Raw genomic sequence first — 113915 nt, 5'->3', positions numbered from 1 at the left:
TCCGTGTCCCTGTCCGAGTGTCGTTAATGTACCTGCCTCGATCACTTCCTCCAACAGCTCCTTCCACAGACGGACCACCCTAAGGTTCCCCTCGGGTCCCCTATTAAATCTCCCTACCTGCCCGACCTCTCTCCGTAACTCAGCCCCTCGAGACCCAGCGACACCCTCGTAAATCCCCGTGAGCTCCCGCCTCTGGTACACGGTGCCCTGTCCGACGATGGCGGTCATGCCAAATGCCGCCTTCACCGCCCCGTCTGTCTGTGACCCCACTTCCAGGAAACCATAAATCTAGGAAAATCTAGGAACCTCGGAATAATGGTGCATAGTTCCCTGAAGGTGGAATCTCATGTGGATAGGTTGGTGAAGAAAGCTTTTGTATGCTGGCATTTATAAATCAGGCATTGAGTATAGGAGTTCGGGATGTAATGTTAAAATTGTACAAGGCATTGGTGAGGCCGAATTTGGAGTATTGTGTACAGTTCTGGTCACCGAATTATAGGAAAGATGTCAACAAAATAGAATGAGTTCAGAGGAGAATTACTAAAATGTTCCCTGGGTTTCAGCACGTAAGTTACAGGGAAAGGTTGAACAAGTTCGGTCTTCATTCTTTGGAGGGTAGAAGGTTGAGGGGGGGACTTGATAGAGATATTTAAAATTATGAGGAGGATAGATAGAGTTGGAGTGGATAGGCGACTTCCATTGAGAGCAAGGGAGATTCAAACAAGAGGACATGAGTAAAGAGTTAGGGGACGAAAGTTTAGGGGTACACGAGGGGGTACTTCTTCACTCAGAGAGTGGTAGCTGTGTTAAACGAGTTTCCAGTAGAAATGGTGGAGACAGGTTTAGATTTTGTCATTTAAAGTAAAATTGGATAGTTATATGGACAGGAAAGGAATGGGGGGGTTATGGGCTGAGTGCGGGCTAGTGGGACTAGGTGGGAGTAAGCGTTCGGCACGGACTAGAAGGGCCAAGATGGCCTGTTTCCGTGCTGTAATTGTTATTTTAGTATAAAACAAAACTTGGTGCGTTCCGTTAATCGAAGGCTAAAGTTCTCCGTCTCTCACCCCGCTCCCTCTTTCACCCCTCTCCGTCTCTGCCCCCTCTGTTTTCCACCTTTCTCTCCCCTCCCTGCCCGACCTCTCTCATCTGCCTCTCACCTCTCTCCCCCCCCCCCCCGCATCTGACTCTCATGTCTCTCCCTCTATCAACTGTCCTTTGCCACCTATCTTCTTTCTCCCCCTTCCCTGCCCCCAGCTCTTTCCCACCCACCGCCTCTCTTCCTCACCCATTGCCCCCCTCTTCCTCCCGGTCTGGGTCTCCCCTCCTCCGCCTACCCCAATACCCACTCTCACTCACTCCTCTCTCTTCCCAGGCCATCTCCACCCATGCCCCTCCCTCCCTCTCTCTCTCCTCTCTGTCTCTCACTCTCACCCCATTTCTCTCTCTCTCTCCCCCTCTCCACTCCTCTCTTTCCGTCTGGCTCTCTCCCCCCTCCCATGCTCCCTCCGCTCTGTCCCTCCGCCAAACACCGAATCTCGCAGAGGTTTGTCAGCGGGATCACGGTGATCTTGCTGGTCAACTGCCTGGTCTCATGACCATCGCCAACTGCAGGGACCGCGAGTGCTGCGTCGCACAGCTTCCAGTGGTGAGTGGGATCTTCCTGTGCACGGGGGTGTGTGTGGGCGGCGAGGGAAGGGGCATGGGTACAAGAGATGGGGTAGGTGAACAGCGTGGGGAGGGAGCAAGAGAGCGGGAGGGGTAGAGAGAGATGGGGGCAGAAAAGGAATAAAAGTGTGGGGAGAGGGGAGAGAGAGGAGGATAGGGTGGGGAGAGAGAGAGGTGGGGGAAGAGATGGAGAGAGAAGAGGGTACAGAGGGGACTGAGGGAGTGGGCAGTGGGTTTCATCTCCTCTCCTCACCTTATCTTTCTCCCCTCCCCTCCTCAATCTGACCCCTCCCTGCAGAAAATGGTGGTGATCCACACCAACCAGCCCGCACCGCCAGACCTCTCCTCCGTCTTCTCCGGCAAGCCGGCGCCCACTCCTGCCTTTGACGGGCCCCAGTGACGACACGTCCCCGTACTCCACGAGACAGCCTGAACGATTCGGGCCGAGCGATCTGAGCCTCAGCCCGAAAGAAAAATCAAAGCAGGACTTTCGAGACTGAGGAGGGGAGGGGAGGGTAACGGTGCTAGCCTCTTCCCGTAGTCACATTCCTCCCCCGTCGGAACCCCGCAGTTCCATCTCCCTTGTTACGAGCCGCCCTCTCCCACCCTTGGCTCCCGTCACTCCTGAAACACTCCGCTCTCTGTCCCTTCTCTCTTCCCTCTGTCACTGCCCATCTCACCCTGGATGGCAGCCATTTTGTGATGGTTACCATTGACAACCGCTCTCCCACCATTGTAGAATGGGGCGCACCCTTTTCCTCACCTTCCACTCACTTCCCTCCCTGTTTATTCAATCTCAACTCCTCATCCCTCCTCTCCTTCCCCTCGTTGCCCGATCTCCTGACTCTCCATTTAACCTTCTGCTGACAGCCATTTTGTGACAGTGTCAGACCCTCCCTCCCACTTCCTCCACCACGAAGTGTGTCACTCCTTCACACTCACCATCTTCTCACCCTCCGTCCCATGCCATCACTCGCAAACGCGTTCCCTCCCTCCACTCGCTCTCCTCTCCACACCATCTCGATGCTCTGCATCGTATCCTGGTTGGGGCTGCCATTTTGCGATGCCAATCTTCACCTCTCTCTCTGTTGCCCAGTGAGTCAGTCCTCTACTCACCCCATCACTCCTGACACCCTTTCCCCTCTCTGGGCCCTTGCCCTTTCTCCCGCCATCCATCGCATTTTGGTGAACATTTTCTGATGGGAAATTTCGCTCCCCCACACAATTCCTTCTCCCCCGTCCGTTGAGTGAGTCGCTCCCCTCTCCCTCGTTGAGACAATGAACTCCCCGACCCATCAGCCCTGACCGCGTCCCCGACCCCCGCTCCCCCTTTCTCCCGCCCACGTCCCACTTTTTTGCAGATCGTCTTATTTGCGAAGGAAAAGTCACCACTCATTCATCCTCCACTACTGAAAAAGTCACTCCCCCACACTCCCCACCCTGTCCAATCAGACCACTCCCTGCCGTCCCAACACTCCCGCTCCCTCCCCGTCCCATCACTCCCCCTCCCTTTCTGTCTTTTCACTCCACCTCACCCCGTCTTTATCTTCTCCATGTCGGCCACCAGTTTGTGACAGGAACTTCCTCCCCTCCCCTTTCCGTCCCCTATTGAGTCAGTGACTTCACCGCGCTCACCGTCTCATCAGTCCACTCCTCGTCCCGTCACTCCTCTTCCTCCCAAACCCCTCATCCCTCCTCCCCAAAACCCACATGTATATGTGTATGTGTATCTGAGATATATACATTAGTTTATTCAATGACAACATTATTAGAATTAGAATATATATACAATATGGAAGACGATATGAAACACAAATACTGTTATTACAATCAATAACACACTCGATCCCGGGATTGTATCCATGGGCACCGCATGTTCCTTCGCCATAGATTCTGTGTGTGACAGTGGCCATTGTAAGTCAGTGTCTCACTCCATCCCCGGCGGCCACATTAACCAAGGATTCGCCCATTTTAAATCAGCGCGTCCCTCCCTCTCTTGTGCTCACTTCTACCAAAGCCGTCACTCCCTCACCAGCGACCATTTCAAGTGAAGCGTCGGACATCCCACCTCTCCCGGAAGTTCCGGGAGTCTCCCGCATATTGATAGCGGCTCCCTGACGCCCGCGAATTAAATACAATATCCCGCAAATCGATTTTTTTGAGAGGGGGAGAGAGAGGGGGAGGGAGGGAGAGGGAGGGAGAGGGAGGGAGAGGGAGGGAGCGCTCCATGGCAGAGTATTAAAAAAAAAGAAAATACAAAACGTACTTCACCCCAGACTACACTGAAGTGTACCCCTGCCTAATAGGGGTCAGGAATAAAGAGAGTGTTGCTCACTGCACTGTTTACAACAGTGACTTTTCTATTGCTCATGGTGGGGTTAAATCACTGTTGAGGTGAATTTAACGGGTGTCATTCGTTCATTAGCATAGCTAACGCTATTTAAACTAGCTGGACAGCCGCTAAGGAGCTGCTCTATTGCAGACATCCCACCTCTCCCGGGAGTTCCGGGAGTCTCCCGCATATTGATGGTGCCTGCTTCCCTGAAATGAGATTTTGCAGGGTTGAATTAATTGAGTGATGGAATGGTGCAGACGGAGCTTCACTGTGTGTTTGGAATTGCAAGTGTGTGATGGGACCGTGTGGAGGGAGATTCACTCTGTGTCTGGTTCCGGGTGTGTGTGATGGGACGGGTGTGGAGGGAAATTCACTCTGTGTCTGACCCCGGGACTGTGTGATGGGACGGTGTGGAAGGAAATTCACTCTGTGTCTGACCCCGGGAGTGAGTAAATTTACAAATGTAAATTAAACAATGTGTGAGTTGCTGACGTGCGGGAATAAATAAGCTGCTCCCGACTCACTCACAGTCACACACAATTAACTGACCAGCGACAACGAGTGACCGGTTGAATAATCAGTCCCGTTTCTCACCGTCACTCTGCATCGGGGAACCGATGATTATAAAATCACACTTCAGGACCGTGTCCGGGATCGCTGCAGATCCAGGGTCACTGCCGAGGGATTTGTTAATTTAACATCATTATATCGGCCAGACTACCGAATGCACCGTCCTCAGCAAAGGGAGCAAAAGGATTCTCCCCCGGGATCATCCCCCCCACCCCGGGACACCGGTGCCCCAGACTGAGCCCCGGACCCCGGGCTCTTCCTGTCTGGGTAATTCCCCGGGGTGTCACGTGGGGAGTATCGCGCACGCACATCCGGCGGAAGCTTCCCCGCCGGACAACAGGCGGAAACACGTCACTGCGGGACCGCTGCGAGCGACGCACACAGCGTGAGGCCCGAGCCGGTTCCATTAAAACCGTTGGCAATCAGCCCCGGCGCGCGGCCATTAAAGGTAAGGGCGGGAGTTAAAGGGGAGGGCGGGGAATCGGCCAAATGTCCCCATCCCGCGGGCGGGGAATCGGCCAAATGTCCCCATCCCGCGGGCGGGGAATCGGCCAAATGTCCCCATCCCGCGGGCGGGGTTGTTCACACATTCAGATGTTGACAGTTCTACTCTCAGTCCGGGTCTGAGTCCCCGCAGAGGTCTCAGTTTCTTCTTCCCAGTCTCACCGAACCGATTCCCGTCCAGCCTGAAACAGATGGGAGAATAAAGATGAAATAAACAGATTACACAACAGTGTCAGTAACAGGGGACCGGGGTTAATGTTTCAACAACACTCACAGACAAATATCACCAGAAAACCCGCGGATCCACTGATACTTCATCACATTGGACATTGACACAAACACTCACCCAATCCACTCCAGACTCGGGCGGGTCAGTATGAGGCGGCGGAGACCGGGGACAGATCGGTCTGTCAGAGAGTTGTAACCCAGGTCCAGCTCCGTCAGTGATGGTTTTGTACTGAGAGCGGAGACGACATCCTCGGCACCAGAATCTGTGAGACCGACACGGGTCAGCCTGGAGATGAGAGAGAGTGAGGGTGAAGGACACAGAGAGACAGGAGATGGTACAAATCCCCAGTGTTTATCAGTAACACAATTACTGATCACATTAATGTTCATTGTCAGACACCCAGTGACTGTAAACACAATCTCCCACAGTCTGGTACTTACCCCAGTTTTTGTATTTTACACTCCGGGTTCCTCAGAGCCGCAAACACCAGTTTCACTCCTGAATCTCCCAGTTCATTAAAACTCAGGTCCAGCTCCGTCAGTGATGGGTTTGTACCTAGAACGGAGGCGAGATCCTCCGTACCAGAATCTGTGAGACCGACATCCCTCAGCCTGGAGATGAGAGAGAGTGAGGGTGAAGGACACAGAGAGACAGGAGAGAGTACAAACCCCCAGTGTTTATCAGTAAGACAATTACTGAATACATTAATGTTCAGTGTCAGATACCCAGTGACTGTAAACACAATCTCCCACAGTCTGGTACTTACCCCAGTATCTGTATTTTACACTCCGGGTTCCTCAGAGCCGCAGACACCAGTTTCACTCCTGAATCTCCCAGTTTATTATCACTCAGGATCAGCTCCATCAGTAATGGGTTTGTACTGAGAGCGGAGACGAGATCCTCGGCACCAGAATCTGTGAGACCGACACTGTACAGCCTGGAGATGAGAGAGAGTGAGGGTGAAGGACACAGAGAGACAGGAGATGGTACAAATCCACAGTATTTATCAGTAACACAATTACTGATTATTTTCTTCAGCACGACTGCGCAAGTCGGCCAGTGAGAACAGCGAGAAGAGTTTAAAAGGAAGACAGATTTACAGAGCGAGCGTCAGAGGAGCGGGAGACAGAGTAGGAAGGGTTTGGCTCAACGGGGCTTCGGCGATAAAGGGTCGAGGCGAGGTAGGTTATCTGTTTACAATACAGACAGAGAGTATGTGTGTGAGGCTGGTTTTCTGTGCTCGGTGTCAGATGTGTGAGATCCTGGAAGTCTCCCAGCCTCCTGGACGGCAACATCTGCACCCGGTGTGTCGAGCTGCAGCTCCTTAGGGACCGAGTTAGGGAACTGGAGATGCAGCTCGATGACCTTCGTCTGGTCAGGGAGAGCGAGGAGGTGATAGAGAGGAGTTACAGGCAGGTGGTCGGACCGGGGCCACGGGAGACTGAAGAAGTGGGTGACAGTCAGGAGAAGGAAGGGCAAGAAGCAGATACTAGAGAGTACCCCTGTGGCTGTACCCCTTGACAATAAGTTCTCCTGTTCGAGTACTGCCGGAGGGGGGTGGCCTATGGGATTGGGGAGCATCAGTGTCAGTGCCTCTGGCACAGAGTCTGGTCCTGTGGCTCAGGAGGGCAGGGAAAGGAAGAGGAAGGCAGTAGTGATAGGGGACTATAGTCAGGGGGTGAGACAGACGATTCTGTGGATGCAGGAAAGAAACTCGGATGGTAGTTTGCCTCCCAGGTGCCAGGGTCTCGGATGTTTCTGATCACGTCCAAGATATCGTGCAGTGTGAGGGAGAACAGCCAGAGGTTGTGGTACATATTGGTACCAGTGACATAGGTAGGAAAAGGGAAGAGGTCCTGAAAACAGAGTACAGGGAGTTAGGAAGGAAGTTGAGAAGCAGGACCTCAGAGGTCGTGATCTCGGAATTACTGCCTGTGCCACATGACAGTGAGAATAAGATTAGGATGAGGTGGAGGATAAACGCATTGACTGAGGGATTGGAGCAGGAGGCAGGGATTCAGATTTCTGGATCATTGGGACCTCTTTTGGAGCAGGTGTGACCTGTACAAAAAGGACGGGTTGCACTTGAATCCCAGGGGGACCAACATCCTAGCGGGAAGGTTTGCTAAGGCTACTGGGGAGAGTTTAAACTAGAATTGCTGGGGGGAGGGAATCAAATTGATGTGACGGAGGAGAGGAAGGTTGGCTCACAAATAGAGAGAATTTGGAGACAATGCGAGGCTTTAGATGTTTCAGAAAGGGCAGGGAGGGAAGCAAAGGAGGTGAGGGCGTGGCACTGTTGATCAGAGATAGTGTCACGGCTGCAGAAAAGGAGGAAGTCATGAAGGGGTTGTCTACGCCATCTCTGTTGGTGGAAGTTAAGAACAGGAAGGGGTCAATAACTCTACTGGGTGTTTTGTATGGACCACCCAACAGTAACAGGGACATCGAGGAGCAGATAGGGAAACAGATTCTGGAAAGGAGTAATAATAACAGGGTTGTTGAGCTGTGAGATTTTAATTTACTATTGATTGTCATCTCCCTAGAGTGAGGGGTTTAGATGGAGTGGAGTTTGTTAGGTGTGTTCAGGAAGGTTTTCTGACACAATATGTAGATAAGCCTACAAGAGGGGAGGTTGTACTTGATCTGCTATTGGGAAATGAACCTGGTCAGGTGTCAGGTCTCTGATAGGGAGAGCATTTTGGAGATAGTGATCACAATTCTATCTCTTTTACCATGGCATGAGAGAGGGATAGGATCAGGCAAGTTTGGAAATCCTTTAATTAGAGTAAAGGGAATGATGAGGCTATAAGGCTGGAACTTGTAAGCATAAATTGGAAACAGATGTTCTCAGGGAGAGGCCGCACAGGAGGAAGGGGGATGGGGAAGAGAGATCCCACAGGAGGAAAGGGGATGAGGAGGAGAGATCCCAAAGGATGAAGGGGGATGGGGAGGAGAGATTCCACAGGAGGAAGGGGGATGGGGAGGAGAGATCCCACAGGAGGAAGGGGGATGGGGAGGAGAGATCCCACAGGAGGAAGGGGGATGGGGAAGAGAGATCCCACAGGAGGAAGTGGGATGGGGAAGAGAGATCCCACAGGAGGAAGAGGAAGGGGAAGAGAAAACCCACAGGAGGAAGGGGGATGGGGAAGAGAGATCCCTCAGGAGGAAGGGAATGGAGAAGAGAAATCCCACAGGACGAAGGGAATGGGGAAGAGAGATCCAACAAAAGGAAGGGGGATGGTGAAGAGAGATCACACAGGAGGAAGGGGGATGGGGAAGGGAGAACCCACAGGAGGAAGGGGGATGGGGAGGAGAGATCCCACAGGAGTAAGGGGGATGGGGATGAGAGATCCCACAGGAGGAAGGGGGATGGGGAGGAGAGATCCCACAGGAGGAAGGGGGATGGGGAGGAGAGATCCCACAGGAGGGAGGGGGATGGGGAGGAGAGATCCCACAGGAGTAAGTGGATGGGGAAGAGAGAACCCACAGGAGGAAGGGGGATGGGGAAGAGAGATCCCTCAGGAGGAAGGGGGATGGAGAAGAGAAATCCCACAGGAGGAAGGGAATGGGGAAGAGAAATCCCACAGGAGGGAGGGGATGGGGAAGAGAGATCCCTCAGCAGGAAGGGAATGGGGAAGAGAAATCCAACAGGAGAAAGGGAATGGGGAAGAGAAATCCCACAGGAGGAAGGGGGGGTGGGAAAATGAGATCCCACAGGATGGAGGGGGATGGGGAGGAGAGATGCCACAGGATGGGGGGGATGGGGAGGAGAGATCCCACAGGAGGAAGGGGATGGGGAAGAGCGATCCCACAGGAGGAAGGGAGATGGGGAAGAGCGATCCCACAGGAGGAAGGGGGATGGGGAGGAGAGATGCCACAGGATGGAGGGGGGATGGGGAGGAGAGATCCCACAGGAGGAAGGGGATGTGGAAGAGAGAACCCACAGGAGGAAGGGAATGTGGAAGAGAGATCCCTCAGGAGGAAGGGGGATGGAGAAGAGAAATCCCACAGGAGGAAGGGAATGGGGAAGAGAAATCCCACAGGAGGGAGGGGATGGGGAAGAGAGATCCCTCAGCAGGAAGGGAATGGGGAAGAGAAATCCAACAGGAGAAAGGGAATGGGGAAGAGAAATCCCACAGGAGGAAGGGGGGTGGGAAAATGAGATCCCACAGGATGGAGGGGGATGGGGAGGAGAGATGCCACAGGATGGGGGGGGATGGGGAGGAGAGATCCCACAGGAGGAAGGGGATGGGGAAGAGCGATCCCACAGGAGGAAGGGAGATGGGGAAGAGCGATCCCACAGGAGGAAGGGGGATGGGGAAGAGCGATCCCACAGGAGGAAGGGGGATGGGGAGGAGAGATGCCACAGGATGGAGGGGGGATGGGGAGGAGAGAACCCACAGGAGGAAGGGAATGTGGAAGAGAAATCCCACAGCAGGAAGGGAATGTGGAAGAGAGATCCCTCAGGAGGAAGGGAATGGGGAGGAGAAATCCCTCAGGAGGAAGGGAATGGGGAAGAGAAATCCGACAGGAGGAAGGAGGATGGAGAAGAGAGATCCCACAGTAGGAAGGGGATGTGGAAGAGAGGTCCCACAGGAGGAAGGGGGATGGGAGAGAAAGATACCACCGGAGGAAGGTGGATGGGGAAGAGATATCCCACAGGAGGAAGGGAGATGAGAAAGACAGAGGCCACAGGAAGAGCGGAATTGGTACAGGGACCCAAAAGTCAGTCGTGGGATTGAGTTTAAGAGACGAGAGGTAATGTTTAAGAGTTGAGAGGTTATGAGGGGGATAGATCGAGTTAACGTGGATAGGCTTTTTCATTGAGAGTAGGGGAGATTCAAACAAGAGGACATGATTTGAGAGTTAGGGGCAAAAGTTTAAGGGTAACACGAGGGGGAATTTCTTTACTCAGAGAGTGGTAGCTCTGTGGAATGAGCTTCCAGTAGAAGTGGTAGAGGCAGGTTCGGTATTGTCATTTAAAGGAAAATTGGAGAGGAATATGGACAGGGAAGGATTGGAGGGTTATGGGCTGAGTGCAGGTTGGTGGGACTAGGTGAGAGTAAGCGTTCGGCACGGACTATAGGGGCTGAGATGGCCTGTTTCCTTGCTGTAATTGTTATATGGTTATATGTTGCAGTGATATAGGACCCTGATCAGACCCTACTTGGAGTACTGTGCTCAATTCTGGTCGCCTCACTATAGGAAGGACATGGAAACCATAGAAATGGTGCAGAGGAGATTTACAAGGATTTTGCCTGGATTGTGGTGCATGCCTTATGAGAATAGATTGAGTGAACTCGGCCTTTTCTCTTGGAGTGACGGAGGATGAGAGGTGATTTGATAGAGGTGTACAAGATAATGAGAGGCATTGATCGTGTAGAGAGTCAGAGGCTTTTCCCCAGAGCTGAAATGGCTAGCACGAGGGCATATTTTTAAGGTGCTTTAAGTAGGTAAAGAGGAGAGGTCAGGGTTAAGTTTTTTGCACAGAGAGTGGTGAGTGCGTGGAATGGGCTGCTGGTGGCGGTGGTGGAGACGGAAAAGATCGAATCTTTTAACTCCAGGAAGGTTGCATGGAGCTTTGAAATATGGAGGGCTATGGGTAAAACTGAAGAAATTCTAAGGTAGTGACATGTTCGGCACAGCTTTGTGGGCCGAAGGGCCTGTATTGTCCTGTAGGTTTTCTATGTTTCTTTATTTCTACTGATCACATTAATGTTCAGTGTCAGACACCCAGTAACTGTAAACACAATCCCCCACAGTCTGGTACTTACCACAGTTTCTGTATTTTACACTCCGGGTTCCTCAGAGCCGCAGACACCAGTTTCACTCCTGAATCTCCCAGCTGGTTCCCCCCAAGTCTAAACACAAACAGACAGATTGATGAACAAAGTGATTCAAACCGTGGGTCTGGGGGAATTTCTCTCACTCGGATATTTCAGGAAACATTAAACTCTTCAGTAAATCACTGATCGGAGTTATCATCACTGTCAATGTCCCTCACTGCCCAGCTCCAGGGTATTCGCCGAATGTAAGTAATTTTGTCTGTCGGTGTGACCCTGTAAATGCCACATATTCTGTCCCATTACCCAATGGAGAGAAAAGTGTTCCTGACCAAACTGCAGAAATGTCAATGGGACACAGTGAAATAGACCCACCCGAGCTAAAGGGATGGGGAAGAAAGATACCACAGGAGGAAGGGGGATAGGGAAGAGAGATCCCACAGGAGGAAGGGGGTTGGGGAAGAGATCCCACAGGAGGAAGGGGGATGGGGAAGAGAGATCCCAGAGGAGGAAGGGGGATTGGGAAGAGAGATCCCACAGGAGGAAGGGGAATGGGAGAGAGAGATCTCACAGGAGGAAGTGGGATGGGGAAGAGAGATCCCACAGGAGGAAGGGAGATGGGGATGAGAGATCCCACAGGAGGAAGGGGGATGTGGAAGAGAGATCCCACAGGAGGATGTGGGATTGGGAAGAGAGATCTCACAGGAGGAAAGGGGATTGGGAAGAGAGATCCCACAGGAGGATGGGGTATGCCAAAGAGAGATACGACAGGAAGTGGTGGGAATTCGAACCGAGGCCCTACAGGAGTAAGGGGATGGGGAAAAGAGATCCCACAGGAGGAAGGGGGATGGGGAAGAGAGATCCCACATGAGGAAGTGCGATCGGGTAAAGAGATGCCAGAGCAGGAAAGTGGATGAGAAGAGATATCCAATATCAGGAAGGTAATAGGCAAGAGAGATCCCACAAGGAGGATGTGGAAGAGAGATCCCACAGGATGAAGTGGGATTGTGAAGAGAGATCCCGTAGGAGGATATGGGATAAGTAGGAGAGAAACCCCATGAGTAATGGGGAAGGGAAAGAGAGATCCCAGAGGAGGAAGGGGAATGGGGAAGAGAGATCCCACAGGAGGAAGGGGATGGAGAATAGAGATCGCACAGAAGTAAGGGGGTTGGGGAAGATATATCCCTAGGAAGAAAGATGGTGGAGAGGAATTATCCCACAGTTGGAAGGAGAATGGGGAAGAGAGATCTGACAGGAGGATGTGGGATGGGGAAGAGAGATACATGTGGAAGGACAAGACAGATCCCACAGGAAGAGGGGGCATTATGATGACCCACAGGAGGAAGATGGGGAAGAGAGATCCCACAGGAGGAAGGGGGATGGGGATGAGAGATCCCACAGGAGGAAGGGGGAAGGGGAAGTGAGAACCCACAGGAGGAAGGGGGATGGGGATGAGAGATCCCACAGGAGGAAGGGTGATGGGGAAGAGCGATCCCTCGGGGGGAAGCGGGGTGGTGACGACAGATCCCACAGAAGGAAGGGGAATGGGGAATAGATATCCCATAGGATGATCGGGCGTGGGGAAGAGAGACGAGACAGGAGGAAGTGGGTGGAAAAGTGAGATCATACAGGAGGTTGGGGGTTGAGTAGGCGAGATCCCACAGAAGGAAGAGGGATGGGGATGAGAGTGGATGATTGCTTCTCAAACTGGAGGCTTGTGACTAGTGATGTGCCTCAGGGACCTGTGCTGGGACCATTGTTGTTTGTTGTCTGTATCAATGATCTAGATGATAATGTGATAAACTGGATCAGCTGGTTTGCTGATGACACTAAGATGGAGGTGTTGTGGACAGTGAGGATCTGGACCAATTGGAAAAATTGGCCAGAAAATGGCAGATGGAATTTATGACGTATGACATATAACCATATAACAATTACAGCACGGAAACAGGCCATCTCGGCCTTTCTAGTCTGTGCCGAATGCTTACTCTCACCTACTCCCACCTACCTGCACACAGCCCATAACCCCCCATTCCATTCCTTTCCTGTCCATATACCTATCTAATTTTTTTTAAATGACAAAATCGAACCCGCCTCTACAACTTCTACTGGAAGCTCCTTCCACACAGCTACCACTCTCTGAGTAAAGAAGTTCTCCCTTGTGTTACCCCTAAACTTTTGCCCTTTCACTCTCAACTCATTCCCTCTTGTTCGAATCTCCCCTACTCTGAATGGAAAAAGACTATCGACGTCAACTCTATCTATCCCCCTCATAATTGTAAATACCTCTATCGTCCCCCCTCTACCTTCTACGCTCCAAAGAATAAAGACCTAACTTGTTCATTAGGTGCTGAAACCCAGGTAACATTCTAGTAAATCTCCTCTGTACTCTCTCTATTTTGTTGACATCTTTCCTATAATTCGGTGACCAAAACTGTACACAATACTCCAAATTTGGCCTTAACAATGCCTTGTACAATTTTAACAGTACAATCGAACTCCTATACTCAATGCTCTGATTTATAAAGGCCAGTATACCAAAAGCTTTCTTCACCACCCTATCCACATGAGATTCCACCTTCAGGGAACTATGCACCATTATTCCTAGATGACTCTGTTCTTCTGCATTCCTCAGTACCCTACCATTTACCATATATGTCCTTTTTGGATTATTCCTAGCAAAATGTATCACCTCACACATATCAACATTAAACTCCATCTGCCATCTTTCAGTCCACTCTTCTAACTGGCCTAAATCTTTGAACAACAAGCTTTGAAAACCTTCATTATCCACAACGTCACCTATCTTAGTATTATCTGCATACTTACTAATCCAATTTACCCATTCCATCATCCAGATCATTAATGTATATGACAAACAACATTGGACCCAGTACAGATCCCTGAAGCACACCACTAGTCACCACTTTAATGCAGACATGTGTGAGGTGTTGCATTTTGGAAGGACATATCAAGGTAGGACATACACAGTAAATGGTAGGACACTGAGGAGTGTGGAGGAACAAAGGGATCTGGGAGTTCAGATACATAAGTCCCTGAAAGTGGCGTCACAGGTAGACAGGGTTGTAAAGAAGGCTTTTGGCATCCTGGCTTTCATAAATCAAAGTATTGAGTATAGGAGTTGGAATATTATGGTGAGGTTGTATAAGACATTGGTGAAGCCAAATTTGGAGTATTGTGTGCAGTTCTGATCACCTAACTATAGGAAGTTTGAAAAAGTGCAAAGAAGATATACTAGGATGTTGCCGGGTCTTCAGGAGTTGAGTTACAAGGAAAGATTGAACAGGTTAGGACTTTATTCCTTGGAGCAGAGAAGAATGAGGGGAGATTTCAAAGAGGTTTACAAAACTCTGAGGGGTATAGACAGGGTAAATGCGAATAGGCTCTTTCCACATACATGAGGAGAGATAAATTACAGGAGGACGGCTTCAGGGTGATAGGGGAAAGGTTTCGGGGGAAATTCTTCACTCAGAGAGTGGTGGGAGTGTGGAACGAGCTGCCATCTGATGTAGAAAATGTGGACTCACTCTTAAGCTTTGACAATAAATTGGATAGATGCATGGATGGGAGAGGTCTGGACGGTTATGGACTGGGTGCAGGTCAATGGGACAAGAGGAATAAAGTTTTGGCACAGAGCAGAAGGGCCGAATGGCTTTATAATTTTATGATTCTATGAAGGGGTGTGGGGAGGAGAGTTCACTCAGGCAGGAAGATGGGGAAGGGATATCCCACAGGAGGAAGGGGGGATGGGGGAGAGAGATCCCCACGAGGAAGGGGGATGGGGAAGAGCAATCCCACAGGAGAAAGGGGGATGGGGAAGAGAGATCCCACAGGAGGAAGGGAGATGGGGAAGAGAGATCCCACAGGAGGAAGGGGGATGGGGAAGAGAAATCCCACAGAAGGAAGGGGAATGGGGAATAGAAATCCCATAGGATGACGGGGATGGGGACGAGAGACGAAACAGGAGGAAGTGGGTGGGGAAGCGAAATCATACAGGAGGTTGGGGGATGAGTAGGAGAGATCCCATAGGAGGAAGAGGGATGGGGAAAATAAATGCCACGGAAGGAAGTGGGATGCGGAAGTGAGATCCCACCGGATGTAGGGGATTGGGGAGAGAGATCCCACAGAAGGAAGGGGGATGGGGAAGAGAGATGTACAGGAGGAAGGGAAATGGGGAAACAAGATCCAATAGGAAGTGGAGGGATGGAAACAGTGCCCCCACGGGGGTCTGGTGGATGGGGAAGAGAGATCCCACAGGAAGAAAGGGGTGGGGAGGTTAAATGCCACAGGAGGAAGGGGATGCGGAACAGAGATCAAGCGGCAGGAAGTTGATGGGGAAGTGAGATCCCACAGATGGAAGTGGGATGGGAACAGAGGCCCCAGAGGGGGAATGGGGATGCGGATGAGAAATCCCACAGGAGGAAGGGGGATGGGAGTGAGAGATCCCACAGGAGGAAGGGGGATGGGTAAGTGATCCCACAGGAGGAAGGGGGATGGGGAAGAGAGATCTCACAGGAGGAAGAGGGATGGGGAGGAGAGATCTCACAAGAGGAAGGGGAATGGGGAAGAGAGATCTCACAGAAAGTGGGGGGGGGTGTGTGGAAAAGACATCCCACAGGAGGATGAGGAAAGAGTAATAGAGAGCCCACAGGAGGAATGGGGATGGGGGCGAGATTCCAAAGAATGGAAGGGTGTTTGGGATGTGAGGTCCCACAGGAGGTTTCCGAGGGTAAACGATAATCCTACAAGACGAGAGGATGCAGAAATTTTTTGTACGTGTGTGTTGGGTCTGAACAGAGCCCCAGAGGAGATGTGCCCTCGCTCTTTGCGTATCTGGAAGTGAGCACAGTCACACACGGGGAAGGGCAGGGGAGGACAATCTCACAATGGTATTTCTTTCCTTCTCACGGGGACAGTCTGCTGATGGTCTCTTGTCCCTCACCGGGAAGGGGGTGTGAATCTCTGACCCACCTGCTGCAGTCAGTGTCGGTCTGGGTGTCAGTAACAGTGAGAAGGAACATTGTCAATGGACGTGTCACAGGCAGCGAGAAACAGCCATTCCTGTGATTTACTACCATTAAACCAATGGTCGTTGTTCACTGATCTGATGAAGTCTCCAACATCCCTTCACAAGGAACCACAGAACCCTCCCGTCCTTGGGGAATTACTGACCGATCCCCTGGGCATTTGTCACAATTCTTCACAATCTGATTTACTACAGTTTTACCCAAATCACTTTACATTGAAACAACACAATGGAACAGTTTCATTGTTTAGAGTGAGAGATAAATCAAGTTACCCCAACTCCTGGCACTTGTGCAGCCCGGGTCCCAGCCGCTGGATTCCTTCACACTGAATGTGGCAGTTCTCCAGGTCGAGGTGTTTTATTGTATCACAGAGTCCGATGACATGAGACAGGACAGCGCAGTCAATCGGGGTCAGTGTCATTCCACTGAATGAAAGCGTTTTCACAGATCCCAGTGCGTCCTGAGCCAGTCCACGATTCTGAGACTCAAACAGGTAGTGCAATGTGTTCAGGAGGCTCCTTTTACCAGCTTCACTCCTCGTTTTTCCACTCTGGCGTTTAACCTCCTCCTTCACCCAGTCAATCACCCGGCAGGTTGTTTGATGAGGAAATGGACCCAGAAACTCCTCCAGGCCCCGAGCTGTCATTGGGTTGGAGAGACCAGCGACAAAACGGAGAAATACCTCAAATCGCCCATCTCCCATGTTGTGGGCTTCAGCAAGGATTTTCAGGATATCCCCGGGATGTGGATTCAGGAATTGTGCGACTGCAGCTACAAACTCTTGGATGGTGAGGTGTGGGAATGTGTACACCACGCTCCGGGCAGAATCCTCTCTCTCCAAAAGCTCCATCAGGAACCCGGACAGGAACTGGGAAGGCTGCAGATTGAACTTGATCAAATCTCCATCTGTAAACACAATCCTCTTCTCGGACACTCCTCTGAAGGCCATCTGACCAACCCTGAGTAAGACATCACGGGGTTTGTCAATCTCACGGCCGTGGTTTTTCAGGATGTTGTAAATATAGTAGGAGTACAGTTGGGTGATGGTCTTGGGAACTCGCTGCGGGTCCCTGACACTTTGTGTGAAGAAGGGGCCCAGTGCCAGAGCAAGGATCCAGCAGTAGGAGGGGTTGTAGCTCATGGTGTACAGGATCTCATTCTCCTTCACGTGTTTGAAAACAGCTTCCGCCACCGTCTGATCTTCAAAATGCCTGATGAAATATTCCTTCCGTTCCTCTCCGCCAAATCCCAGGATTTCAGCCCAGACACTGATCTCTGCCTTTTCCAATAAATGTAACACAGTGGGGCGGGTGGTCACCAGCACTGAACACCCTGGGAGCAGCTTGCCCTGGATTAAACTGTACACAATGTCAGACACCTTGCACTTGAATTCAGGATCTGTGCGTGTGGACTGAGGTTCAGTGTCTCTCCGACTGTCAGCAAAATCAATTTTATCATTGAATTCATCCAAACCATCGAATATAAACAGCAATCCCTCTGGGTTCTTCCAGAGCTCTCTCAGGATATTCCCAAAGTAAGGATACTGATCCAGAATGAGTTCCCTCAGGTTTATTCTGCAGTTAATGGTGTTTAAATCGCGGAATTTGAAACTGAAGACAAACTGGAACTGTTGGTATATTTTCCCCGTGGCCCAGTCATAAACAATCTTTTGTACCATTGTTGTTTTCCCGATCCCCGCGACTCCAGCCACTGCTGCCGAACTCCCAGATTTTGATTTACTTCGGGAAAAGCTGCTCTGGAACAACTGATCAGTCCGGAGTTTTTCCAGCTCTCTGCGGAGATGTTTCTCTCTCCAATCCTCGTGGTCTCTGCCTCTTGCCAGCAGCTCATGTTCCACCAGTCTCCGATCTCGAACAGTAGAAATGACCGTGAGCTCAGAGTATCGATCAACCAGCTGGAAAACCTTCACCTTCTCCCTCATCAGGATCGTGTTCACTCTCAGTGTTTCAGTTTGTGCCCGCAGAGTCTCCTTGTGTTTCTGTTGAACATCTTCCATGGGAACAGACAGTGGACAAACTGTTAGATGCCTCAACGCTGAATTCAGTATTTAAGCACACACGAGTTAGCTCACAGCTATTGCATTGATTGGATTCATCAATGGATATTCGTACAGTAAAGTAAATTCGATTAACAGACCGCTGACTGGACAGAGAGGCCTGGTCCAGATAAACACCAGGTCATCACATTTCCACATTAACTGTGCTGTGAAGGTGAGTATTTCTCTGGTAGTTTACTGACCACCAACTGTCCCGTCCCGGACAATCTCCCACTACTGTCACAGATGTCATTGCTCCTGAGGAAGAATCTTTTAATCCCCAGTGTTGATGTGACGTATGGAGATAGAGAAGAGGGTGGTGGGCATTCTGTCAAAGGAACAGGTCGGGGAATCATAGCTCCCCCTACCCTCCCACCGTCACTGATTCAAAATACAAAGAAGTAGCTTTGCTGATCAGAACATGCACTGCGGGTGGGTGGGTGGGGTATGTGGGATCTCAAAGTGTGTTCAAATCCTGTCATGGGTGAGTGGGGTTATGCACTGTGTCCGGCCTCTGCCAGGGATGTATGGGGAGGGCACAGTGTGTCAGGAACATGTCAGGTGTGTGGGGTCTCACAGTGTGTCAGGACCCTGTCAGGTGTGTGTGGGGTCTCACAGTGTGTCAGGAACATGTCAGGTGTGTCATGTCTCACAGTGTGTCAGGACCCTGCCGGGGGTGTGTTGGGACTCACAGTGTGTCAGGATCCTGTCAGGAATGTGTGGAGTCTCGTAGTGTGTCAGGAAACTGTTTAGGAGAGTGAGGGGTCTCAGCGTGTGTCAGTATCCGGTTAGGAGTGTGGGATCTCACATCCTGTCAGGACCGTGCCAGGGGTGTGTGGGGTCTCACACTGTTTCAGGATCATGCCAGGTGTGTGTGGGGTCTCAGTGTTTCAGGACCCTGTGAGGTGTGTGTGGGGTCTCACAGTGTGACAGGATCATACCAGGTGTGTGTGTGGGGACTCAGAGTTTCAGGACCCTGTCAGGGGCATATGGGGTCTCACGGTTTGTCAATTGATAATAGACAATAGGTGCAGGTGTAGGCAATTCAGCCTTTTGAGCCAGCACCGCCATTCAATGTGATCATGGCTGATCATCCACAAACAGTACCCCGTTCCTGCCTTCTCCCCATATCCCTTGACTCCGCAATCTTTATGAGCTCTATCTAACTCTTTCTTGAAAGCATCCAGAGAATTGGTCTCCACTGCCTTCTGAAGCAGAGCATTCCATAGATCCACAACTCTCTGGGTGAAAAAGTTTTTCCTGAACTCCGTTCTAAATGACCTACCCCTTACTGTTAGCTGTGGCCTCTTGTTCTGGACTCGGGAACGTTTCCTGTCTCTAGCATGTCCAATCCCTTAAGAATCTTATATGTTTCAATCAGATCACCTCACATACTTCTAAATTCCAGTGTATCAGGACCCTATCAGGTATGTGTGGGATCTCATGGTGTATCAGGAACCTGTCAGGGTTATGTGGGGTCTCACAGTGTTCCGGCACACTGTCAGGGGTGAGTGGGGTCTCACAGTGTGTCAGGACCCTGTCAGGCGTGTGTGGGGTCTCACAGTGCGTCAGGACCCTGTCAGGGGTGTGTGGCGTCTCACAGTGTGTCAGGAACCTGTTTAGGAGTGTGAGGGGTCTCAGCGTGTGTCAGTATCCGGTTAGTAGTGTGGGGTCTCACATCCTGTCAGGACCGTGCCAGGGGTGTGTGGGGTCTCACACTGTTTCAGGTTCATACCAGGTGTGTGTAGGATCTCATGGTGTTTCAGGAACCTGTCAGGGGTGTATCATGTCTCACAATGTGTCAGGCCCCTGCCAGGGGTGTGTGTGGTCTCACAGTGTGTCAGGACCCTGCCAGGGGTGTGTGGGGTCTCACAGTGTGTCAGGCCCCTGCCAGGGGTGTGTGGGGTCTCACAGTGTGTCAGGACCCTGCCAGGGGTGTGTGGGGTCTCACAGTGTGCCAGGACCCTGTCAGGGGTTTGTGGGGTCTCACAGTGTGTCAGGACCCTGTCAGGGGTGTGTGGGGTCACACAGTGTGTCAAGATCCTGTCAGGAATGTGTGGAGTCTCGTAGTGTGTCAGGAAGCTATCAGGAGTGTGGAGGGTCTCACTGTGTGTTAGGAACCTGCCAGGGTTGTGAGGGGTCTCACAATGTGTCAGGACCCTGTCAGGGGTGTGTGGGGTCTCACAGTGTGTCAGGACCCTGTCAGGGGTGTGTGGGGTCTCACAGTGTGTCAGGACCCTGTCAGGGGTGTGTGGGGGCTCACAGTGTGTCAGGACCTGTCAGGGAGTGTGTGGGTTCTCCAAACAACGTATTCGGGTGAAACAGGAAGCGTAGGAAAACATTGATTGTTAAAATGTTTACTTTAGAGAATGTGACAGTGGGCGAAACAATTTTCCTGAATAATCAGGGAGGGAGTCTGTTCTCTACTCAGAAATAGATGTGGGAATGTCACTACCATGACTGTTCCCTCGGCAAACAGCATGAAGAACAGTGAAGAATAAGTTTGCCGGGAAATTGTCGAGAATTATCAAATCCTTAGTGCAGGGAAACGGAAGGGCTTTATTGTCTGAATGTGGAGTGGAAAAGCAGTAATACAGGTGACAGAAACGTGAGCAGTTTAAAAAAATTCCTTTGGTACGTTTTGAAAATTAACATCTTTGGCCAAAGATCAGTGATCCCTTTCAGCAAACTCACCAACTCTCTGAGTTGTTCCTCATAATGTCCTGTGAAAACTCTCCCTCCAGCAAACATTTTTCCATGTATCTCACTGTGCGCTGTGTCACGGTGGAACATTTACCTGATCAAATCCCCGTGGCTCAACAACGACATGACCCTACATAATATCAACCTTCGGTGGAAACAGTGGTTTCTTCACTTACCTTTCAGCTCTCTGGGAATGTCCGGTGCGGGTCGATGGACCGGAACACAACCTGTTCGAATTTAAATAATTTCACACGTTTCAATTCCTCAAATTATAGGTACGTAATGTTTGATTCCAAAATTAAATTAATCTCTGATACTCTCTCACCATGTTCCTGTATTTCTTTCAGTATTTTGTCCAACTTTGGGAAACCAATCCGCATTTTCACAAAGATTTCCCACATCACCCTCGGGGCGCGGGAGCCTTTCTCCATCACCAGGCTCAGGAGGAGTTTAGAACTGTCCGCCCCCTCTCCCTTATCAGCGAGATCAGAGATTTTCTGTGAAGAGTAACGGTGAACATATTGGGGACTGACAGATTCACACAGAGAATGAGAAGTAAATGATGTGCTCTGTAACGGGATCACACTGAGCAGTCACCCGGACGGGTGCTGATTCTGTCTGGACATGGACTGTACATTCTGAGTGCAGAGCACACGGAGGGACATTCACCGTGAACCTGGTCCACCAGTCAATGAGATCCTGGCTGGTCTGTGACCGCTTCATTGACGTGGCTCCAAATCCATAAATAATTCCTCACCGGATTTGACGGAGCAAAACAGAAATCAGAAAATAATGATGACAGATGAAGAAAGAATTCAGGAGGGTTTTTATAACAGAGTGAACAGTCTTGGAGAAGTTGCAGAAAAGATGATGTGATTCATCTCCTCAGTCTGCCAGTGTCCAACATGACAGCGGATTACCAGCTGACACATGATGCCTTTCCTTTGCCTTTCCCAGTGGAGGTTTATTCAGTGACTACACATTACAACACGGCAGTATTCCCCAATCCACACTGTTTACAGTTACAGATTGTAACACAATCATCTCCACCCAGAACAGAACACACTCGAGCTCCTGTGGCATCCAGTCGTAATGCCCCGGTTCTCACTGAATCCTGCCGTCACACTGTACACCCTTCCCGAAATAAAGATTCCTACCGTATTTCTATTTAAGCTCGTTTATTGCAACATCATAGAACTGTTGCCTACTCGCCTCGCTCTGAACATTGAGCTGCCAGCAGGGGTATTTACAACTCTTTCAATCATTCCTTCAGATTCACAGTTTTAAGAATTATATATATTTATTTCTGATTTGTTTTTATGCTTTATTATCCGCTGAGTCAGAGTTCCGACACCCATCAGTCCTGTGATGTGTGAAAATTCAAACCCATTCTCCCTCCCACTCACTCGATGTTCCTCTCCACTGAACTGATTCTCGGCTGTTAACGCCAGGCTCACTCCGTGCACCCCTCCTTCCATCGCCTGCTCCAGCCTGTCCCGGTAGAAGTCCGTCAACTGCAGCAGCTGGAAATCGTTACAGTTTGCCAGGAGCTCGGTGATCTCTGAGCTCGGAACTGTGAAGGAAAATTAGGAGCATTAAAGAAATTACAACACCATACTGGGTAGTAACTTTCTCTCTGGAACCTAAAGATCACAACAAAACACAGTCCGGGGGGGAGGGGGGGGTTCACGTAATGATGTAGGATGGAGACACGGGAAACCAGCTCCCATAAAAAATCAGTAAATTAATGTTTACGTGAAGAAAAGTTAGTAAATACTTTCTAAAAGTTACTTATAAACTACTCCGGATTGTTTCAAACTGTGTCTCATAAACAGAAGATGAAGAAAACTATTACCGTGAAGACAACGCAAGTTGGAACAGAATCAAGGCCCGCTGCTGCCAGAGAACCGCGGGCTCAGGTACATTTTACCTGCAGCGATACAGAACAGGAAACTGTGGCAACACCGACCATTTCTAAAGAAAAAGACCAACAAGAACTGCGCAAACGTGAAGGAAGGAGCATGCGCAAATGCGAGCACTCAAAACTACAAATCCCAGTTACGATTGAAACGGGAAGTGAAAATGAATCTGAGGCAGATTCAGATTCTCTGGATAAATCAGACGAAGATGGAGGTAAAAGTTTTTCTGGAAATATAGAAAAAACTTTGATGCAAATAATGCGTAAATTAGAAAAATTAAACGCAATAGAAGAAATGAAAAAGATAAATATCGAGATTATTTTTGATAAAATGATAAAAAGACAGGAAAAAATGAAAGAGAATTATAGACTTGGAAGCCACAACGGAAGTTATGGTTGAAAGAATGAATAAAATGGAAGATAATATCTCTGCCTGGACATTAGAAAGAAAACAATTGTTGGAAAAAGTGGAGAAGCTTGAAAATTTTAGCAGACGAAACAATATTAAGATTGTTGGATAAAGAAGATATAGAAGGATAAGATCCAATAATTTTTTTTCAACAATGGTTCCCTGAAAACTTGGAAATGGAAGAAGAAACTCTAATTGAAATTGAAAGGGGTCATAGAGCCTTAAGTTCAAGACATCAAGCTGATCAAACTCCGCGATCAATTTTGATAAAATGCTTAAGATACCAAGATAAAGAAAAGATCCTGAAGGCGGCTGCCCAATGTGCCAGAAAGAGTAAACGGACATTAATGATAGAAGGGAAAGCAATTCTTTTCTATTCTGATATAACTTATAACCTTTTGAAGAGAAAAAAGGAATTTAACCCAGTGAAAAAAGCTTTATGGGAAAAGGGTTATAAATTCATAATGCGTCACCCAGCAACACTGATAATTTCCAAGAGATTTCTAAGCGTAATGGATTAAAGATGAAGACAGAGACAGTGAATGGAATTGATGGACATTTAAGGATGATACAGGGGGAGAATTATTAATTGCGAGTAGTATTTTTCTTCTCATATATATACATTTTTATGTCACTGGGGAGCTGGGTGAGCTTTGGATCGATTGCTACGGGATTCACGTGTGTAGTCATGACGACGGCCATGATCCGTAAAACAGAGGGGGGTAATGTTGTGGGTTTTTTTATCCACAACATTAGTAGGGGGTATTTTGTTTTTTACTTTATAATCTATTTTTCTTCTATCTTTTTTTTTTGCCTGGATGATCGGTGGGGACACACATAGCAACATGGAGAATTTTAAAAAGATTCCCCAAAGTACCACGAAAGTTGAAAGATTAGGTATTATTATAGATTGGAGTAACCCAATTAAAAACAATGACTAATTTACTAAATTTTTAAAGTTTTAATGTTAATGGGCTTAACGGACTGGTGAAAAGAAGAAGAATCTTAACACACATTAAAAAGGTATATCTATTTTCTTTTTTTTACAAGAAACACACTTAATAGAGAAAGAACATCAGAAATTAAAAAGAGATTGGGTTGGAAATGTTATTGCAGCTTCATTTAACTCAAAGGCGAGAGGAGTTGCAATTTTGGTTAATAAAAATTTACCAATTAAAATAGAAAATGTATTAATTGATTCGGCGAGCAGATATGTAATTATACATTGTCAATTTTTTCAGAACTATGGACTCCTATGAATATTTATGCACCAAATGAAAATGATGTAAAATTTATACGAGGTCTTTTTGAATTTGGCTAACGCACATGACAAGATATTAATAGGTGGAGATTTTAACTTTTGTCTAGATCCAGTTTTAGATAGATCAACAAAGGTTGTCACAAAATCAAAAATAGCAAAATTAACTTTATCATTGATGAAAGATTGATATATGGAGAAGAATTAACCCAAAAGTAAGAGATTATTCATTTTATTCAAATAGACATAAAACTTAATCAAGGATAGATTTTTTTCCTATTAACAACGAATATTCAAGACAGTGAAAAATATGGAATATAAAGCAAGAATATTGTCAGATCATTCTCCTTTGATAATGACAATGATAATGATAGATAAAGAGGAATCAATTTACAGATGGAGAATTATTTCAATATTACTAAAACATCAAGATTTTTGTGATTTTATGAAAAAGCAGATTCAGTTTTTTTTAGATACAAATTCACATTCAGTTGATAATAAATTTATATTGTGGGAAGCAATGAAGGCATATTTGAGAGGTCAGATAATAAGTTATACTTCTAAAATTAAGAAGGAATATATGATAGAAATAGATCAATTGGAAAAAGAGATTACAAAATTAGAAAATGAATCTCAAAGATATCTGACAGAAGAAAAACGAAGACAACTTGTTAATAAGAAGTTACAATATAATACACTTCAGACATATCGAACAGAAAAAGCAATTATGAGAACTAAACAGATATATTATGGACTAAGTGAAAGATCACATAAGGTTCTTGCTTGGCAGTTAAAAACAGACCAGACTTCTAAAACGATAAATGCAATTCGAACAAGAGTAAATAAAATTACTTATAAACCTTTAGAAATTAATGAAACTTTTAAGAATTTTTATTCTGAACCTGTATCAATCAGAACCACAAAATGATAATGTCAAGATAGAAAGGTTTTTATCACAAATAACTCTTCCAAAATTGAATTCGGAAGAACAGAAGGGATTAGATGTGCCTTTTACATTAAAAGAGGTCGAAGAAGCTCTAGGATCATTTCAAAGTAATAAATCCCCAGGAGAAGATGGTTTTCCACCTGAATTTTATAAAAAGTTTAAAGATCTATTAATTCCTCCTCTTATGGAGTTAATACATCAAGCGGAAAGAATGCATAAACTTCCAGAATCATTATCGACAGCTATTTTAGTAGTATTGCCAAAAAAAGATGAGATCTTTTAAAGCCAACATCATATAGACCTATTTCTTTGTTAAACACTGACTATAAAATAATAGCAAAAATCTTATCTAACAGATTATCTAAATACCAAAATTAATACATATGGATCAAACAGGATTTATTAAAAATAGACAATCGGCAGATAATGTAACCCGGTTACTTAGCATAATTCATTTAGCACAAAAGAGGGAGGAAATGAGTGTGGCAATTGCCTTAGATGCAGAAAAAGCATTTAATAGATTGGAATGGGATTTTTTATTTAAGGTATTGGAAAAATATAGATTAGGAGTATCCTTTATAAAATGGATTAAAACCTTAAATACTAATCCCAAAGCTAAAATAGTGACAAATGGTCAAATTGCAACACCATTTCAGTTAACAAGGTCAACTAGGCAAGGTTGTCCATTGTCACCTGCTTTATTTGTGTTGGCGTTTGAACCATTAGCTGAATTAATTAGAATGGACCCAGATATTAAGGGTTTCAGAGTTAACCAGGAGGAATACAAGATTAATTTATTTGCTGATGATGTTCTGCTTTATTTAACAAACCCATTGTACTCATTGCGTAAATTATCCTCTAGATTAGAAGAATATGGGAAAATATCAGGCTACAAATAAATTGGGATAAAAGTGAAATTTTACCTCTTACTAAAGGATATTATAGTCAATGTCGATTAATAACTCAATTTAGATGGCCGATAAATGGTATAAAATATTTAGGTATAAGAGTTGATAATGATATAAAGAACTTGTATAAATTAAATTATTTACCATTATTGAAAAAAATTCAAGAAGATCTTGATAAATGGATGATATTACCAATAACATTAGTAGGTACAGTAAATACCATAAAAATGAATATATTCCCTAGATTACAATACTTATTCCAATCACTACCAATACAACTACCCCAGAAGTTTTTTCAAGAGTTAAATAAATATGTGAGGAAGTTCCTTTGGAAAGGTAAGATGTCAAGAATATCTTTGGAAAAATTGACGTGGAAATTTGATCTAGGAGGGTTACAACTTCCAAATTTTAAGAATTATTATAAAGCAAATCAACTTAGATTTATGGCATCTTTTTTTGAGAAAGATAGACCAGCATGGATTAGAATAGAACTGGATAAAATAGGAGAAGATACACCAGAAGATTTTATATATAAATGGGAATCTAAATGGATACGGGAAAAGAAAGAATCTCCTATATTAAAACATTTGATTTCTGGAATAAGATAAATGTTGATGATGAGATAAAGAAATCTTTATTAGCAAAGAGATCTTTAATTCAAAATTGACATTCCTTTTATAATGGATAATCCATTTTTATATAATTGGTTTCAGAAAGGGATTAGATATATAGGAGATTGTTTTGAAGGAGATATATTAATGTCATTTGATCAATTAAAGAATAAATATAAAATATCAAACAACACTCTTTTTTGTTACTTCCAATTAAGGGCTTATTTAAGAGAAATATTGGATCAAACAATGCTATTGCCGAAATCTTAATGAAATAGAAACTTTAATTCAAAAAGGAAAAACTAAAAAAATTATTTCTTGTATGTATAGTTTGATTCAAAAACAGGCAATTAAACAAGGAATCCATAAGTCAAGACAAAAATGGGAAATTGACTTGAATATTAAAATTGAAGAAACAAATTGGTCAAGACTTTGTCTTGATAGTATGACAAATACAATAAATGTCCGGTTAAGATCAGTGCAATATAATTTTTACATCAATTATATATTACACCACAAAAAATAAATAAATAAAACCAAAATTTATCTGATCAGTATTTCCGATGTAACCAAGAAATTGGTACTTTTTTACATTCTACTTGGTCTTGTTCAAAAATCCAAGCTTTTTGGACAAATTTAAGAGTTTTACTGAAACAAATTATTGGAACACAACTTCCACATAACCCAATATTATTTTTATTTAGCGATATTGAAGGGATAAAACCAAAACCCAAATTGAATAAATATCAGAAAGAATTCACAAAAATTGCACTGGCAGTAGCCAAAAAGGCTATTGCAGTTACTTGGAAATCGGATTCATATTTAAGTACAGATCGTTGGAAGAATGAAATTTCCAGCTGTATTCCACTTGAAAAAATTACTTATAATTTAAGAGATAAATATGAAACATTTTTGAAAATTTGGCACCCTTATTTACCAAAGACAGGATTAAATATATAGGTGCTCCGAAGATAAAATAATTGGTTATTTGGGGAAAGAAAGAAATATTTATATACTAAAGTTATTATGAACTCCGTGGAGCATGTGGGGATCTTCCAATATACAGGCATTCTTTCTTTCTTTCTTTCTTTCTTTCTTTCTTTCTTTCTTCTTCTTTTTCTTTTTCTTTTCTTCTATAGGGATGTTAGGGGTGAGCGGTTAAGGGGAGGGGGAAGGGTAGATTTTTTTTCTTTCTGTAATCATTTGAAAACTCAATAAAATTTTTAAAAAAACAAAACACAGTCCGAAATATATATATGGGAGAACGGGTTTGGGCCGGAGGGTAGGGCTCGCCGGGGTGTAGGAGGTGGTATAGTTCCATCTGTTGAAGTCTGCTCTTTCATGTCCGCAGGAATATACCTCCCTGTTTTGAAAGGACTCTGCTTATTCCTGAGAATATAGTAACCCATCACCATCACTCTCCTGGTACTGCCCATCACCACCGCTTTGCTCTGGGTTACTGTCTGCCTGCCTGGTCAACCCCTTCCTCAGCAAACCTCTGGGATTTCTCACAAAATGCTGGAGGTACTCAGCAGTTCAGGCAGCGTCTATGGAGGAGAATAAACAATCAATGTTTCAGGCCAAGGACCTTCATCGGACTGGAAATGAGGGGACAGAAATTCTAGATATTGTCACATTACTTTCTATTCCTTGTGGTCCTGATCTGAAATGTTGACTGTTTATTCCTGTCCATGTATGCTGCCTGACTTGCTGAATTCTGCCAATATTTTGTGTGTCTTTTTGTTGCCCGAAACTTTCAGCATCTGCAGAATGTCTTGTCTTCTGGAGTAACTCACTATTTTAATGTGCATCACAATCTGTCTGAGGAGCAGGAGCAGATGGTAACTGTACTCCTTCCACATGTGACTGTGTTTCCCCCAGAGATGTCAACTCTCACTCTCTCTCTCTCTCATCTCCCTGCTCAGTTTTCACAAATACTTTGTGAATTGCCTATATTGCATTAAACTCAGACGCAGAATCCGCAGAGTATTTATAAATTAAAATAATTCGCCAACATACCCGTGTCCTTTCTCGACGTTGACGTCACTGGAGCTCCTCCACTGCTCGAACCTTGATCCATTTTGGGGACAGGCGTGATCAGTTTTTACTGTTCTGTAACAAAAAAAAACAACAACAGGAGGGTCAGACATTAATTAAAGGAGAATGCTTTTGTTTTTAAACGGAGGCAAACACTTCCAAACATCTTGGGCCGATCCTGTGAAGCCTTGACATGGCCTGATCCACCCACAGCTACACAATGTCCATTTCCACTCTCTCCATGCATTGTACACTGGGCCAGGATTCTCCAGGGTATCTACTCTCTGTATTGCAGGCAATTCCCTTTTTGGAACCGATCTTGTGTCCTGGACCAGGTGTGTTGCGTCTACGGAATGGCAAGGCAGATTGAGCAGTCAGCGCCCACTGCTTTGGTCCTCCTACCACTGGTGGCGCTGTGGTGAGTAATGGACAAGTGTTACTGCAGAGTGGGCTGAAACATTTCTGCTGACGATGAGACTTCTATTCCTCTCGTCACTGGATTATACAGATTTCTCAGCCACACCTGATTCTCACCGTCTCCTTTCAGTTTAACATCGCCTGGCATTGACATCTACGGCAATATAGGATTTGAGTCTATAGAGAGACACTCTGACATCCTGAACAATGCAATATCACCCATAGCATCGTGACATCTTGTTCTGAACCACTATAGTTTTTCCGGCAGGACTTTAAGACCATTATTAGCACCAAAACCCGGTTAAGATTTCTTTGAGCCTATCACCTGGCTATTATCAGATAGTTAGTTATATGACACCTTGTTAAACACAATGTCGACATGCCATACATCCAAAACAAGAAGTTGGGAATAATCATTAACATAAATAAAATAAGATGCTGGAGTTATTCAACAAGACAGAGAGTATGTTAATATTTCAGGTGGAAGGCCCTGTATCAGAGCTGAGCCTGTGTGTAGGAGCCATGTATCTGTTCTCTATCAGCACTGCATCCTGCGTTGTGTATTTATGATGTTTTTTATGGTAACTTTTGCATCAGTGGGGGTGTGGTACACGCAAAGGGAGTCAGTTATATATTTGCGCTTTGTTCCATGCAGTACACAGCCCTAATGCCCTTCCTTCAGACAACATTGGTGGCGTGGAGAGGGGAGACTTGCAGCTCGGGCTACTGCCGATCTTCCATAAGAAAAATACCTTGCCCAGGCTTGCGCCCTGGAAATTTTCCAAGGTGCAAATCCATGTCTATCGAGATTAACGGAGGCCTACTACACTACCCAGCTGGGGACTGACGGATGTCATATATTTTGTTATTATCCATTCAAATACACTGAACTTAAATTTGGGTACAGATCAGTTCCATCACTTCAAGATTGTATGATTACTGATTGCTAATAAAGGATCGAATACTTATCACTGACATTTGTAACAATCATTATTGGATTTGAGGGCACGTCATATAAGTAGAACAAACCTGTGGGGGGTCGCCAGCAATGGCAAATTAGCTTGGTTACATTTCACCGCTACATTCTCAACAGATGTTTCTCAACCTGCCGATCATTGAAATATTCTGAGGTGCTGAGTATTTTGCTTCAGTTTTCACCAGTGAAAAGGACCTTGGCAATTGTGGGGATGACTTACCGCAGACTGAAACACATGAGTGTATGGACTTTAAGAAAGAGCATGCGCTGGATCTTTTGGGAGGTTTTAAGTTAGATAAGTCGCCGGGACTGAACAAGATATACCCCATGCTACTGTATGAATCGAGGGAAGAGATTACTAATCCCCTGACGATGATCTTCACATCATCAATGAGGTGGGGAGAAGTACCAGAGGATTGGAAGTTTGCAAATGTTGTTCCCTTGTTTAAGAAAGGGAGTAGATAACTCAGGAAATTATAGACCAGTAAGCATTTGGAGAGACGTAATCTGATTAGGGATAGTCAGCATGGCTTTGCCGAAGGCAGGTCACGCCTTATGAACCTGATGAATTCTTTGAAGATGTAACAGAACACATTGATGAAGGTAGAGTAGTGGAAGTACTGTATATGGATTTCAGTAAGAGGTCAGCTAAGGTTCCCCATGGAAAGTTCATTCAGAAAATAATGAGGGATGGGATCCAAGGAGACCTTGCTTTGTGGATCCAGAATTGGTATGCCCACAGAAGGCAAAGGGCGGTTTTAGATATTTCGTATTCTGCATGGATGATGATGGCCGATAGTGTTCCTTTGGGTCTGTTCTGGGACCCCTTCTCTTTGTGATTTTTACAAATGACCCGGATGAGAAAGTTGAAGGATGGGTTAGTAAGTTTGCTGAAGACACAAAAGTTGGGAGTGTTGTGGATCGTCTGCAGGGTTGTCAGATGTTACAGTGCAACATCGATAGGATACAGAACTGGGCAGAGAAGTGGCAGATGGAGTTCAATACTGATAAGCGTGAAGCGGTTCATTTCGGTCAAATTTCAAAATAATATAATATCAATGGTAATACTCTTGTCAATCTGGAGGATCAGTGAGATCTTGGGGCTAGTGTCGATAGAACATTCAAAGCTGCTGCACAAGTTGACAGTGTTGATAAGAAAGCATATGGTGTGTTGACATTTATTAGCCACGGAATTGAGTTCAAGAGCGTGAGGTAATGTTACAGATATATAAGACCTTGATTAGAACCCGCTTGGAAGTACTGTGTTCAGTTCTGGTCACCTCACTACAAGAAACAATATGGCTGCTATAGAGGGAGCACAGAGGAGATTTACAAGGACTTGCTTTGGATCCAGAATAACAATTACTTTATTCTTCTATACACTTGTAAACAATCTTGAATCTTGAACCCTGGGGATAATACCATGACCAACAACATTATCTATGTTCCCACTTGATTTCATAAACTCCTACAATGTCACCCTCATTCTCCTCTGGAATAAAGATCCAGCTCGGCCAACCTCTTCCTATGACTCAGCCCTCTAATCCAGGCAACATCTTCAGCAATCTCGTCTGCACCCTATCCAACTTGATAGTATCTTTCCTACAGCAGGGTCAACACAACTGTACAGAATACTCTGTGTAGCCACACCAACAATATAATGCCCAAAATCCCGAACTCAATGCCCTAACTGATGAAGGCCAGCATGATTAAATCCGTCTTTTCCACCCTCTATACTTGCACATCCACTTTCAGTGACTGTACTCTTGTAATCCCAGGTCGCTCTGTTCCACAACACTTGGTGCCCTCCCATTCACTAGACCAGTCCCACCTAGTTTGACTGTCCAAAATGCACCATCGCTCATTTGTCCAAGTTGAAAACCATTTGGCATTACTCAGCCCATCTCCATAACTGACCAAGATGTCTTTGAAATTCATTGTCACCTGTTGCCTTATAAACCAGTCTCCCGAATTTAGTCTCCCTGTATGCACATGACTGTGTCGCCACCGACAGCTCTAATCTGCTAATTAAGTTTGTCGACGACACTACATAGATTGGCCTCTTCTCAAGCAATAACGAGGTGGCCTACAGGGAAGAGGTCATCTCTCTGACACAGTGGTGGCAAAGTAACAACCTTCCTCTCAATGTCACAAAAACGAAACAGCTGGTTGTGGACTACAGAGGAATGGGGACAGGCTAATCCCTATTGACATCAATGGATCTGGGGTTGAGAGGGTGAACAGCTTTAAGTTCCGCGGCATCCACATCACCGAGGATCTCACGTGGTCTGTTCACACCAGCTGTGCGGTGAAAAAGGCACAAAAACACCTCTTTCACCCCAGACGGTTGAGGAAGTTCGGTATCGGCCCCCAAATCCTAAGAAATTTCTACAGGGCCACAATTGAGAGCTTCCTGACTGGCTGCATCACTACCTGGTATGGGAACTTTACTTCCCTCAATCGCAGGACTCTGCAGAGAGTGGTGCGGACAGCCCGGCGTATCTGCAGTTGTGAACGTCCCATGATTCAGGACATTTACAAGGACAGGTGTGTAAAAAGGGCCCGAAGGATCACTGGGGACCAGAGTCATCCCAACCATAATCTATTCCAGCTGTTACCATCCGGGAAACGGTACCGCAGCATAAAAGCCGAGAACAACTGGCTCCGGAACAGCTTCTTCCACCAGGTCATGAGACTAGTTAACTCACGCTCAATTGAGTTTACTCTATATTACATGGACTGTTCAATATATTATAAATTATTATAAATTACTTTCATTGTGCATTGCACATTTAGACCGAGATGTAACGTAAAGATTTTTACTCCACACGTATGTGAAGGATTTACAAAATCAATTCAATTTAATTCAATTCAAACGTGCTCATCGTGCCATGTACATTCATATACAAATCAATGGCATGAATAGTGAAATTACAGAGGTCTCGACACTGACACACACATCCCACCCGTCACAGGGCTCCATTCGCTAAAACCATTTTCGATCATCTCCCTCTGCTTCTTGTTCTGGAGCCCGGTGTGAATCCAGCTCGCCAGCTCCCCGTGACTCCCACGTGACCGAACCTTCCCGATCAGCAGCCATGCGGGATATTGATACTGACTTTAACAAAGTTCAGATGAACAACATCACTGCCCAACTTCACCTAACTCCCTAGTTAACTCTTAAATAATCTCCAAAATACTTGACAGATATGATGTCCTAGTGGGCAGTTTTGACGGTGATCTTCTGATAACCAATGTCCAGCATCCCGGGATTTCAGCTTCACTGCAGACTGAGAAAATTCTGATCCCAGCTGTAGAATTACCAACCTGGACTGAAGCCCGTATACTGCCAGTTCCATATCCTCAGAGTCACCGGCCCAATACTATCACCCATACAAAGACGCTTTGGTACCGGCAATTTGCCGTGGTGTTCCTGCCATTTCCGATTCACAAACTAAGGTGGAATTGGAACCTAATGACCCTCTGCCGGGGCCGGTGCTCAGGCTGGTTTCCCGGTCTGTATAGAGGATGCGGATACACTTCAGCCTGACCCCAGCAGCTAAACCGAGCACATTTGATCACAATCTTCCTGCTGTGTGGGATCTTGCCCAGCACAGCTGGCTGCCATGTTTCCTGCAGTGTAGCAGTAACAAAATGTAAAATTATAAAGTAGAAAATGCTGGGAACTCAGTACATCAGACTACATCTCTGAAAGGAGAAATGGTGGAAGACCCAGTTCCAGAACTGAGACTGTCCAGGATGCTGCCGATCTGTTGAGCGTTTCCAGTATTTTCTGCTCTTCACTTTAAATTTCCTCCAACTGTAGTATTTCTCCCTCTTCATTTTAATGCACAGATAGTAACTGATTGCTACCCTAGACTGTAAATACCATCCCACCCCAACAAGTTTGTTAGTTCTGAGTTCATTCTGACCCTGGTGTAGTGCATCCCATACAGTCAATGCTCACAGCATCCTTTCCTCCCGCTATCACTCTGTTACATTTGCTCCCGAGGCCACTGTCTCTACGCTGAGAGGCGGTGACTACAGAGCGATAAAAACTGCAACACTTGCTGCAGCTCTGACGGGCTGTTACCCTGGAAACAGAGGAAATGGTTCACCGAAAATAAACAAGAAATGAAATAACAAACTCAACTTCAGATGCTATGGGTTACATTATGGCAAAGGTTAATACTGCAGCCATTTTGTAACGGTGAATCTAAAATTGAAATGGTTGCTTTTTCCCTGCCACGTGCTGTGTTCAATTAAACCTCTGGTACTCCTAACTGTCAAAAACACAATTCTGGAAAAGATGCAAAGCAAAACTTCACAATGAAGACAATGTTTGAAAGAGAGATTGCTGAAATATATCATTGCACCAATGGGAACAGTCTGGGCAGAGGTTGAACAAGATGGTTCATATATATCATTGAGGTGGTGGGATACAGACTGGACAGCGATTGAACAAGATGGTTGATATATATCATTGAGGTGATGGGACAGAGGCTGGACAGAGGTTGAAGCAGATCGGCAAGGGATGAGCAGATGGAGCCAGATGGGAGAATGGGATCAAGGGCGATCTCTGATGTTCCTCCCGCAATACACAGACCCTGAAATAATGGTACGCACGAGTAGATAACAGATTCCAATATAACAAAACCAGAACAAACAATAAGAATTTTGATATATGTCATTTTCTACTCGATACGCTTTAACAATTCACCGCAGAAAGTATCCCATCCGAAACTTCACATCTTCATACGGCTACTGCTATTCCTTTAATTGAATGAATTAGTGGATAACTGTGATAGAGCTGAATACATCATAGAAACCAACCTCCCCTCCATGGACTCTGTCTATTCTTCCCACTGCCTCAGTAAAACAGCCAACATAATGAAAGAGCCCCAAAACCCTGAACATTCTCACTTCTAATTCTCCATAGGGCCGAAGATGAAATAAAGCAGAAACATTCCACCGGGCTCAAGGACGGTGTCCATTCTGCTGTTAGAAGCGAACAGCGTGATGAGTGGACTCCTGACCTCACAGTCTAAATCGATGTGACCTTACACCACATATCTACCTGCACTGCACTTTCTCTGCAACCAGAATGATTTGTTTTACCTCAATGTACTGCTGCAATGTATTGATCTGTGTGGAGAATACCGGAGACACGATTTTCACTCAACCTCTGTACATGGAAAACAAAATAAAGATTCCCCATTTCAATCGTGTCGAAATATTAGACAGCCTGGGTTGCTCCTTTGGAAATTCCGAAGGGAGTGTACACATTTCCGAGAAACCCGGATAAGTGAACAAGACTTAATTCTCGCATTAATAGGGTCAGATATCGGGGAACACTGTCAGCATTTCGGCAAGTCGTAGCAATGGAAAGAAGATGGAAATAAACTTCCCAGTCCCCCAAGAGGACGTGAGAGATCTGGATCTCACTGTCGTGTCTGAACGGGGAAAGATGAAACTATTCATACACGTGGAGCAGTGTCCCGAGGGTGCGATTACTCTGTTTAACCCTCGAGTCTGCAAGAACACAACAGGCGGAACGGCCGCTTCCAGTGTGCTGGAAATATGTAAAACAATTATCGACCCCAGGCGTCGATCCAGGTGAAGTTTGGATCCGATATCGGGCCGGGTGATGGAGGTAAAGTTCACCAGGTACATCTTAATGGATGGGTTCAGTCTCGGCATCACCACCTCCTCCCGCTCCTGGGACCAGAACACCAGTGACTGAGCGGCGGCTCATCTCAGGCGGTTCGGTGTGAAGGTCCCATAACCCGGACCGACCCCGGCAGGTTGTGTCCAGCAAGCGTGACGAGGCCGCCAGTTCGGGGAAGTTAACGGGACTCCCTGCCCATCATCAGGTGCCCCCCTTCCCCCGGGATCGGCTTCAGTACTCACCGATGGGAAAATGTCGGTCGCGTTCACCCCTAGTAACCGATTATCAATACTCACCGATGAGAACTTGATCAATTGTTCCCGCAGAAAGCGATCGGTCGTCCAGCTCCCCGCCGACGATCCGCTTCAACAGAGACCGGAACGAAAACCACCGCCCATCCGGAGACTGTGAGAGCGGGGGCGGGGCCTCGGAAGCGAAAAGCGCAGATGCTGCTGATCTGCGTTTGAAATGGGAACGAGAAGTGGATCAGGTGATGGGTGGAGAGTCTCCCGTCCGAACCGTTAACTCCGCTCCTCGCCCCTCTCACACTGCCCGACCTACCTGCCGCATTTTACACATTATTTCATATTTACACCAGCTATATTGTCAATTTCCCCCTCTGTATCTTCCCCGTCCCCATCTCTCCACCTCCCGGTTCTCAGAGTTACGGGTTCGATTTCCATCCCGGTCCGACACACAATTCCCACCCGAAGAGGAAATGTGCAGGATTCATTGAAACGACTTCTGTGTTTCTAAACACTAATTTCTATTCACATTCCTCCTGAGCCTCACTGCACAGAAACACTGAAATATTTACAGCAGATGCATGTCTACTTTTCCACACCATCTCTACACCGATCCCTTTCCCTCCACCCCCAGGTCACAGAGTCACGGGCTCAATTCCCATTCCGGTCCAAAACATAATTTAGACCCAATCAGGAAATATTCACATTTCATTTAAATCAGTTCTGTGTTTATAAACACTAATTTCTGTTCACATTCCTCCGGAGCCTTGCTGGACAGGAACACTGAAACATCAACTGAGAAACTGCAGGAGGCCATTCAGCCCCTCTAACCATCAGCAAGATGGCGGCTGCTCTCCCATCTCAGCCACATGTTTCTGTCCGATCCTCATTTCCTCGATCCCTTCGGTCCCCACACATCCGCCGGCCTCTGTTTTATGTGAAGACGATCACTGATCTTCATCTTCCTCCAGGAATCAGTCTGGTCAATCTCTATAACAAACTCTCTCTTACTTGTTAGATAATCCTCCATAGAATTGAATTCGATTTCTGCAGCCCCGTGTTGTCCCAATTACTCACCTCCCACGCCTGTCACTCTTTCCACCTTTCCATCTCCCCCTCACCTGGATCCACCTCTCACTCCCCAGCTCTTGCCCCATCCCCAGCCCTCACCTCTTTTCTCTGACTATTTCCTGTCCACTCTGCGTCCAGAGGGAGGGTCTCGGCCCGAAATGTGACGGTCCATTTCCTTCCACAGATGCTGCCCGACCCACTGAGTTCCTCCGGCAGTTTGTTCTTTGGTCTGTATAACCCGTGTTAGTATGGGGAGCGGGATTTTACGCCATATTCCAGGTACAATCTCAACAAAGTCCAAATAATTGCCATACTTAAACACGAGAAAGCTTGCAGACGCTGGAAATCCAGAGCAACACACATAAAATTCTGGAGGAATTCAGCGCAGCAGGCAGTGACTATGGAAAAGAGTGAACTGTCCACATTTTGGACCACGAGCCTTTTTCATTCCTGAGGAGGTGGGGGAAGTGATCTGAATACAAAGGTCGGGGGTGGGGATAAAGTGGGGAGCTGGAAGGTGACAGGTGAAGTCAAGTGATGGTCTGTTCAGAGGCTGGAGAGGAAAGAATCAGAGCGTTGTCAATAGGAGAAAGGGAATGAGGGGAACCAGGGAGAAATGAAAGTTCAGAATGGGGGGAAGAGGTGGGATTTGTTTACTGGAAGGAGAAGTCAATATTCATACAATCAGGTTGGAGGGTACCCAGATGGAATATAAGGTGTTGTTCCGCCACCCTGAGGGCGGTCTCATCTTGGCACAAGAGGAGGCCATTGATCGAGACGTCGGAATGGGAATCAGAATTAAAATGTTTGGCCGCTGCAAAGTCCCCCTTGTGGCAGATGATACAGAGATGCTCGACAAAATAGATGACACCAGCAGATTCGCAGGTGAAGTGTTGCCTCACCTGGAAGGACTGTTTTGTGTCTGAATGGAGGTGTACGGGTAGGTGTAGCACTTAGGCCACTTGCAGGGATAAGTGGCTGGAGGGAGATTAGTGAGGAGGGATGACTGAACAAGGCCATTGTGGAGGGAGTGATCCCTGTTGAAAGAAGAGGGTGGGGTGGACGAGGAAGGTAAAAATATGTTTAGTTGTAAGATCTCTTTGGAGATGGTGGAAGTTGCATAAGCTGAAGGGGTGGTATGTAAGGACATGAGGAACTCTATCACTATTACGGTGGTAGGAAGATGGAGTGAGCACTGAGTACGGTAAATGTGAGTGAGGAGAATATTAATAACGGAGGGAGGACAGCATCTGGGAACAGATGCAGGGGGAGCAATGAAACTGAGAAAAGGGTAGAGCATTTTACAGGTGATAGGCTGGGAAGAGGTATGGTCGAGATTATCATGGAAATCATTAAGTTTATGAAAGATGTTGGTTGACAACCTGGCTGCAGAGACGGAGAGATCAGGAAAGGGCAAGGATGTGTCAGAGATGAACCAGCTTACACTAAATAGCTCTTGGCAGGCTAGTGTAGAGACGGCAGAAGCCCTGGCAGACACAGATGTTGCTGGCATTTAAAGAACTGAGTAACAGGGGTAGATTGAACAAGTTAGAAATTGATTCCGTGAAACACAAGAGATTGTGATGCTAGCAGAGGTTCCCAAACTTTTTTTATGCCACGGACCCCTACCATTAACCGTGGTGTCCGTGGATCCCAGAATGCGAAACCCTGCCAGAGGTTTACAAAGGATACCCCTGCTAGAGGTATACAAACAATGATGGTATAAATAAGGTGAATTCATGTAAGGTTTTGCAACTCAGTTTGGGTGAGGTCATGTGTTTAGGGCAAAAAGTGAAATATTTACGAGGAATCTGAAGAGGAACTACTTCACTCAGAGGCTGGCACGAATGCAGATTCAGGTTCAATTGCAAAATTTAAGAGAATTTTCTACGGGTTCACGGATAAAGGAGGTATTGAGGGCTGTGGTCTGGGTGCACGTGGAGAGTCTGAGCAGAGAATGGCACAGACTAGACTGGCTGAAAGCCCTGTTTCTGTAAGAGAATGAATTACATTGTGTGTCCTACACAATTCCATTTTCCAAGAGACTTAAACCATTCCAACGCAATGTTCTAAAAAACCGCAAATACAAGAAACACTCAACAGATAAAGAATATTTACGGAGAGAGAAAGAAAGTTAATGCTTCAGCTCCGACAACCTGTGTCGGAATGGCTTCAAACATTTTCTGATTTGAATTCATGTCTCCAACAACTTGAGTGTTTCTTTAATTTCCAGTTGTCATAGACAGCTGAACACGAGGAAATCTGCAGATGCTGGAAATTCAAGGTACACACACAAAATGCTGCTGGAACACAGCAGGCCAGGCAGCATCTATAGGGAGGCGCGCTGTCAACGTTTCGGGCCGAGTATATTTGACTGGGCATCAACGGCTTTGCAGACTACGTTACGAAAAATAGCTCTGACTGCATCAGTCACGTTCCCCTCCCGGGCGCTCTAATCAATGTTTCGAGGCCCGCAACTCGAGCAAGTCACGAAAGCTACCCTCTCCGAGGAGAACAGCCATACTTTGTGACAACAGCAGATGAAAGGACTCTGCAGAGATTCAACCCCTGTGAGGCTGCCGGGCCAGAAAACATCCCAGGCCAAATACTCCGTCACTGTGGACACCAGCTCACTGATGACTTCACGGCCATCGTCAACAATTCACTCATGCAGGCATCAAATCCAGTCTTTCAGTAGCAAATGACTACGGACTAGCCTGTTCTTCAATGTCAACGAGACAAAAGGATGGTTACGAACTTCAGGAGAAATTGCATCACTCACACACATCTTTACATCAGCAGCATAGCTGTGGAAGCTGGAAGCGGTTTCAAACTCCACCTCACACAACCTGTCATGGTCCTAGAGCACATTCCACACAATCAGGAAAGCTCACCAACATCTCGATTTTCCGAGGAGGCGGAAAGCAGATGGACCATGTATTGTACACATATACTCATGTCTTATAACAGATGTACGGTAGAGTGCATCTTAACATGCTGCATCACTGCATGGTACGGGAACGGCACTGTCGCGGCCAGGAAGGCTGGACAATGGGTAGTCAAATTTCCCAACACATCACCGGCACCAGCCGAACCCCCATCAAGGATATATATATATATCTAACCCACCCTATGCAACCTCCATCACCACTAGTTTAACATTTCCTTTCAGTCACTGCATGGTTTTAAAGTAAGTGGAGGGATGTTCAAGGGGGATATTAGAGGAAGGTTTTTCACTCGGAGAGTGGTTGGTGCGTGGAATGCACTGCCTGAGTCAGAGGTGGAGGCAGATACACTAGTGAAGTTTAAGAGACTACTAGACAGGTATATGGAGCAATTTAAGGTGGGGGGGGGGGGGTATATGGGAGGCAGGGTTTGAGTGTCAGCACAACATTGTGTGCCGAAGGGCCTGTAATGCGCCGTACTATTCTACGTTCTATGGTCTATGTTCTATGTCCAGACACTTCTCTGCCTAGCGTCATTTCGTGGACATACAGTCAATGTATTAAGCTATCATATGTATTGTGTGTGTGTGTGTGTGTGTGTGTGTGTGTGTGGTGTGTGTGTGTGTGTGTGTGTGTGTGTGTGTGTGTGTGTGTGTGTGTGTGTGTGTGTGTGTGTGTGTGCGTGTGTGTGTGTGTGTTTAATTATTATTGTGGACGAAATCACTGTCCTACTTCATCTATCTCCACAGTGACCTCTTCAAAAGTCTCCAGAATACTTGACAGGTGTGATGTCCCACTGGGTGGAGCAGATGGCGATCCTCACTACAGACAGAATAAATTCCAGTCCCAGCTGTAAAATTGACAACCTGGATTGAAGCGCGTACACTGCTAGTTCTGTATTCTGAGAGACTCCATCTATATTATAAGTGACACACAGAAAATTTGTTTGTTGAGATTTACCATTTTCGATTCACAAACTAAGGTGGGACGGGAAACTAAGAATCTTCTGCCTGCACTGTTGCTCAGACTGGTTTATCAGGCTGTCGATTGTGAGAGCATACGGATACACCAGCTTCTCTCCAGTATCTGTCTTTGATCACTGTCTTCTTGCTGTGTGGGGTCATGCCCAGCATAGTTGGCTGCGATATTTCCCTCAGGGTATCAGAAACACAATGTAAAATAATAAAATAGGAAATGCTGAGAACTCAGTACATCAGACTACATCTGTGAAAGGAGAAATGGTGGGAGACCCAGTTCCAGAACTGGGACTGTCCGAGATGCTGCAGATCTGCTGAATGTTTCCAGCATTCTCTCTTTTCTACTTTAAATTTCCTGCAAGTGCGGTTTCTGTTTATTTTTAATGCGCAGATATTAACTGACTGGAGGGTTGCGGATATTTTTCCCTTATTCATGAAAGTGGGTCGAGATAGTCCAGGAAATTATACACCAATGAGACTTACTTCAGTGGTTGGGAAGTTGATGGAGAAGATCCTGAGAAGCAGGAGTTATGAACATCTGGAGAGGCAAGATATGATTAGGAATAGTCAGCATGGCTTTGTCAAAGGCAGGTCGTGCCTTATGAGCCTGAATGATTTTATTGGGGATGAGACTGAGCACATTGATGAAAGTAGAGCAGAAGTTGTCGTGTGTATGGATTTCAGCAAGACAGTTGATAAGGTACCCCGATGCAAGGCTTATTGAGCAAGTAAGGAGGCATTGGACACAATGAGACCTTGCTTTCTGGATCCAGAATTGGCTTGTCCACAGAAGGCAAAGTGGATGTCTGTCACCAGTGGAGTGCCTCAGGGATCTGTTATTGCAACAATTCTCCTCGCAATTTTCAGAAATGACCTGGATGACGAAGTGGAGGGAGAGGTTAGTAAATTTGCTAGGATGGGGGTATTGTGGATAGTGTGGAGGACTGTCGAGTTTACTGCGGAACATCGACTGGCTGAAAAACTGGGCTGAGAAGTGGCAGATGGAGTTCAACCCAGATGAGTCTGAGGTGGTTCATTTTGCTAGGTGATCTATGATAGTAGAATATACTATTAATTGTCAGACTCTTGGCAGTGTGGAGGATATGTGTGATCTTGGGGCCCGAGTCTATAGGACACACAAAGCTGCTGCGTATGCTAAGTGTGGTTCAGGAGGCATGCGGTGCATTGGCCTTCATTAACCGCGAGACTGAGTTCAAGAGACGAGAGGTAATGTTACAGCTATATAGGAACCTGGTCAGACCCCACTTGGAGTACTGTGCTCATTTCTGGTTACCTCACTATTCGAAGGATGTGGAAGCCATAGAAAGTGTGCAGAAGAGATTTACAAGGATGTTTCCTGGAGTAGGGAGCATGCCTTCTGAGAACAGGTTGAGTTAACTTGGCCGTTTCTCCTTGGAGCGATAGAGGATAAGAGGTGACCTGATAGAGGTGTATAAGATGATGAGAGGCAATGATCCTGTGGATAGGCAGAGACTGTTCTCAGGGCTGAAATGGCTAATACGAGAGATCACAGTTTTAAGGTGCTTGGAAGTAGGTACAGAGGCGATGTCAAGGGTGAGGTTTTCCTTTACGCAGACAGTGGAGTGTACGTTCCATGGGCTGCAGGCAACGGTGGTGGAGATGGATAGAGTAGGGTCTATTAAGAGAAACTTGGATACGTAAGAGGGGTAATTGATATGTTCGTGGCCTAAAGTAGAAGTCATTTTTAGAAAACCTAGCAAATTTACTTTTCAACATAGTCCCATCCTACATGTAAACACTTAGTCCAGCGGTCGTGGAGCATACGGTTCCTTTCATTGTAGAAGACAGCGTCTTGGACTTCCAGAGTGGTCGCCAGTACGAGTGATTGATAAGTTTGTGGCCTACGTTAGAAGGAACATATCAATCACCTACATGTAGCTTAGAAAAATAGAGGGCTACGAGTAACCCTAGGAAATTAATAAAGTAAGTAAATGGTTGGGACAGCACTTTTGGCCGAATTGCCTGTGTATCATGCTGCAGGTTTTCTATATTCCCAGCTCATTCCATACAGCCAATGCTCACAGCACCCTTTCCTCGCACTATCATTCTGTTGCATTTGCTCCCGTGGTTACTGCCTCTACGCTGAGAGGAAGTGAACACAGAGCGATGAAATTGTGCAACACCTCTTGCAGTTCTAGTGGTTTGTTACCATGGAAACGGGGGAAGTGGCTCAACAACGGTAACTGAAAAAGGAAATAACAAACACAACATCACATGCTATGAGTTACATTGTAACAACGGTTAAAACGACAGCCATTTTGAAATGATTGATCTAAAATTGTAAAGGCTGCTTTTAACCATGTCTCGTGCTGTATTGAATTAATCGTACAGTAGTTCTGGCTAATAAAACATGATTCCTACGCTAGTGATCAATAATATATTGCCATAAATATACCAAATGACAGCCTCAACCACCATCGTTGCAACAAACTCCACAGTTCCACCACTCTTTGGCTGACGAAGTTCCTCTCATCTCAGGTTTAAAGGGAAACTTCTTGATTCTGAGGCTGTCCTTTAGACTCTTACTTCCTTCAGAAATTACTTAGTAACCAGTAGCTCTCTATTTTTCTGAGCTCTATGTCCCTATTCAAGAATCTCTTCAAAATGCCTATCGTTTCCTCCTCCAACACTGTCGCCGGCAGCCCATTCCATGTACTCACCACTCTCTGAGAAAACGTATTACCCCTGACATCTCCTCTGTACCTACTTCCCTGTAACTTAAAACTGTGCCCTCTCATGTTAGTGACATACGGGGGCGATGGAAGCGGACCCAAATGCAAGACACAAGCACTGAAACACTAGGAACTAAACTATGTTTTGTAAGAATGCTGGGAATGCCAATCAGCGAGGACAAAATGATAACACGATGGTAGACGAAGAGTGACAAACCAGAGACCTGGACTTGCAGTTGGGACCAGAACTTGACAGGGAACTTAGATCATGACTCGCTACTCACGTCCTGGCAGTGACTTGGCTCGGACATGGCCTGGACTTGACTAGGAGTTGACTCGGACTAGACTTGGACTTAGCTATCGCATTGGCTTGGAACTGAGCTCTCGACTTGGACTTGAATCTTGGCTCTGGACTTGGACTTGGAACTTGACTCTTCAATTGGACTAGGCTTAGACTTGACTTCGACAAAGGACATGGAAAACAGATCCGGGGCTCCTCCTTGGACATAGGACATAGGGGCGCGACTATTCTTAGACACAGGGCACAAAACACTGTTTCCCACTCAGGGTAGCGGCAAACGGCCAGACCTACCCAGCGGAGGAGAGAACATGGGGAAGAAAACCACACAACGATAGACTGTTCTTTAACTTGACACGAAAAGTCTCCATATAACCGCAATCCCCCGACGTGGCCCAGGAAACACAGACAGCGGCTCCAGTCTCACTCCGGTGGGTAAACTTGACGGGAATTCAGAAGAGGTTACTGACGAGGACGGCCCAGCAATGAATCACTGGACAACACAGCAATTTAAGTTGCCAGCCCGAAAAGAGAATCGGGTGCCTCAATTAAGGCGCCGAACGGAACAAGGGAGAAAAGGAATAGCCGGAATACGGGATCCACGGACCGGACTGTGAAGCGAAATGCGGTCTTCACGGACCGGACCGTCAGATTTATCTAGCTATTTCAGCCTTGGGAAAAAGCCTCTGACTATCCACATGATCAATGCCTCTCATCATCACATACACCTCTATCAGGTCACCTCTCATCCTCCGGTGCTCCAAGGAGAAAAGAACGAATTCACTTAACAAATTCCCATAAGGCACGCTGCCGAACCCAATCAACTCTCTTTTCCGGCACGCAACTTAAATTGCTGTGTGGTCAAGTGATTCCTGGGCCGCCCTCGTCAGCAACCGCGTCAAAATTCTAGTCAAGTTTACCCACCGGAGTGAGACTGGAGCCGCTGTCTGTGTTTAATAAGTACTTTAGAACTGTCTTCACTAAGGAAGACACAAGCAATCTCCCAGATGTATTGATGGGCCAAGGACATAGGGTAACAGAGGAAATGAAACAGATTGACATTAGGAAGGAAACGGTGATGAGTAGACTGATTGGACTGAAGGTTGACAAATCCCCAGGTACAGATGATCTGCATCCTTGGGTACTGAAGGAGGTGGCCCTGGAAATTGCGGACGCATTGGCAATCATTTTCCAATGTTCCTTACATTCAGGATCAGTTCCTGAGGATTGGAGAATGGCTAATGTTATCCCACTTTTTAAGAAAGGACGGAGGGAGAAAACAGAGAACTATCGACCTGTCAGACTGACATTGGTGCTGGGAAAACGGTAGAGTCCATTATTAAGGATGAAATAGTGGCATATCTAGATAGCAGTGATAGGATTGGGCCGAGCCAGCATGGATTTACCGAGGGTAAATCATGCTTGACTAATCTGTTGGAGTTTTTCGAGGATGCATCCACGAAGTTAGAAGGGGGAGATCTAGTGGATGTAGTATACCTCGATTTTCAGAAGGCATTTGATAAGGCCCCACATAGGAGATTGGTGGGTAAAATCAAAGCTCATGGCATTGGGGGGAAGACATTGACATGGATAGAAAACTGGTTGGCAGATAGAAAGCAAAGGGTAGCGGTGAATGGGTGTTTCTCGGAATGGCAGGTGGTGACTAGTGGGGTGCCACAGGGCTCGGTATTGGGACCACAGCTGTTTACGATTTACGTCAACAATTTAGATGAAGGCATTGAGAATAACATAAGCAAATTTGCTGATGATACTTAGTTGGGTGGCAGTGTGACATGTAATGAGGATGTTAGGAGAATTCAGGGTGACTTGGATAGGCTGGGTGAGTGGGCAGATACGGCAGATGACGTTTAATGTGAATAAGTGTGAAGTTATCCACTTTGGGAGTAAGAACAGGAAGGCAGATTATTATCTGAACGGTGTAGAGTTAGATAAGGGAGAAATACAAAGAGATGTAGGAGTCCTTGTTCATCAGTCACTGAAGGTGAATGAGCAAGTGCAGCAGGCAGTGAAGAAGGCTAATGAAATGTTGGCCTTTATTACAAAGGGAATAGAGTACAAGAGCAAGGAAATTTTCTTGCATTTGTACAGAGCCCTGGTTAGACCACAGCTGGAGTACTGTGTACAGTTTTGGTCTCCAGGGTTAAGGAAGGGCATCCTGGCTGTAGAGGAAGTGCAACGTAGATTCACGAGGTTAATTTCTGGGATGTCTGGACTGTCTTACGCAGAGAGGTTAGACAGACTGGGCTTGTACACGCTGGAATTAAGGAGTTTGAGAGGGGACCTGATTGAAACATATAAGATTATTAAGGGATTGGACAAGATAGAGGCAGGAAATATGATCCAGATGCTGGGAGAGTCCAGTACCAGAGGGCATAGTTTGAGAATAAGGGGTAGGTCATTTAGGACAGAGTTAAGGAAAAACTTCTTCTCCCAGAGAGTTGTGGGGGTGTGGAATGCACTGCCTCGGAAGGCTGTGGAGGCCAATTCTCTGGATGCTTTCAAGAAGGAGCTAGATAGGTATCTTATGGATAAGGGAATCAAGGGATATGAGGACAAGGCAGGATCCGGGTATTGATAGTAGATGATCAGCCATGATCTCTTTGCCCTACCAAAGTAAACCACCTCACAATGATAGTTGAATATAGTATTAGTTGTCACACTCTTGACAGTGTGGAGGATCTGAGTGATCTTGGGGTCCGAGTCCATAGGACACACCAAGTAGGTTAACTGTGAGGTTCAGAATGCATACGGTGCATTGGGCTTCATCAACCCTGGGACTAAGTTCAAGAACAGAGAGGTAATGTTACAGCTATATACGGCCTTGGTCAGACACAACTTGGAGTACTGTGCTCAGTTCGGTTACCTCACTACCCGAAGAATGTGGAAACTATAGAAAGTGTGCAGAGGAGATTTACAAGGATGCTTCCTGGACTGGGGAGCATGCTTTCTGAGAATAGGTTGAGTGAGCTTGGACTTTTCTCCTTGGAGAGATGGAGGATGAGAGGTGATCTGATAGACGTGTATAAGATGATATGAACATTGATCGTGTGGATAGTCAGACGCTTTTTCCCGGGGCTGAAATCGCTAATACGAGAGGGCACAGTTTTAAGATCCTTGGAAGTAGGTACCGAGGCAATGTCAGGGGTATGTTTTTTTTTTTCTTTTACGCAGACAGTGTTGTTTACGTGGATAGGGCTGCCGGCGACGGTGGTGGAGGTGGATAGGGTAGGGTCTTTAAAGTGTTTTTTGATACGTACATAGATCTTTGGCAAATAGAGGGCTCTGTGTATCCCTAGGAAATTTCTGAAGTGAGTACATGTTTCGGACAGCACGTTTGGTCGAAGGACCTGCGTATTCTGCTGCAGATTTTCAATATCTCTATGTTCTCAGTTCATTCCATACAGCCAATGCTCACAGCAGCCTTTCCTCCCACTATCATACTGTTGCATTTGCTCCCGAGGTTACTGTCTCTACGCTGGGAGGAAGTGAACACAGAGTGATGAAATTGGGCAACAGATTTTGCAGTTATACTGGTTTGTTCCAAAGGAAACGGAGGAAGTGGCTCAACAAAGGTAACTGAAAAAGGAAATAACAAACTCAACATCACACGCTATGAGTTACATTGTGACAAAGGTTAACACGGCAGCCATTTTGAAATGATGAATCTAAAATCGGAAAGGTTGCTTTTAACCATGCCTCGTGCTGTATTGGATTAATCGTCTAGTAGTTCTGGCTAACAAAACATGATTCCTACTCTAGTAATCAATAATATATTTCCATAAATATACCAAATGACAGCCTCAACCACAATCTGTTGCAACAAACTCCACATGTCGAACACTCTTTGGCTGACGACGTTACTCTCATCTCAGGTTTAAAGGGAAACTTCTTGATTCTGAGGCTGTCCTCTCAGATCATAAACTCTCCGTCTGATGCAAACATCCTCTCCATGTCCACTGTCACCATGCTGTTCAGTATTCTGTGGGTTTAAATAAGATTCCGTCCACCTCTATACTTCTGAAATCCATAGAGTACAGGACCAGAGTCATCAAATGTTTGTCAGACATAAACCCTCTCATTCCGGAGATTATTCTTGTGAACCATGTGAGCAACAGTTGTACTGAACACATTTCCCGGAACAACAGGTTAAGTGGTACCAGGAAAATTCACAGGGGAAAACTGTGTCTTCTTTACTGTTCCAGTGTGTATCACAAAACAAGCGCTTGTGCACAGGTCCATTTCCAGAGGAACAAAGTTAGCGATTTCGGTTCACAACTGTACGTCAGAATAGCTTCAACTATTTCATGTTTTTAGTGAAGACTTCCAGCATCTTAAGTTTCTGCCTGTTTTCCACCGACGAGAGACAGATGACAGTGAGGGTGGATTTCCACACACAGTTTGAACACCAAACTCACAGATCTATTTCTACTGTTGTGAACACGGAACAGCCCATTTACTCACATACTCTTTCTGTGATAGATGAAATGGAAACTCATCCTCTCCTCAATATAGCAGTCATTGCTCCCAAAGGAACCCCAGATATAAACATCTGAGCTTAGAAAATAGATACTCACTCAATACCACATATATCTGCGCAGCTTGATCCCCGGGTCCATTGTACTTGGATCTAAAACTGTGATATCCCAGGACTCTGTGATATCTCAGGCCAACAGTTCTGTGCCGAATCTCTACTTCCTTTAGAAATTACTGAGGGTTACCCTTAGACCTCTATTTGTCTAAGCTCTATGCCTCTATCCACGAGTCTCTTCAAAGGCCCTATATTATCCGCTTCCACCACCGTCGCCGGCAGCCCATTCCATACACTCACCACTCTCTGCGTAAAAACATTACCCCTGACTACTCCTCTCAATCTACTTCCGAGCACATTAAAACTCTCTTGTTCGTGTCATACGGGGCCGATGGAAACGAACCCAAATAGAAGACACAGACACTGAAATACTGGGAACTAAACTATATTTATTAAGAATGCTAGTGAAGCCAAGAAGCGTGGACAAAATGATAGCACGAAGGTACACGAAGAGTGACAAACTGGAAACATGGACTTGGACTTGGGACTAAATGTTGACAGGGAACTCAGGTCGTAACTCGGGACTCAGGGCGGCAGACATAGTTTCAGCCTGCCACATCTTGACTCGGTCTTGGCTTGGGCTTGACTCGGTCTTGGCTTGGACTTGACTCGGACTAGACTCGGACTTGGCTGTCCAATTGGACTTGGAACTTGACTCTCGTCTTCGACTTGGAACTTGACTCTCGACTGCGGCTTGGAACTTGATTCTCGACTTGGACTTGGACCTTGACTTTTGACTTGGACTAGGCTTAGACGTGACTGAGACACAGGGCGCAGAACACTGAGCCGATGCTTCGCCTTGGACATAGAGCGGGAATCCTCTTAGACACAGGGCACGGAACACTGATCCGGGGCTCCTCCTTGGACACAGGACATAGAGCAGAGACTCTTATTAGACACAGGATACGCAACACTCAGGGTAGTGGAAAACGGCCGGACCTACCCAGCGGAGGAGAGAACACGGAAAGACAAAACCACACAAAGATAGACTTTTCTTTAACTTAAAACAAAAAGATGATCCAAGTAACTACAAGCCGCTGACGCCGCCCAGTTACCACAGACAGCGGCTCCTGTCTCACTCCGGCGGGTTAACTTGACAGGAATTCTGACGCGGTTACTGACGAGGACGGTCCAGCAAGGAATCACTGGACCACACAGCAATTTATGCTGCCAGCCCGAAAGGCGCCCTACGGAACAAGGGAGAAAAAGAATAGCCGGAATACGGAATCCAGGGACCGGACTGTGAAGCGGAATGTGATCTTCACTGACCGGACCGTGACAGTTAGCCATTTCAGCCCTGGCAAAAAAGCTTCTGAATATCCACGCGATCAATGCCTCTCATCATCACATACACCTCTATCAGGTCACCTCTCATCCTCCGGTGCTCCAAGGAGAAAAGGCCGAGTTCACCCAATAAATTCCCATTAGGCATGCTCCCCAATCCAAACAACATCCTTGTAAGTCTCCCCTGCACCCTTTCTATGATCTCCACGTCCTTCCTGCAGTGAGGTGAACAGAAATGAGCACAGTACTCCAAGTGGGGTTTGACCAGTGTCCTATACAGCTGCAACGTTACCTCTCGGCTCCGAAATTCAAACCCACGGTTGTTGAAGGCCAATGCACCAAATGTCTGCTCAACCACAGAGTCAAGCTCTGAACAGATGTGTAGCAGCTTTAGGTGTCCTATGGACTCGGACACCGAGATCACTCTGATCCTCCACACTGTCAAGGGTCTTAACATTAATTCGGTATTCTGCCATCATATTTGTCCTACCAAAATGAACCACCTCACACGTATTTGGGTTGAACTGTATTTGGCACCTCTCAGCGCAGATTTGCATCCTATCGATGTGCCGCTGTAACGTCCGACATCCCTCCACAATATCCACAAAACCCCAACAGATTATACACAGCAATTTACTGGCCCATCAGCAAATTTACTGACTCATCCCTCCACTTCCTCATCCAGGTCGTTTATAAAAATCACGAAGAGAAAGGGTCCCAAAACAGATCCTTGAGACACACCACTGGTCACCGACCTCGATGCAGAATATGTCCCGCCTACAACCACATTTTGCCTTCTGTAGGCAAGCCAATTTTTGGATCTACAAAGCAATATCCCCTTGGATCTCATGCCTTCTTACTTTCTCAATAAGCCTTGCATGGGTTACCTTATTAAGTGCCTTGTTGAAATCCATACACACTAAACCTATTGCTCTACCTTCATCAATGCGTTTAGACATATCGTCAAACAATTCAATTATGCAGGTAGCCTTTGAGAAAGCACTGTTGACTATTCCGAATCATGTTATGCTCCTCCAATTGTTCATAAATTCTGCCCCTCAGGATGTCTTCCATCAACTTACCAACCAATGAGGTAAATTTCACTGGTTTATACTTTCCTGAGCTATCTCTACTCCCTTTCTTGAATAAGGGAACGACATCCGCAACCCTCCCATTCCAGGGAACCTCTCCCGTCCGCACTGATAATGCAAAGATAATCGCCTGAGTCCCAGCAATCTCCTTCCTCGCCTCCCACAATAGCCTTGGTACATCTCGTCCGGTCCCGGTTACTTATCTAACTTGATGTTTTCCAAAAGCTCCAGCACATCCTCTTTCTTAATAGCTATATGCTCAAGCTTTTCAGTCAGCTGCAAGTCATCCTTACAATCGCCAAGATCCTTTTCTGCAGTGAATACTGAAGGAAAGTATTCATTAAGTACCTCTGCTATCTCCTTCGGTTCCAGACTCATTTTTTTCCACTGTCATACATGATTGTTCCTATTCTCTCATGTCTTATGGTTTTGCTCTTCACATACTTTATTAATGCCTTAATCCTGCCCTGAATGCCTTTTCATGGCCCCTTTTGGCTCTCCTAATTTCATTCTTCAGCTCTTGCCTGCTAGCCTTATAATTTTCTGGATCTCCATCTTTACCAAGTTTTTGAACCTTTCGTCCGCTTTTCTTTTCTTCTTGACTAGTTTCTCAACAGAATTTGTCCACCACGGTTCCTGTACCCTACCATTCTTTCCCTGTCTCATTGGAACGTACTTACGCAGAATCCCATGCAGATATCCCCTCAATATTTGCCACATTTCTTCCGTACATTTCCCTGAGTACGCCTGCTCCCAATTTACGCTTCCATGTTTCCACCTGGTAGACACATTTTTCCCCTTACTCCAAATAAATGCTGTCCTAACCTGTCTCTTCTATCCCTCTCCAATACTATGGTAAAGGAGATAGAATTGTGATCACTATTTCCAAAATGCTCTCACACTGAGAGTTCTGACACCAGACCAGGTTCATTTCTATATAACAGATCAAGTACAGTCTCTCCTCTTGTCGGCCTATCTACATATTATGACAAGAAACCTTCCTGAACACATCTAACAAACTCCACCCCATATAATCCCCTTGCTCTAGGGAGTTGCCAATCAATACTTGGGAAATTAAAATCTCCCACGACGACGACCCTGTTATTATTACACCTTTCCAGAATCTGTCTCCCTGTCTGCTCCTCGATATCCCTGTTACTATTAAGTTGTCCACAAAAACACACACAGTATAGATATTGACCACTTCCTGTTCCTAACATCCAACCACAGAGATTCAGTAGGCAATCCCTCCAAGGATATATGGTGTGTCGGAAAGATATGTTAGTCAGTAGAAGGGATGGTGTGGCCTGTATATAAAAATAATATTTAAGAAATAAGGTTTGACAAACCTTATTGAATTTTTTGAAGAAGTTACGAGGAATGTTGACGAGGGTAAGGCAGTGGATGTAGTCTATATGGACTTCAGCAAGGCCTTTGACAAAGTTCCACATGGAAGGTTAGTTAAGAAGGTTCAGTCGTTAGGTATTAATGCTGGAGTAATAAAATGGATTCAACAGTGGCTAGATGGGAGGTGCCAGAGAGTAGTGGTGGATAATTGTTTATCGGGATGGAGGCCGGTGACTAGCAGGGTGCCGCAGGGATCTGTTTTGGGCCCAATGTTGTTTGCAATATACATAAATGATCTGGATGATGGGGTGGTAAATTGGATTAGTAAGTATGCCGATGATACTAAGGTAGGAGGTGTTGTGGATAATGAGGTGGGTTTTCAAAGCTTGCAGGGAGATTTATGCCGGTTAGAAGAATGGGCTGAACGTTGGCAGATGGAGTTTAATGCTGAGAAGTGTGAGGTTCTACATTTTGGCAGGATTAATCCAAATAGAACATACAGGGTAAATGGTAGGGCATTGAGGAATGCAGTGGAACAGAGAGATCTAGGAAAAACAGTGCATAGTTCCCTGAAGGTGGAGTCTCATGTAGATAGGGTGGTGAAGAAGGCTTTTGGAACGCTGGCCTTTATAAATCAGATTATTGAGTACAGAAGTTGGGATGTAATGTTAAAATTGTACAAGGCATTGGTAAGGCCAAATTTGGAATATTGTGTACAGTTCTGGTCACCGAATTATAGGAAAGATATCAATAAATTAGAGAGAGTGCAGAGACGATTTACTAGGATGTTACCTGGGTTTCAGCACTTAAGTTACAGAGAAAGGTTGAACAAGTTAGGTCTCCATTCATTGGAGCTTAGAAGGTTGAGGGGGGATTTGATCGAGGTATTTAAAATTTTGAGAGGGATAGATAGAGTTGACGTGAATAGGCTGTTTCCATTGAGAGTAGGGGAGATTCAAACGAGAGGACATGATTTGAGAGTTAGGGGGCAAAAGTTTAAGGGAAACACGAGGGGCTATTTCTTTACTCAGAGAGTGATAGCTGTGTGGAATGAGCTTCCTGTAGAAGTAGTAGAGGCCAGTTCAGTTGTGTCATTTAAGGTAAAATTGGATAGGTATATGGACAGGAAAGGAGTGGAGGGTTATGGGCTGAGTGCGGGTAGGTGGGACTAGGTGAGATTAAGAGTTCGGCACGGACTAGGAGGGCCGAGATGCCCTGTTTCCGTGCTGTGATTGTTATATGGTTATATGGTTAGTATTAAATCATGTGAAAGGTATGACATAGTATCGGAAGGTGTAGAGTCTTTATGGGTTGAGTTAAGAAATGGCAAGAATAAAAGGACCCTAATGGCATTTTTATAAAGGCCTCGAAACAACAGCCGGAATGTGGATTAGAAATTAGAGCAGGAAATAGAAAACGCCTGTAGGAAGGGCAATGTTATGATAATAGTTGGGGATTTTTAACATGTAAGCCTGGAGAACATGCAAGGTAACCTCAGGGTAGCCGAAACACATTGTAAAATTATAAAATAGAAAATGCTGGGAACTCAGTACATCAGGGTACATCCGTGAAGGAGAAATGGTGGAAGACCCAGTTTCAGAACTGGGACTGTCCGAGATCCTGCCGATCTGCTGAATGTTTCCAGCTGTAACAACTGTTTTTGTTGATTTTTAATGCCCAGATATTAACTGATCTGAAGGTTGCGGATGTTGTTCCCTTATTCAAGAAAGGGAGTAGAGATAGCTCAGGAAATTATACACCAATGAAATTTACATCAGTGTTGGTAAATTTGTGTAGAAGATCCTGAGAGGCAGGATTTCTGAACATTTGGAGAGGCATAATATGATTAGGAATAATCGGCATGGGTATGTCAAAGGCGGGTCGTGCCTTACGAGCCTCATTGGTTTTTAATGATGTGACTGAATACTTTGATGAAGCTAGAGCAGTACATGCACTGTATATGGATTTCAACAAGGCGTTTGATAAGGTACCCCATGCAAGGCTTATTGAGAAAGTAAAGACGCAGCGGATCCAAGGAGATCTTGCTTTGTGGATCCAGAACTAGCTTGTCCACAGAAGGCAAAGAGTTGTTGTAGTCTGCATTGAGGTCGCTGACCAGTACTGTGCCTCAGGGATCTGGCACCCTTCCCTTAGCAATTTTTAGAGATGACCTGGATGAGGAAGTGGAGGGATGGTTAGTAAATTTGCTGATGACACTTAGGTTGGGGGTATCGTGGATAGTGTAGAGGGCTGTCGAGGTTACAGCGGGACATCGATCAGATGTAAAACTGGGCTGAGAAGTGGCAGATGGAATTCAATCCAGAAAAGTGTGCGGTGGTTCATTTTGCTAGTTCATCTATGATGGTAGCATATAGTATTAGTTGTCAGACTCTTGGCAGTGTGGAGGATCTAAGTGATCTTGGGGTCCGAGTACATAGGACACTCAAAACTACTGCGTAGGTTAACTGTGTGGTTCAGAAAGCATACGGTGAATTGGCCTTCATCAACAGAGGGACTGAGTTCAAGAGCTGAGTGCTAGTGTTGCAGCTATATACGACCCTGGTCAGACACAACTTGGAGTACTGTGCTCAGTTCTGGTTACCTCACTACCCGAAGGATGTAGGAACTATAGAAAGTGTGCAGAAGAGATTCACAAGGATGTTTCCTGGATTTGGGAGCATGCCTTCTGAGGAAAAAGTTGAGTTAACTTGGCCTTTTCTCCTTGGAGCGATGGAGGATGAGAGGTGATCTGATAGACGTGTATAAGATGATATGAACATTGATCGTGTGGATAGTCAGACGCTTTTTCCCGGAGCTGAAATCGCTAATACGAGAGGGCACAGTTTTAAGATCCTTGGAATTAGGTACCCAGGCGATGTCAGGGGTATGTCTTCTCTTTTACCCAGACAGTGGTGTGTACGTGGACAGGACTGCCGCCGACGGTGGTGGAGACGGATAGAGTAGGGTATTTTAAGAGCATCTTGGATATGTACATGGATCTTAGAAAAGCAGGGGGCTATGGGTATCCCTAAGAAATTTCTGAAGTAAGTACATGTTTCGCACAACACAGTTGGCCGAAGGGCCTATGTATTATGCTGCAGATTTTCTATATTTCTATATTCTCAGTTCATTCCATATAGCCAATGCTCACAGCACCCTTTACTCTCTCTATCATTCTGTTGCATTTGCTCCCGAGGTTACTGTCTCTACGCTGCGTGGAAGTGAACACAGAGCGAGGAAATTATGTAACATTTCTTGCACTGCTAGTGGTTTGCTACCATGGAAACTGAGGAAGTGGCTCAACAAAAGTAACTGAAAAAGGAAATAACAAACTCAACATCACGCCCTATGAGTTACATTGTGACAAAGGTTAACACGGCAGCCATTTTGAAATGCTGATTCTAAATTGTAAAGGCTGCTTTTAACCATGCCTCGTGTTGTATTGATTTAATTGTATAGTAGTTCCGGCTAATAAAACATGATTTCTACTCTAGTGATCAATAATATATTGCCATAAATATACCAAATGACAGCCTCAACCACAATCTGTTGCAACAAACTCCACATGTCGACCACTCTTTGGCTGAGGAAATTTCTCTTATCTCAGATTTAAAGGGAAACTTCTTTATTTTGCAGCTGTCCTCTCAAATAACAGGCTCTCCTTCTGATGCAAATATCCTCTCCATGTCCACTGTCACAAAGCTGTTCAGCATTCTGTGGGCTTAATTAAGATCCCGTCCTCCTCTATACTTCTGAAATCCACAGAGTACAGGCCCAGAGTCATCAAATGCTTGTCCGACATAAACCCTCTCATTCCTCAGATCAACTGTGAGCAACAGTTGTACTGAACACATTTCCATGAACAACAGGGAAAGTGGTACCAGGATAATTCACAGGGGAAAACTGTGGTTTCTTTACTGTTTCACTAAGTATCACTAAACAAGCGCCTGTGCACAGGTCCATTTCCTGAGGAACAAAGTTAGCGATATGGATTCACAGCCGTTCCTCAGAGTGGTGTCAACTATTTCCCGTTTCAGTGAAGATTTCCAGCATCTTCAGATTCTGCCTGTTTTCCACCGAGTGACAGGCAGGTGGCAGTGAGGGGCGATTTCCAACCACAGTTTGAACACCAAACTCACGGGTCTGTTTCTGTTGCAAACACGGTACAGCCCATTTACTCACAGCCTCTCTCTGTGAGGGATGGAATGGGAACTCATCCACTCCTCAGTATCGCAGTTATTGCTTCCAACGGAACTCCAGAAACAAATATCTGAACCCAGACCAGAATTACTCGTTCACACATCATAACCCTAGACAGTTTATCCCCGAGTCTATTGTACTTGGATCTAACACTGCGATATTCCAGGATCCAACCACACAGAGTCACACAGCTGAATCTGCCACTCAGCGAACCTGTAATCCTCGTACATCATCCCCACATCTCACAGTGCGTGGTTCAATCAGGGATTTCCCCAAAACCAATGCCCAGCACCCCAAAAATGTTGATTCATTGTGAAAGGAGGAACATTCAACTCCCATCTTTGGAAGTACTGTCCTGGGCCAAATCCCAAATACTGACAGGTCTATCTGCCCAGTGTTTCCCAGGATTACAACCCAAACAGCAACTCGCCCAGGACTCCTTGTTGCCAGTAATATTCTGAAGTGCCTCGGCCATTCGGAGCTCAAACACCAACACTCCGACATCAATCTGTGGCAGAACGGGAACCTGATGATCTTCTGACTGAGTCAGATGTTGGGCTGGAAAACCTGGGTGCGGGGCACCAGCAGGCATGTTTCACATTTCACATTGTCTCCACCAGCTAAACTGAACACAATTTATCATTATCCTATTGTTAAAAGAGATCTTGCTCAGCACTATTGACCATCGCATTTCCTGTAGGCTAACAGGAATAAAACGAGTTTAATATCAAATTGAAATTAAAGTGCTGGAAACTCGGTACATCAGATTGGATCTGTGGAAAGAAGAAACTGTGGAAGATCCAGTGTCGGAACTGGTACTGTCCAAGATGCTGCCCGATCTGCTGAACGGATATAGCATTTTCATTTTCCACTTTATATGATGCACAACTATTAACAGATTACAAGATACTTGTGATGGCCTGAACAAAGTTGCACAAATATAATGCCAATATTCATTAGTTTTCTCTTCAATCCAATACAGGGATGAGCAGTTAATACACGCAACATCCTCCCCATCCCACTATCAATCCGTTATTTCTGCTTCCAAACCCCCTCCCGATAAAGATTAACACGGCGGACGCTTGGTAACGTTGAAGCTAAAATCGTAATGATGTCTTTACACTACCTGGTGCCTCATTTAATAAATCCTCTGGTAGACCCAGGTAACAAACACTGATTTCAGAAATAACTCAGTAAGGCAAAATACGTCACAATGAAGACAACGGTAGAAAATAAATTGTTGATGTATAAATTGGTGGGATACAACTGGACAGAGTATCGACAAGGTGGTTGATATATATCATTGAGGTGGTGGGATAAAGGCTGGACAGAGGTTGAACAAGATGGTTGATATATATCATTGAGGTGGTGGGACACAGGCTGGACAGTGGATGATCAAGATATTTGATATATATCATTGAGATGATGGGATACAGGCTGGAAAGAGGCTGAACAAGATGGTTGATATATATCAGTGAGGTGGTGGGATACAGGCTGGACAGAGACTGAACAAGATGGTTGATATATATCACTGAGGTGGTGGGATACAGACTGGACAGGAGTTGAACAAGATCGTTGATATGGTTGATATTGTATCCCATCAGTGAAGTGATGGGATACAGACTGGACAGAGGTGGAACAAGACGTTTGATATATATCATTCAGGTGGTGGGAATCAAGCTGGACAGAGTTTGAACTAGATGGTTGATATATATCGTTGAGGTGGTGGGTTACAGACTGGACAGAGGTTGAATAAGATGGTTGATATATATCATTGAGGTGATGGGATACAGGTTGGACAGTGATTATCCCAGATGGGCAGGGAATTGAGTTGACTTTATTACTTACATCCTTCATATACCTGAGTAAAAATCTTTACGTTTCCGTCTGAATATGCAATGTGCAATATCATAAATTATAATAAATAGTATGTACAAAAATATAACATGCAAATACTATTTTGTCAGCATGAATTAATCAGTCCGATGGCCTGGTGGATGAGGCTGTCCCGGAGCCTGTTGGCCCTGGCTTTTATGCAGCGGTACCGTTTGCTGGATGGTAGTAACTGGAATAGTGTCTGGTTGGGGTGACTCTGGTCCCCAGTGGCCTGAGGTGAAATAGGCTCTGCTGTGCCTTTTTCACCACGCAGCCGGTATGTACAGACCACGTGAGATCCTCGGTGATGTGTGAAGGAACTTAAATCTATACACCCTCTCAAGTCCAGATCCATTGATATCAACTGGGGCTTCCCTCTGTCCGTTCCTCCTTCAGTCCACAACCAGCTCCTTTGCTTTTGCTACATTACGGGAGAGTTTGTTTTATTGACACCAGTGTGAATGACTTCTTCCCTGTAGGTTGCCTTATTGTTATCTGAGCTTAGGCCAATCAGTGTACTATCGTCAGCAAATCTGATTAGCTGCTTGGAGCTGTGGCTGGCAACACAGTCATGGGTGCACAGAGAGTAAAGAAGGGGTCTAAGGAGAAGACCCTGTAGGGTATATGTGCTGAGGGTCAGAGAGAGAGAGGTGAGGGAGCCCACACTTAACACCTGCCGGCGATCTGACAGGAAGTCCAGATTCCAGCTACACAGGGCAGGGTGAAGGCCAAGGAACTTATCCTTGTCGATACTTCACGCCTTCGTATGCCTACTGCTCTGCCCATGTCTGCAAGGAACTGCAGAGAACTTTGGAGAGCAGAGAACATCAGAGAAACAAGCCTCCCCTTCATGGACTCTCCCTACACTTCCACTGCCTCGGAAAAGCAGGCCATGTACTCAAAGATCCTCACAACCTGGACATTCTTGCTGCAAACCCGCTCCCCCATCGGGGAAGAGATACAAAAGCCTTAAAGCGCGTAACACCCGGCTAAAGGACGGCTTCCTGTCTGTGGTTATAAGCCAAATGAATGATAAAATGGACTCGGCCTCACAATGTAACTTGATGTGACCCTGCACCATATGTCTATCTGCACTGCATTTTCTCTGCAGCCATAATGCTTTGTTACAGTTATTGTTTTGTCGTATATCAGCTCAATGTACTGTTGCAATGTATCGATCTGTGTGGATGGTATGTCAGGCAAGATTTTCACTGTAGCTCAGTACATGATGAGAATAAACAAATTGCCCATTCTAATTGTGTGGAAATATTAGACAGACTGAGCATCTGCTTTGGAACATCAGAAGGAATCTTAACTGAACTGTTGTCATTTCTGAGGAATGCAAATAAATAGCAAAGGCTTCAATCTCGCATTACGATCCGCGGTAACTGGGAATAGGTAACCGGTGGTGGGTCTCCATATTAATATCTGAATCAGGTTTAATAGCACCAGCATATGTCATGAAATTCTTTGTCTTTGTGGTAGCAGTAGAACCTAATTCATAACAGTCAATTTTAACAATTATGAATTACTAAAAATAAACACATTAAATCGTTAAATTATGTAAGTAGTGCAAAGATAAAAATAAAAACTGTAATATACTCTTTTAATTGTGTGGAAATTCTGGAGCAAAGCTTAACTAAAGTGTACACGTTGATGAGGAGCTCAGAAAAAGAGAAAAGCCTAAATTCCCATATGAATGGGCCATATACCCAGAAATATTGGCTGCACTTTGTCAGGTCGAAACAGTGGAATAGGCTATAAGACCACAAAATATTGGAGCAGTTGGCTATTCGGCCCATCGAGTCTACTCCGCCGTTCAATCATGGGCTGATCCAATTCTTCCAGTCATCCCCACTCCCCTGCCTTCACCCCGTACCCTTTGATGCCCTGGCTAATCAAGAACCTATCTATCTCAGTCTTAAATACACCCAATGACTTGGCCTCCACAGCCGCTCATGACAACAAATTCCACAGATTTACCACCCACTGACTAAAGTAATTTTTCCGCATCTCTGTTCTAAATGAACGTCCTGTGGCGACCCACTTCCTAGCGCACTCGAACCGGCTCACAAATAGCCAGCGCGCCGGCACAAAGGCCAGGTCCGCAACAAAGTGAAAAGCCTGCGGGGGTTTGTGAGTACGTGCCCCTTACAGCATCCACGCCCGGGGAGGGCGGGATGAGGGAAGCTTTAAAGCAAGGCTGTGAAGTTCGAATAAAATCTTCTTTAATTGCAGTTTACCGACTCCGTGTCGTTATTTTAACGCTGCGTGTAGCATACCACTACAGTCCTTCAATTCTGAAGTCAGGCCTTCCTGTCCCAGTATCCCCTACCATGGGAGATTAACTTTGCCATATACAATCGGTTCAGGCCTTTTAGTATACAGAATGTTTCTATGAGATCCCCCTTATTCTCCTGAACTCCAGGGAATACAGCACAAGAGCGGCCAGACGTTCCTCACATGGCAAACCTTTCATTGCTGGAATCATTCTCGTGAATCTTCTCTGAACCCTCTCTAATGTCAGTATATCATTTCTAAAATAAGGATCACAAAACTGCACACAATATTCTGTGTGATCTCACGAGTGCCTTATAGAGCCTCACCATCGCATCCCTGCTCTTATATTCTATACCTCTAGAACTGAAAGCCAACATTGCATTTGCCTTCTTCACCACAGATTCATCGTGGAACGTAACCTTTAGGGCATCCCGCACAAGGACTCCCAAGTCCTTTTGCATCCCTGCATTTTGAATTCTCTCCCCATCTAAACAATAGACTGTCCGTTTACTCCTTCCACCAATTTGCCACTTCTTTGCCCATTCCCCTAAACTATCTAAGTCTCTCTGCAGGCTCTCTGTTTCCTCAACACTACCCGCTCCTCCACCTATCTTGATATCATTGGCAAATTTAGCCACAAATCCATTTATGCCGTAGTCCAAAGCATTCACACGCATCGTAAATTTCTTAATTCAGCCTGTAGAGACTCTACACCTTCCAATCCTATGTCATCCCTTTCCAATGATTTAATATTATTTCTTGTACACAGGGCCACACCACTTCCTGTGCCCACTCACCTATCTTACTGATACACCTTAAATCCTTGGAAGTTCAGCTCCCAATGGCAGCCATTCTTTAGCCAAGTTTCACAGATGTTCACAGCGTCACTTTTGCCAATCTGTAGCTGAATTGAAAGATAGTCCATTTTATTCCTTATGCTGCGTGCATTCAAATACAATAATCTCAGTCCAGCATTTGTTACTTTCTGTTTTAATTGCCCCATGACTCTATTGCCCTGTAACTCATGCCACTAGCTTTGATAAAACTTTATCTCCTGTCTGTTCTTTCTATAATGTCCGTTGCACGCTATCTTTGATTTATTTCTGTTTTCCCCTTCATCAGCCCAATTACTCCGGTTCCCATTCCCCTGCCAAATTCAGTTAAACTCTCACTAACAGTCTATTACATCTGCCTGCTAGGATATTGAACCCCTCACGGGTTCAGGTGCAACCCATCCTTTTTGTACCGGTCATACCTCCCCGGGAAGAGTTCCCAGTGATCCAGGAATCTGAAGCCCTGCCCCTTACACAAGTCTCTCAGCCACACATTAATACCCCTGATCATGCTATTCTTTCATCGCTAGCACGTAGCGCAGGCAGCAATCCTGAGGTTACCACCTCAGAGGTCCACGGGGCTCTGTGTTGGCAACATTTCTTTTTACGTTCTGTGTCAATGCATCGGATGACAAATATTGATGGTCCTGTGGCCAAATTTACGAATGAAGTCGAATATTGAAAGGACTGGATAGAGAGGTCGTGGAGGGCTGCAGTATCTGGTTATCACAATGCCATAAATACAACTTAAATATACAAACGATAGGCTTGCCCGCGGCCTGAGATTCTAAGTTGGAGAATGGCGCTTTATTCACAAAATCCTCACTGCCCACAGTGACTGTGCACTGATCCCAGCAATGGAACCCGCCACTGCAGCTCCACAGTGCACTCTGTACTGATTGCAAAGCTACGAAATTTCATATGAATAGCCTCCCCTCCCCCAACTCCACTCTTTCTGCGTCACCAGAAGACTGGGACATCTCACATCTCGCTGCCTCCGCCAGGACATTAAACTGTGAACAACTGTGGTCAGGGACTGATCTCTGGGGTACTCCAAACACTACCTCCTTCCAGTCTGAAATGTTGTCCTTTACCCACTGACGTGCTTTGTAAGCTTTTAACAATGTAGAAAAGTCCATATCGGTGATCTGATTGGATACATCGCCATGACGTTAACAGCAGTGAAATGTCAATCACTGCCTCTCATTTTGGAAGGGATTCAGTCGACCATAGCAGATACACCAACAGCTTCGCACTGGGGAGCGGCCGTTCACCTGCTCCGTGTGTGAGAAGAGACTCATTCAGTTAACCCATCTTGTGATGCTCCGGTGAGTTCACAATAAATAGAGGCCACATTTCTGTCCGGAGTGAGCAAAGAGTTTTACTCAATCATCCCAGCTGCTGCAACACCAGCAACTTCACATCAGGGAGGAAGTTCAAATCAGCTCCGTGTTAAATGTTTAACCATCACGGTGACTGAAGGCAGCTGCAGGTTCATCATGAGGGACTGTAACTGTCAGATTCTGCAGTTCTTGCGGCTGCTCATCGCACCCAGGACTGAACCCTGGTCACTGAGCATTGGAAGAGTCTGTTCTGCTGATGTTAGCCTTAAACTAGACTGGTGTTTAATATTGTGGATCTGTGAAACGTAAAACAGTTCTCTATCAAATCCCGTGTCTCAGGTACTTACTGTCTCTACCACACTCACAATGTCAAATAGAAAGGCCACTCGGCCCATCTGGTTCCTGCCAATGTTTCTGTTCCATATCAGTATATGAAAATCTAACCCTGCCGTTCCCCTCTCACCCTCCCTGAGATGACAGGTTGCGACTAGTCACCACTCCAGATGATAGGAGATTTCTCTTGAATTTCATAGAATCATAGAAATCTTCAACACATTACAGACCCTTTGGCCCACAATGTTGTGCTGACCATGTAACTTACTCTAGAAACTGCTTAGAATTACCCTATCGCATAGCCACCTATTTTCCTAAGCTCCATGTACCTATCTAAGAGTCTCTTAAAAGACACTTTTGTATCCGCCTCTACCACCGTCGCTAGCAGTGCATTCCACACACACACCACTCTTTGCTTAAAAAAAAACTTAGCAATGACATCTCCTCTGTACCTACTTCCAAGCAGCTTAAACCTATTTCCCCTCGTGTTACCTGTTTCAGCCCTGGGAAAAAAGCCTCTGGCTATCCACAAGACCAACGCCTCTCATTATCTTATACATCTGCATGAATGAATTATACGAAGTGACAGTCACACATCCGTTGTGCACTGCGTGCTGATGATCGACCCAAACTTTTGGGCATCGCAGTGACAAGCTGAAGTCTCTCTCACTCTTTCTCTCTTCCTCTCCCTCTATTTCTCTCCCTCCCCTCCCTCTTCTCCCTCTCTCCTCTCCCCTCTGTCTCTCTGTCTCTGCCGCAGCTGATCTCTCTCTCTCTCTCTCTCTCTCTCTCTCTCTCTCTCTCTCTCTCTCTCTCTCTCTCTCTCTCTCTCTCTCTCTCTCTCTCTCTCTCAAACAGGCTGCCACTGTTTGTGTCTGACGTCACTGTCGCGCCTCACTCAGGCACTTAAAGCGGCACTTACAGTAAGCAAAACTGCGGTCTTATAACACAATGCACCTCTAAAGTCTGACAGCAGACTAGCGAGTGAATCTTCGTTGGTGCAGAATCAGAAACCAAAGAGTTGCCAGATTGAGTCAGGCTTTGGGGCTCCAGAGAGAGATGCGGTCTAGAGTTTACGCGGAGGAGGAATCAGACCAGCAGGATATTGCTACAAAAGAAAGATCAGAAACATTTGGAAACTAGTTGACCGAGAAAAAAAGTGGTTAATTTCTGCAAAATACTGCTGGAAATCAACCGATCCGGCAGTAAATGTGGAAAGGAATAGACAAAGTTTAGACCGAGCCCGCTCCGCATGCTTAGTTGCTGCCTGAACTGCAGAGTTCCTACAGCATGTTGTATGTGTGCGTCCCTGTATTTCCAGCAACTACAGAATCTCCTGTGTTTTACACCTGCATTTTACTTTGGCATTAGATACACTTTGATATTGAGTATATTGTTTATGGGAGGCGCTTTCTGCGTTAAAACAGCTGCTGATTTTTCTATATACACGAAAAAAAAAATGAGGTTTCGACATTGAACCGGTGGTTGCAGGAATGTTTAATGGCACCGTGATTACCCATAAGGCGCTGCGTTAAAAAATTCTCCGGCGCTGAAGCACCGATAAAATGCGCAGGCGTCAACGCTGATGACATCTCCGAGTATCACGCATGCGCGCAGTACACTGAAGGCCTTGTAAATATCGGGAGCAGGAAGAACGTTTCTCTGTATTTTTATCTTAAACACCGACTTCAGGACAATTCCTGTGAAATCCGGACACCGTAGTCCGCAATCCCGGGATAGTCCTGCTCTCGTCCCTCACTCTCAGCCCCACGATCCGTAAGCGGGCTCCGGGGAGCTTCCGGCTATTCGGAACGGATGGATCTCTCAGACAGAGCTGAGCTCCAGCTATATAAGTTGAAGGATTAGGAACTCGGAGAAAGGGAACAAAATCTTTTACATCACCAGTTGAGAAAATCGCCTTTGTTCTACCTCCAATCACTAATAAGAGAAAATCTGCTGATGCTGGAATTCCAAGCAACACACACAAAATGCCGGAGGAACTCAGCATTAGTACTCTTTTCCACAGATACTGCCTGGCCTGCTGAGTTCCTCCAGTATTTTGTGTGTGTTGCTTCCTCTACCTCCTCTTGCTCTGGACTTTTCTACCGGTGAGAACATGTTTTGTCCCATTCTCTCTGGGTACGTAATGATATCAAACACCTTTGCCCTGGGCAACAAGTAGCTTTCACATCACAAATGTGCCAGACTCCAATGAGACAGACTACTGCCCTTCCCTTCATATTCATTGGCATTACCATCACTAAGTTCACCACCGTTAGTCATTGGGGGAGGCTTCAGGGGGAATATTTATGTAGAATACAGAAACTAGTGATGCCTGTGTGCATTGTGGTGATGCAAAGGTTGCTGGAGAATTTGCAAGTGGGAAGAAGTGGAGTCATATTTGGAAATCTGACTTTTTAAAGTGTAACCTAGCAAGCAAACCACATATGGACAATATGCAAGAGCTTTGGTGAGAAAACCCTTCATTACCCGTTCCAGGCCTGCTACTTAGGTTGTGTGAGAGTGCAGATGAACTGGATCAAACCCAGAGGAGATCAAAGTTCCTATTGACAGTGATTTGCCAGCTGTGAAAATGAATACATCTCTATATAAAATTCACTGTGCACATCTTGTCACTGAGTAAAAAATGCACAGTATCTGCAGACTGATTATTACAAATTAGAGGGAATATTGGAGGGAAGGAGGGGTGACCTCCAGTGGTCCTGATGCCCTCACCTACAACATGTGCATCCAGCTGCAGCTTGTAACCCTGCACTTGAATGAGCTGGAACTTGAAATGGATGAATTCCAGATCATCCAGGAGTTGGAGGTGTTGATAGATATCACATGCAGAGAGGTGAATTACATCCAAGGTGCAGGGCACAGGAAACTGGGTGAGAGTCAGGAAGGGGAATGAGGTTAAATAGGCATCACAGAGTACTCTAGTGGCCATCCCCAACAACAACAGGTGGACCACTTTAGAAGCTGTTGGGGGGATTACCTGGCAGAGGAAAGTCAAAAGACTGATAGGGGATTCGTTAGTTAGAGGAACAGAACAAGAGGGGACGAATATCCTAGTGGTAAGGCTTGCTAGCGGTAGTGAACAGGGGAGGGGGTGATGTGGTTAAAATAAGTTGTACGGGGAATGGGAGCCAGAATGACAGAATAGATAGTGGAGAGGGTGAATTGAATTGACTTTATTAGATACATACTTCATAAACTTGAGGAGTAGAAATATCCCCCACAGCAACAGGAAGACCACTTTAGAAGCTGTTGTGGGAATTCACTGGCAGAGTGTTAATAGGGGATTTGTTAGTTAGGGGAACAGATCAAGAGGCGACTAATAGCCTAGTGGTAAGGCTTGCTAGTGGTATTGAGCAGGGGAGGGGGTGATGTGGTTAAAGTAAGTTGCAGGGGGAATGGGAGCCAGAATGACAGAACAGATAGTGGAGATGGTGAATTGAATTGAATTGACTTTATTATATACATCCTTCATATAGATGAGGAGTAGAAATATTTACATTACGTTACCATCTAAATGTGCAATGTGTAATTTAAATTGTTTTATAATAATTAGTTTGTATATAGGACAATCAAGAAAGCAGAGAAATCAATTATTCAGTCTGATGGCCTGCTGTAAGATGATGTACCGCAGCCTGTTGGTCCATTTGCTGTGGTACTGTTTCCTGGATGGTAGCAACAGGAACAGTTTGTGGTTGTGGTGAATTTGGTTCCCGATAACCTTTGTTCCCTTTTTATACAAATCCATATGCCTACCATCCAGGCTCCCATCCAAACTTCTTTTAAATGGTGAAACTGAGCTCATATTCACCACTTGTGTTGGCATCTGATTCCACACTCTCACGGTCATTTCAGTAAAGACCTTTTCCAAATGTTTCCGTTAAATTTTCACATTCCCCACTTACCCATGACCTCTGGTTATTATCCCACCCAACCTCAGTGGAAAAAGCTGCTTGCATTTACCCTATCTATACCCTCATAATCTTGTATACTTCTAACAATTTCCCAAAGCTATGTACAATTTCCTTGTTTATGTTTGGAGCCTTTTTTAGGTGTATAAGATGATGAGGGACATTGATCGTGTTCATAGCCAGAGGTTTGTTTTCCCAGGGCTGAAATGTCTAACACGAGGGAGCAGAGTTTTAAGTGCAAGGAAATAGATACCGAGGGGATGTCAGGGGTAAGTTTTTTACACAAAGAGTGGTGGGTGTGTGGAATGCACTGCCGGCTATTTGACTGAGAGTGTTTCAGTTACTGTGGGGCCAGGAACCCATGCAGCTCAGTGGGAACAGGGATAATACCAATGTCTCTCCAAACTGAACCAGGTCACAGATTGGAGATGGCAGAAATGCTCCTCTCTTATAGAGATAGGAAGAACATCAGAGAGTTTGATGGTCATTCCAGATACCAGCACTGTGCCCAGTTAAATGATGATTTCTCTCTCCAACATGTGTTGAGCTTCACTGTAACTGTGTGATGCCAGTTCACAGCTTGACAACTCCTGTGATCTCATCTGAAATGTTGTCCGTCACCCACTGAAGCATTTTGTTAATCTTTTTACAGGTTACAAATGACAAGAAATTTCTCTACGGGAATCTAAAACACACCACACCAGTTTTGCTGTCTCTGTCCAGATATTTAAGAAGTGGAGCAAGAGATTCACTCGATCATCCTTCCTGCTCAGGCTGTGGGGAGGGTTTCACTCTAACATCTGACCAACTGGCACGCCTGTCATTTTAAACAGGCAATTCCCATTCATCTGCTCAGACGGTGTGAATGGACTCAGTCGGATATTTCAACTAAAGGGACATCAACAAGTTCACACTGGGACAAGGCCATTCACTTGTTCTCTGTGTGAGAAGGGATTCAGTAGTTCTTCCCTCCTGTGGACAAACCAGTCAGTTCACACTGGGCAGAGGCCTTTCACCTGCTCAGATTGTGTGAAGGGATTCACTAAGTCATCCACCCTAATGGCTCACCAACGAGTTCACACTGGGGTGCGGCCGTTCACCTGCTCAGACTGTGGGAAGGGATTCACTAAGTCATGCACCCTAATGGCTCACCAACGAGTTCACACTGGGGAGAGGCCATTCACCTGCTCGGACTGTGGGAAGGGATTCAGCTGCTCATCAAAACTGAAGGTACATCAGAGAGTACACACTGGAGAGCGGCCTTTCACCTGTTCAGACTGTGGGAAGGGATTCACTCAGTCATCTGAACTGAAGGTACATCAGAGAGTTCACACTGGGGAGCGGCCGTTCACCTGCTCAGACTGTGGGAAGGGATTCACTCAGTCATCTAAACTGAAGGTACATCTGCAAGTTCACACTGGGGAGAGGCCGTTCACCTGCTCAGACTGTGGGAAGAGATTCACTCAGTCAGCCCACCTACGAGCACACAGGTCAGTTCACACTGGGGAGAGGCTGTTTACCTGTTCATACTGTGGGAAGGGATTCATTTTGTCGACTCAGCTGCTGAGACACCAGTTAGCTCACACTGGGGAGAAGCCATACACCTGCTCAGCATGTGGGAAGGGATTCACTCGGTCATCGGCCCTAATGGCTCACCAGCGGGTTCACACCGGGGAGCGGCCGTTCAACTGCTTGGACTGTGGGAAGAGATTCACTCAGTCATCTCACCTACAAGCACACAGGTCAGTTCACACGGGCGAGAGGCCATTTATCTGCTCGTACTGTGGGGAGGGATTCACTTTGTCATCTCAGCTACTGAGACACCATTCAGTGCATACTGGGGAGTGGCCGTTCACCTGTTCAGACTGTGGGAAGGGATTCACTCAGTCATCTCAACTGAAGGTACATCAGAGAGTTCACACTGGGGAGCGGCCGTTCACCTGCTCGGACTGTGGGAAGGGATTCACTTGTTCATCTAAACTTAAGGTACATCAGCGAGTTCACACTGGAGAGAGGCCGTTCACCTGCTTAGTCTGTGGGAAGGGATTCACTCGCTCATCTGAACTGAAGCTACATCAGCGAGTTCACACTGGAGAGAGGCCGTTCACCTGCTCAGACTGTGGGAAGCGATTCACTCGGTCATCTCATCTGAAGGTACACCAGCGAGTTCACACTGGGGAGAGGTCGTTCACCTGCTCAGACTGTGGGAAGGGATTCTCTTGCTCATCCGAATTGAAGGTACACCAACGAGTTCACACTGGAGAGAGGTCGTTCATCTGCTCCGAATGTGGGAAGGGATTCAGTCTGTCATCTCACCTACTGAGACACCAGCGTGTTCACACTGGGGAGAAGCTGTTTACCTGCTCAGACAGTGGGAAGTATTCACTTCCTCATCTGAACTGAAGGTACATCAGCGAGTTCACACTGGAGAGAGGCTGTTCAGTTGCTCAGACTGTGGGAAGGGATTCACTCAGTCATCCCACCTACAAGCACACAGGTCAGTTCACTCTGGGGAGAAGCCATTCACCTGCTCAAGCCTGAATTATACCTCTGAGTAGGCACTATGGCGTAGCATACGCAGTAGACCATGCATGTCATCTACATGGTTGTGAACATTTCTACTTGTGCGTTCGTGTGTCTACGTCACTCTGCCAAAACGCTAGTTGGTGTTGGGGTTCTATTCCACTGTGTTGAATTGACCCATGTGGAGTTGGGAACGATGGCGACTGCTGAGTTCATCTTGTTGGAGTTGGAGCAAATAGCTGTTGAACAAGAGTTACTTTTATTGAAATTACTGCAGCGCAGAAAAGAGAGAAGTTTTTCCATTTCTTTGTGCATTCCGCAACAACCAAATCGATGTTTGTGGCAATTTCTTTCCACAAATTTGATGCCATTTTCAAGTCTTTATTGTGTGCCGACGAAGGGTCGTGCAAATGTACATATATTTCTGACTTCCTCACTTACCCTCTCCTCAATTTGTTCCACTTTCCAACTTCGAAGCAACAGGAAATGTGTAGGAGGAAACTGGCTGCTGCCAAGTAGACCAATCACAGTTCTTGCCGTCTGTGTCGCCACGACGTGTAGCTACATTTTTGGGAATGTGTGCGTTAGGCTACATTAGGCAAAAGACTCTCTTGGAGGCAATACATGGAGTCGCTTTGGGGCTTTGCTCCGTTCATTTTAAATTTACTTACCACCCCTTTAATATCTTTATCAAAGTGTTTATAACACGTTTATATGTTTGAATTTGAATTTTAATCGACTGAAATGGCTTACAGAGAAAGAAAGGCATTAGCCGAAGGCAAGGGAACCGGCAGTGGAAATGGAAAGAAAGAAGATGACTTTGAACAGCCTAAAATTTTCAACTTACTTTACCGGCTGTCTAGAATCTTTTGGATGAAAAACTTGCTAAAAGGTTTACTACCTTGGAAGTATGGTTAAAGGAGAGCGAAGGTGGTTTGGCAACACTTGAAAAGAAGAACGAAAAACAGCAGCGACAAATTTCAGCACTTATTAAAGCTGAAAAACAGATAGATCACAAATTTAATTCTTTGGAAAAGAAATGAACTTTGACCACTCATACATTGGAGCAGAATAAAGTCAAGATTATTGATTTGGAGAGTCGAAGCCACAGACTGAATTTGCGGATAATAGACTCAGTGAGGACGTTGAGAGCCAGGATCTTACTCAGTTTTTTTCTCAATTCTCAATGGAGGTCTTTGGCTCGGAGGTTTTTTCTTCTCTTCCTGCGCTCGACCGCGCACATCGGGCGCTGGAACCAAAACGATCAAAAGGGTTAAAACCGCGTCATGTAATTCTTCGATGTCACAATCTGAATACTAAGGAGCAATTCATTCGGATTGCTCGTCAGAAAGCAGTTACTGAGCATCAGAATCTTAAGTTTCGGGGAGTCTCAAGATGGCGCTCATGGAGTAAACCACTTCTAGGCTTTGCTCCAAACCTTTTACGTCTTTTTAACCTACAAACACCCCTTAAAGGATCTTCTTATACTTATTCTAAAGGGGTCTAAACATACAGAATTTTTCTTTTTAACTATTTGAATTATTCTTAACTTGCTGAAATGTCTAGAGCAAAAGAATCGAAACAGACGAAAGAACCGATAACTTTAGAAACAATTGTGAAGCTTATAGAAGGATCTTAAGTTTCATTTTGTTGAAGATTTTTGACCTGAGGTTATGCAAGAAAGATTGCATTTTAAAATGGTGATGTCAGAATTATATCAGAGGAATCTTTGTCCAGCTTTGTTACATCCTTTTCACCTAAGGGTTGCTCTGCCCGATAAATCATTCAAATGGTTTAAATCCGTGGATGAAGCAAAACAATTTCTCGAAGATCTAAGCTTGAATGCGGATGTCTAATGTTTTGATGATCAACATTTAAGCTTGGATGTCTATGAAATTTACCATTCCTTTATGTCTGTGTGTATCTGGTTTATTAGTTAACAACCAGCTTATAGATTTGGACACTTTGGAACTTTGCCCTTGGGTTGATTACAGTCGTACTGTGTTTTGACGTTCGGATGTTTATGATGTTTCCATGTTAAAGTTTCTTTCTTTTTCCTTCATTGTTTTACTTTTTTTTATTTTTAATTGTTTGCTTTTGAAAATCATTAAGACTTTGATTTGCTGATTATTTCCTTTTTCTAGAAATATTATTAAGATTGTATTTTGTGTCATTTTTTAAGACCTTTTCTTTTAAAATGGTCTGCCATTGGCTGTTTTTCTCTAACATCTGCTTGACATTCCTCTCATAATATTTTGACTATGAGTGCTTGTTTTTTTATTTTTTTTAAATTTGATGATTTGCCCTCAAGGGAGACGGGGTTACAGAGGTTCTTAGATAGTTGTCTGGCTGTCTATTGGCCAGGTTTTCGGTCTTTGTGTGTGCGTGTGTGGGGGGGGGGGGGGTGTTAAGGCTATTTTTAGTCTAGTATTTTTCTTTTGGGCTGAATTGAAACTACAAACATGTCTGTATTGTCGTAACTTCCGTTTCCTCTTTAGACTATTTTTCCCTCTTCCTAATTCGTGAGTTTCCTATGCAATATGGTTAACCCTTTACATACTACGTTGTTTATTTAAGGAAAATGGATATTATTAATTGATTTTGTCATTATTAATTTTGTTTCATGTAATACGAACGGTTTGAATCATCTAATTAAATGGAAGAAGATTTTTAGAGTTTTTCATAGACTGAATGCTCAGATTATTTTTGCGCAGGAGACTCATGTGAGTAAGGAGGATAATCAGCTCTTCTTTAGGTTTTGGTAAGGCCAGCAGTTTCACTCTAACTCATCGACTAAGGTGAAAGGTGTTTCTTTTTTTATAGACTCCTAGATTTCATTTGTTCACTATGATACAATTTCAGACCAATTTGATAGACTTCTATAAACACCGGTTAACTTTATGACAATAAATTAGTTTTGGTTAATATTTATGCACTAAATACTGACTATCCTGAATTCTTTAAGCACTTTTTTGCATTTCTTCCCAATTTAAATGAATATATGGTAATAATGGGTGGAGATTTTAATTGTTGTCTGAAACGTATGATGGATAAGGCTGTGCCTAATCAGGTACTTACAAACAAATCTGCTATTTTTATTAATTCCTTCTTAGTTGACTCTGGAATTTTAAAAATTAGGAGGTTTTTACATCCTAATGAAAAAGAGTTCTCTTTTTTCTCATGTATATCATAATTACTCTAGAATCCTTTACATCTTTATTGATTTTCGATTAGTTTCATTTGTCACTGCCTATGAATATGATACAATTGCCATTTCCGATCATGCACCTTTGAAATTATCAGTTAAGTTAACTGATGTAACTTTTGGTACCAAACAATAGCGGTTCAACTCTATTTTACTTCAGAGCTTAAATTTTATTAATTTCATTAAAGGTCAGCTGACAGATGTATGTGTTGGGGAGCACTTCGGGTCCAGTGATCACAATAGCATTAGCTTCAATATAATTATGGAGAAGGACAGGACTGGACCTAGAGTTGAGATTTTTGATTGGAGAAAGGCTAACTTTGAGGAGATGCGCAGGGATTTAGAGAGAGTGGATTGGGTCAAGTTGTTTTATGGGAAGGATGTAATAGAGAAATGGAGGTCATTTAAGGGTGAAATTATGAGGGTACAGAATCTTTTTGTTCCTGTTCGGTTGAAAGGAAAGGTTAAAGGTTTGAAAGCGCCATGGTTTTCAAGGGATATTAGAAACTTGGTTCGAATAAAGAGGGATGTCTACAATAGATATAGGCAGCATGGAGTAAAGGAATTGCTCGAGGAATATAAAGAATGTAAAAGGAAACTTAAGAAAGAGATTAGAAAAGCTAAAAGAAGTTACGAGTTTGGTTTGGCAAATAAGGTGGAAGTAAATCCGAAAGGCTTCTACAGTTATATTAAAAGCAAGAGGGTAGTGAGGGATAAAATTGGTCCCTTAGAGAATCAGGGTGGTCAGCTATGTGTGGAGCCGAGGGAGATGGGAGAGATTTTGAACGATTTCTTCTCTTCGGTATTCACTAAGGAGAAGGATATTGAATGGTGTAAGGTGTGGGAAACAAGTAAGGAAGTTATGGAACCTATGACAATTAAAGAGGTGGAAGTACTGGCGCTTTTAAGAAATTTAAAAGTGGATAAATCTCCGGGTCCTGACCGGATATTCCCCAGGACCTTGAGGGAGGTTTGTGTAGAGATAGCAGGAGCTCTGACGGAGATCTTTCAGATGTCATTAGAAACGGGGATTGTGCCGGAGGATTGGCGTATTGCTCATGTGGTTCCATTGTTTAAAAAGGGTTCTAGAAGTAAGCCTGGCAATTATAGACCTGTCAGTTTGACATCAGTGGTGGGTAAATTAATGGAAAGTATTCTTAGAGATAGTATTTATAACTATCTGGCTGGACAGGATCAGATTAGGAGTAGCCAGCATGGATTTGTGCGCGGAAGGTCATGTTTGACAAACCTTTTTGAATTTTTTGAAGTAGTTACGAGGAATGTTGACGAGGGTAAGGCAGTGGATGTAGTCTATATGGACTTCAGCAAGGCCTTTGACAAAGGTCCACATGGAAGGTTAGTTAAGAAGGTTCAGTCGTTAGGTATTAATGCTGGAGTAATAAAATGGATTCAACAGTGGCTAGATGGGAGATGCCAGAGAGTAGTGGTGGATAATTGTTTATCGGGATGGAGGCCGGTGACTAGCGGGGTGCCTCAGGGATCTGTTTTGGGCCCAATGTTGTTTGTAATATACATAAATGATCTGGATGATGGGGTGGTAAATTGGATTAGTAAGTATGCTGATGATACTAAGGTAGGAGGTGTTGTGGATAATGAGGTGGGTTTTCAAAGCTTGCAGGGAGATTTATGCCGGTTAGAAGAATGGGCTGAACGTTGGCAGATGGAGTTTAATGCTGAGAAGTGTGAGGTTCTACATTTTGGCAGGAATAATCCAAATAGAACATACAGGGTAAATGGTAGGGCATTGAGGAATGCAGTGGAACAGAGAGATCTAGGAATAACAGTGCATAGTTCCCTGAAGGTGGAGTCTCATGTAGATAGGGTGGTGAAGAAGGCTTTTGGAACGCTGGCCTTTATAAATCGGAGCATTCAGTACAGAAGTTGGGATGTAATGTTAAAATTGTACAAGGCATTGGTAAGGCCAAATTTGGAATATTGTGTACAATTCTGGTCACCGAATTATAGGAAAGATATCAATAAATTAAAGAGAGTGCAGAGACGATTTACTAGGATGTTACCTGGGTTTCAGCACTTAAGTTACAGAGAAAGGTTGAACAAGTTAGGTCTCTATTCATTGGAGCGTAGAAGGTTGAGGGGGGATTTGATCGAGGTATTTAAAATGTTGAGAGGGATAGATAGAGTTGACGTGAATAGGCTGTTTCCATTGAGAGTAGGGGAGATTCAAACGAGAGGACATGATTTGAGAGTTAGGGGGCAAAAGTTTAAGGGAAACACGAGGGGGTATTTCTTTACTCAGAGAGTGATAGCTGTGTGGAATGAGCTTCCTGTAGAAGTAGTAGACGGCAGTTCAGTTGTGTCATTTAAGGTAAAATTGGATATGTATATGGACAGGAAATGAGTGGAGGGTTATGGGCTGAGTGCGGGTAGGTGGGACTAGGTGAGATTAAGAGTTCGGCACAGACTAGGAGGGCCGGAATGGCCTGTTTCCGTGCTGTGATTGTTATATGGTTATTATATGGACAGATTACCTTTTTCTTTTCAACTACCTCAACGGGAGACATTTTCAGTGGGATATCACGCAATGCCTTTAAAACATATAACCGAGGGTAAATTATTTCACACTCTGCTGGATTGAAAAAAACAAATTAATAATGAAATACGTACATTGGTTGAGAAGATTAAAGAAATTTATAGAAAATATTCTATTACTCCCAATTTGGAGCTTTATAAAGAGAGAGTTGAACTTCAGATGCAACATAATTTGTTATTAACATCCCCGATTGAAAATCAGTTACTTAAAACTAAGAGTCATTTTATATATTTGGTGATAAATTGGGTAAATTATTGGCTAACCAATTAAAAACTGCTTTGGCGAAACTTCAGATTAATAGGGTTCTTAAACAGGATTGCACTTTGACGGTTGACCATGATGAAATTAACAATTTTTTTTCAAGAATTTTATACCAATTTATACCAATCAGAATTTCCTGATGATTCTACCATAACGCATGATTTTTTAAGGAAATTAAATATTCTGAAATTATCAGTTGATGAACATTTATTATTAGACACACCCATTATTGAAGAGGAAATAAAGAATGCAATTTATTCAATGAATTCTGCTAAAGCACCTGGTCTGGATGAGTATACAGCTGAATTTTTAAAATCTTTTTCCGATTTACTTTCTCGCTGGTTAGGTAAAATTTTTATAGATGCTTTATTTGTACGTAAGTTACCAGAAACATTTTATGAAGCATCTATTTATTTAATTCCTAAAAATGGTGAAGATCTCACTGAATGTGCATCAGACAGACCTATATCTTTGTGAATGTTGAATCTAAAATCCTTTCTCAAATATTAGCAATTAGATTGGTGAAGATATTGCCACAAATTGTCTCCGAGCATCAGACAGGATTTATTAAAAATCATTATACACATTTTAATGTTTGGAGGTTAATGAACATTGTATACACTACTTTATCTAAGACTCCAGAACGTGTTTTCTCCCTCGATGCCGAGAAGGCGTTTGATACATTTGAATGGGAATACTTGTTTAAAATTCTTGAGAAATTTAATTTTAGTCCAAAATTTATATCTTGGATCCAATTGATATAACGTATACCTTTGGCGTCTGTTTCACTAATGATCAGAGATCCCCTTTCTTTAGGCTTTTCCAAGGTACTAGACAAGGCTGTCCTTTGAAACCCTTACTATCAGATATTAGCCTGGAGACCTTGGCAATTGCTATTCGTGATTCACCCAATATATTTGGTGTTACTCATGGGAATGGGACGCGTAAAGTATCACTATATGCAGATGACCTTTCGCTATATATTTCTAATCCAGAGAAATCCATTCCTGCAGTAATAACACAACTTGCTCAGTTTAGTAGTTTTTCTGCTTATAAACTGAATCTTAATAAAAGTCTGCTTTCTCCATTAAATATGTAAGTCTCAATTTATAGACAGTTACCATTTAGATTGCTTGCTGATTATTTTATTTATTTGGTTGTTAAAATTACTAAGAAGCACAACGATTTATTTAAAGTTAATGTTTACCCTTAATTGATCATGCTAAACAATTGTTTACTAAATGGTCCCCATTATCCTTATCCTTGATTGGTTCCATTAATGCTATTAAGAGGATTATTTTACCTAAATATCAGTACCTATTTCAGGCGGTATCAATTTTTATCTCTAACTTTTTTATATATTATTGATTCTAAAATTTCTGCATATATATGGCAGAATAGAAATCCCAGGCTATATTAGAAATATTTACAGAAATCAAAAAAAAAGGAAGGCGGCTTAGTTTCGCCGGATCCTAGATTTTATTATTGGGCAATTAATATTCGATATTTAATGTTTTGGATACAAGAGTTGGATGAACCTTGAGCGTGAGTCTCGACAGGAGTTTTCATTGGCTTCTATTTTACGGGCTGTGCTTCCCTTTGCACTTACCCTAAATTTAATAAGCAAATGGTAATTCCACTAATTAAGCATACAATAGGAATATGGTTTCAATGTTGGCAATTTTTTGGACCAAATAAATATATACTGTCAAGTTCTATGACATCTATTTTTTTCTTTCAACCATTTAGAATTGATCAAGCTTTTCTTTTATGGAAAACAAAGGGAATATCATGTATTCGTGATTTATTTATGGATGATCTTTTATGGCTTTTGAACAGTTTTCTAATAAATATAATTTGCCTGGATCACACTTTTTCAGATATTTACAGATTAGAAACCTTTGAATGTTATTTTACCTTCCGTTCCGATATCACATCAAATTGAAGTTACGGAAAAAAATAAGTTTAAATCCATATCAGAAGAGTTTAATATCATTTATTTATGATTTAATTATGAAAATACGCTTAGATACTTCTGATAAAATTAAGAATGAGTGGGAAAGAGAACTTGGGATACCTTTATCTATACAGAAATGGGAGAAAATTCTTGAACTAGAAAATACCTCTTCAGTGTGTGTCAGACATGCCTTCATGCAATTTAAGGTGGTTCATCGGGCTCATATGTACAAGGATAAGTTAGCACATTTTTACTGCCATATAAATCCTGTCTGTGATAGATGTAATTCCGAGGTAGCTTCCTTCACACATATGTTCTGGTCTTGTCCTCTTCTAAAAAAAATATTGGAGGGGTATTTTGAGATATTATCTCAGTAGGTCTGTGTATTGATTTACAACCACATCCTATTACCGCAATTTTTGGAGGACCGGTGATAGACTCTAGTCATTTATCCTCGTCAGCTTGTTGTCTAATTGCATTTGTTACATTAAGAACCATCAGATCTACTTTACTTAAATGGAAAGATTCCAATCTCCCTACTACATTTGAATGGTTTTCCCAAACCATAGCATGTCTAAACTTGGAAAAAATTAGGAGTGGTACTGTGGTTCCTTCGGTTGAATCTGAAGAGACTTTGAGGCCATCTATTCAATTTTTTCATATGATGTAAGTTGACCCTTTCCGAATCTTGTGTAACAAGTTTTTGTTCATGTTCAGAGGAGCGGAGTTAACGCCAGATAATTTCAGCCGTTGTAATATGACAGCCCAATTTTGTCTGTTTTTTTTTTTAGTTTAGTGTTTTTTTCTAGTTTACGATTTTTTTCTCCTTATATGATATCTCTTTCATGGTTAGTTGCTATGAGATTGGGAGGTTAAACTATATTTGTCATTTGGAATCTGTGCTTTTATATGTTAACCGACATTAATGTAATCCCGATCTCTTTGTATCATTATATTATTGCTATGCTTATTAAATTTGAAACTTAATAAAAAGATTGAAAAAGAAAAGGAAACTGGCTGCTACCAAGTGGACCAATCACAGTTCTTGCAGTCTGCGTCGCTGCGATGCGCAGTTGCATTTTTAGGAATGTGCGCGTTAGGCTACGGCATACGGTACAGCCCAGGTTGCAGCGTCGGGTACGCGGCTACGTAGAGCCTACGGCGTAGCCTCGACGGAGAAGAATAACTCAGGCTTCAATGTGTGGGAAGGGATTCACTTGGTCATCTCAACTACTGAGACACCAGCGACTTCACACTGGGTAGAGCAGTTTAATATAGGGGGTGATAGCCACCCCCCCCCCCCACCCCACACCTCCAGCCCGACCAAACTTAAGAAATCTCATTTGGGTGAATGCTGTGTGATGTGTCCCATGTTACAGATCAGTACCCTGAAATTACAAACGATACACAATATGCAATTAAACGATTGAGCTCTATAATTCTTACTTTGACTATAGGGTTAGTAAAGAAACTGGAAGAAAAAGAAAAAGGGCCCGCTCTCTCCATTCACGTCTTCTCATCTCTCGCCAGCAAAAAACCGTGAAAATCTCTTCCAGACTCACAAAAAATAATATTTCTGTCATTGCACAGCCCCACACTGGAAAACCCAACTTCCTCTAGTCGTAACCTAAACATTGCTGCTACAGAGAAACCATTACCTCAGCAGCGAAACATTACAGAGGGGCCGTTACTTTAGCGGTGAAACCTTACAGCGTGTTACACTACCGGGTTCACACAGGGGAGAAAGTTTCAATAAGCTGCATGCTGAATATTTATCCATCAGTGTTGCTGAATGCAATTTCGAGAGTGACTGTCGGTGCTGAACTCTGCAATTATTGCTGCTGCTCACCACACCCAGTTCTGCACCCTGGTCACTGGGCATGGGAGGAGTTTCTTCTGCTGCATGTTCACCTTTAATGGGACTAGATCTGTGACAAATAAATCAGTTCTATATTAAACGCTGTCTCCGGTACTTAGTGAGTTTATTACACACCTAGTGTACAGTAGAGAGTCAACTCAGGCCGGCTGGACCCTGCCAGTGATTCTGTTCCACAGCAGATCTTTCAAATCCTCCCCTGTTCACCTCTCACTGTCCCTGTGAATGAGTTCCAAACAGTCACCACTCTGTGGGCGAAGAGGTTTCCCTTGAATTCTCTGCAGACCGAAGAAGTCGAGCTGACTGCAGTTCTGTCTGAGATGTTCTTCGCCCCTCAAATCTCTATGCATCACAAAGAGGAAGTAGTATTCTAAAGCTCAGGTGACAAAACCGTGGCTGATACGAGAAACCAAAGAAAACATAAAAACCAAAGAGAGGGCATAGAGCAAAAATCACTAGTATGTTGGAGGATTGGGAAGATTTTAAAAACCAACAGAATGCAACTAAAATAATTAAGAAGGAAATGATGGAACACTTAAGTGAGCTAGCCGGTAATATTAAAGAGGATACCAAATGTTTCTTCAGGTAATTGTACTGTAAAAGAAAGACAGAAGCGGATATCGAACCACTGAAAAGTGATGATGGAGAGGTAGTAATGGGCTGGGGGTGCAAGGTGATGGCAGATGAACTGAATATCTCTCGAAGACACTGGCAGGAATATGGAAGTACTAGATGTCAGTGGACTGAATGTGTGAAGTTACTTTACTCGGGAGAAGGTTCTTGGGAAACAGAGATGGTCTGAAGGTAAATAGGTTCCCTGGATCAGATGGTATACACCCCAGAGATCTGAAAGAGGTGGCTGAAGAGATGTGGAGGCGTTAGCAATGATTTTTCGAGTATCGTTAAGGAAATAAAATCCTAAGTTAGTTTTCCCTTCACTACTCCCCCTCTCGCAGTTTCACCTATCACCGACCACTTCTTCTACCCTTTTAACCCCCACACGTCTTCCTCTGACGTCTCATCTTTTTTCCCCCCAGTCCTGATGAAGGGGCTCGGCCCGAAACGTCGACTGTTTACTATTTCCCATATATGCTGCCTGGCCTCCTAGGTTCCGCCAGCATTTTGTGTTTGTGTTGCTTGGATTCCCAGCATCCACAGAACTTTGCAGTTGATACAGATTTAAGAGACAGATAGTTTGGAGTAAAGCTGCAGTCTGCAAAATGACTTCGATAGGTTTGGAGAACGGACAACGAAGTCGTGGATGAAATGTACGGAAATGTACAGTGTATGCAAATGTACGGTCATGTACAATTGTGGAAGGAATAGGGGGTAGAGAAAAAATAAATAAATGGGAGAAAATTCAAAAATCAGAGGTGCATAAGTACTTGGGAATCCTTGAGCAGGAGTCCCTAAAGGTTTGCTTGCAGATTGTGTTGATGAAGGATGACAACTGTAATGTTAGCATATAAGAACAAGGATGTGACACTGTGGCTTTAAAACGTATTGGTCAGATCGCTCTTGGTGTATTGTGAACAGTTTACAACTTGCAAAAACAGATGTGCTCATATTGGAGCGGGTCCGGAGAACGTTTACGGGAATGATTCCAGCAACGAAAGGGCTAACGAATGAAGAGCGTTAGATAGCTTTGACCCTGCACTCGCTGGTATAGAAGAAAGAGAGGGGAACTCATTGAAACCTATTAAATATTGAAAGGCCTCGACAGCGTGGCTCTGAAGAAGATGCACACTATACTGTGTGAGTCTGGGACCACAGGTCACAACCTCAATGTATCGGACACCCACTGAGAGCAGAGATGAGGAGGATTTTCTTTAATCAGGGAGTGGTCAATCTTTAGAATTTATTGCCACGGACGGAGTAGAGGCCAAGTCATTGAGTGTATTTTAAATGGATGTTGAAAGATTATGGGGAGAAGGCAGGAGAATGGGGTTGAGAGATAATCAATTGGACAGGAACGAATGGCGGAGGAGACTCGATTGACTGACCAGCCCCTGTCTGATATCTCATGGCTCATGGTCTGAAGAAGAGGCTAGTGAGGTTGCATTAGGGTTAGGATATTGTTAGGGTATCCACGTCTGGATTATTGTATTCAGTTATAGGAAAGAGGACGCTAAGCTGGAATAAGTGCAGAAAAGATTTACGAGAATGCTGCCGATACTCGAGGCACTGAGTTCTGGAGAGAGGTTGGGCAGGTTGGGACTTCACACCTTGAAGTGCAGGAGATTGAGGTGACGTTATGCAGGTGTTCCAAACTATGAGTGTACAGAAATGGGGAATGTGCGCAGTTGAGTGATCTCGGCCTTTTCTCCTTGGAGCGACTGAGGATGAGAGGTGACCTGATAGACGTGTATAAGATGATGAGAGACATTGATCGTGTGGATAGTCAGAGGCTTTTTCCCAGGGCTGAGATGGTTGCCACAAGAGGACACACGTTTAAGTTGCTGGGGAGTAGGTACAAAGGAGATGTCAAGGGTAAGTTTTTTTACACAGAGAGTGGTGAGTGCGTGGAATGGGCTGCCGGCAACGATGGTGAAGGCGGCTACAATAGGGTCTTTTAAGAAACTACTGGATAGGTACATGGAGCTTAGAAAAATAGAGGGCTATGGGTAAGCCCAGTAATTTCTAAGGTCGGGACATGTTCCTCAGAACTTTGTGGGCTGGAGGACCTTTATTGTGCTGTACGTTTTCTATGTTTACTTTTCTTTTACCCCATTTTTGTGGAATCAACAACCAGACGGCACCGGTTTAAGGTGAGAGAGGATTGATTTAATAGTGATCCCGGGGGACAATTATTATTCCACTTTCACTTCCGGTTCATTGTTTAACTAACATGATGAGTGCACTGTCGGGTTGGAGGAGCAACAACTCATATTACATCCGGGTAGTTTACAACCTGATGGCATGAACATCGACATCTTTAACTTCTACCTCTACCTTTTTTTTTCATCAACCCACAGGCCCGTCTCCTCCATTCTGTCTCCACACTTCTCTCTTCCCCACTGCGGATCGTCTCCCTCTGGTTCCTCTTTTACTTCCTTTTGTCCCATGGCCCGCTCTCTTATCGTATCAGATTCCTTCTTTTCAGTCCTTTGCATTTTCCACCTACCACCTCACAGCCTCTCACTTCATCTCCCACCCCGCCCACCCACTGACCTTCACTGTTATCTGGCTTCACCTATCACCTACCAGCTTGGACTCTTTCCACACCCCGCACCATTTTATTCCGGCTTTTCCCACTTCCAGTCCTGATGAAGGGTCTCGGCAGGAAATCTCTGTTTTGCTTTATCCCCTCTATAGAAGCTACCTGACCTCCTGACTTCCTCCAACATTTTGTGTATGTTACTCTGCATCCGCAACATCTGCAGAATCCCATCGGGACAGAGTGCAGAATGCAGAGACTACATCGGGTCTCACTAATGTCGAGGAGGCCACACCTGGAAAACTGAAAACAGTAGATGACCCCAACAAGCACGATGTTGAAAAGTTGCCTCATATGGAAGGACATTTTGGGACCCTGACTAGTGATGAGGAGAGAGGTTATGGGCAGGTCTGGCACTTCATCCACTTGCAGTTGGCTTCCAGCCCCTACACCCCTTCTTATTGCTGTAAACCTCTCCCTTTTGTGGACAACACTGCCACTTGATGGTGATTTACCACAATAACAGGACCCACTGATTTGTGGACTCCATTGTCACCAGGTGGCGCTCTGTCGCAATAACGCTGAGAGACAGAAATGTGATGCTGCAGCCTGCTGAAATGTTTCTTCAAGATTCAGGGTTGTTTAATTCCATTTCCAGCAGACACGTGTAAATGAGGTCGACATAATTATTACTCCGGCTCCAATACAGCACAAAAACACAATAGTAACAACATATATCCACAGCTTATATACTGTGCATGGATTGATTGTATGTTCATAAAGTGACGCTCGGCATAGGATGCCTGCATATAAGATGACAGACAGGAAATGATAAAGTAGAGGTGTTTGGTGTTGTGGAAGTATGGGTAAGTGGGCAGAGATATTTATCAGCTTTACTGCTTGGGAAAAGGAGCTGTCCCAGAGGCTGGTAGTCCTGGTGAGGACGCTGCGTATCTACCCCCGATGGGAGTGAGACAAATAGTCCATGAGTGTGATGGGTGAAGGTAGATTGTGAAAATTAGGTTGGTGCTTGATCTCAAGAGAGGGAATTTGGAAAATACCAATGAGATGCCTTTTAGATCATCTTGGAATTGTGTAGCCGGCTGGTGGCGTAGTGGCATCAGTGGCGGGAGGTCCTGAGTTTGAATCCAGCCGGCACCCATCTGTGCTGGGTTAAGAGCTGGTGATCTCTTAAAAAAAAATCTCACCCGGCAGAAGGCAAATACAACAATGGCAAGCCATTGCTGTAACTAGCCTAGCACACGATTTCCCAATACGTCAGAGGAAATCGCCTGCTAAGTTGAAAATTCCGGATGTGACCTACCTTCCCTTTGCAATTGTGCCCACTAGGGAAAAGTTAATTCTGGAATGAACCAAATTTGATTGGGGAGCTTTTGGTAAAGGGAGCATGTGGATACAGTGATAATAACATGACTGAATTCACCCTTCACTTTGAGAGGGGAAAGGTAAAACAAGATGCATTATTATTGGTGGAGTGAGGGGAACTATGGAGGCACTGGAGAAGATCTTACCAAAGTTGATTGGAAAGGGACACTAGCAGGGATGATGGCAGAATAGCAATGGCTGGAGTTGCTCCACTTGACAGCCTCAGGGTTGAAGAGAAACACATCATATTCCACCTGCGTAGCTCCAACCTGAAGGCATGAATATCGATTTCTCCTTCCAGTAAAAAAAAATCACAGCCCATTGCCTTTCCTTCTACTTACTCCCGAATAACGTAACTTTACACATTCTGACCACTGACATTTGGGACTTCCATATTCCTGCCAGTGCCTTCCACAGATAAGAGTGAGTACAATACTTATTCAGTTCATCAGCCATCACCTTTCACCCTCACCCCATTATTCCCTCTCCAGCATCATTCTCCAGTGGTTTGATATCCATTTCTGTCTCTCTTTTACACAATATGTACCTGAAATTAAAAATGGTATCCTCTTTAATATTACAGGCTAGCTCATCTGTGTATTCCATCTTTTCCTTCTTAATGGTTTTGGTTGCATTCTGTTCATTTTTAAAACTTCCCAATTCTCTAACTGCCTAGTAATTTTTGTTCTGTGCCCTCTTTGGTCTTTATGTTGTCTTTGGTTTCTCTTAGCAGCTACGGTTTTGTCACTTTACCTTTAGAATACTACTTCCTCTTTGTGATGTGTATATCCCGTCACTTCCAGATTGCTTCCAGAAATTCCAGCCATTGCTGCTCTGTTTTCATCCCTGCCCGTGTTCTTTCCAAATCAATTTTGACCAATTTTTCTCTCAGGCCTCTATAATTCTCTTTTTATTCATATCTGACTTTACTTTCTCCTTCTCTAATGTCGGGGTGAATTTGATCATATTAAGATCACTTGTCCCGAAGGGTTCTTTGAACTCAAGTGACCTAATTAATTCCGGTTCATTACAACACCCAATCCAGAATAGCTGATCCCCAAATGGGCTCAACCACGAGCTGCTCTAAAAAAAAAATGCATCTTGTAGGCATTCTAGGAATTCCTCCTCTTGAGACCAACACCATCCTGATTTTCCTAATCTCCTGCATGACAATCCCCCATGTCTATTGTAACATTGCCCTTGTGGCACTCATTTTCTATCTCTCATTGTAATTTGTGCACCAAATACTGTTTTGGGGTCACTATACAATTCCCATCAAGGATTTTTTTGTACATTTGCTGTTCCTTAATTCTACCCACAGATTCCACACTGCCCAACCCTATGCCACCTGTTATCTAATGATTTTATTTAATATTTTACCAACAGAGCCACACAACCCCACGGCCGGCTTGTTATTTCACTAAACATATAAATATCTGGGAAACAGGAAGACCTGCAGATGCAAGAAATCGAGAGAAATTCACACAAAGTGTTGGAGAAGCTCAGCAGGTCAGGCAGCATCTATGGATGGGAATTAACATTTCCAGCCGTGACCCCTCACCGGGACTCGTGATAACCACGTATCTGAAAAATCAACAAGCAAAAGCAACAGAAAGTAGTGCAATATTGGGAAAACCTTTGACAAAATTTATTTCAAGGCTTTAAAAAACTGCCGAACAGAGCTCAATAGTTAACAATTACAACAAAGGCAATAAACACTTCCATCAATACCGACATTGACTTTTTTTAATGAAAATATTTTAGTCCCATTTCAATCAGTAAAATTTACAAAGATAAGTAAGAACTGAAATGACAAGTTTAGAAAAAACTACTTACACTCAAACCCACTGAGATTAACACGACCTTGGACAGAAGGAGGAAGAGGAATAACACACATGAGAAAAATTCACATAAGACCATAACACAAAGGAGCAGATTCGGCCATTCGGCCCATCGAGTCTGCTCCACAATTTCATCATGAGTGGATCCAATCTGCCCTTTAGTCCCATTTCCCCACCTTCTCACCGTAACCTTTGATGCCCTGACTACTCAGATACCTATCAATCTCTGCCTTAAACACACCCAATGACTTGGCCTCCACTGCTGCCCGTGGCAACAAATTCCATAGATTCACCACCCTCTGACAAAAAAAAAATTCTCCGCATCTCTGTTCTGAATGGGCGCCCTGCAAACCTTACGTCATGCCCTCTTGTACTAGATTCCCCAGTCACTCTCGAAATTGCATTCAGCAATGGGGATAGAAAAATATCCAGCCTACAGCTTATTGAAACTTTCTCCCCAATGTGAACCCGGTCGTGTGTTACAAGGTTAGATTACTGAGTGAATCCCTTCCCATATTCACAGCAAGTGAACAGCCTCTCCCAAGTGGAACACAATGATGCAGCTTTGGTGGAGACGGTTGAGATGATCTCTTCCCAAAGCCTGAGCAGATGATCTGTGGTGTGAACTCGCTGGTGTTTTAATAGATGAGATGATCGTGTGAATGCCTTCCCACATTCGCAGGTCGACGGCCTCTCCCCAGTGGAACTCACTGGTGTGCTAGCAGATCAGATGACTGAGTGAATCCCTTCTCACAATCTGAGCGGGTGAAATCCCTCTCTGCAGTGTGAACTGACTGGTGAGTCACTAGGTGAGATGATGTGGTGAATCCTTTCCCACAGTCTGAGCAGGTGAATGGCCGCTCCCCAGTGTGAACTAACTGGTGTGCTTGTAGGCTACCTAACTGTGTGAATCCCTTTCCACAGTCTGAGCAGGTGAACGGCCTCTCCCCAGTGTGAACTCGCTGGTGAGTCTGTAGGTTGGATGACTGAGTGAATGTCTTTCCACAGACTGAGCAGGTGAATGGCTTCTCCCCAGTGTGAACTGACTGGTGTCTCCGTAGGTGAGATGCCTGAGTGAATCCCTTCCCACAGTCTAAGCAGGTGAACAGCCTCTCCCCAGTGTGAACTCGCTGGTGACTCTGTAGATTGAATAATCGAGTGAATCCTTTCCCACAGTCTGAGCAGGTGAACAGCTTCTCCCCAGTGTGAACTTGCTGGTGTCTCTGTAGGTTAGATGACTGAGTGAATCTCTTCCCACAGACTGAACAGATGAAATCCCTCACTGCAGTGTGAACTGACTGGTGAGTCACTAGGTGAGATGATGTGGTGAATCTCTTCCCACAGTCTGAGCAGGTGAATGGCCGCTCCCCAGTGTGAACTAACTGGTGTGTTTGTAGGCTACCTAACTGTGTGAATCCCTTTCCACAGTCTGAGCAAGTGAACGGCTTCTCCCCAGTGTGAACTCGCTGGTGTGTCTGTAGGTTGGATGACTGAGTGAATGTCTTCCCACAGAATGAGCAGGTGAATGGCTTCTCCCCAGTGTGAACTGACTGGTGTCTCCGTAAGTGAGATGCCTGAGTGAACCCCTTCCCACAGTCTGAGCAAGTGAACAGCCACTCCCCAGTGTGAACTCGCTGGTGACTCTGTAGGTTGAATGATCGAGTGAATCCCTTCCCACAGTCTGAGCAGGTGAACAGCTTCTCCCCAGTGTGAACTTGCTGGTGTCTCTGCAGGTTAGATGACTGAGTGAATGTCTTCCCACAGACTGAGCAGGTGAAATCTCTCACTGCAGTGTGAACTGACAGGTGAATCAGTAGGTGAGATGATGTGGTGAATCCCTTCTCACAGACTGAGCAGGTGAACGGCCTCTCCCCAGTGTGAACTCTCTGATGTACCTTCAGTTCAGATGACTGAGTGAATCCCTTCCCACAGTCTGAGCAGGTAAACAGTTTCTCCCCAGTGTGAATTCTTTGATGGATCTTCAGTTTAGATGAGCAAGTGAATCCCTTCCCACAGTCCGAACAGGTAAACGGCCACTCCCCGGTGAGAACTCGCTTGTGAGCCATTAGGACAGATGACCGAGTGAATCCTTACCCCATAAATTCAGCAGATGACCAGCCTCTGCCCAGTGTGAACTGACTGGGGTGTCCACAGGTGGGAAGACTGACTGCATCCCTTCTCACACACAGCACAGGTGAATGGCCTTGCCCAGTGTAAACTTGCTGATATACATTCAGTTGAAATGACCGACTGAATCCATTCCCACTGTCTGAGCAGATGAATGGTTTCCCCCCTGATTAAAATGATGGACATGCCAGTAAGTCAGATGACCGAGTGAATCCCTCCCCACAGTCTGAACAGGAAGGATGATCGAGTGAATCCCTTGCTCCATTTCTTAAATATCTGGACAGAGACAGCAAAACTATATTCGAGATTTCCGTAGACAAATTTCTTGTCATTTGTAACCTGTAAAAAGATTTTAAAAATCCATCAATGGGTGCAGGACAACATTTCAGATCACGTGAGTTGTCAAGGTGTGAACTGACATCACACTGTTACAGTGAAGTTCAACACAATTTGGATGGAGAAATCATCTTCTAACTGGGCACAGTGCTGGTATCTGGAATGAGCATTGAACGCTCTGATGCTCTTCCTGTCTCTATAAGAATGGGGCATTTCTGCCATCTCCAATCTGTGACCTGGCTCAGTTTGACTCTCTCCATTGGTATTATTCCCTGTTCCCACTGAGCTGCATGGGTGCCTGACCCCACAGTAACTGAAACACTCTCACACAAATAGCCGGCAGTGTATTCCACGCACCCACCACTCTCTGTGTAAAATACTTACCCCTGACATCCCCTCGGTATCTACTTCCAAGCACCTTAAAACTATGTCCTCTCGTGTTAGCCATTTCAGACCTGGGGAAAAAAAAACTGGCTATCCACACGATCAATGCCCCTCATCATCTTATACACCTAAAAACGGCTCGAAACATAAACAAGGAAAATGTACACTGCTTTGAGGATTTCTTAGACGTATACAACATTATGAGGGTATAGATAGGATAAATGCAAGCAGCTTTTCCCACTGAAGTTGTGTGGGATGACAACCAGAGGTCATGGGTAAGTGGGGAAGGTGAAAATTTTATGGGAACATGTGGAAAAGCTCTTCACCGGTCATGACAGTGTGGAATGAGATGAATATAAGTAGTGAAAATGAGCTCAGTTTCACCATTTAAAGGAAGTTTGGATGGGAGCCTGGATGGTAGGTGTATGGAGGGTGATGGTCCCGGTGCAGGTATTTGCATTAGACAGCTTAAATGTTTTTTGGCATTGACTAGATGGGCCAAATATCCTGTTTCTGGACTGAACTTCTCCATGTTTCTGTGATAAAGAAGCTGGCCAAACTTGTTTGGATGGGAAAAGGTAGGAGTGACAACGGAGCAGCAATGGCTGGAGTTTCTGGGAGCAACTCGGGAGCTGAGTGATCGATACATCCCAAAGAAGTGGAAGCATTGGAAAGGCAGGAGGACATATCCGTGACTAAAATGAGAAGCCAAAGCCAACATAAAAGCCAAAGAGAGGGCAAACAAAAGAGCAAAGACTATTGGGAATCTTTTAGAAACCAACAGCAGACAACTTTAAAAAAAAAAGCCAGATAAGCTCAGGGCGTGGAATCCTGATATTGTAGTCATTAATGGATCTTGGTAGCTCCCAACAGTCTGAGGGATTTGGAGGAACAAAATATCCGGGGCCTCAATATCTCTTGAAAAGCAAGGTTCCCTGCACCTGTAACTTTTCAACTTTTATTTTGACAGGCACATACAATCTCCACATCCTCAAAATTTCACTTCTGAAGGCCTCCCACTTACAAGAACTCTGTTGCCAGGAATGAGCCTGTTCCAAACCACACTTGTCAGATGTTTCTGATACCATCAAAATTGACCTTTCTCCAATTTAGAATCTCAACCCGTAATCCAGACCTCTCTTTTTCCATCTTTACTTTGAATCTCATGGCATTATGATCACAAATTCTGTCACCAGCCCTGATCATTTCCTAACAGCTTATTGCACACCTCTATGTCGGGAATACTACGTCCTGATTAAGGGCACATTTGACAAACTTTACCCCATCTAGTCCTTTTACAGTATGGGAGTCCCATTCAATATATGGAAAGTTAAAATCACTTACTGAATCAACCTTTGTTTATTGGCATGGTCCGCAATCTCTCTACAAAGTTGTTCCTCTAAATCCCTCAGACTGTTGGGTGCAACCAAATTCCAATAATAGCTACAATATCATAATTCCCTGTCCTGAGCTCATTGGGCTTTCCTACGATGCTTCTTGCATTCTGATATACACAGCTCAGCACATTCATCACACCATGCTCAACCATTTGATTGCTGACTCTGTCTGAGGTCCGAACAACATCTGACTGGTGTCAAGAAAACAAACTCTCCCTCATTGTCACAAAAACAAAGCTGATTGTGGATTACAGGAGGAATGGAGACAGGCTAACCCCTGTTGACATCAATGTATCTGGGTTTAAGAAGGTGAACAGCTTTAAATTCCTCAGCATAAATATTACCAAGGATCTCACATTGTGTGTACATACCGGCTGTGTTGTGAAAAGAGCACAGCAGCACCTCTTTCACCTCAGATGGTTGAACAAGTTGGGGACGGGGACCCAAACTCCTGAGGACATTCTACAGGGACACAATTGAGAGCATCCTGACTGGCTGCATCACTGCCTGGTATGGGAACTGTGCTTCCCTTAATCGCAGGAAACGACAGAGAGTGGTGCAGACAGTCCAGCGCATCTGTAGATGTGAACTTTCCACTATTCAGGACATTTACAGGGACAAGTGTGTCAAAAGGCCCAAAGGATATCAGGGACCAAATTCACCACAACTACAAACTGTTCCTGCTGCTACCATCCAGGAAACGGTACCACAGCAAAAGTACCAACAGGCTCTGGGACATTATCTTCTACCAGGCCATCAAACTGATTAATTCATGCTGATACAATTGCATTTCAATGTTATATTGACTGTCCTATCTACAAACTATCTATTATATATTACTATTAATTACACATTGCACATTTTGGTGAAGATGTAATGTAAAGATTTCTACTCCTCATGTGTAGGAAGGATGTATCGAATAAAGTCACTTCAATTCAATTCACCATCTCCACTATCTGTTCTGTCATTCTGGCTCCCATTTCCCCTGCAACTTATTTTAACCACATCACCCTCTCCACCCACACTAGCACTAGCAAGCCTTACCACTAGGATATTAGTCCCCTCCTGTTCTGTTCCCCTAACTAATGAATTCACTATCACCTCTTTGACTTTTCTCTGTCAGGTAATCTACCCTCCCACCCCCCCAACAGTTTCTGAAGTGTTCCACCTATTGTTGTGTGGGATAGCAACAAGAGTACTCTGCGATGGCTATTTAACCTCATTCCCCTTCCTGACTCTCTCCCAGTTTCCTGTGTCCTGCACCTTGGGTGTAACTCACCTCTCTTCATGTCATATCGATCACCCCCTCCAACTCCTGGATGATCCGGAATTCATACACTTCCAGTTCCAACTCCTTAAAGTGCAGGGTTACAAGCTGCAGCTGGATGCACATCTTGTTGGTGAGGGCATCAGGGACACTGGAGGTCTCCCCACCTTCCCACCAATGTCCCCTCTAATTTGTAATGACCAGTGTGCACATAAATCATGTACTGTGCATTTTTTTTACCCAGTGACATGTGCATAGTGAATTTTATACAGAGAGGTAATTATTTTCACAGCTCGCAAATCACTGTTGATAAGTACTTTGATCTCCCGAGTTCGATCGAATTCATCTGCACTCTCTCACAACCTATGTAGCAGGCCTGTAACGGGTAATGAAGGATTTTCTCACCAGAGCTTTTGCATATTGTCCATATGTGGTTTGCTTGCTAAATTATGCTTTAAAAAGTCAGATTTGCAAATTTTACTCCAAGTCTTTCCACTTGCAAATTCTCCAGCACCTCTTGCATTGCCACAATACATACAGGTAACACCAGTTTCTATATTGGACATAAATATTTCCCCTGAACCCTCTTGAGGAATTGAAGATATATAAAAAAATTCATTTTGAACATATGTAACCTCTGGCTAGAAGAATAATTGGGACTGAATAGGAATATTTGAACCAAAGTAAACACTGTCTTCAGTGGTTAGCCAGGACAGGCTCATAACCAGTTCTCTGTGGCTTGCAGAGAGACACATTGAGAGCTGATAACATTGTATACTGTACCGTTGTTAGTTGATACCATTATACATTGTACCCTCATTTGAGTAAGGGGAGGAGGACTTGCTGATAAGGGCAGGAATGAACATCTGTTTGTAATTAAGTCAGGGCCTTGCAAAGGGAATAACTGATAAGGACTGGACAGTACATCCATCCATAATTAAAACCTCGATATAGCAAACTCTGTTAAGATTTGCAATTAAGATTTGTAATTAAGATTTGCACCAACACACTTGGTGGGCGTACCAGTTCAAATAACATCTTGCAATAGTAATGCATGGGGTGTACTATGAATAAATATACGGCTGTAACCCAAGTCAGTCGACTTGTCAGATAGTGGCAGTGCTTACGTGCCTTCCCTTTGACAACAGGAGCTCAAACTCCTGCAGGAGAATGTGCAATAAACTGTGGTGTCAATAAGAAGCTGTTCTCTCGAGTTTTATTCAGATTCAGCTTTAACATTTGGCATCATGAACAGGATCTCAATATACAGAGCACCAAGCAGACGGGCTGAGTAAGCAGCTGAACCACTCTGGGGACTGTGGAGACTGACAGGGTGCCCAATAGGTATTTTACATTTGTCACTCACTGTCAGTTCCTTTGGACGTACGGTGCCTTGCCCAAGGCTGATCACATACCTTGACAGGATCGGGAAAAAAATCTGTCAGGAGGCTCATATAAGGTAGGCAAAATTTTACTAAGTGGCCAGGAGGCGTTACTGGGTAAACTTTACTAAATGGGCAGGAAGCAGACAAGTCAGGTAAATTCATCAATTGAGCAGGAGGTGCCTGCCAGGTAAATTTATCTGATTGTTAATTGAGCAGGAGGCTTTGTGCCCGATAAATTACTTAGAGATAATCGGTCAATTGCAGTCGATTGATACGAGTGTGCCAGGACAGCCCTACACAATTTTGTGTGAGAGTTTTCCAGACAAGGAAAAAAATTTGCAAATGATGAGTGCAGAACTGAGTAAGAAATTGGGGAACAAAATGTGGCCACGGGTGGAGGGGGGTGGGGGAGCCTGGGTTATTACCTCATGAGAACAAGCAGTAAATCTGATATGGAAAAAGAACTGAGGAAAGAAGTGGAAATTGTTGAAAAGGGAATGGAAGGAAAAGGCAGATGTAAAATGGAACTTTGCCAGCTATGCCACTGGTGGCCTAGTGGCTTCAGCGTTGGACTTCGAGGCGAGAGGTCTCGAGTTCAAACCCAGCCGACTCCCTTGCACACTTTCATCTGTGCTGGGTTAGAGCTGGTGAACAAAACAACTCACCCAGCAGAAGGCAATGGCAAACTACAGCTGTAACTTGCCTTGTACATGATTTCCCAACACCACACAGCAGCGTGGAAGGAAATCCTCGGCTAACTGGAAAAAATTCCGAATGTGACATACCTTTAAAGTGGAACAGTATATTATCAGCAAGTTGGGGGAATAATGCATGTGAGAAAGGGATAGAGGTATGAACTGCAGAAGGAATGCCAAAGGTTGGGAGACGCTAAAAGCGGAGCGTGAATGGGTGGATGAGCGCCGAAAATGAGAGCAGGAAAAACAACGTAAGCAAACCAAGGCCGGCCCAGATAGGAGGGAAGGGTAGGGACATCAGTCTAAAGTTTGAACTGATAGGGAAACATGGGATTCCGAACCCATGTCTGGCATATTGACCCTGGATATGATTTGTGGCCTGCTATGGCACTTTCACAGGAGACCAAGCCTTTAAACTGGGGGGACAAATACCCATTAATAATGATTTACTGCTCCAATGCTTACAAAGTTAGCCAACATTATTAATACAAATAATATGGATTGGCCTGACAATGACCAAAATCGAATGTGACGAGCTTTGACATATTATTGGGACCTGACTTTCAAATCCTGATCAACCCCAGAACTAATATTCTCCTGTTTGATTCTTACTAAGAGAGAGAGGGGGGCAGAACTATTTGACTAGGCAGCATGTTTACACTTGCTCGCAGCTTGTTTTATTTAGGCAAGGACAGTCACAAACACAGTCAGCCAGAGAGAAAGAAAGAAGATGGAAGGTTCGAAACAAAGGACCTAGTGGCCAAAGGTCACCTATGCCCACAAGGGTGGGTTGATTATTGATTCAGTGTATACCGAATATGTGATTGTCACTTTGTTTGATCCATTGGAGTGGATCTGTTGGTTTGGGAGTATCCTGTGAGGACCACTTGTGCTAACCCTTGCCTGGGTGTGGTAATTCACTTGAAGAGGTACCCCTGTGACCAATCACTGTTGGTGATGATTCGTATAATCCATCTGGGGATTTTGTTGGAGTATACCGTGGCTACCACTTTTGTTAACCCTTAGCTGGATTCGGGTGTGTTATGTGGTAAACACTTGTGAGAAGGGATATTCTGTGGAAATCACTGTCAGTAATACGTTGTGTGTTGGATCTGGATTGGGAGTACCTTGCAGAATCTACCTGTGTGTTAATCCTTGCCTGGGTGGTAGTTCCTTCTGAAGACAGTACTCCTGTGATAAGCTACTTCTGATGATAATTCGTATGTGGATTTAGAACAACGACGGATAAGACCTACGGCGACTGTTATCCTGTTTTACCACTGTGGAATTTGTGGAATTCAACGTAATTGCCTTCTCTCGACATTCACCTTGGATTACAAATATCTCTCTCTCGTTATTGACTCCGTGGATGAACTGAACTTTCATACTTTATCATCTCAAGACTTTCAGCTTGGTATTCCCTGAGCTCAGTGGTTTTGGAGTTATATTTACACTTATGTGTACTCATAACACTTTTAAACTTTTGATTATTTTGCTTAATTTGTTATATTATAAGTAGATACTAATAAAGACAGTGCTTTTAACATCAAAACCAGAGTCCAGGTGTGGTCTATAGCTGCTGGTTCATTTAAACTGTTATGGGTGCGTAACAGTGGTGTTTGTGTTTATGTCTTTAAGAGGGCTCACCCCAGCACCCAGGGGTCCCTATGTTAACACCTTTCTGTCTCTCTGTCACAACTGGGCCAAGCAGGTAGAACCAGGGGCCTGCTGGGTTTGTGCCAAAATTCCTCAGTATGGTAAAAGTATGATTCAAAAGTCAGTAATCCTGCTCAACTAGAGTGAGGAACTCTCAGCCTGGGCTTTTTCAAATAACACCCAGGGAACAGAGTGAGGAACTGTGGTCCAGTCAGAGATGACTGTGGCTGTCAATGTTTTGAGGGATGGTATCTCAGGCCCCCACCAAACGGAACTTCCTACACTGGGAAACATGCATCTTGGCCATACCTGCAGGAGCCCAGCAGCGGAGAGAAATAACTGAGACTGAGTGATTTTGGATGATCGCTTTTCTCTCCTATGGAGTAACCAGGAATTCACGAGAGATAATCAATTTGGCTACAAGCACTTGAGGAGCTGGCCACAATACTGCAGCGGCCCTGACAGAAACACAGGCCCAAGTAACAGAAATATCCACTGAAATGATTGCAATCCGGCAAACAGTCGTACAGAATTGTACAGCTTTAGATTTTATCCCAGCTGAGAAAGGGGGCACCTGTGCTGTTATTGACACAGAATGCTGCGCCTATGTCCCTGATAAGTCTACTAATGTTACATCCCTCTCCAAGCACACAGCCAAGGAGACTGACAGCATCAAGAGAGTAGGGCAGGATGTACACGGGTTCACCGAAGGGTCGAAATGGTGATCTTCGAAGACCTGTCGGTAATATGTGGGGCATGATATTGCATTATGTCCAAATGGTTGTACATATCATTGTTATAATTACTGATGTATGCCATTTTTACCCACTGAGAAGTCAAAGATCTACTCGGTTGCTTTCTCTGTAAAAAGTTACTGCTTTGTTGATCACGTAATGATCTAAAGGAGGGAACGATAAAGTATGTAAAAGGGTTAACACTTTGTTAAACAATAGCAGCCTGTTTTTCTGAAAGAAACTTTTGATGATCAACCAATGTGCTAAGCCGTGCTGAGCCATATTTCTTCTTCAGGGTAGCTAGCTAGGGTTTCAGGATGCTTATCTCCTTGTGCACTCATGTGTAGAGATAGGACAGCTTCAGTCTGTTCTGTGTGTGCAAGTCATTATGACTATTTTGTAACGTCTTTAGGGGCTGTCATAGTAAACAACTTTTGGCTCCAGCCTGTCCTGTGTGGGGAGTATCTGGACAGATATATCTGTGGTGTGAGGGGAATTCGTGGATTGGGTGGGAACAGTCACAGTCTGTTCCCAACTGAGTGACTAACTGAGTAAGCCCCAGGTGCTTGGAATAAAGAGTTTATACTATACGGTCTCTGAGTGACTTAATCCGGATTCGACTTCGACAGAATGGGAGTGGTCTTAAAGGGCTGGGCTGCTGGAAGCAAATTACCAGACCGGGACTGATTGCAACTGTGTCTGACAGAAGCATAACTGGTTATTCTGGGCACATTCAGTCTCCCTCTAACTATTTCCAAGCTTACATTTTACAGGTATGTAATGTCCAAAGGTCCTCTGTTTGAGTAAATGAGACTCACCAAACTTTCTCATGACTGAATCACTGGGAACTCTGAGTCTCTTGATGCAGAGCTGTTCTCTCCAGTTGCTGTTCTCAGTCCTCAGGCTGGTTCACTTGTTGCTGTTCCCTCGTCTTCAGCTGTGGTTTGCTTCCAGTTGGGGTTTTTCTTCCAATAAACCTCTCACCGCAGGTCTAACTTTAACCAGAGAGATAATGAAGCACGTTAACATTAAAAAGGAGAACCAAACATTTCTGCTTAATGTTACTAAGAACAAAACTCACTGAAATTTAAACATTGAAGGCAGATATAATAATCTCAGTGAACAATCTTTTATTGTCCCTCACACATCACTAAATGATATGGGATAAGAAGGAGCCATCATTCAGTCAGGAACAGAATTATGTGATTCGATCCATCTAGTCCGCCCCACCATTTAACCATGGCTGACTTTTATTCCAACATCATATTCCTGCCTTCCTCCTGTAATCCTGAGCTACTCACCAATCATGAATATATTAATTTCTGTCATAAATATACCCAAATGGCAGTCTCAACCAACCTCTGCAGCAACAAATTCCACATATCAGACATCTTTTAGCCAAAAAATTCTTCTCATCTCAGTTTTAAAGGGAAGCATCTTTATTCTGAGACAGTGCTGTCAGATCACAGAATCCCTGTCTAATGGAAACATCCTCTCCATGTCCACTGTATCCAGGCTTTTCAGCTTTCGGTAGGTTTACTTATCCATACATCCCTCCACCACCCCCACCGTCCCTCTGAACTCCATTAAGCACAGGTCCAGAACCATCAAATGCTCCTCATACATAACATCGATTATTCCTGAGATTATTCTAGTAAACCATGTTAGCAGCAACTGTACTGAACACATTTCCAGGAATAAGAGATAAATTGGTACCAGGATAATATACAGGGTAAGTTGTGGTTTCTGTACTGTTCTACTAGCACAGAATGAGCCATTTCCATTTCCAGGTTAATTTCAGGAAATATAAACCATTCCAAGGTAAATGTAATAAAAAGAAACTAGTATTATCAGAAATGCTCAGCAAGTAAGGAACAGCTTTGGGAGAGGAACAAACTTTACAATTCAGGCCAATAATGTTTCATCAGAATGACTTCAAACATTTTCAGTTTTTATTGCAGATCTCCTGCAACTTGAGATTCTGCCTGATTTGCACCGAGTGACAGACAGGTGACAGTGAGGGGAGATTTCCAAACACAGTTTGAACACCAAACTCACGGGTCTATTTCTACTGTTGTAAAAATGGAACTGCCCAGTTACTCATAACCTGTCCCTGTGAGAATGGAAAGGGAACTCATCCTCTCCTCAGACTGGCAGTCATTGCTTCCAAAGGAACTCCAAAAACAAATATCTGCTCCCAGACCAGAAATACTTGCTCAACACCTCATAAGCACAAGCAGCTCGATCCTCGCATCCATTTTACCTGGATCAAAAACTATGATATCCCAGGACCCAATCTCACAGAATCACACAGCTTAATCTGCCACTCACCGACCCTGAGAGTCTCACACATTGTCCTCCCATCTCACACTGGGTAGTGCAATCGGGGATTTCCCCACAACCAATGTCCAGCTGCTCGAAATTTCTGCTTCATTGCATAAGGACGACCATTCAGCCCCATCTGTAGAAGCACTAACCAAAGTCAAAGCCAACACAGGACTAGAGTCCAAGCGGCAACTCTCCCAGTACTCTTTGCTGATTGTAAAATGATGCAGTGTGTCAGCCAGTCACAGTTCAAAAACTAGCACTCCCACACCAATCCACAACAGAACTGGTACCTGATGACCCTCTAACTTTCCAGCTGACAAAAAATGATTCAGGAAATAACTCAGTGAGGATGAAAGAATACTTCACAATGAAGACAAGAAAGATTGCCGATATATATCATTGCAGAGGTATGATACAGGGTGGACCAAGGTTGACCCAGATAGTTGATGCATATCTGACCCTCACCAGATTTTTATCAACACACCATAGAAAGTTTCCCATTCGGACACTTCACGCTTTGCATGGTAACTGCTCCGCCCGTGACTGCGAGGAGTGGCAGAGACCTTTGGATCCAGATCGGCAGATCACAGAAACCATTCTCACCCTAGACTTCCCGACCCTCAGGAAAGCAGATAGTGAAAGCAAAGATCCCCACGACCTGGGTCGTTCTTTCCCACCCACCCCAATCCGGGAGAAGACAACAGCCATAAAGCTCCAGGACAAATGCAAGGAGCCTCAGGAAGTGAGGGAAGTTAAAGTGACTCAGGGGCCAACATCAGATTTCCCAACACAACACGAAGGAAGCATAACCTCACATCCGGGGACTCTGACCACACACCGCATGATCATGATTCACAAACCAGAGGGCGGGGTAGATCTGCATTAAACAGCCTCACGTGACCTGTTGGTGGGTCTCTAATTTCAACTCTGTGGAAATAAACAGCCTGGGCTCCTGGTTTGGATCGTTCAATGCAGATTAAGTGAAATCCACATTTTTTTGAAGAGCCCAGATAATTAGAAAATAAATGAGTAATTGGCCCTCAGTTCGGCGCTCACGGCTAACATTGGATCTCCCCACTCGGGATCGGTCTCAATACTCACTGATGGGAAAACGATATCTTTGGCCTGCAGACTGTGATCTGACCCCTGTCTTCCTGACCCAGGAGGGGAGGACTCTTTCCTGATCTGACCCCTGGCTTCCTGACCCAGGAGGGGAGGACCCTTTCCCGATCTGACCACGGCTTCCTGACCCAGGAGGGGAGGACCCTTTCCCAATCCCACAGACGATCCGCTTCAGTACTGAGCAGAAAGGAAAACACCACCCACCTGGAGACAGTGAGCATGAGCGAAGAGATTGTTACATCTGTGGATAAATGGGAGGGGCAAACAGGATCACGTGACTGGTGGGGTCTCCCACCCCAGGCAGAGAGTCCAGCTACCAACCACTCTGTGGAAAGAGACAAACTTGCTGCTTACATCTCGTCTCACCTTAAGTGTATTAGACATTTCAACCCCCAGAAAAATATATCATCTGTCCACATAGATTCATAATCAGGTTTATTATCACTGGCGTGTGGTGTAAACTTTGTTAACTTTGCAGCAGCATTTCAATGCAATACATAATATAGAAGAAAAATAAAACAAAATAAAATAATAACAATTACAGTGTATGTATATCTGGGACCATTGCTCATTGTAATTGTTATAAATGACTTGGATGAGGAAGTAAAGGGATGTGTTAGTAAATTTGCTGATGACTCAAAGGTTGGAGGTGTTGTGGATAGTGTGGAGGGATGTCAGAGGTTACAGCGGGACACTGAAAGGATGCAAAACTGGGCTGAGAAGTCCCAAATGGAGTTCAACCTGGATAAGTTTGAAGTTGTTCAATTTATTAGGTCAAACATGATGGCAGAATATAGCATTAATGGTAAGACTCTTCACAGTGTGGAGGATCAGAGGGATCTTGGGGTCTGAGTCCATAGGACACTCAAATCTGATATGCAGGTTGACTCTCTGGTTAAGACGACGTATGGTGCATTGACCTTTATTAATCGTGGGATTGAGTTTAGAAGGGAAAGGTAATGTTGCAGCTATACAGGACCCTGGTCACACGCCACTGTGCTCACTTCTGGTCACCTCACTACAGGAAGAATGTGGAAACCTTAGAAAGAGTGCAGAGGAGGTTTACAAGGATGTTGCCTGGATTGGGGAGCATGCCTTATGAGAATAGGTGGAGTGAACTCGGCCTTTTCTCCTTGGAGTGACGGAGGATAAGAGGTGACCTGATAGAGGTGTATAAGATTATAAGAGGCATAGGTCATGTTCAAGGTTTCAATGTCCATTTGGAAATCAGATGGCAGAGGGGAAGATTCTGTTTCTGAATCACTGAGTATGTGCCTTCAGGCTTCTATATCTCCCTCTCTGATGGTAACATTGAGAAAAGGGCAGCCCTGGGTGCCGGAGTTCCTTAACATTGGACGCTGCCTTCTGAGACACTGCTTCTAATCCTCTGGTAATCTTATAAACATCTATCCAGTCTCACCCCAGAGAAAACAACACGTTTGTCCAACCTCCCGTTATAGCTCATGCCCTCTAATCCAAGCAGTATCCTGGTAAATTTCTTCTGCACCATCTCCAAAGCCCCGACATCCTTCCGAGAATGGGGGCGACCAGATAGATAGATAGATAGATACTTTATTCATCCACATAGGGAAATTCAACTTTTTTTCCAATGTCCCATACACTTGTTGTAGCAAAACTAATTAATTAAAACTAATTAAGAACTGTATGAAACACTCCAGATGTGGTCTAACTAGCTTTGTAAAGCTGCAACACAACTTCATGACTTTTGAACTCAGTGCTTCAACTAATAAAGACAACCATGCCATTTGCCTTCTTATCGACCCGATCAATCTGTGCAGTCTCTTTCAGGGAGCGATGAACTTGGACTCTAAGATTCCTCTGATCATCAACACTGTTCAGGGTTTTGCATTTAACATTCGACCTACCGAGCTGCCAAGATGATCATCACTAATCAAATCTCACTGAGATTTCTCAGGTCCTGTTGAATTTATTGCCAAGTGCACAAGTACGGGAAGGTACAGGTACAGAGAAACACTGACTTGTGGCAGCATCACAGGCAAGTACATTCAGATAACACACGGAACACAAATTATACGATTCTCTGTCATTAACAATATAGAAACATGTTTACGACATCCTGCTAATCGGACCAAAACAACGGGCTGAGCGGCGGCTCATCTCAGACGGTTCGGTGTGAAGGTCTCACAACCCGGACCGACCCCGGCAGATTCTGTGAAGGAACCGAGGCGAGGCCGCCAGTTCGGGAAAGTTCATCACCGATCACCTTGTGTTTCTCTCTCCCTCCCCCACCCCTACCTTTTATTCTCCAGTCCTGCCGAAGGGTTTCGGCCGGTAATGTCGACTGTATTCTTCCCCTAGATTCTGCCCGGACTGCTGAGTTCCTCCAGCATTTTGTGCGCGTTGCTCGAATTTCCAGCTTCTGCAGATTTTCTCTTGTTTGAGTTCGGGAAAGTGAACTCACTACCCAACGTCAGACATCCCCGCTCGGGACCGGCTTCAATACTCACCGAAGGGAAATTGTTGGTGTTGCCCCGCAGAGAATAATCCGTCTCCGGCTCCCCGTCCAAGGGGGCGAGAACCCCCTCCCGATCCCGATCTCACCGCCGTCCCGCTTTCACAAAGAACGAAAAAACATTGCCGTTCCCGGGAATGTGAGCATGCGCAATGTGCTTATTGCGTCACCGGCGTTGGGCGGAGCCTCGGAAAATGCTGACGATCTGCGGTAAACAGGATCACGTGACTCGGTGACTGTTCCACCCCCTTCACATATTGCCCGACCCACCGCCGCATTTCCCAAATTATTTCATTATTTCCCTATATTATTTCCAGATTTACACCAGACACGTATTTAGTTTTTTCCCTCCATATCTTCCCCGATCCCTTTTCAGCCACCCCCAGTTCACAGAGTTCTCAGAGTTATAATTTCGATTCCCATCCCATCCCATCACACAATTCAGACCCACACAGGAAATGTGCAGGTTTCAGTTAAATCAGTCTATGTTTATAAACACTTAATTATTAGCCCAGCCGTTAAACCGATAAAGCTCGAGCACAGCAGCACGTGGGTGACGTAACACACCGCGCCCGTCAGGGCAGATCCCGGTGTGGGGAGCCCATGTGTGACGTCAGGCGAGTGGGGGGGGGAGCTGTGTGACGTCACCTGTGGGGGAGAGCTCGTATTTAAAAGCACTTTAATGGATTTTTCGGTGGGACAACAACATTAATCACGGGTTTCATCACTGAATCCAGTGTTATGAGATGTAAAGTCCCCTGTTATGTGTCCGGCTGTGCCGTGTTGTTGGTGGAGTGGGCAGCGTGGTGTTTGTCTCGATTCGGGTCACAACACCAGAATTGCCAGCGGGGTCCACACACAGTGTATCAGTCAACAGAAAACCTCTCGTCCCTGCAGTCTTTGTCTCTTAGTAAACTCAACACCCTGACAGTGTGGACCATAGATACCCCTGCCTCTCAGAGTCAGGGAATCACTCAGACAGCTGATCGCTGAGAGGATTTATATTTATTGGTCATTAAAGTTCACCCAGATTCGTTTGGACGGATTTGATGTGGAGTTCGGGGTGTCACAGTGAAAGGGCCGGAGGGTCGAACTCTCTCCGTTGTCCAAACATCCTTCCAGGTGAGGGGACACTTCACCTGTGAATCTTCCGGGGTCGCCCGTTGTGTCCGCTGCTCCCGACGCGGCCGCCTCTACACTGGTGACATCGGCTCCTCCGCAGTTGTGCGGGTAGGGTTGTTTGGGGGGGGGGGGGGGGGGTGGCGGTCGACGATATTGTTCCCTTTTGTGCGGGAGGGGTGGATTTTGGGGGTTTGATGATCGGGATGCTGTCTTTTTGATACGGGGGTTGAGGTGGGAGTTTGATTTTTCTCTCTGAACGACTTTCGTGGTTTTCCGGAGAAGAAAAAAAGCTCAAGAATTGTTTACGGATACCTGCTTTGATAATAAATTAACCTTTGAACTATCCGCTCCGAGCGGGACTTCCTGGTGTCCAAACATTTTCATTCCGATTCCCACTGGGGAATGTATTGATGTTGAAAATGATCATAACATGATAAGGAATGGCTACAAGTGGCACTTGCAACTCGTTCATTATCTGATCCAGAAACACGTTATGCCCAGATTTAAAAAGAATTGCTCAGCATTTTGTTTCCTTGTGAGGCATTTCATCAGTTTGTGTCAGGGCAATCTTTTGATATTGAAAATGATCATAAACCTCTGATTGCATTGTTTTATGCGGGGGGTGGAGTGGGAGTGTGGCTTTTCTCTCTGATAGATGCTGCCCGGCCAGCTGAGTGGTGGTGTGTCATTTTAGGAAGCAACAATTCTCTCTTCAAATGAATTACTGTCTAATCTTGCTGTTAACATTGTGTTTGTTACAAAGCCCCAGTGTCTGGAAGAGCTGTCACCGTCATGGACTGTTGGTGCAGATTGGGATGGCGGTGGGGTGTCAGTGACCTCTGTATCAGAGAACAACACGGGTTTCTACATCCTCCTGTGAGATATAAATGTCCTCACAGTGGGTTCGGATCAGCTGGCATATCTGGAGTTTGCAAAGGGAAAGGGAATAGGGAAGGGGCTGAGGAGAGAGAGTTTTAATCAGCAAACCATCGTCCGGGATGGAGGGGTACAGCAGCTGTCTGATAGATCGTTCTACAGTGATTGTATTTTTAAAAAATCTCACAGATGGTGACGGAGGAAGAGGCTTGCTGAGGGAGGATACCCGGAGGTGAGCAGGTCAGACACGGTATCAGGAGAGTGACAGTGATGTGATTTCCTGTGTCACGGGTACAGACAGTCGTCTCAAGTGAGGAGTTTGTGTGGAGATGCAGCTTCCCTGGAGGTGGAGGAAAGAGGACACACCAACAGGTGGAACCAGCTGTGGGAAGACATGGTTTTGTCTCCATCAGACCCTCAGTGAGATGGTTCCAGTTATAACGTGCAGGGGTGAAAGCACAGTGTTTGGGGTCTGATTTAATCACTGATTCTGACACAGTGAGAGGGTTAGTTTTGCTGTAAGGCAGCAACATTAATGGAAGAAGACACAGGAACTTCATCAATTGCCAGTTGTTTAGCCAAAGTGATCAATTTGTATGTTACCTTGACAGAAACAGATATTCCCAGTGGTGACAAAGGGGTGCAGTCTGGTTTACTTCAGGTTGGAGTGGGGTGTGGAGTTTTGAAATCAATGCCTTGCATCGTTAATTTAGCATGTCCGGAGTGATGGATCACACAGCACGGAAACAGGTCTTTGGCCGGCCATACCTGTTCTGACCATCCACTCACTGTCTACACTGGTCCCATTTATCAGCACTTGGTTCATAGCCGACTGTATCTCGGCAGTTTCAATGCTCATCCTGTTCATAAATGATGTGAAGGGACCTGCCTCCACCACCACCTCGGGCAGTGTGCTCCAGATTTCAGCTACCCTCTGAGTGAGAAATCTCCTCCTCAGATCCCTCTAACCCTCTTCATCCTCTGCTTAAATCCATGCCCTCTGATCGGTGACACCTCTGTCCCAGGATCGGGGCCGATATGGGCATCAGTGAGGCCTTTGATAAGGTTCAGCATGGTAAGTTGCTGTGGAAAGTCAGACCACACGGGATCCAGGGAGAGATGGCTCACTGGATGCACAGTTGTCTTGATGGTAGGAAGCAGAGAGTGATGCTGGGAGACTGTTTATTGGATTCGAGGCCCCGGCCTAGTGAGGTTCCCCAGGGTTACACCACATTGCTCTCATTATTCATTGATATTTAATTATATTTCCATTTGCACAGTTTGTTGAATTCTATGCTCCACTTGATCTTTCATTGATCCTGTTATTATTCTAAAGATTTTCTAAGTGTTCCTGTAGGAAAAACAATCTCAGGGTTGTATGTAGTGACATATACGTACTCTGATAATAACATTTACTTTGGACGTCAACCATTATTGTCATCTGGATCAATAATTTGGTTAAGAATGTACAGGGTATGGAGAGTAGGTTTGCAGCAAGTTCAATTACATTTTTCTGAAAGATATTAAGTATAATCTCTTCACTCTGTTTTCCTCTCTGCACTCGAACACCCCCTCCCCTTACTGTCTTCCCTCTCTGCCCCGTCCTCCCTCTCACCCTGACATACATTCAGGGTGAAAGTGAATTATTTTCGGGGAATCTGAAGGGGAATTCTTCACTCAGAAGTTGGTGAGAGTGTGGAATGAGCTGCCAGTGGAAGTGGAGGATGTGGGTTTGATTTAGACACTAAAGAGGAATTTGGGTGAGGACGTGGATGGGAGGTGTATGGAGGCTCTGGTGCAGGTAGTTGGAACCAGGCAGTAACAACAAAAACAGGTCAGCATGGACTAGAAGGGCCTGTTTCAGTACTGCTGCTCTCTGTGACTCGAATAATATTCTCATTTGTAATTTCCACAGTCAGTACTTTGCTACTTATGAGTGAACCCAGAAATTTACTCAAACAAGAATTGAAAGACTCTTGGCTGGCGACAAAAAGTGTTCACAAGCTGTGATACTTGCCAAAGGGGGTGCTACTCAGTAATGACCATGCAGGGTGCCCAAACTTTTGCTTCGGGCCCTTTTCCATTTTTGTTTTTTTGAAATATTAAAAGATGGAAATAACAATGTAATCTTGCTTAAAATATATTTAAAAATGTGTCATCTTTAACTTTATGCCTTTTGTAATCAGGTCATCGTTTACTCGCTTAGCTATTCACAGTAACAGAAATTTTGAACAGGGGTGCCCAAACTTTTGCATGCCACTGTATATATCCCGTGCCTTCCAAAAATTCCAGACATTGCTGCTCTGTTTTCATCCCGGCCCATGTTTTTTTAGATCAAATTTGACCAATTTTTCCCGCGTGCCTCTCTAATTCTCTTTATTCCACCTGACTTTAGCTTCTCCTTCTCTAATGTCAGGGTGAATTTGATCACATTAAGATCACTTACCCCTAAAGGTTCTTTGGACTTAAGTGACCTAATTAATTCTGGTTTATTACAACACCCAATCCAGAAAAGCTGACCCCCAAGTGGGCTCAATCACGAGTTGCTCTAAAAAAGCATTTTGTAGGCATTCAAGGAATTCCTCCTCTTGAGACCAACACCATCCCAATTTTCCTAATCACCTGCATGACAATCCCCCATGACTACTGTAACATTGCCCTCTTGGCACGCATTTTCTATCTCCCATTGTAATTTGAAGACCACATACTTACTACTGTTTGGGGGTCTCTGTACAATTCTCATCAGGGATTCTTTTTTACATTTGCTGTTCCTTAATTCTACCCACAGATTTTACACCTTCCAACCCTATGCCACTTCTTTCTAATGATTTTATTTAATATTTTACCAACAGAGCCACACAACCCCACTACCAGCTTGTTCTTGGCTTCTTCTTTCAAGAAACATATAAGTATCTGGGAAACAAGAGGACCTGCAGATGCTAGAAATCTAGAGAGCCACACACAAACTGCTGGAGGAGCTCAGCATGTCAGGCAGCATCTATGGATGGGAACCAATATTTCGGGCCAAGACCCTTCACCAGGACTCTTGATACCCACATATCTGGAATATCAACAAGCAAATAAAATAGAAAGTAGAGCAAAATAGGGAAAACCTTTGACAAAATTCAGTTCAAGGCTTTAAAAAGAACTACCAAATAGAGCTCAGTAATTAACAAATACAACACAGGCAATAAACACTTTCATCAATACTGACATCGACTTTTTTTTTAAATAAAAATATCTTGGTCCCATTTCAATAAGTAAAATTTAGAAAGATAAACCAGAACTTAAAAAAGCTTTAGAAAAGACTATTTACACTCAAACCCACTTAGATTAACACTACCTTAGACAGATGGAGGAAGAGAAATAATATACATGAAATAAAAAATATCACAGAACAGTCAGATAAAACTTCTAGGTATATATATTTTCATCAAAAATGAACTGGATTCAGCACTCCATGTGTGTATATGCAATTGTGATAAGAAATACAGACAGGAAAACTTAAATGAGAGGCCAACTCAGAAAAATGAATCATCACTATGGAAGGAAACATTAATCAGTTGAACGAGTATGATCCTCCATGGGAGACATCCCAACGATCTGAGCAGATGAGATGGTGACAAAATTATACATTAATCAATACATTATTTCAGATAGGACAATTCATAATAACCATCCGGATACAATATTACAAGATAAACAAGCAGGAACAACTCCCTTAATAGATAAAGCATTTCCCAACAGACATATGTTCCTCGACCAGTGGAGCACTTCACCACAGGTATTGTTCGTGTCATCAGTCAGACAAACAAAAGATTTTCTCTGTCAATCAGCTTCAAAATGTTTCTACTCTGACATTGCCACGCCCCACTTCTGATTTCCTTCTCCTCGACTTCTTCACTCTGCAGAAAACTCAAAGGAATCCTCTTCACCACAGAGTGGTGTCTGTTTGGAATCCGTCACCACTGGATGATGGATCCAGTGGTGGATCTCACCATCCAGGGAGAGCAAGAGATGAACAACAGGGGAGGATTTAAAAGGACTGTCGTGGAACTGAATCACTGGCAGCGTCCAGCTGGCTTGAGTTGACTCACTACTGTACACTAGGTGTGTTATAAATTCAGTAAGTACCAGAGACAGAGTTGAAAATAGAACTGATTTATTTGTCTTAGACCAAGAATATTAAACTCCAGTCCCATTAAAGGTGAATGTGCAGCAGATGAAACTCCTCCCATGCCCAGTGACCAGGGTGCAGAACTGGGTGTGGTGAGCAGCAGCAATAATTGCAGAGTTCAGCACCGACAGTCACTCTCGAAGTTGCATTCAGCAACGGTGATGAACAAATATCCAGCATGCAGCTTATTGAAACTTTCCCCCCAGTGTGAACCGGCAGTGTGTCACAAGTCTTACATGCTGTAAGGTTTCACTGCTGATGTAACGACCTCTCAGTAATGTTTCCCAGCTGAGGTAATGGTTTCTCAGTAGCAGCAATGTTTAGGCTATGACTAGAGATAACAGGGTTTTGGAGTGTGGGGCTGTCCAATGACAGAAATGTCCTTTCTTGTGAGTCTGGAAGAGTGATTTTCATGGTCTTTTGCCAGGGAGAGATGAGAAAATGCAAATGGAGAGAGTGGGCCCTTTTTCTTTTTTTTATTTGTTTTCTTTACTAACCCTCTGGTCAAAGTAAGAATTACAAAGCTCAATTGTTTAATCAGATATTGTTTACTGTTACTTCAGGGTACTGATTTGTAGCAGGGGACACATCATACAGCATCCATCCAAACGAGATTTCTTAAGTTTAGCCAGGCTGGGGTCTATCACCCCTTATATTAAGCTGCAAGCTGAAGTGAGAGTTACACAAGGTTAATTCACTGAGTGAATCGCTTCCCACATTCACAGCAGGTGAACGGAATCTCCCCAGTGTCAACAGTGATACACATTTGGTGGATTTGGCTGAGAGAACTTTTTCCCAAAGTTTGAGCATGAAATCGGCCTCTACCCAGTGTGAACTCGCTGGTGTCTCTGTAGTTGAGATGTCCGAGTGAATCCCTTCCCACAGTCTGAGCAGGTGAACGGCCTCTCCCCAGTGTGAACTCTCTGATGTACCTTCAGTTGAGATGACGAAGTGAATCCCTTCCCACAGTCTGAGCAGGTGAATGGACTCTCCCCAGTGTGAACTCTCTGATGTACCTTCAGATGAGATGACATAGTGAATCCCTTCCCACAGTCTGTGCAGGAGAACGGCCTCTCCCCAGTGTGACATCGCTGATGTATCTTCAGTTGAGATGACGAAATGAAACCCTTCCCACAGACTGAGCAGGTGAACGGCCCTTTCCCTGTGTGGGCTGACTGGTGTGACAGCAGGTGAGATAACCGATTGAATCCCTTCCCACAGTCTGAGCAGGTGAACCGCCACTTCCCAGTGTGAACTGACTGGTGTCTCTGCAGGAAAGATGATTCAGTGAATCCCTTTCCACAGACTGAGCAAGTGAATGGCCACTCCCCAGTATGAACTAACTGGTGTCTCAGTAGGTGAGGTGACAAAGTGAATCCCTTCCCACAGACTGTGCAGGTGAACGGCCTCTCCCCAGTATGAACTCGCTGATGTACCTTCAGTTGAGATGAGCAAGTGAATCCCTTCCCACAGTCTGAGCAAGTGAACGGCCGCTCCCCAGTGTGAACTCGCTGATGTAACTTCAGTAGACATGACTGAGTGAATCCCTTCCCACAGTCTGAGCAGGTGAATGGCCTCTCTCCAGTGTGAACTCGCTGATGTACCTTCAGTTTATATGACCGAGTGAACCCCCTCCCACATTCCGAGCAGGTGAACGGCCGCTCCCCACTATGAACTCGCTGGTGAGCCATTAAGGTGGATGATTGAGAAAATCCTTTCCCACACTCTGAGCAGGTGAACGGCCTTTCCCCAGTGTGAACTGACTGGTGTACCAGTAGGTAGGATGACTGAGTGAATCCCTTCCCACAGTCTGAGCAGGTGAACGGCCTCTCTCCAGTGTGAACTCTCTGATGTATCTTCAGTTTAGATGACGAAATGAATCCCTTCCCACAGTCTGAGCAGATGAACGGCCTCTCCCCAGTGTGAACTCTCTGGTGAGCCATTAGGTCAGATGACCGAGTGAATCCTTTCCCACAAATTCAGCAGATGACCAGCCTCTGCCCAGTGTGAACTTGCTGAAGTACCTTCAGTTGAAATGACTGAGTGAATCCATCCCACTGTCTGAGCAGGTGAACTCCCATGTAAAATGACGGGCATGCCAGTCAGTTAGATGATAGAGTGAATCCCTCCCCACAGTCTGAGCAGGAAGGATGATCGTGTGAATCCTTTGCTGCACTTCTTAAATATCTGGACAAAGACAACAAAACTGGTGTGTTGTGTTTGAGATTCCCGAAGACAAATTCCTTGTCATTTTTAACCTGTAAAAAAGATTTACAAAATCCATCAATGGGTGTAGGACAACATTTCAGATGAGATCACTTGAGTTGTCAAGGTGTGATCTGACATCACACTGTTGCAGTGAAGTTCATCCCAAGTTGGAGAGAGAAATCATCTTCTAACTGGGCACAATGCTGGTATCTGGAATGACCATCAAACTCTCTGATGCTCCTCCTGTCTCTATAAGAATGGGGCATTTCTGCCATCTCCAATCTGTGACTTGGCTCAGTTTGACTCTCTCCATTGGTATTATTCCCTGTTACCACTGAGCTGCATGGGCTGCTGGCCCCACAGTAACTGAACACTCTGACGCAAATAGCCTTTGTTAACATGCAGATGGGAATCTCACACAAATATCTGGAAGTGCATTTCACGCACCCACCACTCTCTGTGTAAAAAACTTACCCCAAAATCCCCTCAGTATCTATTTCCAAGCAGCTTAAAATGATGCCCCCTCATGTTAGCCATTTCTTCCCTGGGAAATTTCAACAACAGAACCATGGAACATTACAGTACAGAAACAGGCCTTTTGGCCCTTCATGGCTGTGCAGAACCATTTTTCTGCCTAGTCCCACTGACCTGCACCTGGGCCATATCCCTCCAAGCCCCTCTCATCCATATATCTGTCCAAGTTTTTCTTAAATGTCAAAAGTGAGTCCGCATTCACCACTTCATCTGGTAGCTGATTCCACACTCCCACCACTCTCTGAGTGAAGAAGCACCCCCTAATATTCCCTTTAAACTTTTCTCTCTTCACCCTTAACCCATGACCTCTGTTTTTTTTTCTCCCCTGGCCTCAGTGGAAAAAGCCTGCTTACATTCACTCTATCTATATCCATCATAATTTTATACACCTCTATCAAATCACCCCTCATTCTCCTACATTCCAAGGAATAAAGTCCTAACCCATTCAACCTTTCTCTGTAACTCAGTTTCTCAAGTCCCAGCAACATCCTTGTAAACCTTCTCTGCACTCTTTCAAACTTATTAATATCCTTCCTGTAATTAGGTGACCAAAGCTGCACAGAATACTCCAAATTCAGTCTTACCAATGTCTAATACAACTTCACCATTACATTCCAACTCTTATACTCTATACTTTGATTTATAAAGGCCAATGTAACAAACATCTGGCTATCCACACAATCAACATCCCTCATCATTTCATAAACCTAAAAAAGGCTCTAAACATAAACAAGGAAATTAAACATTGCTTTGAGGATTTGTTAGAAGTCTACAAAATTGAGGGTATAGATAGGGTAAATGCAAGCAGCTTTTTCCACTGAGGTTGGGTAGGATGTCAACCATAGGTCATGGGTAAGTGGGGAAGGTGAAAATTTAACAGGAACAGTTGGAAAAGCTCTTTACTGAAATGGTCGTGAGAGTGTGGAATGAGATGCCAGCACAAGTGCTGAATATGAACTCAATTTCTCAATTAAGGGAAGTTTGATAGGTACCTGGATGGTAGGGGTATGGAGGGCGATGGTCCCAGTGCAGGTAGTTGCATTAGACAGCTTACATTTTTTTTTTGGCATTGACTAGAAGGGCCAAATAGTTTGTTTCTGTACTGAACTTCTCCATGCTTCTGTAACAGAGAAGCTGGCCAAACGTGTTTGGAAGGGAAAAGGTAGGAGTGACAACGGAGCAGCAATGGCTGGAGGTTCTGGGAGGAATTCCGGAGCTGAGTGACAGATACATCCCAAAGAAGTGGAAGCATTGGAAAGGCAGGAGGACACAACCGTGGCTGAAATGAGAAGCCAAAGACAACATAAAAGCCAAAGAGAGGACAGACAAAAGAACAAAAAACTATTGGGAAGCTTTTAGGAACCAACAGAAGATGACTAAACAAAAAGTCAGATAAGCTCAGGGCTTGGACTGATGATTAATGAGTCAGTCATTAATGAGTCTTGGTAGCACCCAGCAGTCTGAGACATTTAGAGGAACAAAATATCCGAGCTCTCAATATCTCTTGAAACCCAAGTTTCCCTGTACCAGTTACCTTACAACTTGTATTTTGGCAGGCACATACAAACTCTACACCCTCACTTCTGAAGAACTCACACTTACAAGTACTCCTTGACTAGAAAAACAGCCAGTCCCAATCCACACTTGTCAGATCTTTCTGATACCATCAGAATTGACCTTTCTCCAATTTAGAATCTCAACCCATGGTCCAGCCCTCTTCTTTTCCATATTTACTTGGAACCTAATGTCATTACAATTGCTAGATACAAAGTGTTCCCATACACTAATTTCTATCACTAATGCTGGATCATTTCCTAACAGCTTATTGCACACCTCTATGTCGGGAATACTACGTCCTGATTAAGGGCACATTTGACAAACTCTACCCCATTTAGTCCTTTTACAATATGGGAGTTCAACTTAATATATAAAAAGTTAAAATCGCTTACTATGTCAACCGTTGTTTCTTAGCATAGTCTGCAATCTCTACAAAGTTTGTTTCTCTAAATCTCTCAGAGTATTGGGAGCAACAAAGTCCCAATAATGGCTACAATATCATAATTCCCTGTCCTGAGCTCATCTGGCTTTCCTACGATGCTTCTTGCATTGTGATATACACAGCTCAGCACATTCATCGCACCAGGCTCAACCATTTGATTGCTGACTCTGTCTGAGGTCTGAACAACGTCTGTCTGGGTGTCAAGAAAGCAACCTCTTCCTCAATGTCACAAAAGCAAGGGAACTGGTTGTGGACTACAGAAGGAATGGAGACAGGCTAACCCCTATTGACATCAATGGATCTGGGGTTGAGAGAGTGAACAGCTTTAAGTTCCTCGGCATAAACATCACCGAGGATCTCATGTGGTCTGTACATACCGGCTGTGTGGTATGTGGCCGTGTGGCTCTTTCACCTCAGATGGTTGAAGAAGTTTGGGATGGGGCCCCAAATCCTAAGAACTTTCTACAGGGGCGCAATTGAGAGCATTCTGACTGGCTGCATCACTGCCTGATATGGGAACTGTACTACCCTCAATCGTAGGACTCTGCAGAGAGTGGTGCGGACAGCCCGGCGTATCTGTAGTTGTGAACTTCCCATGGTTCAGGACATTTACAGAGACAGGTGCATAAAAAGTCCCAAAGGATCATTGTGGACCCAACTCAACCCAACCACAAACTGTTCCAGCTGCTACCTTCCAGGAAATGGTACCGCAGCATAAAAGCTGGACCAACAGGCTCCTGGACAGCTTCTTCCATCAGGGCAACAGTGATTAATTTATGCTGATACAATTGTGTTTCTGTTATAACCACTGTCCTATGTATAAACCATTTATTATAAATTACACATTGTACATTTCGATGAAGAAGTAATATGAA

At 44.7% G+C, this 113915-nt stretch overlaps 3 protein-coding genes across 3 annotated transcripts; 1 reads left to right on the top strand and 2 right to left on the bottom strand.

Annotated features, from left to right (window-relative positions):
* Positions 1 to 3397: 3397 nt before the first annotated feature.
* Positions 3398 to 36405, bottom strand: LOC140724374 (NACHT, LRR and PYD domains-containing protein 3-like). The gene is made up of 11 exons (XM_073038821.1): positions 36341 to 36405; positions 28966 to 29058; positions 22303 to 22469; positions 21222 to 21393; positions 21073 to 21123; positions 16410 to 18147; positions 11081 to 11167; positions 6070 to 6240; positions 5744 to 5914; positions 5421 to 5588; positions 3398 to 5256 (listed from the first exon to the last, which is right to left on the bottom strand). Exons 2-11 carry the CDS (start codon positions 29024 to 29026, stop codon positions 5013 to 5015), a joined length of 3030 nt encoding a protein of 1009 aa, XP_072894922.1. The 5' UTR covers positions 29027 to 29058; positions 36341 to 36405; the 3' UTR covers positions 3398 to 5012.
* LOC140724380 (uncharacterized) lies at positions 36297 to 69824 on the top strand. The gene is made up of 3 exons (XM_073038827.1): positions 36297 to 36451; positions 68255 to 68915; positions 68997 to 69824. Exons 1-3 carry the CDS (start codon positions 36297 to 36299, stop codon positions 69822 to 69824), a joined length of 1644 nt encoding a protein of 547 aa, XP_072894928.1.
* Positions 69825 to 85974: 16150 nt separating this feature from the next.
* Positions 85975 to 110499, bottom strand: LOC140724379 (uncharacterized). Its single transcript, XM_073038826.1, has 3 exons — positions 109124 to 110499; positions 106969 to 107035; positions 85975 to 88288 (listed from the first exon to the last, which is right to left on the bottom strand). Exons 1-3 carry the CDS (start codon positions 110240 to 110242, stop codon positions 86907 to 86909), a joined length of 2568 nt encoding a protein of 855 aa, XP_072894927.1. The 5' UTR covers positions 110243 to 110499; the 3' UTR covers positions 85975 to 86906.
* Positions 110500 to 113915: the final 3416 nt, after the last annotated feature.

The sequence above is a fragment of the Hemitrygon akajei genome, unplaced genomic scaffold, assembly GCF_048418815.1.
Source record: "Hemitrygon akajei unplaced genomic scaffold, sHemAka1.3 Scf000199, whole genome shotgun sequence".
NCBI classification, from domain to species: Eukaryota; Metazoa; Chordata; class Chondrichthyes; order Myliobatiformes; family Dasyatidae; genus Hemitrygon; species Hemitrygon akajei.
The sequence above is the reverse complement of the archived record's forward strand: the minus strand, read 5'-3'. Positions and strand labels throughout refer to the sequence as shown.

Excerpts from the sequence above, each read along its gene's own strand:
- LOC140724380 (XM_073038827.1), top strand. The coding sequence starts at position 36,297 with ATGTCGGTCGCGTTCACCCCTAGTAACCGATTATCAATACTCACCGAT. Across the intron at positions 36,452-68,254 it reads CCACCGCCCATCCGGAGACT|GCAATTCCCATTCATCTGCT; the intron begins GTGAGAGCGGGG and ends CATTTTAAACAG. Across the intron at positions 68,916-68,996 it reads ACCTACGAGCACACAGGTCA|TTAGCTCACACTGGGGAGAA; the intron begins GTTCACACTGGG and ends CTGAGACACCAG.
- LOC140724374 (XM_073038821.1), bottom strand. The coding sequence starts at position 29,026 with ATGGATCAAGGTTCGAGCAGTGGAGGAGCTCCAGTGACGTCAACGTCG. Across the intron at positions 21,124-21,221 it reads GAAAGAAATACAGGAACATG|GTTGTGTTCCGGTCCATCGA; the intron begins GTGAGAGAGTAT and ends AAATTCGAACAG. Across the intron at positions 11,168-16,409 it reads CACAAGTGCCAGGAGTTGGG|ACTTGGGGGGAACCAGCTGG; the intron begins GTAACTTGATTT and ends GTTTGTGTTTAG.
- LOC140724379 (XM_073038826.1), bottom strand. The coding sequence starts at position 110,242 with ATGGCTCACCAGAGAGTTCACACTGGGGAGAGGCCGTTCATCTGCTCA. Across the intron at positions 107,036-109,123 it reads ACCAGCGAGTTCACACTGGG|ATACTTATATGTTTCTTGAA; the intron begins TAGAGGCCGATT and ends CTTGTTTCCCAG. Across the intron at positions 88,289-106,968 it reads GGGGTTGTGTGGCTCTGTTG|GATTCACTCGGTCATCTGTC; the intron begins GTAAAATATTAA and ends TTATGGGGTAAG.